The sequence below is a fragment of the Nesoenas mayeri genome, assembly GCF_963082525.1.
Source record: "Nesoenas mayeri genome assembly, chromosome: 14".
In the NCBI taxonomy this organism is placed as follows: Eukaryota; Metazoa; Chordata; class Aves; order Columbiformes; family Columbidae; genus Nesoenas; species Nesoenas mayeri.
This window is the reverse complement of record NC_137556.1, coordinates 2,046,041-2,183,492: the sequence shown is the minus strand read 5'-3', so window position 1 is coordinate 2,183,492 and position 137,452 is coordinate 2,046,041. Positions and strand designations below refer to the sequence as shown.

At 57.8% G+C, this 137,452-nt stretch overlaps 5 protein-coding genes across 6 annotated transcripts; 4 read left to right on the top strand and 1 right to left on the bottom strand.

The window, feature by feature from the left end:
- Window positions 1-39,361: 39,361 nt before the first annotated feature.
- Window positions 39,362-61,505, top strand: ABLIM3 (actin binding LIM protein family member 3; the record flags this gene model as incomplete). Its single annotated transcript, XM_080353304.1, has 22 exons — window positions 39,362-39,374; window positions 40,185-40,322; window positions 42,725-42,908; window positions 43,322-43,434; window positions 45,944-46,070; window positions 46,155-46,248; window positions 49,613-49,700; window positions 50,905-50,963; window positions 51,374-51,445; window positions 51,840-51,995; window positions 53,142-53,171; window positions 53,697-53,826; window positions 54,709-54,807; window positions 56,200-56,250; window positions 57,559-57,693; window positions 57,941-58,005; window positions 58,268-58,415; window positions 59,079-59,108; window positions 59,522-59,580; window positions 60,055-60,120; window positions 60,868-60,948; window positions 61,392-61,505. The coding sequence occupies 22 exons, from the start codon at window positions 39,362-39,364 to the stop codon at window positions 61,503-61,505; spliced, it is 2,052 nt and encodes a 683-aa protein (XP_080209430.1).
- A 14,631-nt stretch (window positions 61,506-76,136) lies between these two features.
- AFAP1L1 (actin filament associated protein 1 like 1) lies at window positions 76,137-84,986 on the top strand (the record flags this gene model as incomplete). Its single annotated transcript, XM_080353303.1, has 19 exons — window positions 76,137-76,140; window positions 76,685-76,813; window positions 77,374-77,457; window positions 77,805-77,902; window positions 78,060-78,171; window positions 78,548-78,646; window positions 79,329-79,540; window positions 79,876-80,055; window positions 80,723-80,809; window positions 81,094-81,187; window positions 81,305-81,457; window positions 81,917-82,128; window positions 82,548-82,693; window positions 83,068-83,146; window positions 83,275-83,389; window positions 83,601-83,765; window positions 84,023-84,201; window positions 84,439-84,567; window positions 84,963-84,986. 19 exons carry the CDS (start codon window positions 76,137-76,139, stop codon window positions 84,984-84,986), a joined length of 2,301 nt encoding a protein of 766 aa, XP_080209429.1.
- Window positions 84,987-86,932: 1,946 nt separating this feature from the next.
- GRPEL2 (GrpE like 2, mitochondrial) lies at window positions 86,933-99,623 on the top strand. Of its 2 annotated transcripts, XR_013922833.1 has the most exons (5): window positions 86,933-87,041; window positions 92,403-92,571; window positions 93,397-93,478; window positions 95,115-95,549; window positions 99,440-99,623. XR_013922833.1 is itself a non-coding variant. In XM_080353468.1 (4 exons), the coding sequence occupies exons 1-4, from the start codon at window positions 86,983-86,985 to the stop codon at window positions 95,468-95,470; spliced, it is 666 nt and encodes a 221-aa protein (XP_080209594.1). In that variant the 5' UTR covers window positions 86,933-86,982; the 3' UTR covers window positions 95,471-95,644. The 2 variants fall into 2 exon arrangements, 1 of the variants encoding a protein (XP_080209594.1); XM_080353468.1 differs by lacking the exon at window positions 99,440-99,623 and having other exon boundaries at window positions 95,115-95,644.
- A 1,920-nt stretch (window positions 99,624-101,543) lies between these two features.
- PCYOX1L (prenylcysteine oxidase 1 like) lies at window positions 101,544-104,090 on the top strand (the record flags this gene model as incomplete). The annotated part of the gene is made up of 5 exons (XM_080353439.1): window positions 101,544-101,754; window positions 102,160-102,334; window positions 102,422-102,633; window positions 102,732-102,872; window positions 103,432-104,090. Exons 1-5 carry the CDS (start codon window positions 101,730-101,732, stop codon window positions 104,088-104,090), a joined length of 1,212 nt encoding a protein of 403 aa, XP_080209565.1. The 5' UTR covers window positions 101,544-101,729.
- Window positions 104,091-105,312: 1,222 nt separating this feature from the next.
- IL17B (interleukin 17B) lies at window positions 105,313-107,111 on the bottom strand (the record flags this gene model as incomplete). Its single annotated transcript, XM_080353278.1, has 3 exons — window positions 105,313-105,571; window positions 105,790-106,076; window positions 107,091-107,111. The coding sequence occupies 3 exons, from the start codon at window positions 107,109-107,111 to the stop codon at window positions 105,313-105,315; spliced, it is 567 nt and encodes a 188-aa protein (XP_080209404.1).
- Between the last annotated feature and the right edge of the window lie 30,341 nt (window positions 107,112-137,452).

Genomic DNA, 137,452 nt, shown 5'->3' with positions numbered 1-137,452 from the left:
GCCAAGAGTGGGGACTTTGGCAGGAGTGAGTGGGGCCCGCGGGGACATTTCCTCATTCCTGCACTCTTTGCTTTTGCTTTCGCCCTCTGCAAACGGGCTCAGAGCAGTGATAAGCACCTGCCCCTGCCATGCCCCCGCTGTGATCCTCGGCCCTTCAGGCTGCCCTCCAGTGCCTGCCTGCTGGGGTGGGGGATACAGGGACCTGTCCCCACGTATCTCCACTCATACGTTGCATGCCCAAGGCTGGGTGGCATTGGGATAGAGTCTTTCCTGGTGTGCCAGCAGCTGGGGGCACCTCGGGAAGGAGGAGGCTAGTGAATGGCCGCGGGACACAGGAGAAGCGACATGGTTTTACAGCAAAAGCAGCGTGGCAAGTCCCTGAAATCCGGACAGACAGACCTGGCTCTAAGACATTTCTTTTCACTGATGGCCCTCACTCAAGGCTTTTCTTCCACCTCCAAGACCCTTCTTACTTTTCTCCGTCCTGTGCAGGACACAGCAATCCAAAGCTGCTGCCTGCACCGGGAAATTTGCTCCATTCCGCAGCTTTAGGGTTAAGCGGGCTCCGGGCCTGAACTAAGCTGAACTCAGCACTTAATTTTCAGAAATGCTGAGGCCTGCTCCTCTCACATTGTTTTTAGCCAGAGGCAGAGGAAGTCAGTGCTCTTGGAAAACAGACCGTGTGTGTGTGTCGCTGTGCCCGGGTGGGTCAGGAGGCTGGGACCACCCTTTGGCACATGCAGCCCTGTGCTGGGGAGCTGAGCGGGGAGCAGCTGGGGCAGCCCCTGGGGTGTCCTCCCCGGCACAGGGGTGTGAACCCCGAGCATCCTCCCCGTAGCTCTCCGAACGTGACCATCGCTTCAAAGGCAGCAGCGTGGCGTCACCACCCCGGGGAGCCTCCAGACTGCGCGGAGACAGAGCCAGGGAAGTGGAGGCCACAGATAAGGCATGGGAAGGAAGAAGGAAGGACGAGAGCCAGCAGCTGAGCTCCAGAGTTTGAAGATCACTTCAGCTTGTGCCTGGCACTGTGTTGCTGAAAGGAGCCTTCTACTTCACCCTCGTGCAAACATTGTGGGTTTTTTTTCCAGTTCAGCCTGCAAGAAGGTTTAGAGGCATCAGGGAAAGCCCCACTGTAATACTCCATGTGCAGGTGCCTCAGAGGCACCAGTTTTGCAATATAGAGCTTAATGACTAGGTGTAGGAGAGCAGCAAGGAATAGCAGTTGCAAACATGCAGCCCCATGCATGGTGCTGCCTCTCAAAGCCTTTTAGAGCCCTTTTGAGCATCGCATCCCATCCTTGGCCATCCTGCCCGCAGCAGCCACCGCTCCAGCACGCTGCTTTGCTCGGGCACCCAGGCACAGGCAGAGCTGCAGTACATTCCAGCACTGCCACTGCTCTGGCAATGGTTGCAGGGGGGACAGCCACAACATCACACCTCACAGCAGCTTTTACACGTGGGACTGTCAGGGAAAATCTCCTTCTGCCTCTGGAACAGCTTCTTCCAAGGTCGCAGAGGTAGCCCAGACCTCGCAGGCTGTGCGAGATCTGAGCTAACAGCTCACGAAACCGCCGCGCGCCCTCAGGATGCTCCTCCCTGCTCCCTGTGAGTCCTGTCAGGTCTCTCCTGCCTGCACCATGACAAGGTTGCAGGGATGAGGGGCCAGGCTCTCTGCCCCACGGCGACTCCATCCTGCACAGGAACACCTGCGCCCCAGCGGAGGGTACAAGGGGACACAAGAAGATGTGTCATGAGCTTCTGTCCTTCTCAGCTTGTCCCACATCCCCAGGCAGCCCAGTGCCAGACTGTGACTCTCCTTCCCACCGCCCCTCTAACCAGTGCCCCCTCCAGAGCTGCTGTGCCCCCTCTCATCCCCAGCACTGCTTTCTCAGCTCTCCCACCACCAAGAAGCCTGGCCATGCCCTGTACACAGCCAAGGTGGCCACCCACCCCAGGAATCAGCCCCACAAGGACAGGCTCATAGCTGCTGGTCAGATCCATCTGGTTTTAACAGCAGAATACGCTTTCCAGGTGATGAAAAGTGCCTCTTGGCCGCCTGATCTCTTTCAGTTGATGGAAGAGCTGCTGCAAAGAGGTCTCTCAACTCCACCCTTCCTGCTGCCCCATCCAGCCACAGCTTTTCTCCTTGGCCTCTTGCTCCTGCTCTTCTCCCAGGCTGGAAGTACTGGCCAGCACATCAAATGGCCTTAACCCAATACATAATGCAGGAGAATTGATGGCAGGCATCTTGTAGATGGCTGTGAGCCTCAGTGGAACACTGAGACCTCCCTGGGCATGGCCAGGCAGGAGCTGGGGTGCAGATGAGCACCAACAGCCCGCATCGGGGTGGTGAGCTCAGGCAGGAGACCCCCTGTCTTGCCCACCTCTCTGGACCTGGAGCAACCTGAAGGGGACCCAGCCCGCTGGTTGCTCACCAGCCAGAGGGACACAGGGAAAGCACTGGTTGGACACAGCTACGTGCAAGTGGCCAATTCAGCCTTTGCACTGTGGCCCTTATGTGCTGGACAGGTTTTCCCATGGCCCAGGTAGTGCACAGCCACCGGGCAGTGCTGGGGACAGCAGAGGAAGGTGTCTCTGACGTGTCCCCTGTGCATTCAGGAGCTGTTGCTACACACAGCGGTGGTGTTATTCCTGTCCAGTAAACTGCAAAAAGGCAGCACTGTGCCTTTCGTTGTGGAGGTGCTCAGCAAGCCATTGCATCAGGGCTACCTGCCCAAGAGAGGCGAACCTGAGTTGGTTTCCTGCAAGTTGCAGGCTGGTCTGGCAGCTGCTGGCTGCGAGACACACGCCAGGCGGCTGCTCTTCTGCCCGGGGCTGCGCATGGCCCGTGCCAGGGCACTGCAGCCGGCAACCAGCCGCCCGTGTTGGCAGAGTGTGGATGTGTGAGTGTATGGGGGTTCTGCCAGCTCGGGGTCCCTGGCTGAGGATCTGCCATCCAGGGACATGCAGTGCTGGGCACAGCTGGTGTTGGGGACACAGCGCTGCCTGGGACTCGCTGCACTGCCCAGCTCCCCACGGCAAAAGGGGCAATTGGCTGCTGGGAGACTCACATCACATCTCCCAAGGTGAGTTTGGGACACAGACCTTCAGCATGCAAATCCTGCTGCTTCCGTGAGTTTGGGGGTGGCAGGGTGTGACGGTGCGTTCGATTTCCCTCAGGAAGGGCAGAGCTGCAGGGACCAGCAAGCATCACCTCTAAGGACCTCGTCCTAGGCTTTGAAGTAGGAATGCCCGACCCCTGCCTTCCTCTCTGTGCCCAGTGTCACCTTACGGGCCATTGCACTGCTTTTCAGGCTTGGCATCCTCCAAGCAGCCCTTCCACCCCACAGCAGAGCTCATGAGCCGGGAGCTCCCCAGCTATGGAGGCGTATGGTGCATCCACGTTCTCCCTGTCCTGCATATTAATTGTCAGAGCCATTAGATGGCAGCAATTACCGCACCACCAGCGCCCCGCTCACCGCTCAGTCCCAGCCTTGCAAGATCGGGTGTGGAGCCAGGTCCCAGTAACCAGCACCTGGTCCTCGGGATGGGGGGTGGTGGGGTGGGAAATAACCCCAGGATGAGGCAAATGCCATGGAAAATGAGGGAAGGCTCCAACACATGGGACTGGCATCCCGAGCAGCAATGTTGAGCTGAGCAGGGACATGAGGGTGACCAGCTGGGCCCAGGGGACACTCCTCTCTGGAGAAGATGACTCTCTGGAGTTCATCTGTAATGGACTGCTGTAAGCACACGGCTGGGAGCTTCTGGTTGCTGACTTGCAAAAGCCAGACTCTGTGCACCATGCTAACGAGCCCGCAGGGAAGCCACAATCATTTCCAGCAGTGGTTTTATTGTCTCTGTGTTAAAGATGCCACGGGTCAGGTAACACGCTGGGCAAACCCCGCCTGGGACGTGCAGCCAAGTCTGTTCAGGTGCTGCATTGCACAGAGCCAACTGAAAATCAGGAGCCAAAATGTTGAAGTCGTTCTCTTTGGAGAAGTTTCCGGAGGAAATGTATCTTATTTGGAAATATCTCTAGAAAATAAAACTCTCACAATATGTCACTTTAACTTCTCAGTTTCCCTGTATTTCTCCCATCTAGTCTCTCTTTTCTTCTATTATTATTCTGCCTATGCCTTTACTCTGTTCCTATTTTGCCACTGAAACAGAAATGAGCCGGACCAGGAAGGAGAACGAAAAATGACAAAGTGAGCACAACCCCCCGGATCTCTCCAATTTTTCATTTTTCAATTTCACCCACAGTAGGAAAATGGTCATGAAAACCCATTTTGTTCATCTTTAGACTACAAAGATGTATAAAATCCCAACTTCCGTTGTATAACTTTTCCTCCCAACATCCACCATATGAGTTGCAAGGGGCTGAATACATACATACACACATACAGCACCAAAAAGCAAGCCCAGTGCTGCCTTCCCTGCCAGCAGCCCAGCAAGGATTGACACGACCAGTGCCCACCAGAGAGCCTGAGCAAAGACGTGACTGGTATGAACCACCCCATCTAATGCATACAGCTCAAGCTCAAGCTTAACCATACATACTTAAAGAAATCTTCATACAATTTGGAAAAATATAAATCAATATTTCTAGATTTTCCTCTGGAAGAAAAAGAGAAAAACTGATTAGGATATTAATTGCTTATGCTGATTTAGGATTTTTTTTGAAGCTCTTAATTATCCAAGCTGCTGGTAAAGGTGTTGGTCTGGATGCCATTTCCTTTTAGAAAGCAACAAAGCAGCTCAGCGAGGCTAAGCATCTCGTTTTGATATTTTGAGGCTGGAACATTTCGATTTTTCAACTTACAAAGTGTTGCTGCTTTAATTTTTTTTTTTACATAAAGCCAAGGCTGAAATCAGAATGAAAGCTTTCAGTTTAAGCTAATTAATCCAAACACTTTGATTCAAACCCCGTTGTGTTTTCTCAGTTTTGTTCTCTGGGAATTTATTTTGAGTGTCTGCATTCCATTTTTAGACTGGGGAAAAAAACAGAAGGCAAGATTTCCTAGAAAAGAGATAACCCAATGCTTACCCAGGGCTAGCCACTCTGCAGTGTTTCATATGCTTAGAAGTGTAAAAAGAATCGATCTTAATTACATTACTTAGTTTTCTTCTGACCTAAATGGGCAGCGTGGTCTGGAGAGCTGGTCTGAGCTTTGCTGCCAGCCCCTGAGCAAGGGATGTCCTGCCTGAAGGTGCCCCAAATCCACCCTGATTCTCAGTTTCCTCATGAAGCAACATGAGGAACAAAAGGAAAAACAAGCTCTCATGATAATGCCGCTCCAGCAATAAGAAAGAAGCAGCATTTGCCAAGGCTAAATTGCTCTTTCTGAGAAGCTGTTGCTCCCCGAGGAGCGCGGGAAGGCGGGAGGTGGACTGGGCTGGATGATCTTTCGAGGTGCCTTCCAATCCCTGACATGCTGTGATTCTGTGAGGTGTGCCAGGCTGTGTCCACCCACGGGGAGGTCCAAGGGCTGGGCTGCTCACAGGCGGCTCGTGATGGGCAAGACCATTCATTAACAACATCTCGGGATCCTGACCTAGCGGCTGATGGGAGGGAAGATGTTTCTTCCTTCCACCAGTCCTTGCCGCTTCAGGGCAACTTAAAAGGGAAAACTAAAAATAAACCCAACTTCCTCTGACCTTTACTGGGTTGAACCATAGTTGGCAAAGGGAAAGCAGGTCAGGTACCTCAGGGGCCAGAGATGCAGCTGGTATAAATCTCCTTTTGCATCGCTTTGCTGATGCTGCTCAGCAGGAGCTGCTGGCCAGGCTGTGTTGGGGCAGCTGTCCCCGCTGGGTCCCTGTGGGTCCCCACTCGCCCTGCTGCGGGTCCACGAGCAGGGGCTGCACCAGCGTGGTGTCCCTGAGCTCAGAGGGGGGTACAACACGGTCCCAAGATGCCCAGCCTCAGGCAATAAGCCCTAATATTGCCTGGGAGCCCCAGACTTGGTGCCTGCCACAACCACGTGCTCCTTGGCTGTCCCGGCACGCTGCTGCGGCAGAGGTCTGCACAGGGACATCAGCTCTCCTGAAGGGACAGGGAGGGAAAGACTCTTGCAGGCTGTAGGACTAACGCTGGTTTTCAATGCCCGGAAGCCTTTGCCATCACCCTTTCCTTTGGCAGATCATGCAGCACCTCTCCTGGTGTCCTGATCATTCAGAAGGGGACATGAAGGTTACAGGTTACAGATGGGCTAAGGTGCACAGCAGCATGGCCTGAAGCAGATCCAGCTTACAACTGTTCTCCACTCTCCAGGTATTTTTTTTCCACTGAAACTATTTGCAAGGCACTAAAATTAATGACTGAAAATGCTAGTTTGCTTTGAAATAATCTATCATTTGATTATCGCTTTAATGCAGGCAGCCTGGGGAACATCTGCCTCTGCCTGTCTCCTCCTGTCGACACGGGGAATTGCTGGGAAGGGCTGTTGTGCTGCTGTGTAAACTGGCAGAAAGCCAAACCACTGGCCAATGACTTGGTGGCTGCTGTGACTGAGGAAGAGGAGCTGGGTCCTGTGCTGGATGAGGCACCAACGGTGCTGTCAGGTCCCACCATCGTCTCCCAGGGTCCCCTCTTAAAACACCCGCTGCCCAGTTCACTGCCTCTGGTCCCAGTTGCTCTGTATTCCAGGGACTCCCAAAGTAAAATGCTGACCTCCATCATCTGGAAAGTAATTTTGTCACCACGAGAAGAGTGAGTCTGGCTTTTCCTTGGGGCAGTGGGCAGCAGCATCTGACCACTCCTGACTCTACCTCTGCCAGATCCCACCTCACAAGGGAGGCAGAAAAATGGGTGGGGAACTGCCCAGCGAGGCAGAATTTCCTCCATCCCATGACACAGACCATGTGCTGTGGTATAACAGGGTCTCCAGACCCCTTAGGCTTCTCTGCTGCCTCCTGGGAACATTACAGCCCTGGACTTACAGGCTTTTTTTGGAAAATGTCACCAGCTTCCGATGAGTCAGAGTCCTGCTTCTCTGCAGCCTGCCCAGTGCTCCGAACGAGGCGTCGGGCTGTGCTGTGCTGGGGTCCCCACAGGCATCTCGCTGCTGTTGTTTGGACTGAAATCCTCTTGCTGAGGAAGGAGAGCCTTTCGCTGCCAGCGCACGGGCAGGCAGGTCTGCCGGGAGCTGGGGCTGGCAGGGATGCGTTTGGGCAGCTGGTGGCCCTGGGACAGACAGACACATTTGCGCTCCAGCACCCTGTAGCCAGGGCTGCAGCTGGGATCTGTGGCCAAGGCGTTTCCACTCCTCCTGCAACTGTGATTCACAGGGCCCAGCAGTGAAGGTTGTTCACCAAGATGACTACCAGTTGAAGGAGAAAGAACGTGAGTGGAAAGCTCCTACGGAGACCTCTGAAAGCTGTTCCATGTGGCTGCATGTGTGTTTGCAAACACGTATGTATGCATGCGTCTGTACCTAGGTGTGCTGAAAGGGATGCTATAGCTCCAAATTAACCAGAAATGCCAGAGCTGAGGCTGTTGCTGAACCATCTCCCCATGCACTTTGAGGACTGAGATGCTTATGTGATCTTTTAACTCTGACCTCTCCTAACCATCTCCCCTGGCCTTGGGATCTGCTATCTGATATTTCCCTTGTAGCCTCTCCATTCCTCACCTGGTCCCCAAGTCCCGCAGAAGTGAGGAGGGATCCCCTTCCTTGGGGCTTTCCCCGCTCTGGGGGGCCTGAACAGGGGCTGCCCCTCCAGCCCTGGGGACCAACATCCCCTCCCAGGGACAGCGGCTGAGCGCAGCCTCGCATGGAAACACGCGGTGGTGGCTCCTCAAGCCATCAGCAGGAGGGGCAGGGAGCCTGATTTCTCCAAGTTCCTGGTGTACAGCACAAGACACATTTCAAGCCCAGCTCCCGGTAATTCCACATGCAGTTAGCAACTTCCAGCTCTCCCAGTAATCAACCAGCCAGTGTTCAAGTCAGGCACCAGGGAAAGAAGAAACACAGTTGTCGACTAAGTAGGCAAAGTCTGGTTCAGCATCTCACAAGGGTGCAGAGGTAGGGATAACAAACTCAGACTCCAGGGAAGCTGTCAGCAAAATTAACTGAAATTAGCACCTTTTTTACTTCATTTCTCTTACCCCCATCACTACTGTGTCCCTTTTCACTGAATGATGCATGGGCCTGCAGGCAGCAGCTTCCTCTGCACGGCCTGAGCTATGTGGTACATGCTGGGTACTGAACGAGGCAGGCGCCTTATGGGAAAAATACGCATCTAATAATTGCCGTGAAAGACTGTTGCAATGCACAGACACAAAGGGATGAAAGCAGGCTGCGTTAACATCCTGACATTTCCTCATTTCTGACTTCTTGTCTTAGGCATCCCTCACATCCTTTTACAGCAGCTTTTGCAGCCAGTTTCCTCAGTCAAAGAAAAGGAAATGGGATTTCCAAAACACACTGGGACGGCGCTGACGGTGAGGGGCTCCAGCCAGCGTCCTGCACCACGGGCCCCGCTGCAGCCCGGCTGGGCACCAGGACCCTGCGCAGCAGCCGCTGGCTGGGCCAGGAAGGTGACAATGGTCAGAGCTCCCTGTTACCAGCTCACCAGTGCCAAAACCCCAAAATCCCAGGGCGGGAGGCACCTGACATTCTGCCCGCCTGCCCCACTGGTGACACTTGCTCCCCTTCCCCATTGTGCAGCTGTGCAGTGCTGGGGCCACCCAGCTGGGAGGCGATGGGGGGCATAGGGCTGTGCTGGTGCCCCCCGAGCTCCACCAAAGCACCTCGTCCTCCTCCACAGCCCCCTGCAACCCCAGCCTGCCTGTCCTGGAAACTTCAAGTTGTTCTGAAGGCAGCAAGTTAACAAGATTTGGAAACCAGGTCAGCGGAAGAAGCTTAATTAGCTTGCTGAACCGTGGGGACCAGCTCATATCGTGTCTGCTTTATTGACTCCCGGAACGGACGTTATCGATACGATAAACATAAGCCTCACTGCAACAGGATCCTGTGCTCTTCCCTCGATGAGGGGACACGCTGGCACTTGTCAAGCACAGGGAAACTTCACAAAGGGCCCCAGATCAGAGCTATGGGACAGCCCGAGCGATCCTGCATCAGCAGCGCTGCTTTCCCCTTGCCTGTTCCCCTCAGCCCTGCAGGGACTCCCAGATCCACCCCTGGTCCTGCTCTTCTCACCCACCCGATGCCTCTCAGAAGGGACGGAGCCGATGGGGACAGGCAGCAGGGCTTGCAGAGCTGGCTGCGTCACCGGCAGCACAGGCGGAGCTCACACGACCTGCTACCTGTCTTGTCATGTCACCGCAAACATCTGCTGCCGTAAATAAAACAGTGAAAGAAAGGGAATGCAAAAGGCCCTCTCTGGGCTGCACTCCAGCCCCAGGAGCGGGAGAGGTGCAGCACCTGTCATGCTGCACAAAAACCCCCTTTCATTAGCGGCAAGATCGTGGCTCGCAGGTTCTTGGGGGCTCTGCAGGCAGTGCGGGCACAGCCCTGTCTCTGCTCGCACCCTGGGAGCAGCTCTGCCGGGTAAGGCTTTATTCTGATAGATAGTGTCTCACAAACAAACAAGGAGCTAATGGCTTTGAAGCCCTTCCAGGAATCCTGATACGCTGCTGCCAGAGAAGGCTCCTTGCTGTTTGCAGGGGAAGAGCCCCGTCTCCATCCTGCAGCCAGGTGCTGTGCAGACACCTACGGCCCCGTCCCTGCTCCCACCATGGGACAGACACCCAGGCAGCCATGGGACTGCCAGGACAGCCGGGGGTGTCCAGCCAGGACAGCTGCCACAGAGGAACTTTGGCACTTGAGGAAATGAATTTTTTCAGCCTAAATTGTACCCCCTCCCTGCACCTCTGTCCTGGGACAGCGTTGCTTTGCACACCCAGCCACCACAGGGCCAAGCCAGGGCTGGATGGGAGCAGTGCCAGGCTGGGTGGGAGCCCCGTGGTGTTTGTGTGTGGGGAGCTCTGTAGCAAGAGGGGCCCAGCCTGGGGACCCCTGGAGCTGTTTGCAGAGCCACCAGCAGGGCAGCGAGCAGGTCACCAGGAGGGCAGGTTGCAGGACTGAAGACAGCAGGAAGGGCAGGGTAGCACAGCAGGAAAGGCCGGACTGAAGGGACGACTGCAGGCAGGGCAGAGCAGCAGGCAGGGCAGAGCAACAGGCAGAGCTGCAGGCAGGGCAGAGCTGCAGGCAGGGCAGAGCTGCAGGCAGGGCAGAGCTGCAGGCAGGACTGCAGGCAGGACTGCAGGCTATGCAGAGCAGCAGGCAGGGCAGCAGGCAGGGCAGAGCAGCAGGCAGGACTGCGGGCAGGGCAGAGCAGCAGGCAGGACTGCGGGCAGGGCAGCGGGCAGGGCAGAGCAGCAGGCAGGACTGCGGGCAGGGCAGCGGGCAGGCCGTGCCCAGCAGATGGCGGCGGTGCCGAAGCGGCGCGTTCCGCAGCCGCCCCCCGGGCCCGCGCCGCCGCCCCCCGGCGCCACTTCGCGCCACTTCGCGCCACTTCGCGCCACTCGCTCCGCTCGCTCCGCGCCACTCCGCGCTGCCCCGCCCGGCGCGGTGTCCGCGGGCCGAGCCGCCGGGCCGGGGCGGGGCGGGCGGGGGGAGGCGCTGCGCGGCCCCCGCCGCGGCTCCACACCCCGCTATAAGAGCAGCGGCCGCGCTCCGCAGTGCATGGCAGCGCCTCGGCCAGGGGCGCTGCCGCCGCCGGGACCCTCCCCCGGGCTGGTCCCGGGCGTCCCCCTTCCCGCCTCGCCCCTTCCCAGCAGCCGACACCCTTGACCTTGCCATCCGGCAGCGACAGCAGCGGCAGGCGGAGGATCGCTGTGCAGGCTTGCGGGGCTGCCTTGGGATGCGTTAGCCGGCGTATTGCACGTAAAAATTTCTACTAGAAAGGCGAGAGGCAACATCTTCCAATTGACGGGAGGCGGAAGAAAAAAAGGATTTAAAGAGCATCTTTGCCCTCTTTGTTGAATGAGAAGGACGGGAGGACCAGCAAGATGAGCACTAGCAGTAAGTACGGCTTTCCCTTGCTTTTGCTGTGGGAGTGGGGCTGATACTGCACTGATGTAGCTGGAAGGAATTGGAAAGAAAATGTCACAACAGGGTGGGCAAGCCTAATAGAATGGCTTTTTTTATTATTATTTTCCTGCCTGCCTTTTGCTTTCTGACAGGGTCTGGTTTTGCTGGCCCTTCTTTCATATGGGCTAAGCTGTTGTGCTTATCTCCACTGAGTACTTGGCTTGTATTTCAGGGGTTTGGAGGGCGAATCATGGACTAAAATGTCAGTATGCAACATGGTGAGAGGGATCTGGGAGTGCTCTGACAGGCAACAGTCTCACTTGCTGGTGCCACTGTCTACGTATAAATGGATATGGGGGAACAGGCAGTGGGGAGAAGGAGCCCGGTAAGAAGAGACCCAGAAACCAGGGACCTGAGCAGAGCACAAGTGCAATACTGAAAAGCCTTCTGCAGCAGGGGACGTGGGTGTTTCTATTGTGCGTATGTGAGATGGGGACAGAGGCACTCATGCACTATGTATGAATTTCTAAAGAAGCAGAGCTTAGAAATGTGCTGCATAAGATGAGAACTGGCACCTGGTACTAATCTGGTTACTTCTGGTTCTCTGTCCTTGCTGTAAAGTCTGGAGAGACTGATCAGTGTTTGATCAAGTCACAATCAATTTCTTTTTCCTCACTGATGTGATGTGTGACAGCTGTACCCACCTCAAAAGCACAGCTTTGATCCATTCCTTTAAAAGCAGTGAGCCCCCAGCCAAAGGTGTTGATGCTGATGGCCACCTGAGGGTCTTCCTCCTGGGATAACCAGCCCAAGGGAAGTGCTCTCCCTTCTGTGGGTCCTAGAGGCTTTGTGAAACAAGGAGGGCTCCCCCAGGCAGAAACTGGCAGAGTAGTGACGTCTCCATCACATTGGCATGTTGAGGTTTCTCAATCCAAGGGCTTAGGGTGGTTCCCAAGCAAAACACCGTGAAAAATGCCTTGGCATGCTGCAAGGCAACAGAACAGGTGATTCCAGCTCTCTTGGGCTGTGTCAGAGGTGAGGAAACTTGCCAGGCGTTCTCGGCACGAGCCACACCGGGGACAGGAGCTACTGTCCTTCTTGGGGGAGTGGGGCTGGTGGTGTGTGGGTAGGAAACAATACGGGCTGATTCTTTCTGGGCCTGCTGGATGGCTGGTAACAAAGGGTCCTCCCTCTGCCTCTGGGGTGATGAGCTCAGGTCTGGTACAGAGGGCTGGGATGGCACACAGTGCGTGCTGGGGTCAGTGGCTGCAGTGGTCAGGTGAGGCTGTCAAGCTTTCTCTAAGCCAATTTTGACAAATGTGCATTAGTTCTTTTTGGGATTCCTTTCCAGTTCTTAATAGCTAGCTTGGCTACTTATAGTGATAAGGGCTGTTTATGATGCTGCAGTGTTATAAGTATCTAATTGTGTCGCAAAACTCCTTTACTGGGTCCTCCCCCACACAGAGAAAGGTGCCAGCAAACCCAAACTGTTGTGTTCCTGTTGCTCTGACATGATGTGTGGGAAGAGCTCACAGAGCTGGGTGTCCCTTGGGAGGTGCTCCTTGTTCTGCCCCTGCCTTGCTCTTCGGCCTTGGGCACATCACTTGGCCGTGGCCCAGCCTCTGGTTTTGCCAGCAGCAGGTTCCCGCCATGGCTCCTGCCCAACCCTTTGGATGGCTTTGCAGTCTTTGCCTAAGTATTGTCATTACCTTTCTGAGCAGCCATGTGTTTTAGTGAAGGTTTTGGAACTTTGTAATATCTGCTGGTCATTTCCTGTGCTGTGGGTTGATTACTTATGGTCCCTTTGGAACCACACCTGGTACAAGGGCTGCGCAAACCCTGCAAGGCAGAGGACCGCCCTGTTAGGCTTCCAGGCTTTTTTTTCCCAGTAACCAAGGGGCTTGAAGCAGGGTTTGCCGTACCTAATTGCTGGCTTGTGTCACTTCTTAGCAAAGGCACGATCCTCTCCTAGCTGGTCCTGTGAGCAAGGCATTAGGTGCAGGGCCATTACATCTGTCAGCTGTGTCTCCCTTCTTGCTGCTGTTTCACCCAGCTCTGGGCATCCCTCCCCAGCCTGCATCCCTCAGGGTGATGTACCTGCAAGGCAGAAAAGGAGCCCAGGAGCCTTGTGTCAGTGCACTCTGTGCCATCTCTGTTTCACCCCAATGATGTTAGCTGACAGTGACCTGCAATGACTTTTGCAGCCCTTTGTTAGTGGCCAGTGGCTCAGGGGAGCTGAGTGCCACTTGTTGGTCAGAGGCTTCCCAGCCATGCTCTTGCAGCTCTGCCTCTCAGGCATGGCCAGCTCTGCTGCTCTCTGTGTTGTCTTGTTGGTTGGTTGTTTTTCCCCGCAGCACCTGCAGTGAGTGAGGACTCAGCTGCAGTGGGGTCCAGCCAGCAGGCTCAGCTCTACTCCAGCCTCCCAAGTCTTGTCTCTCTCCTGCTGCATGGGATCCCACCTGTGCAGATGTGAGGAGAGAGGGAGGCACAGGTAGAGGTGATGAAGCCAGATTGTGCATGGGGTGATGACCTACAGGTGTACCTGTGGCTGCAGGACCAGAGTTTTGGAGCTGATAAATCAGTGAGATGGTGGCATTTTATCCTCATTTGTGCATCTGATCTGTGAATTCCCACACTGCTTTCCATTTTAACTGGTGCACTCCGATTATGCTTCTATCCTGCCTGAAGCTGACGTGAGGCAGGAAACCTGGGGCTGTGGGCCATGGCCTCCAGCCATGCTGTTGTGTAGAACTATCAGCGAGGCCTCTGGGGAGCTCTGTGCAGGATTCGCTGGGCTGAGCAGGTGCATCTCTGACCACACTTCATGCACAGCACGCAGGAGTCTCACCTGCCCTTGCCAAGGGGCCAAGGGTTTACTCTTTGCCCCAGTGTGGGTCTTGTGGTTGGAAGCCCCATGTCACCTCTACTCTGATGCAGGGAAGGCAAAGCCATATGGAAATGTTGCTTTTAAGGGAAAGAGGAAAAGGCCTTTGATCATCTTGTGTGTAAATTTGTATCCTGAGGCTGCAGAGCAGATCAGGTAGCCCTGGGGGTGCAGGGGTTATGCTGGTTGGGGATGCAGCCTCTCCTCCAGGGCTTACCAGGTGTGCAGTGAGCTTTTGGAGGGCACAGTGTTGATATTTACATTAGCTATGCTATTTATACCTCCTACTCCAGTTAGCACTGCTAATTAGTTGCAAATAGATTCATACATTCATAAACAGGTCTATCAGTGCCATGCTGTGTTTCCATTGAAGAAATGTCCTGTAGTACAAACCCTTGCCTGAGAGAACATCCCTTAAAACTACCCCCTTAAATCCCCTAGGTTTTGGGTTCAACCTCTCACCGAGTGTCCTGGTGCAGGGAGGCTACTGTGGCCAGTGCTGGATTTGCACTCACTGGAAGGCAAAGGGCTGAAGCTCTCAGCTGCCCCAGGGTTTTAAGACACTGTAGTATGTGTGGATAATCCCATCTCCTGCTTTGAAGGCAGCCACCAGGTTTGGGTGCTGCAGGTCCATGTAGCAAGTACAGCCTGTGAGTGGGGGTCACCCATGCGAGGTGGCATTTGCATGTTGTCTTTTCTGGTCCAGCTGTGTTGGGGTGGGAGGGGGGCTGCTGGAAATCTTGGCACTGGTCTTGTCGGCAGTGAGGTGCTGCTTGTTATGGGCCACCCTGGTCAAAGACACACACAGCTCCTGGGAGAGCTTAAACCCTGGTGAACTCCTAGAGCAGATCTGGTTTGGCAGGATCTGGGTTGCAATGGGTGATTGAAACTGGTTCACAGAGATCCTCTAGATACCTTTCTGTCTCCAGCAAGCGTCCTGAAGATGGAAGCCAGGATCTGTCCCCATGCCAAGCTAATTCAGGGTGGGGGGAACCAGTGCCATCTGTTGCCCATCCTTTTTCCTTTGTGCAGCTGGCAGCCTGTTGGAGCATGGTGAGGTCTTGCAGAGGGTTTGGTACTCAAGGTGGAAAGTTTCCCCAGACCATCCCACTCCCTGGAACCTCTCAAATTCCTGCTTGGAGGCTGAGAAAGCTGAGGAAGGAGCCGTGATGGAAGGCTGCCCAGCTAAGCATTTGAGCAGGAAGGCTTAACAGATACTGATGAATGCAGCATGTTTGCCTGGTTATTTTTGTCTGTCTTAAATCATGCTCCCTGTTACACCGTGCTCCACTAAGTACGATTACCCAGTAATCTCTAGGCACACGTGGTTACAAGGTGTTTACCAGCAAACTCTATTAAGTCCCTGTGTAATTAAAGAGGAATCAGATGGTGCTGTATGTCTCCAGGAGCTCCAGCTCTGCCCTGTGCAGCTCATCTGGCAGGGTGATTCACTGGGTCTCCCCACCCAATGTGGTAGGACCTGCTGAGGAGAACATGGTGTTGTTCCTTTGTTCAGAAGTGCAGTGAACCTAGAGGGATCAGCCCATCAGTATGATGAGCAGGGTTAGTCTTCCTCATGATGAGGCTCCAGTTTTTGTAGGGGTGACATGGGGGGTTATGGTACAGATAGAACTTTTCTGTGGTTCCTGGTTGGCACTGTTTCGTCTTTGCAATATTGGAGGCTGCCACAGGCATGCAGCAAACTGGGGGTGAAGCACAGCTCCGGTGAGGGAGGGTGCAGCAGGGTCAGATGTTGCCCCCATCAGTGGTGTTGCTGCCTAACCCCCAGGTGCTTGGTGAGCTGGCAGGAGATCAAGGTATGGGGACAGGTGGGACAGAGAAGAAAGGAAGGTCACAGGTGCAAGACAGAGCCTTGCAAGAGGTGAAGAGCTGTCTTCCCAGTATGTTGTCTCCAGACTCAGTGATGAACGTTACCTAGTGTCTGTGCTCAAGTAGCCTGACTCTGATGCCACAAACAACCTGATTACAAATTGTCCTCTGTGTTCTCCTGGGCAGCCTAGCAAAGGCACAGTCATGCATTGCATTCACGTTAGTGCCAGAAAATTCAGAGCCCAGGCAGCTTCTCTCTGTCCTCAGGCTGGTGGATGGACTCTGTCCTCTCACTGAGCTCTGCTCAGGCTCTCCTGCAAACCGTCTTTCTTGGCAGCGTGCCCTTTGGAGAGCAGAAGCCATGGAAAGTGGCCCTGCAGGCCAATGAAGTGCAGACTGTAAAGCCAATTGGATTATTTCAAGGGCCTGCCATGCTCTTATAAAATAAATAGCAAGTTTTCTAATGACGAAGTGACGATCACTTTAGCCAGATAACCGTATTTGATGTTAGCAGGCTGGACTAATGACAGACTGTCCTGTTATCAGCAAGGAGTCACCATGGTGCTGCCTTTGCTCTCTGCAAAGGAGTGAGGGCAAACCCACCAAGTTCCTGCCAGGCCCTGCAGTCCTATCGTGATGGCGCCATAATGAAGTGGCTGAAACATCTAATTAGATATTTTTAGACTAAATATATTGGCGCCTCTCAGTTGTGAGCGCTGCAGCACCTCTGAAAAGCATCCTGGGGGTGGACTGGTGATGGCAAGCGCTCAGAGTGGTGGGGGAAGGAGTGGGGTTTGCAAGATGAAAGGGCATGAGGAGTGATCACAGTAGCCATAGGGCAGGCAGAGCCCAAGCCCAGATGTTTCAGGCTCAGAAGTTTGCTTGTGAGCAGCTCTGGGCAAGCATGGCAGGGTGACTGGCAACCTGCAGCAGAGAAGGTGTTTCTTGCTTGGAGGACAGACACTGTCCCATGTCCTCCTGTGCCCAGCCTTGCTGCCTTTGAGGCTATAGGCTCAGTAAATCACTGGGGAGGTAGAAGAGCTTGAGTGTGCTGATGTGTGATGGTGGCTCATGTTTTTGGTACATGTAGTTTATACACACATTGCTCAGTTTGAGGATAGTTTGCTGGATGTTTTATCAATATCAGCTGTGAGTCCTGGGCTGGGAACTGATGTGCCTTCCTTGCTGCCTGGGGCAGAGATCTCAAAGAAAAAGGAATTGGTTTCCTTCTTACCCTTTATTACCCTGGTGAAGTCCTTTCCTGAGCCCCAAGCATCACTTGTGTGTCTTGTTGGGGTTTTTTTGTGTGCTGTTTTTGTTTATTTTTTCCTATTAATGGACATTTTATTCCCCTTTTGAATTCTCTTGTCTCTGAAACCTGGACAACTGGTAAAGTTAATCAGGGGAAGGTCTTTCTAAGGAACAGGACAGTGTAAGATGGGAGCATGTGCTTGAGGTTTTGAAGCCATCCTGTTGACTTTTGTGTGCCTTCTTGACAACAAGTGGCCCATTTTGGAGAGCACCACACTGGTGTGGGGCAAGAAAGGCTTTGGTGGTGCAATGCCAGCCCTGGAGCCCTTCCTCAGCCCAACTTGAGTCCATTGCCATCTGAATTTAAGTTTTAGGGTTTGACCTGTTTTCACAGTAGTGGATTGTGTGACTCTTTCTTGGATATGTGCAGCCAGGCTGCAGTTTGCTGCTGGAAGAGACAAGCATGACCTAGACCAGACTCGAAGTGTGAGCTCCCAAAGGGCACATGCCAGGCTCTGCAGTACAGCACCCTTTACAAACATGCTTGTGGCACATTGCAAAGCCCTGCCTGTCCTTCTCAGCACCTGAGTTTTGTACTAGCTGACCCTAAAGTTCTTGCTGCTTTTCCCGTGTCAGCCCTGGGAACCCGTTTGCCTGGAGGTGTCTTGGGGAGGGCTGCCCAGCCCAGGGGCACTTGCTTGCAATGGGGAGCTATTTTTAAAGCAGCTGGGAGACCAGGCAGGTTGGTCCCTGGCTCAGCAGGACTGCTGGGACGTGTTGGATGCCGTGATGGAAACTCTCCATTGCAGCTGCTCCCCATCCTGGATTCTCCATGGAGGTGGGGAGGGTCCCATTAGGATGGTCAGCCAAGGGCAGCTGTTTTTCACTCCCCAGCCAAGGGCTTTTTCCTGCTAAAAGCTTTAGAGGAGGAGGGAAGGAACCTGCGTGTGAAACTCATTTCTGTTGTGTGTTCTGCAGCCCATCCAAGCCCCAGAGCTGTGGGAGGGAGCAGCTGCCTCTCCCCAGCAGCCCCTCTCCAAACCAAGGGGCTTCCTCTCCTTGGCCATGAGGCAGGCTGGGTCAGGTCTGTCTCCTGCACTGTCACTGAGGGCTCTTCCCAGGTGAAATAACCCCAGCTAGCTCAGCCACAGCTGTATCCGGCTGGGGCAGTGGGTGGTTTTCTCAGCAGGCTGGAGTGGCTGCAGGGTCTGCGTTAGCTGGGATGCCTGTGTGTGATTACACAAGCAAACAGGTCCCTGTCCGGCCAGGAGGGACCTGTGGCATGTCCCTACAGCTTGTTCTTGCCCTGTAAACTGGGGATCAACAGTGAGGTGCAGAGTACAGCAAAAGCGTGGAAAGGCTCTTGTTGCCTGACTGGGGCGGGCAGAGGTCCCAGAGCCCCTCTGGAGGGGGTGCGGACCCCACTGGCTCTCAGCACCCAGGTTAAAGGCAGCCCACGTAGGGCAGCTGCCCACACGGGGTGCAGGCAGGGTGCTGTGCTCAGCACCGGCTTCTCCTGCCATCCCAGCAGGCAGCTCTGCTCCGGATTTTCCCTCTCTCTGCTTGTATCGCGGCAGCCCTCAGAGTGCGAGAGCACAGGCTTCCCCTGGCTCTCTGCTGCGCTCGCACAGCCTCCGTCTGCGCCGAGATCGCAGCACCGCGCTGGTCCTGCAAACACCTCCCTCCCGCCGCATCAGCTGCCCCGTGGGGTGTCCTCCCTCTCGCCCCGCTTCCCCCTTCACCTTGGCACCTTCTGCACCAGCTCCCGGTCCTCAGAGCATGAAGAAGGTGGAGCAAGGTAAGATGAGCTCCCTCCAACCTCCTACGTGCTATAAATAGCCGCGTCACCCAAGCATTGTCTGAGAGTGATGTGACCGAGTTGGGGCTCCTGGAGACCTGCTGCCTCTGTCACAGACACACCCAACACTCGGCCATCGGAGCCGATGGAAAAGGGCTCCCGCGGGTCCCGCTGGTGACACGGAGCGTGTCATCGCATTAGCGCACAGCAGGACACCTCTCAGGTTATGCACAGCCTAATCCCATCTGGCAGCCGGCGCGGCTGGGTCAGCCTGCCCGCCCCTCGCTGGCAGCAGCTGCCAGCCAGCAGAGATTTAGCAACCTGCCTTTGGCTCTTGCCAAGCTGTGCTGGGGTGCAGGTGGCACGGACAGGCCGTGACAAGGGGATGTCTTTGATAAGCGTGTCAGGTCTCTGGCCAGACCTTTGGGAGGGAAGGGGAAGGCAGCTCTTCCACAGGGAATAACCAGATCAGGGGGGGAAAAGTGGATTTTGTGATGCTGGTGCAGCGTCTGGGTGGTCCCTGAATGTTTCCTCATCCAGGCTGGGGATGATCAGGAAAACCTTGGTCCTCCCTATCCAGGCTGTTGCCAAAGATTCAATTATTGGGGCAGGCTGTGCATTTGGAGGGAGTTTTGCTGGCATCACTTGCATATCCCTGACCTCTTGACCATCAACCAGCACAGGAACCAAGCGGTACAGCAGCTTATGTGTGCATGGGCATACAGGGAGAAACAACAGCCATCTTCTTAGTAAGAAAGCCCTCCTTCATCTGGCAGCAGATGCAAAGGCATGAAGCTGGATGATCTGCAGCTCAGAGCCTTTTATTCAGTGAGCAAAACCATCCCTTCATACACCCACAGGTGCTACTTGAGAGGACTTGCACTGTTGCCCACCATCTGCCCCCATGAGAGAGGAGTGGGTTGGACCTGGTCCTTCCCATCCAGGGCAGGAGGTGCCTGGCGGTGCTGCCCTGGCTGAGCTGCCCAGGGAAAGCTCAGGGACCGAGCATGGGTGTTCTCCCCTCCCCTGCTTTTGACAAAAGTCAGTGCCTGCGTGGTGAGTTATGTGGTGATGATGGCTCATGATGGGTTACATATAAAATCCCTCGCATCTCTGAGGATGCCACCGGTTGAAAGCTTTTATGGCATTTTAAAAATAGCCACAGAGGGGGAGAGGATGAGAAAATGGATAGGTAGGTGGATCCCTAATAAGGAGAGAAGAGGAAACAGCTAGAGAGGGAATGGAAAGACTTTAGTGAACGGCATGTGAGTGATGACTGAGGGAGGGGGTGGTGTGGTCATACCAAGCCATGGAGCTGCATGCCCAGCAGGAATGGGAAACCCTATAAAAAGAGCCTGGCTGTGAGATGTGTTCCTCGCACGTGCTGGGGAGAGGGATGGGGTGAGCATCAGCTCGGGCTGTCTCTCCTGTGGGCGCTCACGGTGTTCTACAAGTAGCTGTTAAAAATAATTTGTGACTTTTGGATGGCTGGGCTGGCTGCTGCTGCTCTTGCGTGATTCCCCAAACAGCTCCAGCCTCATTTGTGTTCCTTTCTCTGCCTCGAGGCTCAGCCTGACGGCCTCACCTGGGAGCTAATGGATGAAGCTGATCCTGACTCTGGCTTTCCCCAGGGTGGCCTTTCCCACCTGGGCTGTGCTCCAAGAAAGATGCTGGGAGCTGCCTCTCTGCTCAGTCTTCTGGCTTTCTGCTGCCTGACAGCTTGCAGCACCTGGGGGCCAGATCTGGTGCTGGTGGGACTGGGTGAAGATGCGGTTCCCCAGCACCTGAGGGGAGCAGCAGTCGCAGAGCTGCTGGCAGGAGGTCCCTTCAGTGGGACAGACCCCTCTGCCTTGAGTCACTGTCAGTGCAGCATCTCCTCGGTCCTGCGAAGCAGCTCCAGGCCCTTCCCTGTGCTTGTGGCAGTGTTCCCCATCACTCAGGGAAGATTACACAGAGCGTCTCCAAGAAATGCTAATTGCTTTGGCTTGCGCTTGGTACAGCACAGCCACTGGGCACTCAGAGCTCTTAGTCAGCTTAGAGATCTGCCAGATCCTTCTTCTCCTTCCCCTGGAGAGCTGGTGAAGGTCTGCTGTGGTCACTACTGATCCCTACGTCCCTGGGCCCCAGCTGAGCTGCAGGCTTGCACCCAAGCCGCTCCAAATCTGCGGTTCCAAATACCTAGCAGAACAAGGCACAGTGTGCTCTGAGTGTTGGAGCCTTGGGGTGAAACACCACAAGCTCAGCCCCTGGCAGGCACAGCATGGGGTCAGATGCACCCCTTGTGCTGGGAAGACAACAGGAGTTTCCCATCCTAGGAGATGAGGATGGAGCTTGTGCTGCTGCAGAAGCCGTCAGCGCTGCTCTGCCATCCGTCCTGCCGGACCCCTCGGCTGCTGCCCGCCCCGGCGCTGCCACTGGCAATTAAAGCTCTGTGCAGCCGGGCTCATTGGTGCGGGCTGCTGGGAAGCGTTCCTTGGCTTTGCCCCTGCTCAAGCTGCAGGGAAAGAAAGCGCTGCTAACAAGACACCTCTGTCAAAGTTGCCAGCCTGTCACATCCAGGCCATCTCCCTCTTGTGTGTGTTTTTCTCCTTCCTTATCAGCTAGGCAATACCCAGGGAAGCAGAGGCTGGTGATGGGCTAGCCCTGCCTGGTTTGGGGCTGGGGAATGGCTACCCAGTCCTCGCACTGGCTTGTTGAAAGGGTCACCACTCCTCTGTGTGCCAATATTGCTGTATGTCTCAAGCCCAAAGCTTTTTTTCATGCTGTAGCATGGGAGCTGGAGTCCAACCCCAGCCTGAGTGGTGCTGAGGTCTCTACGCTGCCTCCTTCACCAAACCCTGGGGCAGCCCCCAGCCTGGGGAGGGTCAAGAGGTGCCTCCTGCCCTGGCTGGCTTGAGGAGCTTCTCATCTGGTCTGAAACACCTGCTGGAGGAGCAGTGGGTGGTTCTGAGCCAGCAGCGTGATCCTTGCTGGAGAGTGCCGGTTACCCTCCCTGAGGCGGGGGTACCCCAGTCCCTGCTCCCACCTTTGCAGGGCTCAGTGAGAGCATCCCATGGGCACATGGCAGAGCCGGGGCTGCCAGAGAGGTCACCTGCGGCCGCCCTGACCCCGCTCACCTCGTCAGATGGCATGAAGGGTCCTGTTTGGGAAATAATTCTATTCCTTGGCAGGCAGTTTTTGGCTCATTTAAACCAAAAGTGTGCACAACAAAGCATATGTTCATTTTTCTTTTCCTGTTGAAAGGGGACTTGTTCCCTGGAAAATGCCGGCTCTGCTAGGCCTGTTGATTGCCTGTTAATTGTCACTAATGAGGAGCTGGGACATGTGGCTTCCAGAGGCTGTTGGGGACAGACCGTCACTTTGGTTTGAGAGGGACATCTCAGCAGGGAAGGGAGCTGTGACCTCGGTGCGGGCGGGTTGAGCTGCATGAATGGGTTTGTTACCGGAGAATGTCCCAATTTCTATGCTGCAGCGTGTAGTCCTGGCTCTGGAGCAGAGAGTGTGGAGGGTTAAGAGGATCTCTGGTGCTTACTGTACACAGATGGATTTATTTACGTGTATATATAGCAGGGAGGTGGGATGGGGAGGGCTAAACCCTCCCTGTCTGGAAGGGAAGGTTAAATCTCTGAGCTGGCCCATACTGAGAGCGCAGGGCTGCTGGGCAGCAGGACCTGATGCCAGGGCTTGGCTGTTTGCCTCCAGCCTGATGGTTGAAGGCTGTTTTTCCCCAGGCCCTGATGAAAGACACCGAAGGCTTTTAGCAGGAGACAGCCGTGTCTGCCTGCCTGCTGCTTCCTGCGCTGACGCCCCCCCTGCCTTTTGAAGTTGGGTTTCTGGGTGTACGCAGGAGCAGAGGAGAGTGTGAATGCGGGGAGGAGGAGGAGGGGAGAGCATTACGTCTGTGCCAAAACCCCTCGTACCCCAAGGGGAGTTTATTGTTCTAGATGTCTCATCCTGCTGTGTCCCCCACTGCCTGGTTTGTCCTTACCCAGCACCGAGCCCTGCTCGGCACCCTTGGCCCTATCGCTGGACCACCCCCTGTTCTGCTAGCGGAGGCTCAGGATGTGGCTGGGGGGGATATTAAGCCCCCTTAGAGAGTGTCATGCTGGTGCAGAGGTGTGATTTTTTTACCTGCTGAAACAGTCCTGTGCTCCAGTAGCATCAGCACTAATCACTTCAGTGGCTCCTCTCACCTTCTCTTTGCTAAAATGGTTGAGCTGTTTCACCCAGTGCTTCTCACAGGAGTTTTTTCTCCCATTCCCACTGAGCTTTCTTGTACAGCCAGCCCTGCTGAGCGCATCCCACTCCCTGGGTACCTGCTCTTGTCCCTGTCACCGGTGGGCTGAGGCACCACCCAGCACTCGCTGTCTGCCTGCAAGAGGCTGTTTCTGTGTTTACTGTTCAGCTATCACCAGGGCGGCTCAGCAGAGGGGGAGCTTCCCTTTGGGATTTGTGATTTCATTAGAATAAACAGCCAAGTGGGATGTTATTTTCCATTCCAGCTGAGAGAGGTTGTAGTTGCTGCTTTGTGACCCAAACCCTGATGTCTGTTTTTTAATTCTCTGCCTTTAATGAGGTGGGATGGAGAAGCGAGAGCGGTGCTTTGGCAGTGGGCACGGCTCGTGTTCCTCAGTGCAGGGGCTCATGGCAATGCTCTTGTGGTTCATCTGTGCCTCCTACTCTGACCTTGGTTTGGGGGTTCAGGTGAGCCCCAAGCTGTGCCTCCTGGGTCTCTAGCAGCATGCTGCCCCCAGCCCAGGAACTGGCAGGGGGAACACACCATGTCCTGGAGGGTCCCTTTGGGACAGTCACAGCAGGGCTGACAGGTAACGTCTCAGTGGTGCACTCAGTGTATGCCCTGGGTCACCTTGCTGAAGGTTGTCCCAAGGTTGCCTGAAGGCAACTCTCCTCCTTGTCTTTTCCACGACGCTTGCCCACCCCATTGCTCCATCCTGCCCCAGTCTTCATTACTTGGGGCTGTTTCCTTTTCCTTCTTCTTTTTCTTGTTTTCCTCCTTCTCTTTTTTTCCTTTTTCTCTCTGTTTCTCTCCTGTCAGCTTTGTTCACCCTGGCTGTGTACCGGGGTTGCCATGGTGACTGCCAGAGCATCTTTGCATCCCAAAGCACTGGTCCTGCCTTGCCCATGGGTATGGCCATGCACCCTCCTGCCCCTTGGAAGGACCAGCCGCCCCCTTCTTTCAGGGATGGGGGTCCCTGGGGACATCCCTGCAACACATCTGGTGTCCAGGGAGGGGACATGTCAGGGCACAGGGTGGCACTCACCAGCTGAGGATGGGGCCATGCAGTGTCTATGCAGAGGCCTGGGGGGCAGTGGCTGGGCTGGCTGTGTGGCACAGCTTTATTTGCCTCTTGCTGCCAGAACTGTAAATCTTCAATAAATGTCTTTAATGAGTGAGTGCTGCTTGAGGAAAACAGAGGAGCTGCTGCAGCTGAGCAGTCCCTTTAGGTTTAATGGGGCGCCGCCACCTGCCAGCAGAGAGGAATATAAAACTGTATAAATGCGGAGCTGAACCCCATTGCAGGACATGTGCACTTTTCCTTTTGCTCTTGGGAATAAACTTCCTTTTCCCATGCTGTTTCTTCTCTCAATATCGTCATCTGTTGCCATGCAGGTGACTGTGGTGACTTGGGACCCAGGGTGCAAACCTCCCAGTGTCTGTGGGCAAAGTGTCCTCTGGATCCTTGCCCTACTCTTTGCCCATGATGTGTGGAGGACTGAGGCTGACCATGGGGACCTGGATGTGTCCCCTGGCCATGGGCTGGTGTTGGAGGACACCAGTGGACCTGTGATTTGGAGGCAGAGTGCAGCTTGTGGCTTTTGGGTGCTGCTTTGCAGACAACAGTATGTCTTTTCAGTATTTGTCAGAGCTTCTGTACCCCTTTCATGAGATAATTAGGATGACGTGTTATTAGCTGATTACTGGGGAAACATATATTTACTGAGGATTTATTCTAGAAGCAACATTAATCTCCTGTATAGTTGCTAAACCCCCATAAATAATCTGATTTTGATAATCAATTGCTATTGCAACCCCTCTATAAATCTCAATTAAATGCACATTTAATTCACATAAAGTTGCCAAACTTGCTTGTACGTTTCTATCCTGCTGTTTGCCTCAGGCAGATGTCTGTGTATGTGCAAGCTCAAGTCTGTTTATCAGACAGCCTGAAACCAGAATATGGTTTGCCAAGGCGGAGCAGTTACAATAACAGCAATGCTCCTCTCCTGTGGTCTGACATAGAGAACCAGTGCATCCTGGCTTCCTGCTACCAGAGCTGCTCACACACGAGTGCTTTGCAAACATCCATGTGCATGGCCCTTCCCGGGCCGTTGTCTTTGTGCTGGGGTTTGCAGTGAGGGCAGCAGGAGCAACTGGAGGAGGTGGTGCACCTGGAACAACCCGGCTTGGCCATGGTGCAGGGGACATGGATGTGCATGGAGAGGTGCAGGTGCCAAAACCTGTGCACGGGCTTTCAACAGCACTGGTCTGGGTTGGAAGCTGAGGTCTTGTTGGACTTTGAGTCCTGACCACCCTTGTGCCAGCCAAGGTGACTTTTGAAGCCCTGGTGCCAGTGGGTAGGTTGAAGGGGAGGAAGTAGAGGTGTGATGCAGGGAGGAGGTGGCTGGTCCTGGACTAGTGGGATGCGGTGCTGCCAGCTTCCTTTGGAGCTGGACAGAGTTTCCAGGTATCAGCCGGGCTCTGTTTGTTGTCAAGGCCACACTGATTTATTTTATCCTCTTGTTTTTGCAGATAGGAGGCAGCTGCCTGCATTGGTGCACACCCCAGAGAGAGCTGGGCTTGTGGCAGAGCTCTGGGGGTGCTGGTGACCTGGGTCCCTGTGGAGGGACCTGGCAGGAGTGTGACAAATGTCCTGCTGCCTTTGTGGTGTGGGGTTTCAGCCCTCACCTGCACTGCCTGGGTGCTGGTCCCTGCAGCTGCAGGGGCTGATGCTCTTTGGGGTGCATGTCCCCATCCCTGCTGCCTCTCCTGGCAGTGACAGCGTGCACTGTGACGTTCTTGGTGATGGGAACCGCACTAGGGGAGCCATAAAAGAAACGAAGCTGTTCAAATTGCTGAGAAGACATCTACTAAGATCTCCTCCTGAGCCTGGCTGGAGCCCAGCCTTCTAATTATGGTGGTAGGGGAAATACACAAACATACAGATGGCAAGAAGAACAAAAACTGCTGTCTTTTAATACTGACAGCTCGGTTTCTGGCCAACTGAAACCGGCACATGGCAGAAGCTAAATGCTGATAGCTTTGGGTGAGACCGGAGCACCTCATCAGCCTGCACAGGAGACTATCAAACCCTTGAGGAGCCCAGAAGGGGGATCTGCCTGTCCTGGGGCAGGGGATGGACCTGAGCCCATGGCAGCTGCCAGCAGAGGAGCGGGGAGGCTGCCTGCATTGCAGAGAGGGAGTTCCCTCCCTCTGAACCCACCTTAAACCTCTGACAGGTGGGTTGGGGCAGTGGCTGATGGAGAAGCCTCAGATGCTGCCATGGGGCACTTGTCACTGCAGTTAGCCAGCCCTGGTCACTGTGCTCAGGGTGGTGCTGGTCGGGGGATGTCCCCTCTGGGGTATCTGTTGGCCAAGGGGCTGTGCTCTTCATGGCTTGTGAAGACACTCTGTCCCACAGGGTTCTACCCTAACTGGGGACACCAAGGATGGGGTGGGTGAGATGGGCATCAGGCAGCAAGGGGCTGGTGGTGTGGTGTTTCCTAGTACCATCCTGAGGATTCTGTGGGTCAGTGTGCTTGACTGATGCCTTGTCCTGTCCTGCAGTTCTTGTACCTGGAACCTGTTGGTGGCCATGGGACTCTCATGGCATGGTGCTGTCCCCCACCACCCACACAGTCCTGGTATCTGCTGCATTCCACTCTTGCCACCCATATGTTTGACCAGGTGTCTCAAACTCCATGAGTGGGGGAGATACAGTCTTTTTATGACCACTTAAAGGCACCATGTGCTACCTTTCACAGAATTAGAGTGGGGATCAGAGTAGATTAAGAAAAGCAGTAAACACCCTCTGTGCTGCCTGGCTCTGTGCTGTGGGGACACTGCTGAGCCCTGCTCTGAAAAAGGGTTTGCCCAGTTTTTGTAGGGTGGTTGGTATAATCCACTGCAGGTGTATGTTTTGTCTCTTCTGACCCCATGTTTTGTGGGCAGTTTGGTTTAGCAGGGCTCTGAGGGCTATGGCAGTGCCCTTCGTGCTGCAGCCTGGGCTGTGTTGCCCCCCCTTCCAGAGCACAGCTGATGAGATCCCAGTTGTTTTAGAAAGCACCTTCCCAGGATATGAGTTGATACAGGAATTTGGAACCTGCTAGGGAAGCTCCTGATGGTGTTTTGCCACCCGCCCTGAGCTGTAATTCATCCCCTGGAATGGGAGGCTGGCTGGGGGGTGGCTGGTCTTGGACCTTCTGTCCTGAGCGTGGCTGATGGCATTGAGATTGCTGTGTAACATATACCCCTTCTGTGCATCCTAGTTATGGGGAGATTGTCCCCTCGGTGACGCCAGGGCTTGCTTTGCCAGCTGTCACCTCCAGTCCGAATTCCCATTTTGTTGCATTAATATCTATACAGTGTCTCTGGACAGAGATTTGATTTCAGTTCCCTCCCTGGAGTAGAAGTAGTTAAAAATAGCAGATCCAACACCCCTCATTCCCTGGCTATGACGCAGTCTCCCAGGTTGGAGTTACAATGCCAGTGTGAATATGGTTTAAAATAAAACAAGCGAGTGTACTGCACTGTGTAGAATAGCAGAGCAAGCTTAGCCTGGAGAAATGACATGGAGGAGTCTCTAGTCTTGTAACCTGTGCCTGCAGACAGCAAGAATTTCTCTTCCTTGCAGTGCTTGTATTGGCCAGATAAATGGTGCTACACACAGAGTGATTAGTGGAGTAATACAGGAGGTATTCAGCCCATCAGGGAATCAACTGATTGCAGAAGAAACCAGGAAGAAATTAGCTCAGTGCATGATGGTTTGGGGCTGTCTGTCTGGAGCATCATGTGCCAACCCCCTTGCCAAGTGCTGGCCGGATGCTGAACTGAGTGATCGGGCTGGGGAGGTGCTGGGCTCAGCAGTGCTGTGTTCTCTGTCAAACAGCAGAGTGCAGACCTGCAGGCTCACCAGGTCAATCCCAGAAGTGGGTACCAGACTATGTGAGCAACAGTCTGCTGCAAGGTGGCTGGTTGCCAACCTGGCTCTATCTCATCTAACAGGGCTGGTTCTCTGATCTGGCATAGAAAATCCTAAATCCCCACATTTTTCACTTTCAGGCACTGTCCTAGTTTTAAAAATACAGGCTCCTGGCTTGCTTTGTAATATTTTAAATATAGCATCCTTTATGTTTCTGATGTATGCACCATATGTTTTGAAAACTGCAACAAAATCCATTGGGCTTGTGGGTGGAGGTTAAAGGGAAAAAGCATTTCCATACGGGAAGCCACAAATACAAAACACAGCAGCAAACAGAAAATCCCTCCGTGCATCAGCCAGAAACAAGCTCCTTTCTGTCCCGGCTGTCTGTGTTCGTGCGAGGAACCAGCCTGAATGTTTCCATTGTGTCAGCTCCTGTCCCAGACACCCTGGCACTGACTCCACAGCCCCCTCCAAGGCTCAGCTGGAGATGCCACCATGTCGCAGACCATCTGACAGCTCCTTTGCCTTTTCCCTTCCTCAGAAAGCCCTTTTGCTGACTTCTGGGCTGTTGGGGTTAATTTGTGGGTGTTGTGTGGTGGTGGTTTGTTTTTCTGGGTCAGGTCTGTCCTCCTGAGGCTTGTCCAGGCTGCTGCATCCCTGGCTGGTGGCAGTGGGTAGGCTTTGGCAGTGGAGGGGACAGTCCCCCGGGCTCCTCGCACTCCCACGCAGCGCAGACTGCCTCCCAGCACTGAACGCAGCCTCTATTTAGCAGGACATTTGGCCTTGGCAAAATGACGAGCTAACCATTTTCATCTTTTGGCCAGGACCTCAAGTTTAGTCTTTTCTACCCACGCACATCTGGCACCTCTTGATTCTAGAACCCAAGGGCATCCTCTTGCATGGACCCCCCAAAACTGTCTGGCCTGGTTAGAGCAGAAAATAGCATTGTGTGGGTTGGGGCTGGGTTCAGCCCCAGCTGAGGTGTCCTCCTGCTGCTGGGTGAGCTGTTTGGCTGGCTGGAGCTCACCCACTTGTCACGCATCATGAATAAAATCTGGGGGAGGAGATGGGCTCCAGCTGGTTCCTGGCTGATAAGTGGGCTGTGTCCCTCGAGAACACCCCACTGGGTCCCCTCCCCAGCCACCGTCACCCCGGGTGGGCAGGAGAGAGGCTGGAGTGGCCAAGGGCAGTGGTGAGGAGGAAGAGGCTGGTGGGACCCATGTGGCCATCAGGTGGCCTGGAGCTCCTGCGATCTCCCTGCTTAGGGCTGGCAGCTCTGGTTTGGATCTGGAGGATGGGTGACATACAGTGGCCACGTGTACTGAGGGAGTGGGATGTCACGATATGGCCACGGTGGAGGAGAGGATGTGGGGGAGGCTTTCATATTTGTCCTTGTTCTGCAGCATCTCATTACACTGGAGATTTATGGCTGGGGTGGTGTGTCACCCCATGTGTGTACTGTGGGGACAGCAGGTCCAGCAGCAGGGTGGGGGGAGGCTCCAGCAAAGGATTTGGCTGCAGCACGGTAGCCTCAGGTGGTCCTTCTGCACCTGGGATCCACAGATGGCCACCAAGAGCAGCCACGTGTCTCTGTGACCACTTGGCTGGGTTTATGCTGCCCTAGATGCCTGTCGCAGGGTAGTCCCCATCCAAGCCCTGCTTTGGGACCCGGGCAAAGCTCAAGCCCTGGATGTGTGATGTGCTTATGTGCAGGACGCACTCATCCGCCTCACGCCTCCTCACTCATACACAATTTACTTGTATCTGTAGCAGCTTGGGCAAGATTTTTTTTTTTTTAAGCTGAACCAGATGTAAGGATGAAATCCCATCTTCAGCCTCTCAGCGGGGATCCCTCCTCGCCTGCCTCAAATAAACCTTTCTGCAGCCCAAAGTGCTGATCTCAGAGAATGCTGCACATCTGCTGGGGAGCTGGTGGCCAGTGGGAGCGGTGGCGAATGCCGGCAGCAGGAGTGGCCCTGGTGCGGTGCCTGGGCGGGCAGGGGGTGCGCCCGGCTGCAGGATGGGGCTGAGATGCTGTGGAGAGATGCATGTGGGGGTGAGAGGGCAGGAGTGTGTTTTGTCACCTCTTGCCATGTCCTTGGCCACGTTGTCATTGGTTTTGTGTGTGAAAGGGTGGGTTTTGTGCAGCACTGTAGGAGCCGGGTCTGGCCTCTCTGGATGGGTGCTGCGAGGGCACTGGACCTGGAGAGCTGTGACGCCCCTAGTGCAGGGCTGGGATGCACAGCAGCTCTCTGTGTTGCCCTGGGCTTCACTCCTGCTGATTATAGCTTCATCAGACCACCTAAATTGTGGCAGACCCTCTGAATTGAGAGACAGTCCCTCAGGAGCAACCTGTTCAGGATTTCTGGGCCCTGATCCAGCATCTTCACAACTTCCCCAGCGAAGAGCTGATGTGTGTGCGTGCCGGCATCTGCTTGGAGCATCCGAGTGTGTGTGTCCCCTGTGGTGGTGGGGAGAGGGAAGAGCTCTGGGCAGTGCATGTGCTCTAGATTCTGCCACTGGGGACGCTTGTTTGCTGTCTGCATCCTCCATCTCTCCTTCAGCTCGCATACGCACGCCTTTCACCCCTTCTCCCTCCTGGCTTCACTGCTCCGTTTTTCTTGAAAGCGAAGTCAGTGGATAGTTGCGTGCTCTCCCAGGCAGCTCCCAGCCCGTTCGTGCTGCGTGCTCCCCTGCCCGGCTGGCAGCTCTGCTCCGGCTCGGTGGCTGTTCCTGCACAGCTTGGCTGGCTCCCAGATCACAGGCAGCACTTGGGCTCCTGCCCCTGGGAACTGCAGGCTGCTTCGGGATCAAGCCCTTCACAGCCCTGCATGTTCCATGAGTTATGGCTCATGGAACTGAAGCCACCAGCCACCCACGCTTGGGGTGGAAGTGGCTTATGCAGGGACCTCAGTGTGGCTGTGGGGAACCTGGTGGAACTGGGATCTTGCCCAGCTGTGTTGCAGTGATGCCCTCAAGCCCTGGAGGCTTGCATGTCACCTCTTAGCTGTCAGAACATAGAGGCATGTATCCCATGAGCTGGGGGAAGGATCTCGCTTCCCGGCACTGCTAGTCCCAAATTGCTGATGGGGGTTTCGTAGCACTGCAGTGGATCTGGATAGCAGTTGGATAACCAGCTGCTGGGGAGTTGTACCAACAAGGCACACTCCTGCTAACCCCAAAGGCTTGGGACTGCTGTGCTCCTTGCTGGTGCTCTGCTGAACACAGGCTCTGCCACCTGAGAGCCTTGGCTACCTCTGGGCATTGCAGCTGGGGCTGCTGTGCAGACGGCTGCTGCTCCCCAGCTTCGCCATGGGGGTGGCTCCTCCCTTGACGAGGCTGTTTTGGGACTCCTTTGTGAGTCTGACCTTGTGGCGGAGCGGGATGTGAGCTGTGGGACTGTGAGTAGCTAATGTCCTCACAAAAGTGTTGGGAGGAAGAAGGAAAGTAGCTGCCTGGCTTGCAGAGGTGCAGGGCATCCTCTGTTCTGCAGGGGAAGGGGACAGAGGGGACTGTTCCCAGCCATCCTGGGGCAGGACTCAGCACCAGGCCCCTGGCACCCGGGCTCTGCTGGGCCATCCCCTTCTGTTTGGCATAACACCATCCTGTGGGCTCACCACAGCTCCTGCCCTGGGCAGCCGTGCATTTCAGCCATTATTAATTAAAATGCAATCCATCCTTTCTCTTCCTCTCCCCAAGTCACCAAGAACTGCTAAAATATTCTCAGGGATAATAGGCAGGGGAATTAAATAGTTACTGTGAAATTTGAGCTGTGCCTTTTGGAGATTTATTGCCATTCCTGGAGCCTGCAATTCCCCATTGGGCACTACATCTCCAGCCCCACGCTCGGTGGAAATACCATGGGGCACGCTGTGTAAGATACACAGGCAGCTGCGGCGCTCCGCCTGCATGCAGACACGGTGCACCAGATGCTGGGGGATATCTTTTCTGCGAGCTGCCGGAGGGGCTGAGCTCCTCATCTCTGAGCTCTGTGGCTATTTGCAGCATTTGGTGTCAATTCTGGGATGCAGCCGGGGGCCCTGATGGGACGGTCACTCTGGGTGTGATAATGCGTGTTGGGATGAGAAGAGCGATGTTGCTTGTGGAGAGCAGCTCCCGCAGCGAGCGCGGTGCTGGGAGCGGAGACGGGCAGCAGCTGGGAGGGTTCTGCCTGCAGCCCCGAGCGCTGTGCCCAAGTCGGGGGACTGACAGGGGGCAGCCTCAGGCCCTGCCCTGCCTGTGGGGTGGGAGCTTTTGGATGCATAGCATCCCACATCACCCAGCTCCTCGGTTCCTCCTGCAGATCACTGCTGCGGAGCTGGGGGATGCGTGTGTGAGGTGGGGAGCAGCTGCACCAGCATAGTGGGGATGAGTGTCCTGCAGGCTCTTCTTGGAGGGAGTGACACGGGAGGAACTGCCTGGTGCTTTGTTAGTCATGGCAAAAATCCCTCCAAATGCAGTTTTGAAGGCAGCTTGGGCCCAGCACAGGGAGGCAGGCTGCTGACCTGCCTTGGGGGTCCCGCTTGCACCCAGTTTGGGGGTCTGTGGAGCCCAGGGCTCTGCTGGAAGAGGCTGCCATGTCTGCAGACAGGCAAACATGCTAGCACCAGGCGTCCTGGCTGCAGTTGCAGTTCAAGGAGATCTTGTTGCCATGACAAGCTGTACAAGTATTATCTGGGAAAAAAAAATACCCCAGCAGCGCTTGTTGGAGATGGGAGAAAAGCAGCCAGTGTGCAGGGCACATACATAGCACACCAGCCGTGCACTAATGTGGCTGCAAGCATGCGTGTTCAACTGCACACCTCAAATGCCTTCTAACACACATCCTTCAGTGTGACACCCTCAAGACCTCCTGCCTTGCTCCAGCCCCCTCCCAAGCTCTGCACTCCCTGATTTCCCATGCACGGGGATGCACAGCCCTTGTCCCCATGCAAGTGTCCCAGCAGAGCCCTTGCAGGAAAGGGAAGGTGTTGGTGAAGCTCTTGAGATAAACCAGCCTCATGGCTGTGGGGTCTCTGGGTTTTCCCAGCGTGTTACAGCCCTGCCTGCGCTGGGGCAGTAAACATCCTGCAGGCAGCACAGGCAGCTGCCGGCAGCCAGGTCAGTGCGGGGAGACAATCGCTGGCTTCCTCAGCACTCACGTTTGGAGAATAATTTCCATTAGTGCAGCCAGAAACAAACTGTGCTATGCAGGCAGGGCCCTCGCTATTTGCTGCTCCATCTTTTGTTTTTCTCTTTTTCCTTCTCTCCTTCCCTCTTTCTCTTTACCCTTCTCCTTTGTCTCCTCTGTGGTTTTGACCTCCCTCCTTTCTCTTTTCAGAGCTGTAGCAGTGTGTGTCCCCCGCCACAGACCGGGTCCCCCCAGCACATAGTCCTGCCATGCTCTTGCTGCTAGCATAAGGCTTTGCCACCCATTTGGGCACCTTCCCCCGTCACTGGCCAGCCACAGCAGCTGCCACCACTCGCGTCTGTGTGACAGTGACAGTTTGCTGCCTCCTCATAGTTCCAGCTTGACATGAGCTCTGGGGAACCCCCCCAGCACTGGCTGCTTTGCTTCCCAGCGTGGTGCTCAGAGCTTGGGGAGCAGAACAAGAGGAGAGGCTGGTTCTGCCAGCTCCATGCGGGCAGCGCGTGGTGCTGCCAGCTCTCTGGGCTGTGCTGACCCCCCCAACGCCTTCCTTCCCCCCCACCATCCTGACAAGGCAAGGCACGACCCTCCGAGCATCACGAGGTTCAAATCCACAGTGAGCCCCGGGTTGGGGGGCTGGAGTGGGGCCTGAGCATGTGTGTGGCACAGGGGGAGCCGCGAGGGTGCTGTGGGGTGGGAGCGCAGAGCTGGCACCTCTGCCCGCAGCTGTGACAGACCTCTGCAAAGAAAGGACCTGCACAGAGGTTAGCTGCCGTTATCCTCTGTGACATCCAGCAGTGCTCACTCAAGTCCTGCCCACCATACCCGGTTAAAGGGGACTCTGTCCCCCCCGCAATGCCGGTGCTGGCCCGATGTCCCCAGCCCAGTCCCTTGCCCACAGCCATGTGTCCTCACCCACGCTGGCATCTGCCACCCCAGCTCTGCTGGCTGCCACCCTCACAGCACCCACATCTTGTTTGTGTCCTGTGTCATGCCGAGGAGCGTGACGTGGTGTGGGAGTGACAGCGGTGGGGGACAAGGGGCAGCGTGAGGCAGGTGGGAGCAATAATTGGTCATGATCTAATTAGGGGAGCCTATGGCTAGATTAGGAGTTGTGACACAGTGGAGGGCTTTTAGCCATAAGCTGCAGATGGTTCTGCCCGCGAGCTGGGAGAGGAGAGGAGAGGAGAAGAGAAGCTGGCGTGGACTTGCTGGGGATTCATAATCCTGCCTGCATGGTGCTCCATGCTAACAGGACTGTTTTCTCATGGCTTGGAAATACCTGAGTGCCTGGTCCCTGTAAGGCAGGTGGTCCCCACTGCTCCCAGCCCACTCCAGCACTGCACGCGTGGGCGCAGCAAGGGGTGCAATGCAAACACGGAGAGAAGCAGCTGCTCTGACTATCCCACAGCAGATCCGTGGTACCTGCTTTCTGCCTGTGCCGTTATTGGGAGCACCCAGCCCGCCCTGCCTTCAAAATGTAAATATTAATTAAGGAATCATCACACTTCTGGATTTTACTTGAGGAAAAGATCACAAGAGGAGATTTCTTGACCAAATATAAATATATTATTTTCTCCTTGATCAAAATTACTTCTCTCTATGGAAGCTCAATGGAAAGCAGTGGCCAGCTGCCTGAGCACCAAGATGGCCACACAGATGTCACAGCAGGTGTCAGATTTGCCACCGGAGGTGAGCATCCTGACCACTGGCCCCTTCCTTTATTTCAGGTGTAACTGGGCTGATGTTTCAGCTGGGCTGCCGACATGGCAGGGTGCACATGCCCACATGATGCCCCTTACCCAGTTATCTACTGCTGAGAGCCCCCAGTGTCTTTCTCCACTGTTGCCTTCTCAGCAGGGAGCTGGAGTGGGCAGAGCAGCCATGGCACCGGAGCAGGCTCGTTCCTGCGTGTCGGGGTGGGGGGCAGCCCCACAGGACACAGGCCCATGGCACCAGCATCATGTGGCTCCAGGTCCATCCTTCCCTTCCTCCCCAAGGTGTTGTTATGGCTGTGGCCGAGCTCTTTGGCCGCTGCAGGACAGCAGGCAGTTGCCCTCAGCCTTGCTGCTGATGAGAAACCCATATCCCGCAGCTGCTGGAGCTCCCACCCTTCCTCTCCCACCGCCCTTGGGACACAGCACAGCTCCTGCCTGGAGGGGAAATCCTCCCCCTCGCCCTCAGCTCCCGTGGGGCTTGGAGCCGGCCAGGTCACCCTGCATTCCTGCTGCAGCAAGAGGATTTGGGGTGCAGGCTCCCGGAGCACCACCTCTTTCTCCCCACATCCCAGCAGGGGTTTCTTTCGCACCTCTTTGCTCTCCGCCCCGAGCCCAGCACACTGTGTCCCATCACCGGTGCTTCACCCCAGCCTCTCCCTCAGCTTCCAGTGCTTCCAGCAGAATTCCTTTCTGGCCAGTCATTGCCGCCCATCGCCTCGACGCCTCCGGGGCTGGCACACTGGCAGGGCTGGGCTTCCTCTTCCTGAGCCACCCCAGCCTGCGCCACACTCCCAGCGCCCTCCGCACCCTCTCCCAGTGCCACAGCATCAGCCCTTCCCAGGGACACGAGGGCATGGGGTCTGCCAGCCGAGCCCACCTCAGGCTTGGGTGCCCAGCTCCCCTCACCCTCCTCGGGGGAGCCACATCCTGCACACCCCGTGCTGCACTGGTCCCACCACCCAGTGGGTTTTTGCAAGAGGATGATTTACAGCTGGTTTTAGTGCAGGGGATGGTGGCTGCAGGGAACCCGGGGCAGCAGGGAGGGGTGGGAGGCAGCAGCTGCTGGAAGGGGGCTCAGCCCGTGGAGGTGTGAGGGCTCCTGACAGCATCCTCTGCCCTGACACGCTGCTGCTGCTCCCCCTCGCCTCCCAGCATCCAGCCTCGCTCAGGTCTCACCCGGACGCACATCCCGCACCCCCTGGAGCTGGACCCCATCCTGACATCCACAGCACCCAGTGGGGATGTCTCCCCCCCTATGCACAGTCAGTACCTGCTTGCTCAGCCCCAGCAGCACCCCCGACACCCACCAAGGCTTCCCACGGTGGCACCGCCTCTCATTATTAATTAAAGGATAAATGCTTTGCTTTTCCACAGTCCCCTTCACCTGTGGCTCTCCAAGCATTGTGCAAATATTAATTACTGGTAATTAATTAGATCAGGCCTCCCCATACCCCTGTGGAGATGCTGTCTTGTCAACATGCTGATAACAAACACGGCATCAGGGCAGGCTCTCCGAGCTGGGTGGGACCTTCCAATTACCTGTTGCTAATGATGCAAACCCCACCTGCAGCAGTTTCCACCTATTTGACCCTCCTGGAGGGCTGATGGACTGGGAGAGGGAGACAGGAAACCAGCAGGACCTGGTCTGAGCCCAGTAAGGGATGATGGATGGATGGATGGATGGATGGATGGATATTTATAAATGGCCCAGGTGTCCTGCTCCCTGTAGTTTGTATTCCTGGAAACTTGGCTCTGGTTTGGTGCTCGTGTGAAATGGGGTTGTGGTATGTGGAGATGCCCAGCTAGGAGGTGGGGGGCTCAAGCAGCTGGTGAGGCTTGTTTTGTGTCAGCCTTTTAGCCCTGCACCACTGTTTGGGGATGTACCCTGCTATTTGCATTGGTGTTGAGCTGCCATCCAAGGTAGATGGGGATCATTTCCCAGCATCCCGCACCCTCCCGAAGGGCTCAGAGTGTTTCAGAGGCAGTGTAAGGGTTCAGCATTCCCCTACCCTGCTGCTCCTTGGCGGAGGGCTGGGATGCTGCGCAGGAAGAGGACAGGAAGGCAAACAAGGTTGTTGACCCTCCCGAAGCGGAAGGTGGGTGTTCTGGGAATGAAGGAGGGGGATTGCCCAGGGGCGCACAGCAAGAGCCTGCAGATTGCTCCCTGCAGCGTGGCTTGGAGGGTCTCCTGGGCAAGGTTCTTCTGCCCTCCTGGGGAACGAAGATCCTCTACGCACCCTTGGGTATTGTTTTTGCAGGCACCATCTTTCCCCCAACCTGGGACACACGCTTGCTTGCTTGCGTATGGCAGCTGCTGTATGTCCCTGAGACTGTGCAGGGCACTGATCCCTGACCGGAGGTGCCACCTTAATCCGGATCAGCGGGAAATCTGCTGGGTGCCCGTGCAGCCCCGCAGCAGCTCCTGGCTGCAACCGCAGTGGCTGCTCGGGCTCTGCACATCAAACACCAGCCGGGACATGGGGCAGCCCTGCAGGAGCCTGACCCTGGGCAGCCCGGTGTGCTGCATTGTGGAGCACAAATGCATTAATTTCTGAACAAAGCCAGCTTAATTTCCCACTCTGTCAGCAACAGCAGAAGCGAACTGGGGTGAGATTAAGGCATTCCTTGGGCAGCTCCCACCCCCTCGCCCCTACTGCTGTATCTCAGCCTGCGAGGCCACTAATGCTACTTATATTATTACTGGATTATTTTGGTGTAATGAGCTTTGCCCTGCTCAGCTGTCCCTCTGCTCAGGAGTGTTGTGATGTGTAATACTTCCTGCGTGAGGCCACGAGGCGGGCAGCTGCCTGCTCAAAAACAAGCAGAGCCCCAGCAAAACAATGCGTCAATGTTCCCAGAGCAAAATTCCAGCATGGGCCGGAGGTTAATCACAAATCAGGGAGCTTTTGGCTTAGTGCTGGACAAAGCCAACAGGCAGGAGCGTGATGGTGCCGTAAGCTGGGTCCTGACCCATCTCCATGGTACAAATAGGAGCAACCATATCGGTTTCATCTCTGCCGGTGGTGTAACGCTGCTGTGAGCATCTTCCATCCTCGACTCCCTTTTCCTCTGCCTCCCCACCCATCAGACCTGCCATTGCAGGGCTTGGCAATGTGTTGCTATGGACACCAAGAAGTTTCCCCTAGAGACCAGAAGCCCGGAACAAGTGATGCCTGCATTTTCTGACATTGATTTTTTTTTTTTTCATTTTTTCTGTTATTAATGTTTGTTTAAGTGTTGATTAATTCCCATCTTTTCGCCCCGCCTCCCTCCTGCTTTTCTCTCCGAGCTTTGTGGATTGCCGTGGCTGTGTCCCAGGGCTTGGCTCCTGCTTTGTTCTCGGCAAGGGTGCAGGCGTGGGGTGCGTGGGAGGAATTACGGTGCTGTAACTCTTGCTCTGCTGGAGACCCCTACAGAAGAGATCCCCCATTTGTTCCAGATCCTGTTGGGGTCGGGTCTGGGTCCCCCAGGCTGCCGCAGGGTTCATGGGCACCCACCAGCAGCAGCAGCTGCTGCAGGACGTCCCAAACCCCTCGTCTCAGGGCTTGTCCTCCCTGCAAAACATGCCTGCAGAAGCATGTGTGAGGGCACCCTTCTCCCTTCACAGGTGTCCATCATATTTGGGAACTCCAAGTGGTTTGGATCTAGACTAGTTAGTGTCTCTTCTGGTCTGAGCTCCAGGCCTGACTCCAGTTTTGTAGCTCCTCTGCTGGCCTCCCAGAGCTCTTGTCCTGCAAGAGCGTGACCAGTTGGGAAGTCCCACCAGCTCTTGGAAGTTCACGCCAAGGCTGGAGCATGAGCTTTGCAGGGCTCTGGGGTGGGACACTCACAGGAGAGCACCTCGGCTTCCCTTGCAGGCCCCAGGTTGGGCTTAGCAAGGCGCTGGTCCCCAGCAGCTCCCCAGCCATGGGGGACGGAGCAGCGGTCAGGGAGGATCAGCCCATTTTCCCAGTGCTGCACGTCCGCAGAGCGTGTCTCTGGGCACTTGGCGTACGGGATGGGCTTTTACTGTGAGACAGTCTCAGTGTCATTTTGACTTCTTTTTCTTTGCTTTTGAAGCTAATAATGGGTTGTTTCTGTTCCCGCTCACATGATCCGCCCTGCGGTGAAGGAGAAGCCTCTCTGATGAGTGATCTTCTCTGTCCTGTGCCCCTTCCTCCCTGCTTTGGAGGGAGTTCACATACCAGGTTTCAATCAGCTGCTTCTCTTGTTCCTGGGAATTCAGTTCAGTGCTGGGTCAGAAAGTCTCTGGTCCATTGAAATCCTGCCCTTCACTGCTCGGGTTGCCCAAATTGCAACTCCCTCTCCGAAATCTTGCGGCAAAACAAACCCTTTGCTGCTTGGCCCCTGCCTGCAGCGGTCAGCACAGTGTCAGCCAGCACGGAGCTCTGGCGTGCAGCCCATGTGCTTGCAGGTGGGGCAGGGGAAGCAGGAGCTGCTCTTTAAAATGTTTTCTGTGTGCGTTCGGGGATTGCGCTGAGACAGCGGACAGACTCCCTGCTCCATACAGCCCCTTCCCTGGAGCGCGGGGCAAGGCTGCAGAGCAGAAGCCCTTCGTGGTGGTCGGCAGAGCTGCTGGAGGGGGATGAGGAGTGGAGGTGAGTCCCAGGACTGTCTGCAAGCAGGAGAAGGTCGGCTGTTGCCCCTGGCTCCGGGGGACCCGTGTTGCCCTCCTCGGCAGCCCCTGGCTCAGCGCAGAGCCAGCACGCGCCGCGGTGCCGCTCCGGAAGGAGCAGCGGGGCTGGGATGCTGCTCCTGGCCACGGAGGTGAGAGTCCCACCAGCGCCAAGCGCTCAATTGCTGCAATGTTTGAAAGCTCCTTGAAAAATGGCTTCTTCATCCAGTTCCTAACCAAACAAGTGGAAGCTCCAAAAAAACAACAGTTCCTTCCTGTGCTGCTGCCAAATCAGTGCTGGCCGGTGTGTTTCTGAGCAGGTCAGCAGCAAGTCAGGACTGCCCGAGGGCTGAGTGGAGCAGAGATGGTGGGTAGCTGGTCCATGAATTGTCCTTCTGTAACTGCTTAGGGGCGGGAGAGCATCTGGGGAGCTCTCTGTGGCTTTGGGATGATGGTGACTTGGTTGTCCATGCAGGGACAGGGAGCAGTGCTTGGGCACAGCACTTAGGACAGCAAACCTCTGAACCAAATGTGGGTATCAGCTCTTTTGTGGGCACAGGGAAATCCCGAATCCAGGCAGGGATGTGCACCCAGCTCACAGTCACTGGTGCCATGATCTCGGCTGTCCTTTGCCCTTAGCGATGGCCTGATGTCTGGCTGCTGTGTCACGGTCACTGGAGGGCTGTCCTGCAGCTGCCCAGCTGAGGTCAGTGCCGTGGCAGCAGGCTGGTGTCCTGAATGCTAACAGACCCTTCCCCTCTCTCGCTCTTCTCTCCCTCCTTTCTGTCAGCAGTTCCCTATCAACAAAACCCCTACACCCCTGGGAGCAGCTCCACCGTCATCCAGTGCTACCGCTGCGGGGACACCTGCAAGGGCGAGGTGGTGCGTGTCCAGAGCAACCACTTCCACATCCGCTGCTTCACCTGCCAAGGTAGGACGGTGCTGCCCGAACAGCTTTTGGTCACGTTGCCCAGCGACCCTTGGTGCAGTCTGGAAAGCGAAAGGCTAGGGACACATCTGCCTGGGACACAGAGATACGGTCACAGGCTGAGAGGTGGCAGCTTTGCACAGAGGTGGATATGATGCGGGTGGGGAGGTGATGGCACAGGGCTGGCATGGTGCAGACAGTGCCCCTGGCACGCTCTGAACAGGGGTGCTGAAACCTGGGCACGGTCGCTGCCCTCAGCCTGCCCGCATGCCAGCAGCCCATGCTGTTGGTCCCAAGCATACCCACAACCCATTTGTGACCTGGAGGGGCCACCGTGTCCTTCAGCCACCTGCCAGCCCCCACATAGAGAGAAGAAGGAGGTGTTGCCAGCCTGGCAGAGAGCTGGCGGGGTGGGGGAGACACCTCAAGTGGCTCCTGGGGGCGGGTGACAGATCACTGCTACCCGCACACGGGATGTGACTGAGGATGTCACTGTCGCTCAGCAGAAATAGAGAGGGGTTGCTGAAATCCTCCCTGAGCACAGGAGGAAAGCTGCGGAGCTGGAAGAGCTAACGGCCCACAGCTGATGCTGAAGGGCTCCCTGGCATGTTTATTAAAGCAGCCGTTCTCAGCCTGGCTGGTGGCTGCTTCTGTAGGTTCTAAAGCATCCCATTACCAGGGATTTTTAAAGGTCTCTGGTTTTTCAAGCTTCCAGCACCTTGTGCTAAGCAGGGCATGAATCCCCGTCCCCTTGGCCGTGCTTTGCTGCTTATCCCTTGGGAAAAGAGGGTTTGGCTGCTGTGGACTCTTCCCCTGGGCTGTCACCAGCCCTGCTGCAGCCCTGTCCGCCATGGCACGGGCAGCCCTCGGTCTCTGGGAGGGGGTGTGGGCCCCAGTTTGCCCTCAGGGCTGACCCACACGTGTGGGGCGCTGTGCCCAGCTGGGACCTGCAGGATGGAGCGAGAGCTGCGAGTCCAGACAAAGCGCTCAGACAGCCGCCAGCTTCAAAGGGGCCAGGAACCAACAGGGAAAGCTTGGCAGTGCTGGCTGCCTGATTTCCAAGTGAAAGGGAATAAATAATGAGAGGAAATCCTCCTGTCTCACCTTCCAGCACAGCTCTTATCCCCTGCCACCTCAGGCTGGCTGCTCCCATGCCAGCCCTGCAGCGTGTCCCCTGATGTGTCCCCAGAAGCCTGGCATGGCTCCTGCAGCCCCTGGGGATGTGCCCCAGGTCCCACAGCACACAGGGTCCAGACCTGCCTTGTTTTTTTCTCTTGCTTCTGCTTCCCGATGCTGTCCCAGACCTGATGGCTTGTCCCTTGTCACTGACAAGGAAGCACTGGCGGGCTGGTTTGGAACAGTGGCCGCTGGCCCTGTACCCTCTGGCTGTCTGCCCACAGCTCCAGCAGCTTTGCCGGGGGTTGCTCAGTGGGAGAGGAGCCCCACTGTGCCCTGGGAGGGTGCAGGTGAGGTGTGCAAGGACAGGACAGAGGGGTACTTGGTGGGGTGAAGGGTAAAGCAGGGACCAAGGTGGGCTGTGCCACCAGGTCCTCGGTTGCTCTGTAGTTCCCTGCCCCACCCTGTCACCTGGCAGGACAGGCGATGGGCATTGTGCAAGGGCCACAGGACCTGATCCCTCTGCCACTCCTGAGCTGCATTCCAAGATCTGATGCTCTCAAGGTCTCTCTGTGGATGGAAAAGACGTAGGAGGGAAATGAAACTAAGGGCCAGGGCTTGCCGCGTCTCCTTGGATTACTCTGATGGGCTGTGCACCACCCACGGTTCCCACAGCGGGGCAGGAAGCGAGGTTGGGCTGGACACCTATGGGAAAACAAGCACTGAGAGCACCAACCCCAGTGTGTACCAGGACCTGTTCCCATTAGGGCACAGCTTTGTGTCTCGCCAGGGAGTGGAGATGGCTCATCATGGGGAAAGCCATGTCCCAGGGCATGGAGACCTCTCCCCCGCTCTCCCTAGGGCACGCCTGACTCTTTGCTAGTCCTGTTCTTGGCTTCCTGACACCGTGAGAGTGTCAAATAGAGGGACTGAGCCCCATCCAGGTGCTTTGGGTCCAGGAAGGGATGTCTTGGGCCCTCTGGGATGTTTGTGCATGGTGAGTGGGGTCTGCAGGGGTTCCCTTTGCGGTGCTGGGGTTTGCTGTGGGAACGCCCAGCCCTGGCTGGGCAGCACCATCCTGCACCCTGCCACAGCCCAACACTGACATCTTGTGGTGCTAGGGAAAGGACCCAGCCCATCTGGTGGGAAGGGAAACCCTCAGAGATACCTGCAGAAAGCTGTGTCTCCAGGGGTGCCCTGGGACTGAGGAAGATGCTCAGAGATCCCGGCTGAGCCCTGGGGCTGGACCTGCCCGCTGCCCCCTTGATGGGTGCGTGTCCCCCCTGCAGTGTGCGGCTGCGACCTGGCCCAGTCGGGCTTCTTCTTCAAGAACCAGGAGTACATCTGCACCCACGACTACCAGCAGCTCTATGGGACCCGCTGTGACAGCTGTGGGGACTTCATCACTGGAGAGGTCATCTCTGCCCTGGGGAGGACCTACCACCCCAAGTGCTTCGTCTGCAGCACCTGCAGGTGAGCTGAAGCCATGTCCAAGGGTGCATGCCCCCAATGCAGAATCCTTGTGCAGCCCTTGGCCATGCACCAGGGAGGGGGCTGTTTGTCAGCCCGCAGCCCCTCATTACCCGCTCAGCACCACAGCAGGCACTTTTTCTGTGTTTTCTTAGTGGAAACCCTTGGGAGGCAATGAATTTGCTCCAAGCCTTCCCTTTGCAGCCTAGAGACCTGCCTTAATGCCTGGCTTGGTCCTCTTGCCCCAGCACACATGCACACTTGCTGCTTCCCCTTTTGGCCCTTGCCCAGAGCCCTTCTGCTCCCCAGTGCTGTGGGTCCCACTGGCCCCCCAGGATGGAGCTCACAGGCAGCCCCAGGCACTGCATGGAGCTGGAGCAAGCAGTTCACACCTCCCCACCTCTCCTTGGCCACAGGAAGCCGTTCCCCATCGGAGACAAGGTCACGTTCAGCGGGAAGGACTGTGTCTGCCAAAACTGCTCCCACTCTCTAATCAGCACCAAACCCATCAAGATCCACGGGCCAAGCCGTAAGTTGACTGCTCTCGTGTTACGTGATGGCTGCAAGGAGAGGGATGATGTGCCCTTGGATGGGGCGATGGGACGGGCTTTGGGGAAGGAGTGCAGCGCTGCATGGCGCCATGGGCGTTCATGGAGGTTTCGGAGGAGGAACAGGGTAGTCCTGTGGCCCCTCCCAGGACTGCAGGTCACTGCTGGTTTCGGAAACTCCCTTGGCCTGTTTGTGACCTGTGCAGGTGCCACCACCCCAGTGGGTGCTGTCTGGGGCAGCAGGGAGGTTTTGAAGCGCAGTTTGCTCTGAAGCAGTGCCCAGGTGTCGTGTCCAGCTAAACCAAGGTCTGTGTCTGAGTGCCAGCCTCAGGACCACTCGTCTGGCTTTCCAGATGATGTTACTCACTGCCTCTACCAGCACTGAAAAGGCTTTTTACATTCATTTCCTTATGCTGATGAAGTTAAGCTAAAACTCGGCAAGAGCAATGTACAGTTTCTTTTGAGTGGATTTGGCCTTGGTTTTGATGCCAGGTTGTTCCTTGGGATACCCTCTTCATGCCATTTTCCTCTCCTTGGGCTTTGCCCCGACAGTCTTGCTGCTGGCCCTCCACCCTGGGCCAGTGCGGGGCATCCGATGGGTGCTGTGCTTGGGGGGCTGGCAGAGCATCCCTGCAACACAGAGCTGCTGCGTGCAGGGCTCGTTTCAGGAACGAGAGGACTGCAGCGTTAACATCCATGCTTCACTGTCTGCCATATGCCCTGTGTTTGCTGCTCTCAGGTCCTGGGGGAGCTGTCTCAGCGCGGTGCGTGGGCAGGTGGCAGAAGGCACGGGGAGCCGGGAGCTGTGCCACACGGCGGTGCCCAAGCCCTGCCCTGTCAGCAGGCTGAGCTGGGGGGGCTGGGCGGGGGTCCTTGGTGCTGCAGCTCAGCAAGCCATGGAGCATCAGTGCTGGACCTGAGCCCTGCAGCCAGGGCCAGCCCCAGGACTGTGGTGTCACTTGCGGTCCTTGTCAGCTGGTCAGCATGGTGGCACTGGTGGTGCCTATTTGGACCAAGTAATGTGTTGGTGCTGATGGGTCCCTGGGAGCCCCCCAGACTCCTTCCCCCCAGCTATCGCCATGGCCTTGGTGCAGCTAGGGAACACAGCAGGGTTTGAATGAGCCCCAGCCAGAGGACAGGGCTTCCCCCACCTTCCTCCATGGGCACCCCAAGCTGCCCAAACAGCACCCGCTGTCTCCCACAGCAGGGCAGGGGAAGGGCAGCTGCACGCTCTGCCTCTCGCCTGCCTTCCTCTCCTTTCCCGTTCCCTCGCTGCCCGCACTCCTCCCTGGCCTGCAGCGTGGGTTTGCCTGCGGGCACCGTGCTTTATTCACAGGCAGCGGCCAGATGAAGCCTGCTGCCTGTGTGTGCCCCTTGTGGCCCTGGTGGCTCTGGCAGTGCCACCCAGAAGGAGTGGCGAGGAAATTGTGCCTGCTGGAGCCCGCACTGGTGCAGTCTGCAGGGAGGACATCCCTAGAAGAAGGATGATGAGCCTCTCTCTCCCTGCAGCCCCAGCACTGCGAGCAACTCAAAAACCAGCAAGGACCTGTGTGAGAGAGGGAACGGATCCCGGCTCAGTCGAGCTGGCCAGGCTGCTTTTTGTCAGGGGTCAAAAATCCTCCCCCTTTAGCATTGTCCAGGAGGCAGGGACTTGATGGAGACCTGCCTAGGGATGGGCTGAGCGGAAAAGCCTGCCTGCCTGTCCCGCCTGCCTGCGCTGCCTGTGCAGTGCTGCTGCAACTCCCTGGTGCTGCGAGCGGAGAGGGAGGCGGCAGGGAAGAGGTTAAGGAGAAACCCCATCTGGACAAACCTGCTGCCCAGGGGGAGAAGAGGACAAGGAAGAGTCAAGGTCAGGGCTCCGAGGCCCATGTGCTTCCTGCTCCCAGCCCTGATGGAGCCAGGGGATGTGGGGAAGGAAGGGAGTCTCGTAAATACCGCAGCGGGGCGGACGTGGCTGCCGGAGAGCACAGCCCTTCCTCTGCTGCGCTCGCTGCCGACGCTTCCCACCGCTCCCACCCCGGAGGGAGTCCCCTGGGACCTGCCAGGGCAGCGTGACCCCCACAGCCCACACGCTTGCCCTGGATCAAGCTCACTGCCCGGGGAGGGAGACCTGGTGCTGTGGTAGGTGCTTGGCCAGAGTGGCTGCGTGCCAGTGGTGCCTCAGAGGTCCCAGCTCCAGCAGGAGGGTTTCCTCCTGGCTCCTTTGCTGGGAACAAGCAGAGGTGCATAATTGACTAAGGAATGATCCCTGAGAGGCTGCCCCTGGAGTGGTGTCAGGAGCAGGGTGGTCATAGTAGCAGCATCCCCTAGAAAAGGGGGTCAGCTGGGGCAGGGCTTTCTTCTGGGTGTGAGGGGTGTGCCAGGTTAAATGTCTGGGTGCCTCGGCACGGGCCAGCAGATGCGGGTGTTTCTGCCACACTGCGGAGCCTCCTGCCAGGGAGCTCCGGTGGTCCCGCACTCCCCCCTCCCGCCACTCTTCTGTCCCCCCAGACTGCGCAGGCTGCAAGGAGGAGATCAAGCAAGGCCAGTCCCTCCTGGCCCTGGAGAAGCAGTGGCACGTCAGCTGCTTCAAGTGCCAAACGTGCGGGATCATCCTCACTGGCGAGTACATCAGCAAGTGAGTGTCACCATGCTGGGGCTGCAGGGAGGGGTGCCCAGCCCGGCTCACCTGCTGCTCACGCCTCTTCTCCCTCTCCCAAAGGGATGGCATCCCATACTGTGAGTCCGACTACCATGCCCAGTTTGGCATCAAGTGCGAGACCTGTGACCGGTACATCAGTGGCAGGGTTCTGGAGGTGAGTCCTGGGGCTGTGGTTGTCCCTGTCTGCTACAGGGATGGTGTGTGTCATGCCCAGAGGTGCATGCCTTGGGGAGGTGGGGGAGTTTCATCATCCTGCACCCTTGTCATGCTGCCCTCGGTCTTTTGCGGCCATGGCTCATCCTGCACAGGTGTGTGGACACAGTGTGACCACCTCCTCTGGAGGGTGGGAATGGGACAAGGAGCACCACCATGCAGACCTTTGGAGAGCTGGCTCGGGTACTGGAGCTCCAGAAGCAGCCAGAGCGTGCAGGGGCCTGGGTGTGCTGGGACATGTTCCCAGCCCAAGATGTGGGGACAGTAGCCTTAACCAGGCGCTGCAATGGCCAGCTCTGGAGTGTCCCCACCATGCTCACCCCAGCCTGCTTTCTGAGCGCATCCCTGTGCAGGCAGCCTGCCTGTTGCCTTGGAAACACATCCAGCACGGCTGCCCGCTGCAGAGCCCAGACGAGGGGCTGCAGCACCCTGCCCACGGGCAGCCATCCCCATGCTACACCCCTTTGCAGGGCAGCAACCAGAGCAGGGAGTCACCTTTCCTGGGCCAAATCCAGAGAGGGTTTTGCTCATCGCGTTGCTGGCCAGCACGAGCTGCTCTGGCAGAGCCACTGAGGGATCCCACAGGGATCTCACCGCAAGGCATGGGTACGGAGCGTGTTTTGGGTGATGATGGAGCTGCACAGCTGGTGAGGGGAGCGGAGTTGGTGCTGGGCAGGGACAGAGAGACCCATCAGGACTGGTCCTTCCCATCAGCCAGGTGGTCACATCCTGCACCTGGTCTCTGTTCCTGGAGGTGAGGTGTCCTGTCATGCTTTCTGTTCCTAAGCCAATGTTGGCAGGGGAAGAAAAAACAAACATCAGAAGATCCAGTCTGAGGGTAAGCTAAAGGCTCAGGAAGCATAGAGAAAGAGGTCAGAATGAAGCCTGTTGTGATTTTGAGGCTATGGAGCTGGGCTGTGGTGGCGCAGAGAGGCAGCAATGCTGAAAGCATTCCTAGTTACTCCTGAGACCTTCCCTTCTGAGTGGGAGGGAAGTTGTCCCAGGGTGGCATTGGCACCCACATCTCTGCATCCCCAGGCAGAAGGGATAAGAAGCCGTATACCAAAATTGGAGTCTGTGCTGGCACCATCGGGCACCGCTGCCTCTGAGCCACTTGTTGCACTGCTCTCGGGGTTTTCCTCTCTTGGTGCAACCACAGCAGAGGCAGGACAAGAAGGGGATGCTGCTGCATGTCTGAGGGGATGGACAGAGAGCAGCTCTGCAAGGCATGACACACATGGGGCAACCTGCTTGCAAGCTGGAGGTGGCCCTGGGGTGGTGACATGGGGACAGCCCTCCCTGCTCCCCCTCACCTCCATCTCCCTGGCTCTTCTCCTGGCAGTATCTCTAGTTCTCTCTGCCTCTCCCGTGCCCTCCATCCCCAGCTCTGCTCTCATCGGCTCTTCTGGCTGGAGGGGCCAGCCAGCTCTGCCCACCCATGCCGGGCTGTGGGGAGGTGCTGGCTGAATCCCATGAGATGCTCTGGACAGCAGTCAGCTCGCGTTAGCGCCTTACCTGCTGCACCCACGCCCGGGGTGGGAGCCCTCCTTGAGCAATGGGACTTGGTGGGCTGGAACTAACACGCTTTAGCACCGGCGTCCCTGCGGGCAGAGCTGAGGTGTCACCTCCTCGCAGGTGCTGTCATGGAGCTGAGAGGAGCGTAGGGTTTGTGAGCTGGAGGGCTGTGCCAGGCGAGCACCATGTAATCTGCAGGTACCCCTCACCACCCCACGGCTCATGTTCCCCACCCTCCCCGGATACGTGCCTGCTCACAGTATTGAATGATCTGTAAAACCACAGGCTTTAATTGTCTTATCTGGCAGAGCGTGAAATAGAAAGGGTGCCTTTAAATAATTTTAGGTCTTGAGGAGCCTTCTCATGCTATCCCAGCAGCTTCCGGGCTGTGCAGCCAGGCTTGGATGATTAATGAGTCTTTAGGGGACCCCAAGTGATAACAAGCAGGTCTCTTCCCTCCCAGTCTTTCCCAGTCTTTTATGAGCTGTAATATTAACCAATATAAAAGGAACAAGGTTTGTGTGTGGCTCAGAGAGTTGTTTCTTGAGGAGGAGTGGTGGTGTTGAGCTGTTGGGTGGTTTTTGGAGGTCTGCGTTGAAATGGCGTTGGCGCTGTGCTGGTACAAACCTCTGTGGGAGCAGCCAGCCCCCCTCCACGTCCACACCTCAGTCTGCAGAGCATCGCAATGAGAGGAAGAGGGGTCCAAGCTCTCCCACTTATCTCTCCTGCCTACCCTAGAACTCCTCACACATTTTTGGCATAAACTGGAGGGGAAAAACCACTGGCTACCACCTGCACCCCAAGGACATTGAATTCCAGGTTGATTTTTACGGGCAATCAACTGGCAGATTCTCGGTCTTCTTCACAGCTGATTTTGCTGTTGAACCTCCCTGTTTCAAACTGGCTCCAGCCCCCTCTATCATAACCCCCCGCTTTGTCAGCCAGTCTTACTTCTGCTGCCTTAAATTATCAATTCTCTCCTCTTGGGTTATTATGGGAGTAAAATGTCCTTTGAGGTCGAGCTCTAACAGTGCAGCCCAGATTCCTCCTGCCTCCCAGCCCAGAAAACAAGCCTGTAATTGAAATGCTAGCAGACACTTTGAGTGGAAACAAGCTACCAATTAAAGCTATTATCCCTGTCAAAGAGCAAAGGGAGCAAGCAGCCCATCTCCTGCTCAGCTGGGGAATAGTGTGTTGCTAGCGCTGAAGTTTGAGCCTGGCTTCACAGAAGGAGGAAAGTTGCTTGGGGCAAGGGGGTGGCAATGGTCAGCCAGGGGGTCTGACAGCGATAGGAAGCCTGTGCTTTGTGAGGTTTGTCTTTGGAGATGTTCTTCTCCCTTTACCGCTTCCTTGCTGTGACACCTGGGCCAGATTTGCTGTTCCTCTTCACACCTGTAGAGGGAAGGAGCTGGTGCAAAGCATGATTGCTTGGCAGAGTGTTACTGCAGTGGGTCACTGTTATTTCCAGAGTCCGAGGACAATTTATTAGGGGTGAGGTCTGTAGGAGTACCTGGTTCGGGACCTCCTAGCTCTGCTTTCCTGTGTGTTGGGCTATTCAAAGTGAGCAGAAGGCTCCCAGTCCAGCTCGTAGTCCAGCAGGTCAGAAGCGTTAGTCTCTGGTTTTTTCCGTGTGTTGTGGCAGTCGCCAAGGCCACCCTGGGCAGTTTGCTCCGTTCACCTGGTCATGGTCTGCAGCAGCCAGCGGTGCCAGCGCCGCTCGCCCTCAGCTGTGAGCAGGTTGCCATGTCCTGCCTTGCTCAGGGGCCCCTTTTCTCTGCTCACCCTCGCAGGCAGGAGGGAAGCACTACCACCCGACCTGTGCCAGATGTGTCCGCTGCCACCAGATGTTCACAGAAGGAGAGGAGATGTACCTCACAGGTATGGATCCTGCTGCAGTGAGGAGGGACCAGCGCAGCTGTGTGGAGCTGTGCTGGCTGGGGGGCATTTGGGGCTCAACTACTTATTGTGCTCAGTGCCAAAAGGGTCCCCCTGTGCAGCAGTGCCAGAAACCCCTGGCCTCTGAAGCCTCTGTGCTCTTCCTGGGCCATGCAGCAATCATTTCTGTCCATGAAACCTTCCCTGACACTGAGCTGGAGGAGACTTTGTTCCTTATCGACAGCTTTTTACTCCCTGCGAGTCTCCCTGCACAGCGAGAAACGCTGCTGGGCATGCCTGGATGTGTCCCTGGTCTGCACGCAGCAAGCAGAGGCTGGGATGGGCGCAGGGTGCCTGGCTTCCCGCTCACCGCAGCCCCAGGGGATGGTGGTTCAGGACCCTTTCCCCACTGCCCCTAATTCTCCCCATCCAGGTTGCGCTGCCAGCAGCACCGGACGGGTAAGGCTGTTGCTCAGGTTGGGTTTGGGTTCAGCGGAGCTCATCCTTGCCTGGAGCTGCCTTAGGGGCTATTTCCAGTGCAGAGGGAGGGTTTGTTTTCTCTCAGTAACCTGTGCTTGCTTGTCTTCCTGAGTCGCTAATGATTCCATGTGTGGCAAATATGGAATTGTGAATGGAGAGAGCTGCAGTGGGGATCCTAGCAAAGCACATCCCACAGGATGCATGTGTTCAGCATCCATTCCAGGGCACAACTGGGCAAAGCTCAATGGCTTTGCTGGTTCCAGCCCAGGGGGCGTCGAGGGACTGTGGGTGCCCCGGGCTCGGTGGTACCGAGTTTAACCATCAGGAGCTGCCTGGCTGGGCACTGGTTGGGCTGCACCAAAACATGCCTGGGTTTTCTGTCACACTTAGTAGTGTTGGCATCTACATCTCAGTGCTTGGGAGCCAGTGCGACACAGCAAGTGACCCCCCTCTGCACCCTCGGGGCTCCCCACCTCCCTCCTGCTCTGCTCCCCATGGAGACATGCTGGTTCCTGCCCCTGCAAGGCCCCCAGGAGCTTTCCCCCCAGCATGCAGGGGTTGAACTGCTGCAACACCAGTTGCTCAGTGCAGCTGCTGCTTGGAGCGCACTGACACGTCCACCCCAGGGCACCACAGGCTGGAGATGGCAGGGACAGGACAAGACCCCCACATGGCAGGGGGTGGGCTGTGCATGTAGCTGGAACACTTTCCCTTTGCTGCGTTGCAGGCTCTGAAGTGTGGCACCCCATCTGCAAGCAGGCAGCCAGAGCAGAGAAGAAGCTAAAGGTAGGCAGCAGGGTGAGGGGCATCTCTGAGAGGTGGCACATCCCAGGTGATGTTGCCCCCGAGTCCCTGCTGGAGGTGAACTGTTGTGGCAGTGTCCCAGCCCAGGGTGGCTTCCTGCGGCTGGCCCCAGCCCTGTCCCCGCTGCCCACAGGATGGCGGGTGGCTGTGACTGTTAGTGGGGACGTGGCACCAGCCCACGCTACGGCTGGGTGGGGGCACAGCAGTCCCTAATCAGCCCCTGCGCCCATCCAGCTGCTGCTCCCTCTCTGTGCCCGGCTGGCAGAGGAACTGGACCTTGGGTGAAATTCAGCCCCAAACCAACAGTTTGCTTGCTACACCCAGCGTTGTGCCTACTCAGGGGTTCCTCCTTGCCGTGCTTTCATCTGTCCTCTGTTTTTCTGCCTTCACAGCACAGAAGGACGTCAGAAACCTCCATCTCACCTCCCGGATCCAGTATCGGCTCCCCAAACCGTGTTATCTGCGTGAGTACAGCTCTGCCCCTTGTCCATGCAGGGTAGGAGAGATGCTCTGGCCCCAGGAGAGGGAGCAGCAGTTCCTGGTGCTGCTCTGCAGTGTGAGGCATCTCCCAGGGACAAGTCCTGTGTTTGGGGACAGCACGGACAAGCCGTGTCCCCTCACCATGCTGCCAGTGCTGTTGGCACAAACCAGGAGCTCCCAGAGGGGCACAGTCCCACCCTCCCAGCTCCTCTGCCCCTTCCTGCTGCTGCCGCTGCCTCTCAGGCGTCTCCTCTCACCTCTCCCTGGTGCTGGGGTGACGATGGGCTCTGTCTGCTCTGTGCTGGCTCCACACTGTGCGCTCCAGCCTCTCTTTCCTTCTCTCTTCCTTTCCGTCTCTCTGTCTCTCCCTCTCCCTAGGCTAAAGTGGATAATGAGATCCTTAATTACAAAGACCTGGCAGCTCTTCCCAAGATTAAATCCATCTATGAAGTGCAGCGTCCTGACCTCATTTCCTACGAGCCCTATCACAGATACACGTCGGATGAGACGCTGGAGAGATATAGCTATGGGGAGGTACCGAGTCTCGATATGCCCAACGCTGCGCTGTGCAGGGAGCTGGGCACCGATTCAGGGCAATGGGGAAAACCGCATGTGGTTCGTTCAGTCCAGTGGGGTTGCTGGAGGGAGGCAGGAGTGGGGATAAAACCTTTCCTGGAGGCTTCCCATTACTGGGGAGAGGGCCTGGGCTGGAAGGGAAATCTTGGTGCTGCTGCTGCAGAGGAAGAAAGAAACCAGTGACCTTATCCAGCTGGTGACAGTGCCGGGCCCACGCTGTGCCGCAGACCCGGCGTGCAGGGACAGACAGCACTGTGTGGGAGGAGACGTCACCCTGTGTGCTGTGATGTGGCAGGGAGCTCACCCATCACAGCCCACAGCAGGAGGGGTGGAGGGCACGCAGCCCACGTGCGTCCCTCCTGGGCGGAGGGACAGACGGAGAGCAGGCTCAGCCCGAAGCCCGGCCCCGGCAGGCAGTCCAGCTGGCCACCAGCCCCAGCGTGGCATCGCTGTAGCACGACAGGGTGGCCTCTGGTGGGTGCTGGGGGTCCAGGGGCAGCCAGGGGAAGGGAGCTTGGTCAGTGTGTTTTTGCAAGCGTGTGACAAGATGATGCCCAAGCAGCATGTGGCATTGGACTGCCCTGCCCGCTACTCCAGGCGGGCTAGGGCAGCTGGACCATTTCATTAAGTCTGTGGAAGAAGAGTCTGAGCTGCTTACACAGAGATGAGGGACCTGAGGTGGCCCTGGAAGAGGACTTTGTAATGGCCAGCAGCAGCACTGCATACATCTCTGGTCCCAAGGCTTGTTACAAGTCTGGTTTCCTCCAGCCCCCCTGAGGTGGTGCAGGTAGCGTGGCCATGGCCTGCTGTGGAGCACGGGGGGCCAGCAGCTGCCTTCCCCTCTTGCGGCTGCTCCACCGAGGTCTCTGAGAAGAGGTGCAGGCTGCTGGTTCAGGAGGTGCCATCCTCAGGCCAGCTCCCCTGCAGGCCAGGGGCTCCTTGCTCAGCATCCTGTCAGTTCAGCTCTGGCTGCACCACCAGCCTGGCAGCTGCGATGGGGCTGTAACGTGGGGAGAATGAGCTGCTGTGGGACCCCAGTCTGTCACTGCTCCCCTTAACCATGTGCTGTCTCTCTCTCCCTGCTTTGCCTCCTGCTGCCTTCAGTCCCTGGGGACCCTCTCCCCGTACTCGCAGGTAATGCCCCCCGGGGGTCTGTCACCTGCTGCTGCCACAGAGTGTCCCTCTGCCAAGGGACCACTGGGGCTTTGCTGAACATCTCCCTGCCCAAGGTGGGGGAGGTGGGGGGCCCTGTCCAGGAGGGTCCTTTGGGCCCTGGCAGAGTGGACCCAGGGAGCAGCTTCTGCCCCATGGTGGGGAGCACCAGTAATCAGGAACAAGCACGGGGGAAGGGGATGGTCTGCAGGCAAGGAGGCGAAAGCCTTTGGCCAGACACTGTTGCCTGGTCCCAAACCCTGGGTGTCACTGCCTGCTCTTTGTCAGCGGGGGGCAGAGCTTCTGGGGAGCCCCTCCAGCTGCGGAGGACACACATGCTGCCTGGCACGTCACACCACAGAGCATCCACCCTCCAGGGCTTCCGCAGGCTTGGGGAGCCCTGTCCATGGGACACCCCCGCACCGGGCTGCCGAGGCACTGATCCACCCTGTCCTTCATCCCGCCAGCTCTAACCCCACCTCTCTCCACACCTTTCCCCATCTCCAGGACATCTACGAGAGCTTTGACACGCGGCAAAGGCGAGCCTCCAGCCCTGGCTACATCGACTCCCCCACCTACAGCCGCCAGGGCATGTCCCCCACCATCCCTAGGTCCCCCCACCATTTCTACCGCTCAGGTGAGGATTTCAGCTGCAACCCCAGGCTGGGCTAACTCAGACCCCCAAGTGGAATGGGGATCACCAGACTGTCCCCTGCTTCTCCCAGAGGACCTCAGTGGTTCTGCCTCTGGCAAGCAAGCAGGAGGCCTGGGGGCTCCATGGGGGGCTGACAGCAACAGGAGCTGTGGGGCAGTGAGCAGCCCGGCTGTGTGCATCCTTTGGTTCCCCTGACTTCTTGTGTAGAGCAGCAAGGAGAGGCCAAGGTGGCTTTGTCCTGGCTCGGAGCTGAGCTGGGGCTCATGGAGGATGGGGCAGGAGGTGACCCCCAGGTCCAGCGAAGACCGCTCCGCTGGCTTGCAAGCTCTGGGAAGGGTGTACACAAGAGCGCGTGTGCCCAACCAGTGCTGTAAGGGGGGTCCTTAGACACACATAGATGCGTGTGCACACCCTGGAGCATGTTGGGGCGAAAAAGAGTGTGTCTGTGCTTTGTCTTCTGTCCTTTGGAGTTGGGGAGGAGCAACTGGGCAAACCCAAGGTCAGTAAGTCTGGAGGTCCCGCATTCCCAGAGCTGCTCCCGTGCTGCCCCGCCACGGGCCCGTCACCGTTCGCCTCTGCAGCACGCTCGGCTTTCCTCTCCGCGGCGCTGGGGCGGCTGCCGCCGTGGGACAGCACCCGCATGGGGGTTTCCTCTGCATCCCACCTTCCTATGGAGATGCAGGAAATCTCTCCCTGCTCCATCACGCCCCATCCTGGACCACAGCCCAGCACACATCCCCATCACCCCCACCACGTGGGTCACCCCCCTGCTCTTCTAACACCACTGCATTTAACACCCATTTTCTTCTGCCTCTTGTTCTCTCTCTCGGTCACTTATGGCTGCTTCTGCTCGGCACCGCGTAGGCACCGAGAGCGGGCGCAGCTCCCCCTACTATAGCCAGTTAGATGTGAGGTCCTCCACTCCAACCTCATACCAAGCGCCCAAGCATTTCCACATCCCAGGTAGGCTCTGGAGCACTCCGGTCCCCGGGGAAGCGCCGTGTCTGTGGCATGCCCGCATGTGCCGTCTTCCCTGTGTCGCATGCGTAGCTCCGCCGCCTGCCTAGAGCCAGCTGGCAGCAGGATCTACCCCTGGCAGAGGCCATCCATAAACAGGACCTGCAGCTTGAACCCTCCTCCCTTCCCGTCACCACCCGGGTGGCCCAGAGCTGCCCAGAGTCTGCTTGATCCTTGCAACGTCCCTCTTCTCCCTCATCCCTGACCTTCCTTCACCCCCGACACGAAGACGAGTCCTCTGTGGAGAGCCTGCCCCCTCCCCTGCCTCCCCCCCAGGATCACAAGCCTAAGCGTGTCTGCCGGAGGCCTTTCCGCACCCATCCGCTACAGATGACTATTTTATACTCCCCCTAGGGCCCGCCGCTCCCTCCCCCCAGAGTCTTCTGGGCTTGCCAGATGCCTGCTCCCCTTCTGCAGGGGGCCACCAGGTAAGGGCCACCACCTGCTCCCGGCCTCGCAGAGCCCACGGGGGTGGGGACAGAGCGGGCAAAAAGAGAGAGTGGGGAGGGACACAGGCAGAGCTGCCCACCCAGCCCTCCGCATATGCAGTGGGGGGCAGAGCCCCAGACCACCCTGTTCAGCCATAGACACCTACCGCTGCCCTTGTTCTCCTCCAGAGCGTGGAACCCCATGCAATGTATAGCTGATGCCCTGGGACAGCAGCAGGAGAACATCCAGGGGCTCCTCACTATGGCCCCCTGCTCCCATCCCATCCCGGTCACAGTTTGGCCCTGCTCCTGCCCTGCCCTCCCGCTGCCGGTCGGTGGTTTATGGATGGCCCCCTCCCTGCTCTGCCAGCTCCGCTGCCTGGCCCCGGCCTGGGGCCATAGCTCTCAGCACCAGGCTCCAGTTTGCTTCTCCTCCCAGCTCGCTCTTTTCTCTGTCTGCTGCAGAAAGAGGCTTTGGCTGATGTTGTTTCACCCCAAGGTAGCTTGCAGGTGGTTTTTCCAGGTGCTGGCACCCCCGAGAAACCGCACGGGTGCGAGCCGTGGTGCATCGCTGCCGGCTGGCAGGAGCAGCCAGGGGTTCCTGGCTGTGCCGCTGCCTCCCGGGGCCGGGAGCGGTGCCGTCCCGCGGTGCATGCTGACCTGGGGCGCTCACTGCATGTCCCCTGCACGCACCGCTGCCTGAGGCAGCCCCGGGACCGTGCCCCTGCCTCCCGGAGCCCACCTGGTGCTGTGCTCCCGTGGGACGCGTGGACCCAGATGTGGTTGTGTGATGGAAATGTGATGTGGGGGCAGCATCTCCTGCAGGACCGCTGTCCTGTCTGCTCTCAGCATGCCCACACTGACCTCCCCTTCCTCCCTTCTTTCCTTCTTCCCTTTCTTCTTCCACTAGCTGCTGGTGAGAGTAACATCTACCGGAAACCCCCCATCTATAAGCGACACGGTAGGGTTTGCTGGCTGCATGCTGGGCTCTGCGCTGCGGGGAGCGGGGCAGGGACCAGCGTGGGGCTTGGTCTGGCCAAGTCACATTCAGGGGCAGGAGATGGGAGCAGGCGTCAAGGTGACATGTTGGGCTGCTGCGCTTTGGTGGGCTGATGCTCCTGCTTCCCTTCCGGGCAGCAGAGTGCGGGGATCTGTGCAAGAGAAACGCAGCTTTGAACTGCATCCCTGTTGCGAGGGATGCAGGTGAAGGCTGTTAGTGGCACTGGGGACAGGGAAAGCTGTGGGAGGGAAACCAAGGCCATGGGGCAGTGGCAGAGGGGACGAGGGTGGCTGTTGCTTGTTGATGCCAGGGGCCAGAGCAACCTCGGGAAAGGGGTGAAGAAGGTGATTTGCAGTTTCACATGAATACCTAGAGAAAAATCACAGCCGATCCTGGATGGATGCTCCAGGGTGAAACGGGCCTGGGGGGTGTGAGGGGTGGGGAGAAGGCACAGGGGTGTTTGGTGTCTCTCAGCGGGGCTGCCTTGTATTGTCTCTGCTCACTTCTGCGCGTAGAGGGACAGCAGCTCCCCCCCAGCAGTAACTGTGTCTCCTCTCTCTCCCTGGGCTCTCCCTTCCCACCACCCTGCTGCTGGCTGCACCCACTGCTGTAAGTAGCTGCCGCTGGCCGGGACCCTGTGCATGCTTGGGGTGGCTCTGCCACACAGCCTGTCCTCGGTGCTCCTGTCCTCACACGTCTCCTGGCCTCGAGGGGGTGAAAGGAGTAGGGCTCACCCCCCGATTTCTCACATGTGCCCCTGCCAGAGCCGCTGGGGTCACCCCTCTGCTGCCCCCTGCTGCACAGCCCGCTGCTGTCCCCCGCGGTGACCCCCGGGAGCTCTTTCCCTGCCGGAATGGAGCCTCCCTCCATCCCCTCCCAGCCTCCCTCCGGGTGATGGGACAGCCTGGGGGCACGGGGACATGGGGAGGTTGGTGGCACTGGGGCTGGGTGAGCACTGTGCGGGAGCCAGAGCTTGTCATGGTGCTGTGGGCTGTGAGCTGTTCATGTCCCTTCCCACATCTGTGACAGCCCCTCTGCGTGTCACCGTCCCCACAGTCTGCCTCTGCACTGTTGTCCCCAGGAGGTGTCAGCGGTTTGAAAATGGGTTATTCCCAGCTCTGCTCCATGCTGTCCCACACACAGATCACTGGTGGACACCAGGGAGTGTGGGGAGGGAACAGGATTTGCCTTCATCCCAGGGCGGATCTTCGCAAGTCCTGCCAGCAGAACTAGGGGTCCTTGTTACAGCTTTCCCTGCTCCTTTTGCAGACAACCCTCCGGCAGCCACGAAAAGCAAAACCAGTGAAGACATCGCACAGTCGTCCAAGTACAGCCCTGCCTACTCCCCGGACCCGTACTACCACTCCGAGTCAGAGTACTGGTCCTTCCAAGGCTCCCCAAAAGGTAACAGCCCCCAACGGTGCTGGAAGATGGGGAATCCCATTCCTGCCCCTAAACCCAGTTATTCCCTGGGAGGGTCCACCCCTCTGAGCTGGGTCTGAACCCTAAGGAGGGGTTGGACCAAGGTACCTGCCAAACTGACCCCAAAATCTTAGCAGCCCTTGGGACTTGCCTGTCCCCGTGCAGGTGGGGACTGTCTCCTGCCTCCCCTTTCACCTCTGTCTGACCCCTCTCACGTGTCTTTTTGCAGCCCCCCGGGCCCGGCGGTTCTCGTCAGGAGGCGAGGAGGATGGGTACGACCGGGGCATGCACAAGGTGGGTGACGTCCCTGCGCGCAGCCTGGCAGGGCAGAGCTGGCAGCAGGCTGTCCCCACGACCGCTGGCGCTGGGGAGGGGGCCCAGCCTGGCTCTGACACCCGAGAAGGGGCCACCACTGTCCCTGCTGCCTGGCGCCATCTCTCCCCCCTTGGCCACCCCTGACAGGGGGCCTTAAGGAGGGGAAGTGCGCCCCTTACCATGGAGATGGGAGATGCTGATCCCATGCTGGGGTGCAAAGCAGCTTTCCCTCCCTGTCCAGATCCAGAGCGGCATCGGCCGGCTGATCCTGAGGGAGGAGATGAAGGCTCGGTCCAACTCCTACGCGGACCCCTGGACACCCCCTCGCAGCTCGGCCAGCAGCAGAGAAGCCCTGCACACGGCTGGCTACGAGGGCTCCCTCAATGGCTGTAAGGACAGCCCTGTCTGTCTGTCTGTCCCACCCTGCATGGCCTCAGTCCCTGTGGGAAGTTCACTGGGGTGGAGAGGGAAGGACAGAGGAATGGGGTGGGTGGTGGGAGAAGTGCTGGATGCCAGCACTTGAGAGACACTTTCCCCATTTGGAGGGCTCTGCGTTCCCTGTGCCCCGGCTGGGATGGAGCATCGCCCAGCTGTTTGCAGTCTGTCTGGGCAGCACATCATTGGGGGGTTAAAGGGTCCCTCGGCAATCTCACAGCACAGCCACGCTGGGTTTGCTCTGACCTGTTTTGGGCTCACTGCCTGTGTGCCTCATCGTTAACATCTGTGACATTAGCATCTCATCTCCTCATTAACACCTGGCACATCTGGGACATCCTGGCACCCCAGACCTGCTAAGTGGCCACAAGGCTAACTTCCTTGCTCATGCTGCTTTCACTGCACAGCACCCAGGGCACCCAGCCCTGATTCCCTCGGGGCTGCAGGGGTTGCTGGGGGCATTGGGGACCCTGCCGCCACATGCCCCTGCCCACTCTCTTCTTCCTCATGGCACATCTGCCCTCATGGAGCTGGTGCTGCTCAGGGATGCTCAGGGCAGCTCTGCATGGCGTAGGGTGCTCAGTCCCTCCTGACACCCAGCTCTGCTCTCCTTGCAGCTCCCCGGACGCATTACCTGGCTGACAGCGGTGAGTGTGTGAGCCTGCGACCCTCACCAGCTGGTCCCTTGTGGCAATGGGGTCCAGAGCCTGAGCTGGAGGAGATACTGGGACCAGGGTGGGAAGAAAGAGCCCTTGAAAGGCTGGGCCAGGGTAGAGCTGGTGGCAGCGTCAGGAGGGGACAAGTCAGAGGAACTGAGAGAGGAGGCTGTGTTGCACTGACGGGTGAGGCGGGAGACCTGCCGCTGTGGGAAAGGGATTTTGGGGAAAGGAATATCAGCACAGAAGGAAGCCAGGCTGGGAATGAGTTGGAGCTGGCAGGAGACAGAGCTGGGTAGTGACGTGGGAGCGCAGGGGTGGGGTGGCCCAGCGGGTGCTCTCCCAGGGTGTGGGTCTCACCCCTTATGCATTTTCCCTTATGCACCTTGGTGATTTCTTTGCAGATCCCCTCATTTCTAAGTCAGCCTCCCTTCCTGCCTACAGGAGAAATGGGCTGCACAGGGTAAGTGCCTCCTGCCTGCATCCTGCTCCCGCCAGGCATCCCTGCACCCTTCGTCATTCTCTGCAGGCTCCTCAAAACCCCCGGTGCTCCCCTTTTAGGACTAAGGTGTCCTGCTTCCCCCTTTTCTGCACCCCTGCTGTCTCTTCTGGCCTTTGCTGGTCCAAAATGACCCTTATTGGGGACCAAAGTGCCCTGTCCAGGCACCGCAGCACCTCTGTGCCTGCCCTGAACGTCCTGTAAGGCACATTTCAGAGGGATGCTGGTGTTGCTTCCCAGCAGGAGGGATTTACTGGTCCTGCCTCCATGTGACCGGGGCTTGTCACTTCACCTCCTCGTGCCTCAGTTTCCCCACTGCCAGGTGTAGGGCGCAGATTCTGCTTTGGGGTTGGTGCCTTCCCACCTGGGGATATGGAGGTGCTGTGCTGAGTGTTTGTAGGGGACTCCCTCTTACTTCTCCCTCTCTCCCTCCCGCAGCCTCCCAGTGCTGAGCTTTTCCACTACGACAGCACGAATGCCGTAAACTGGGGGATGCGAGGTGAGGTGCCACGGGGCTGGGGAGCAGTGTGGGTGGGGGACCCTGTAGGCATGGGCAGCTCTGGAAAACGGGGTCCAGGCTGGAGGGAGCAGGGAGGAGACGGGGGGGTTCTCACAGCTCTGCGGGAGGATCCTGGCAGTGGAGGGGACAGTGTGCCTCATGTCTCTATTGTCTTTTTCTCTCTCTCCACAGAGTACAAGGTAAGATGCTTTGCCAGACAGAGATGTGAATACTACCCAGAGGAAATCCCAGAGACGTGCCGTGTGTCCCCAGCCCTTCAGGAGGAAGCCTTGCCCTCTGCCCACAGTGCTCTGCCTTCCCCCCTTTCCATCCCCCACCTGACAGCCCCGGCGTGGGACTGTGGGGCTCAGGACAGGGTCTCAAGGGTCCCAAGCCCTTTGCCAAGCAGAATTGTTGCCCAGTGAGGAACAAGAGAATGGTGGTTGTGCTGGTGGTTCCCTGCTCATGCTCATCTCTGGGTCACTCCTGGCTTTGCGGAGTGAACAGGAGACCTTCAGGTTGCCATTCCAGAGCCACCAAGGTGATCCAAGCTGGATTAAGGTCACCCTGAGAGCAGGTCCCCCATCTGCTTTGTCCTGTCCAAGCCCCAGGGGCAGCTGTGACACCCAAACCCTGCTAAATGTAGTGGAGGAAGGCTTTGCCCTTGTCCCCCCATGGCCCCATCCCAGATGTGCCCCATCTGTCCTATTCTGGCTCGGTAGCTACCCCGTGATCTTCCTGTGCTTGTGCAGATATACCCCTATGAGCTGCTCCTGGTGAAGACGAGGGGGAGGAACCAGCTGCCCAAAGATGTGGACAGGACTCGGTTAGAGGTGAGGGGAGCCTTTTCTGCTGGGGACAGTCTCCTGGGGGCAGAGAGATCCAGTCTAGTGGGGTATCCCCTTAGCTGGCAGGCAGCCCGGGGCTGCGAGGGGCTTGTGGACATGTAAGGAGCAGCCCTGCAGCTCCCCAGGAGCACACGGGTGCCAGCACGCTGTCACGGCGGCCCTGCTGCTCTGCTGGCTGGGCAGGGCTGTTCCTGTGCCCCAGCACGAGGGCGTTTGGCAGGAGCAGGAGGGAGCCGGGTGCTCCCACCCTCCTGGGTGAGCACTGCTGGGGGTTGCAGCACCCCCATCGCGCCCTGCTGGGCCGGGGGTGCCGCCAGACCCCCTCATATGTCCTGCCCTGCTGCAGCCATATGGCCCACGTGGTGGCCGTTGGCCCTGGGTGGTGGCCGCGGTCCCCAGCCCTGGCCCAGCGTCCCTTCTCTCCTCAGCGCCACCTCTCCCAGGAGGAGTTCTACCAGATCTTCGGCATGACCATTGCCGAGTTTGACCGCCTGGCCCTCTGGAAGAGGAACGAGCTGAAGAAGCAGGCCCGGCTATTTTAAATACAGTGCACTATAAATATATACATACCTATAAATATATACATAGAAAGATCTCTATATTGCAGCTCTGTATGATTCTCGGTGCTGTATGTGGCAGAGGCACCCTCTGCACCCCTGAGAGTGAACTGGAGTCTTGCAGATCATTTTATGCTCTGTGTTTCCTTTTCTTTTCCAACCCTGTTTCGGCATCAATCCTTGGGTTCTCCCAGGGGCTGAGACCGCGGGGGCCCCAAAGCGCTTGGTGTCCGTCACTGCTGCCCCAAGGGGACATGGAGGGAGGATTTTCCTGCTGCAGCCACAGCACCCAGGGCTGTGTCCTTGGGCTGGTGCGTGGGGCATGTTCTGTCCCCCTCAGCTGGTCTGTGTATTTACGTACAGGTTGGAAAACGTCCTGGGTACATTTGCAGGAGAAGGGAGTCCCACCGTGGGCTCCTTAATGCTCCCCCAGCCTTTAACATGGCCATGCACTGGGGACACCTTCAGCCTCACGCTCTGGATCAGAAATGCAGAGCTTGGGGCAGGAGGAGCAGTGGTGGGGACCCCCAGGGAGTGGGGTGCAGCCCCACGGCTCAAGGTGCAAGCCCCAGTGGGTCCTGAGCTGCTTGCTTGCCCTGCAAACCCGGTATTGCCACAGAGCCAGTTTCTCCTCCCAGAGTGCCAGAACAATGGCTTTCCAGGCTGTCCCAAAACCAAGCCCTTCTTAAAACAGCCAAAGCCGCCTCCTCCCTTGTGCAGTTTCTCGCTGCTCTTCAGGTTTGTCCAGGGTCAGCAAGCCCTGAGGGTGGACAAGCTGAGATGTCACCCGACCTGGGGCCACCACCCCTGGGGCCCCAGCAGAGCTCCAGGGTCCCAGTGCCGGGGGAGCAGTGGGGGGAGCTGGGGGCAAGGCCAGAGCAGGGGGCGCCCGTCCCACTGGCTGCTGGGCCTTTTCATGGGGGTAATGAATTACTCTGGCACTGATGTCTGTGCCCCAGATAAACCCCTCTGCAACCTTCAGGAATTAAGACCATTACCAGAGCCATTCAGCGTTCACGCCACTGCGAACTATTGGGTTGTTTGGTTGGAGGGTTTTTTTGGTTGTTTTTGGGTGGTTGGCTGGTGTGGTTTTGTTTTGGTTTTTGTTTTTTTTTCATTTTTCTTAATTAATAGTGTGATTTCCACACAAACTTCTTTCTTGGCCTCACCTGTGGTGCTCTAGTTTCCTGTTTGTTTGTTTGGCACAATTTTCAGGCATACTGCAGGACTGAGCAGTCCCAAAAACACCAGCAAGCTGTGGGGTCGGCAGCGCACCTCCGAGGGGACAGCGAGGGTCTCACCTTCACCGTGCCACAGGCCAGCTCTGCTTCTGGCTGTTCTGGTCCCCTTTGAAACCCTCCTGTGCTGGTATCTCCCAGCAGGTGGACTGAATGCCCTCCCTGCCATCAGCGCCATCAACACCCAGCATGTTGCCCAAAAGAGCCACCACCAGGGTCCTGTGTGAGGCAGGGGAGACATGCGGGTCCCCTTGCAGGGGTTCGCCAGGGTGCTCAGGGCAGATCGCCCATCAGCAGCAGCCCCAGCTCTGGGAGCTTTATGGTGGTGTGGAAGGGGCTGGGGCCCGAGGCGGACATGGCAATATTGCACTGGTAATTGCTCCTGTCTATTTTAGTGCTGCAGTAAATGAACTGATTGTATTTATGATGATCTCATCCATGTAAACCACAGCTTCTTGAATGAAGCTCAGCCATTTGGAGCTCTAAGAAACTCCCATCTCCAAGCAGCAGTTTCAGCGATAAAGCCTGGGGGATATTATTAGTAATAATAATACAACAGTAGGGAGCTTTTCATTTTCAAAGCATTTTATGGACGGTAACTAACTGTTCCTAGCAACTGCCTGCATGGCAAAGATGGGGAAACTGAGGCAGGGCTCATTGCTGCCTCCGAGAGCTCCAGCACACATTCTCCACATGTAGGACACTACCTCGTGCACCCCACAAGTCTCTCAAACTCAGGTCTCCCCTGAGGTCCTTGTTGGGGAAAGACAGTGATGATGGATGGCATGAGCACCATGGCCAGGCAGAGGCTGGGCATATGAGGGACACCAGGGGGGAGCAGATATGAAGGGGGTTTTTGGGGTGGGAGGGGAGAAGGAGGCAGCACAGGTGAAGCAGAGAATGAGCAGGTATGGGAGCACTGTGCTTGCTCAGTGGATGTGCCTTTGGGCGTGGGGGCTTTGTTCTGGACCTTCGCCCAAACCAGCAACCCCACCGGCAGGGAGTGAGCAGGTGGAGGTGGCCGGTTCCAGACCCCCACCCTCCATGGAGGGCTCTGGGGTGCTGCCACTGCTGGGGGTGCCGAACGCCTGCTGTGGGGCCTCCCCTGGGTGGTATCACCTGCGGGAGATACGCACCTGGTGTAGGGCAGCATCGAGGGGGTGATACACGGAGTGTGGGGGGGAACCCCGGGACACCCTCAGCCGTGCAAGGGGGTTGGAGGGAGGTGCGCGCTGCCCCGGCAGCGATGGGGACAGACCCCCCGCCCGTCTGCCGGGTTGGACACACACCTCCAGCAGGGCTGCCGGTGCCGTGCCGGGCCGTGCCGGTGCTCGGCGCTGCCGTGCGCCGAGGGAGGGGCGGACGAAGCGATTGGCCGCTCCGCAGCCGAGACCCGGCCCCGCCGGGCGGCTGCTACCGGTGCCACTCGCCCGCCCGCGCCTCCCGGGGCGGCCGGTGCTGCCCGCGCCTCCGGGACCATGGACCGTCTGAGCGGTAAGAGCGGCCGGGACGGGACCGGGCGGCACGGCGGGGAGAGGGGCGGCCCGGTGCGAGCGGCTGGGGGTCGCGCATCCCTTCCCATCCCTTCCCAACCGATCGGGTGCAGCTCACCGGATCGATGTGGGACCCTCCCCCCAGGGTGCCTTCGCCACCCACCAGCCCTGCGGAAGGGCCAGCTGGGACACAAACTGGTACCAGTTTCCTTTTGCTGGTCAGATGGGTGAAAAGCCGGCAGTTTGTAAGCAAGCCTGTGGGGTGTAAGCACTTGTTAGAGGAAATTATGGTCGTAGAAAGGGAGGTGACTGGTGTTTCCAGATGGAGCTGATCAGATCCAGAGAGTTTCCCTAGCTGAGGAAGATGCCGGTGGTCTCATAAACCGATAGAGGGCCTGATCCCCACCCTGCTGGGAAGCGGCTGCATTCCCACATGTGTGGTTCCCGCCTGCAGCTTGTGGCATCAGGCTCACGTAGCTGTTAGGCTTTGATCTGGGATATGAATAAACCTGCCAGGGCTTTGGGCCAACTTTGCAGAGAAGGTCCTGGCTTTCTGCTGGGGCTGCCAGGGCCCTGAGGGGAGCAGAGGGAGACTTTGGGGGGGATTGTTGCCTGCTGCTGCTCAACAGTGGTCTGTGGCTGCAGAGGAGGAGCAGGTGGTGACATGGTGTAGCACCAGCGTCCTGGCCCTTGACCGGTCCTTGGAGGTGCTACACAAGCACCAGCCAACAATGATAACAGGGTGACCAGAGGCATCGCCCTGGCTCTATGGGCTGGGACCATGCTGAAGTCCCAGGGGTTCAGGCAGTGCTGTGTCTGCAGCTCTGGGTCAGCACCCGAAAGACCCGTAGGTCAAGAGTTCCCTTTCCTGATGTAAAAGGATGGGGTTGTGTTTCCGCCGTGGAAATGGAGTATGAGGAGTTCTACTCTTGAGCTGCAGCTCATGGTGTCGGCGCTTGGAGAGCGGTGTCAGTGCCCAGCAGCCCAGGAGGGGACCAGGATAGTGACAGGGACAGCCATTCCCCATGGCTGCAGCTCACCCTGCCAGCTGGACAGGGTGGCTTTTCTGTCTCTAAAGGATGGTGCTGCTGCTGCTGCTGTGGGTGCTGCTTGTTTGCACCCCAGCCCACCCCAAAAATCAAACCCAAGACCTCACTTCAGGGAAGGGCAGGGAGTGCCTGCTATGCTGTGGAAACCATCCTGGAGCTTCATGGAGACGGGCCGAGGCACAGTGCTACTGCTCCCTAGGTTGGCCTTGCCAGGGGGGAAGCAGCTCTGCTGTTTTATCCCCTCACTGGTGCCTTCTATGGTAGCGGCAGCAGTGCCTGCCTGCTTTGCTTCGACTGCTTGTAATGAATTGCCTTTGGCACCTGGATGGCTCTTTGCTAATGTAAACCTCCTCCAGACCCTCCTGCTCGTCACCCTGTGCTGTCGGATCCCTCGGGGGGCTGTGGCTCAGGGAGGGGAGGTGCAGTGCAGGGGTGTCGCTGGGCTCCTTTCCCTAGTGCAGGGGGTGCTGGGTCCAGTGGTGGGCAGGAGCTCTGTGCCCCGTTCCCAGCCCCTTGCTGCTCTCCAGCAGCCCGCGTTTCACCTGTAGCTCCGCTCAGCCCCTGACTTGCACTTGCATTATTATACACCAGCTTCTTCATTGCTTTCCATGCTCCAGCCGAGTGTGCTGCCTTTCTCAGCAGGCTGGGCAGCGGCTGGTGCGGGGCTCAACTCATAGTGATTTACTCTACACCAGCAGCGAACTGGGAGAATTGGTGCTGTGGGCTGTTTGCAGAGTTGTTTCAGGTTGTGCAGATGGAGAAGTGCACGTGTGTGTGATTCGGGAGGTGATCTGTGCCATGAGCCTTTGCTCCAGCAGGGCTGTGCTTGCACGTGGCTTCTCCTCATTAGTGACTCTCCCCTGACCTTTTGTGCCACCAGAATTTAGGTCCTGCCCCAAACTTATCTGGGGTCTAAATCCAGCAAAGCCGACAGAGATGTGTCAGGGATAAACTTGGCTCCAGCTTGCCCACAGGAATGGGATTGGTGGGAGGGAGCCCGGATCATTCCTGACCTGCCGTCTGCAAGCGGGCAGCAAGAATCCCGCCCGGTGGAAGGGGGCGCGGGGTGGGTGACAGACACGGATCGGGCCAGCTGTTAGCGCGCCAGGCAAGTGCCGAGCTCTCCCCCGCATTGCAGCCATTCCTTCCGCTGGAAACTCAGCTGCCCCGGGGCCACCGCCTGTTTATGGCCAGGGCCCGTGTGGGGAAGGGGCTGAGCCCACCCCGTGCAGTGCAACACAGGGTGGGAGGGCGGCTCCGGGGATGCTGATGCAGAGCAATGTAGGAGGCACTGGAGTTATTTTTCCCTTGTATTTTCCAATACCCTTCCATGTGTAACGCTGCCCTTAACTGGGGGAAACGGGTCTCGCTGTAGGTACTGGATGTGTGTTGAAACCGGCCTGGCTGCTCTTGGGGGACACAGACCTGCCCTGCACATCACAGGTGCCTGATGCAGCAGGCGCTGCTGGAAAGGGGAGGAAGCGGGCTGGTGCCCTCGCCGGCTGCTGTGGGATAGTGTCCTCTAGCCAGGGACTCTGGGGACTGTCCTATCTGCCTGGACTGTCTGGAAAATCTGCCTCTTTCCCGCCTTTGCTCTTGACCTGGAAATGCTGTTTTCCGGTGCAAACGTGCCGAGCGGTGAGGCTGACGCACTCTGCTCTGGAGCGGTGCTGAGCGCCGGCCGGCCTGAAATCCTCTCGCCCGAAGCCAGCGGGTGGTTCTTATTCCAGCCCAGGAAAACTTTGTTTAAAGATTTTGAAGAAGCTGTCTCATCCCAAACAGTGGGAAAGCTTTTCAGAGGAGGACAGGGAGTGAAAACTGGGCTTGACCCAAGATTTGCTTGTTGTTCAATAGCCAAATAACTTGCTGGGGACAGGAGATAACGATTTAGCAGAGTGAAGGCTTGAAGTGGTTTCTGGCATCCCAGACTAATGTCCTAACCCCTTAACCCTTCTCTACACTAGCTACTGCCCAGTCTGGCACAGCTAAAGCTCTGTCCTGAGAAACACATATCTCTTCCTGCATATAAGGAACCTTAAAATTAATGGCACAACTGTCAGTCCTGCAGAATACTCATTAAATGTCACTCTTCCAGGGCAGCAGCAGGACAGTTTGGTTGGAAACCTCCCAAGGAGCTCTGCATTGTCTCCCCCAGGCCCGACTCTGTGCAAACACACCTGGCCTGGCACCTCCTGCCAAGGCACCCATGGGATGAATGGAGTGGGTCCTGCCACCCACAGGGACAGCACCTGTGCAGCCACCGACAGCCTTTTGTCACCCTGCGGGGCACTCGGGGAGCTCAGGTCCTTCTGCAGACGCTGCATTGACGATCTGTAGCCTCTGCAGTGGGGAAGGATGAAAATAACTGCGTTTGCCGTCCCTCTCCAGGCTCCCTCCATGGCACGGCTGCTGCAGCCCCTTCCCTCTTTGCTCCTGATATGCCTCCCATCACATCAAAGGCATGCTCTTTGGCAGGCCGGGGAAAACACTGACATTTCGTAACCCTTTGGAACGACAACAGATCTTTGCTGCAAGGGATTTCCATGCTCAAAATACTTCTTTTTTTTTTTTTTTGAAGTGGGTTTCATGTGTATGTGATCCTGGAAGTGATAGGAGGGAGCTCTGGGAGATGCTGGTGTGTTCTGATCACTGGCAATTAGCAGGAGATGTGTAAGGAGCCGTTTGAAGAATGGCTTTGGCTCTCCTCTGGGGTTTTTTTGAACGTAAAGCCCACCCAGCTTGTTGATGAGGCAACAGCCCCTTTTTGGCTCCTTGTCCCATGGGTTCAGCCTCCCATTTTCATGTGGTCCCAGTGTCACCTTATGCTTTGGGAAACCGAGGTTGTAAAGGACAGAGCCAGGAATAGAAGTTACACAGGAACAGGTTTGATAGCTGGCTTTTGTATCCTGGAGTTAAAAGCAGATATTATGAACCCATCCCAGCACCAGCAGAGCCATCAGCAATAACCAGAGCAGCCTCACCTTCCCCTGTGCTCAAGTTTGTCAGCTTTCCCATTGGCATAAACCGGCTTTCCTGGCTCTCCAGCCCTGCCCCGCAGGGGTTAAGCGGGTAGGAAATGCTCTGGGCCAGTGGCCTTGCCGCTGCACCTGATGCTCCCGGCAGAGCTGGGCAAGGGAAGGAAACGGAAGGGCTGTTCTCAGCTGAGAAAATACGCTTATCCTGCCCTCTGAGAGTCCTCGGGGGCAGCACAGCCCCGGCCCCCAAACACAGAGACCCTCTGCCATGCCCTGCCTGCGCCAGCCCGGGAACATCGCCTTCCTGCAGGGACAGGGCTGGGGTGGCCACTGAGAGGGTCCTGATCCCCACGCCGGACAGAGGGAAATCGTGCCTGGCACAGCTGTCGAGCTCCAGGGCATCGCTGGAGGGCAGGGATGCTAACACAGAGGTTGGGTGCTGGGTGCTTGTCTCCCTCCCCCTGACTCCACAGGGGATATTTCCCCCACAGGGGGGTCTGTGGTTTCTCCTCTGAAAAGAGGGATGCGCATTGTGCAATGAGACTGAAGGTGTTTGGGAAAGCAGAGCTGGCTGCCGGCTAATCTGCCAGCTCCTTCCTGCAAAACCTGCGCCCTCCCACCCGCACCCGGCCAGCCGAGGGTTCCGCACCCTCCTCTGCCTCTGAGGGTTCAGGCAAAACCGCCTCGGGTGAGCCTTCCTCCCAGAAACACGTGTCAGCCCTGCCAGCCTCCCCATCTCACTCCTGTAGGTCAGGTTTTGCACCCGAGAAGGTTTGGACCTTGGCTTCAGGGCAGGGGGACACCTGGGACAAGGAGAGCAGCCCTTTAGGATGCAGAGGGCTTTCCACCCCCATCAGTGGGGCTGGGGTGCCTGGAGATTTGGGGGGTGGAGCACCCACGCAGCCCTGGGTGGTGATATGGCTGTGCCTGCCTGGGTGCAGGGCGGTCGGGCGGACATGTCCGTGGGACAACCACCATCAGCACCAGGGCGCTTGAGTCAGCGGGTTTCCAACCACAGTTCCTGCAGTTAGCTGTGATTGCTGCTGTCCTGGAGGCAGAGGTTTGGTGGAGATGGAGAGCTACAGAGTGGGGAGAGCTGCAGATCCCCCAGCTCCGAGCCAGCTCCAGCTGCAGGCAAGAAGGTGAGATCCAGGGGGGCTTCCCCATTGCAGGGGTGCGCACTGCAAAGCAGTTGTGGCACTGGCCCTGGGGCCTCTGCCAGTGTCGGAGGGGAAACCAAGGCCAACCTGCTGCTCCCTGCACTGTGGAGTTTGTTTGGAAAAGGCCAACACCAAGATTTTGGTTGGAGAAAACACAGTTTATTCTGGGTTCTAACTAATCCTAACATCCTCCCTCTGCCTGAAGCTTGGTTTTTATACATTACTCAGCAGGTCTCGTCCCTGCCTGACTATTCCTTTAAAGGGCATCTCAAACCTCTCTTTTTCATTCATTAACAAAACGTGTTCTCCAGCCAGCAGCCTCCAAGCCCTGCTCCCAGGCTGGCCCGGCAGAGCATCCTGCCAGCACCCGCTGGGACTGGCACCGAGTTCTGAAACAGAGCCTGGAAGCGCTGAATCGGGTCCATGCGTATTTGCAGAGTTAATTGTATTGACTGGGCTGAGCTGTGGCTGGAAACAACTCGTACTTGGGTTCAGGACCCCCCCAGGGTTCAGGACCCCCCCCAGGGTTCAGGACTCTGGGGCAGAGGGAGGAGGCTGGGGACATGACCAGGGCCACTCAGCGATATCTCACCTGCCTGCTTTTATTTGCTCAACTTCTTGCTCTACTCAGCAGTAAGGGAGGGTGATCCTGAAACCTCTGTGTCCTTCGCAGGGGTGGGGGCAGCTGCAGCCTCTTTGGGTTAGAGGGAAAAAGTTTGCTTTTGGTGAGCTAAAGCGAACGACCGCAGTCCTCTCCTGGAGGTGGATAAAGAGCTGCTAAATCCATCCGTGGAGGACACGACAGCCCCAGCAGCCCCTGGAGAAGGACTGGGGCTGCAGCACGGGGCACTGGAGGGTCCTTATCTGCCGAGGTCACAGGAGATGTTTGTGGGTGATTCAATCAGCCTGTTAATTATTACCTGCACCACTTCTGAAGCTGCTGTGTTTCCATACAAGCTACCGGGAGGAAGGACATACTCTGCAGCCCAACAAGGGCTGCCCTGGGCATTTCTTCCAGCAGCCGTGCCAGCTCAGAGACTCTTGGCCCCTCTGATGCCCCGTGGCTCTGTGGGGGGCTCCCTGGGGAGGTGACACCCCTCCATGAGCCCAAGGGGGCTGTGGTGCCCAGCGGCACAGGCAGGGTGAGGGGCTGCAGCTCTGGATGGGCGGTCGCTGCCACTGAGGGGCAAATTTCCCAGCCGCAGCCATGCCCTGAGCACGGGCATTGCCAGGAGAGCCTCGGCCCAGCTGGAGTCGAACCCCGACTCTGGTTCATGCTGCGAGGGGGGTGCTGCCAGCACTGGGCTGGGTGCAAAGGGAACCACTATGACCCCCTGGTTCTCCAGTTTCTCCTTTATCCCGTTTATAGAAAGAAGAGGCTTGAGTGGCCCCACAGCAGCGAGTGCTGGTTTCTGCAGTGCGTGAGCTGGCAGGGGTGTGAATGCAGGTGATAATCTTTGCCCTGTGTGAGCTCTGTCGGCCTGTAATTACACTTCTCTCTATTCAGGACTCCTGTTTTCATGTGTAAGACTGTGGTGAGGATGTGAAGCTGTCACTCCTCCAGAAAACAGTGCATTGAGACGGGGGCATTTGGGGTCTTGCTCCTGCAGCCTATTCCCTCGTGCTCGCACTCTTGGCGCTGGCTGGGTACACCGGGCAGAGCACCATCCCCTGGGTTTGTGCTGCTGCTCCCCTTGCTCTTCTCTGTATTTTGGGGTTGCCAAGGGTCCTGAGAAACTCCTTTAGTGCAGAGGGCTGGGGTGAAGCAGAAGGGATTGGGGACAGTGGGGCTGAGAGTGGCTCTGCCACGGTGCCCTGGGTTGGACTCTCTGCTTAGCCGGTCTCTGCTGGGGTGGGAGGGCAGCTGGCAGCCAGGCCATGCGATAAGGCTTTCTGCAGAGCTATTTATACTGGAGAGATGAGCTGCTGCTGGCAGAGGCACTGGGCCAGACGCGGGACCCGTCACGCCAGTGCTGCTGAAAGCAGCGGAGCTGGCTGTGCCGCTGAGGTCGTGCTGGGAAACGATCCCCCCAGCTGCTGTCAGCGTTGGGGTGTGCTTCAGGAGCAGAGAGGCCAAAGATGAGGGAGGCTCAGCCAGGACAGGCTTCTTACTCCGTAACCTCTCTGATTGCACATCTCCCCCTCTCCCAGGGCTGGAATGGGACGGGGGGACCCTGTGAACCCTGCAGGCTCCTTCGTGTAAGGAGAGAAGCCCGTGGGTGACTGCACCGGGAGGGAGAGCTGGTGGGGGGACCTTCTGCCTCCTTGGGCATGCCGGTTTCATGTTCTTCTCCTGGGACTGATTTTCCAAGCTTATCGGCTATGGATATTAGTTACTATAAGGTCATGATGATGACATGCCCGGGAGATACGTGTCCCTGCCTGGGTGCAGGGTGTGCCGTGGAGAGGCGGCAGGGAGGTGCCAAGAGTCTGGGGAATGGATCAAAAGGTTTGAGCTCATCCTGTGCTCCACAATGCCCAGGGATGCTGCGGTGCCCAAGCTGGGAGCTGCTAGGGGAGCAGGGATGGCTGCTGGGGTCCTGGGGCTAGTGGCAAGGGGGTTAATCACAGTGGGGCGGGGAAGAGGCACCAGTGGGGGCGGTTGGAGAGCTGGGGAGGGTGGGGGCTCCTGGCTACGCCAGAGCCAGCCCCAAGCGCCTGGGCTTCTGCTGACATTGTTGGATGCTGAGTCTGAGACGCTCCCCTCATCTGCCCCACTCAAGGGGCCCTTGTTTCCAGGGAGGAGATGATTCATGTACATCAAGTGGCCCCTGAGCAAATCTTCCACTGTTATGGGATGTTGCCAGAGCTCAAGTGTGGTCATTAATGGCTGGCTTTTCTCTAAAACCCCCCGGGCTGGAGCACTCCGATTTAGTTGCTCCATGCTGGGAGGAGGAGGTACTTTCCAGGCTGGTGTTCCTGGCCCCACCAGCCCATCCCAGTCATCCCAGTTTGCCCCACACCCAGCTGGGGGATGGCTGGCTGGGAAGCCCTGCTCGCCCAGGGCTGAGCGCTGCCCTTCTCCTGCCCGCACCGGAGGAGCGCTGGCCGCAGGCAGCGTGCAGGCAGGCAGCAGTTTGTCCTCCTGTCTGTTGCACAAAGGAACAATTCTGGGAGCGCTGTGCCTCCCCCGCCAAGGCACTTCCTCGCCGGCTGTGCAGCTGCCTCCTCCTGATCGGAAAGAAACCTCCATGGGAATGGGAACGGGATCAGGAACTGCCCCAGGAGCTCAGCAAAGAGCTTGAGAGGCCGTGGTCTTCCTCAAGGAGGGGGAAAAGGATGGGGGAAAGCTGTCCCTGCTGGGGGGAGAAGCAGCGCGCTGGGGCTGGAGGGGGCTGTCAGCACATTGCCCCTGCGGTGATGCCCACAGCCCGCGCTGGGGCAGGAGGAGCTGGGGACAGGCAGTGAGGGATGGGGACACGTGCCTGTGCAGTAAGGGATGGGGACACGTGCCGGTGCCCGGGTGTCTCGTGCTCCCATCAGGCTGTGGAGAGGGCAAAGCGGTTTATCTCCTGCAAGTGACTCCTCCAGCAGCGCTGGGGCTGTTTGTCCCACAGGGTGTGTGACTTCCCTGCAGGGCTCCTCCTGGAGATGGGACATCTCTGTCACTGTCACTGGGTGCTGGAGTGGCCCCTGGCTGTGCCTTCTTCTCCGGCCCACACCCCGCCTATTTAAGGCATCTCAGGAGCTATAAACGTTTGTTTACTGCCAATGGCAGCTCCAGGCAGCCCTGTGCAGGCAGGCAGGGTGTCCCAGGGCCCTGCCCCTGCCAACAGGAAAGGTTTATTTTTGCTTGGTTTTTATTTTAGCTACAAACAATGGCCGTCACTCCCAGCATCCGATTTCCCCCCGGTCCCCTCGCCCCCATCCTTCACCTGGCGTGGGAGGAAGCGTGGCCAGGGCAGGCAGAGGATGGGAGACCCACGGCTGCAGGACGAGGGTCCCTGTGCATCTCCCACTGCAGCATTGCTGTGCTGTGAAACAGCATCTCCCCTCCTTGGGACTCTATTTTAAGGCTGCAGACCAGCTTTGCTTGGGGTGACAACTCCACAGGCATTGTTTTATCTCTCTCTCTGCAAAAGCTAGGTCTGTACACCCGACAACTCCCGCTTTGGCTTGGCCAGAGCCTCTTCCTCATCCTCCTCTTCCTCATCTCTGCAGGTTGCTGGAACAAGATCTGATTTTTTGCTCTTGTGCTGGAGCAGAGGCCGAGGAGGGGGAGATGGGCTCTGCAGCTGGGGACTGTGCCTAGACCCTTATGTCCACACTGTGGAACCTGGTCCCTGAATGGGGGAGTGCTCGTGGGGTCTAAAAATGGAGCTGACCTGGGTGCAGAGTGCAGAGAGGTGCTGGGCTGCTCCCCTGCCCGCATTGTGCTTGGCGCTGCTTCTAGGGCAGGCTTTAGCAGCAGATGAAATACTGCCCCGTTGTCCTGGCCAGCAGCAGTGTCCTGGTGCTGGTCCCCTGGCTCACCCTGTCCCAGCAGATCTGCCCTGGGTCCCCACAGCCCATCCAGCCCGAATTAGCTAATGCCAAAGCCATCTACTGCCATGGCTCTGGGCTTTTGCAGGCTGAGACCTCACTGACATCTCCTCGTCCTGCCACAGCAGTGGGACAGGCTGCGAACATGGAGAGGAGTGAGTTTCTGGGAGGGGAGGCTGGTGTTGCTCCCTGTCCTGGGATGTCTGTGTCCAAAGGCTGAGCCCAGCAAGGCAGTGCCATCCCACAGGACTTCGGTTGCAAGAGAAGCTCCTGAAGAAAGCAGCAGGCAGGAGACATTTGTCAGCACCAGAGGCAGGTGTGATGCCAGAGGTGTCCTATGAGCAAGTGGGTGGGGGACACAGTGTCCCTTTTCATCTGCGTCACCTGCTCGGCGCCTGTGGCTGCTCTGATGTTGTGTTGCCTTCCCCTCAGGAGCCCTTTGATGTCCTGCTGCCGCCTAGTTTCACACTGCTGGCCAGAGCCCCAGGGGCAGGGGTGCGCTCGCTGGTGCGGGGTCTGTGCTCGCTGGTGCGGGGTCTGCGCTCGCTGCTGTGGGGTCTGCGCTCGCTGCTGCGGGGTCTGCGCTCGCTCCCGCTGGCTATTGCAGAGGTAACACGCTGGTCCTTGCTCACCTGGTGACCTTGGGTCGGTCACTTTGGCACTGCGCAGCAACCCTGGAGCAATCTCCCCTTGCTTCCTGCAGCCACCCCATTAACCTGGTTTAGGCTGACAGCCTAACGAGTGTAGGAAATTAATTCCTTCCCTTCCTCCGCTCCCCTGGGCAGAGGCTCTGCTCAGCGGGCCATGTGCCCTCCTGGCATCACAGGCCTCTTTGACCACCCCGCCTTGTATTTCGGAGGATGTTTAACAAGGGAGACGAAGGGGACAGCTCAGCTGAGGGGAAACAAAGGCGCCTTCAGTGCTGGCCCCACGCCGTGCTCCGTGCACCCCGGCTCAGAGCTGGCGCTCGGGGTGTTGCTGATGAGCTCACTCGCCTGCCAAGCCAAGCAACAACCCTCGCTTATCGGCCGCTATCGCTTCTCCTGTGCAGGGGGGTCTCCTCGTCCCCCTCGCCATGCACGCTGCCTGCTTTGCCACTATTAATAGAAACCCGCTTGCGCTTTCACCCTCAGCTGGTCTGATGCCTTGACATGGGAGCTGGTGGCTGTGATGGGCGATGTCCTATGCAGGGCAGGGAATGGGGATCCTGGTGAGCACCATGGCCTGGGTTCCAGTGCCTGTGGGAAGCTGATGTAGGTGTGTTTGTGGTCCCATCTCCTCCATGGAGCTCATGGCCAGCTGAGAGCCTGCTGAGCTGGGGCAGCCGGGAGATGGGTGTCTCCCCCAACGCTTGCAGGTTCTGGGTGGACAGGGAGACATTTTGCTTTTGTTCCAGCTGCTTCCTTGCTGGTCCCCTGCCCCACGAAGCCCTGCAGGGGAGCACGTCTCACCTGGGGACCACCACGGCATTGCTGAGCAGGAGCCTGCTCCCATCCTGCCCATGCAGCGCTCTGCAAACACCCCATGGAGGTTCTGTCCCCCTTCCCTCCCTTCCTGCCCTTTGGCAAGGGCAAGGAGTGGGCTGTGGGAGCTGAGTGCTCACCCTTGCTCACCATATACCTGAGGCTCTTGCATGGAGGGAGCTCTCATTGCCCATGCGCTGGGGGATGCTGCCAGCTCCCCAGGCTCGCTTGCTTCTCCTGGAGCTGTGCTGAGGCTTCTCTCCCTGCCTGGAGGGTACCTGTCCTGGTTTGGCCTGTCCACAGGAGATGGGTGCTGGCAAAGCCACCCTTGCCGAAAGGGCTGAGGCTGCTGTTTAGCTTGGCGCTGGAGAGGGAGGAGGAAGCAGAAGGTCTGCAGAGATAGAAGCCCATCACCCGGGGGGGCAGGAAGAGGCTTGTGAGCTGCATCCTGCTCTGTGTCCTTGGGAGGCAGCGATATGGGGCCGGGCATGATGTGGGGCTGGGCACGCTGTCTCCTTGCCCAAGGGCTTGTCTTGGCTGGGTACCGATCTGCATCGACCCGCTCATGCTGGGTTCCCCGCTAGACGAAAAGCTTTGAAAGAGCAGTTGGTTTTACTGCACTGTCCCTGCTTTGGGCAGCACCAGTCCTGGGGAACTCGCTCTGTGCTCTGGGCCACAGCTTGTGGGGTGGAAGGACTGTTCCCTGGGGCAGTGGCTGCATGCCTGGAGGGAAGAGCCAAGTGGCCTTGGAGCGGTATGGGTGAGCTGGAGTGACACAGGGGAAGAGTAACAGCAGGGCAGAGAAGAGTGAAGAGGTGTATGGTGACCCTGTGGAGGTGACACTGGCCTGGGAGGTCATGGGTGGTCTGAGCAGGTGAGGGGTGGGAGGACATCTCCCTGGGTGGCATTGCCAGGTGGCTCTGGAGGTGGCATTTGGGTTTCCTTTCCTTCCCTCCATTAACACCCAGTGCCTGCAATACGCTGTCAGGTGGACGGAGATGTAGTTTTAGCTACGTGGAAAAATCTGTGTGCTGAACCCTTTGATAGCCGTCCAGTAGCCTGCAGAGCTGGTATTTCCATTCATGGGCTCAGCAGGCTGCATCCTGGTGTCTGCGTGCAGGTGGAAAAGCTTGTGCATGGAAGGAGCACGTGTCCACTTAGCAAACAGCGCCGGAGCCGTGCCAGGCTGGCTGGGGAAGATGCCCATCCTGAGGTCTTCCACACTTTCCAGCCCCTTCTGCCTCGTCTCAAGCCCAGCACGCTGACACCAGCCTGGCTGATGGGCTTTTTCCTGCTCCCCGCAGTGCTGGACCAGCTCCTGCCAGAGCTCAGCGTCTTGCTCAAGCTGCTGGACCACGAGTACCTGAGCGCCACCACGCAGGAGAAGAAGCTGGCCGTCTCCACCATCCTGCAGAAGCTGCAGCCACCTGCAGGTCTGTGTCCTGCTCCCATGGTGGCTGTCCCCAGGGCTGGTGAATGTCCCCAGTGTCTGTCCCCAGCACTGCCCCAGGCCAAAACCCCAACAGGTTGGGGAAAGCCATCTGCAGGGCAGGGATGAGCTGCCCTGTGCCCAGCGCCCAGCACCTGCTCAGCGCCCTCGGGGCATTTTGCTCCTGCTCTTGCTTCCCAGCTCTTCCTTGCCCCAGGCGTGGGCTGGCGTCAGCCCTGCGGGGCTGCGGGGGGGCGGCTCCCTGCGGAAAGACCACTTCGCTTCATCTTCCTGCCGCCCGTTTTGCTGAGCGCAGGGGTTTCCGCGGGAAGGCCGGGAGGGACGTGCACCTGGGGCTTCACAGCATTCCCACTTTCCTGCCCTCCTCGGGGGGCGGCAGCATCCCTGGGGACTCCTCCATTCCTGCTCTGGAGGAGCACCCCATGGCAAGGTGGGGTGCACTGGCCTGTGTCCTTGGGTTGGTGTTTGTGGGGAGCAGGGGTGCTGGTGCTCGCCTTGGCCACCCTGCCCAGCCCCGGGTTAAGAGCATCCCCTCGCTCTCAGGGAAGGACGTGGACTACATGTACGTCAACACAGCGTCCCTGAGCAATGGCACCAGCTTCGTGGAGTCTCTCTTCGAGGAGTTTGGTACGTGTGAGTGACCTGGAGAGATGTTCTGGGGGTCAGGTTGGGTGGGTGCAGTGCTGGCCCTGAGGTCCCCGCTGACAAGGAGGGCAAGGAGGGTGAAAGCTGTATCCTTGTGTCCAGGGTGGGCAGCATCACCCCAGGCATTTGCTCCCGCTCCCCTGTAGCTGTCTGGGGACTGGCCACGGGGGGTCCACACACCAGCTGCATTTACCAGCACTGCCCATCTCCCAGCACCCTCCCAGTGAAGGGCCATGGGTGCTTTCCTTGAGGGTCCCTGGGGGACATGGCAGGGAGGCCAGCTCTGAGGTTCCCCGCTCCTTCCACCCTCTCCACTTACCCCTGGGCAGACTGTGACCTGCGGGATCTCCAGGACATGCAGGAGGAGGAGGGGGACACCAGTGACGGTGTTGGCTTGGAGGTGGCGAGGAGCCAGACGGCAAAAACTGTAAGTCTCTGAATGGCCACGTGTGAGGTGTGCCCTGCACCTCCCCGGGGAAGGGGCTGGGGCTGGGACCTGTTCCTGTCCCTTGCCACTGCAGCAGCTGCTGGCACTCATGGCCCTCTCCTCTGCCTGGCTAATGTTGGTGACGTTTCTACTGTAGGTTCCTGTGGACCCTGCTCCACCGCTGCCCACCACTCCCCCGCCTGAGGATTACTATGAGGAAGCCTTGCCCCTGGGACCTGGCAAGTCCCCAGAATACATCACCTCCCGTAGTGAGTTCTGCTCTGTGCTGGGGTGTCAGGAGGGTGGGGGAGCCCCACAAGCTTCCTGCTGCATCCCCCGCCTGGCAAAGCAGGCAGTGCTTGGTGGGCAGGACAGCTCGTCCTGGGGAAGGAAACATCGCTGCTCCCACCGGCATCGCTCCTGTCCTGCTTCCTTCCCATCCCGTTGCACTGTTATTGCATGGAGTTGTTTGCTCCAGCTTGACTGGGAATGGGGTGATGGGGAGAGGTTGGAGCTGGGGGAAAACCAATGCTGAGATGTTCTGGGAGGCATCTGCTCTGCCCCAGCTCACAGACTTGTTGCTCCAAGCATCCTTGGGGGGAAACCAGGTATAACAGCCCCAGCTTCCCTCTGCTTCTTCCGCAGACAGCTCCAGCCCCCCCAACTCCATCGAGGATGGTTATTATGAGGATGCAGACAGCAACTACCCCGTCACCAGGATGAATGGGGAGCAAAAAAACTCCTGTAGGTATCTGGGTGCCCTTGCTGGGGAGGAGAGAGCTTTGGCAAAGTCCAGCCCTGAGATGGGGGCTTGAGGGCTGGGCTGTGGGCCTGAGGGTGGGTTTGGGGCTGGAGGACCTCTCGTGTGTCAGAGGCTGCTGGGCAAAAAGCAAAGAGTGTGGAGTGCTGTTTGTCACGCCCTTCCATGCTGTGGAAGGGATGTAATCGGTGCTGTGTCTGTCTGCAGCATGGGGAAGGGATGTTTCTGCCTACACAGCTCTCGCGCCCTGCTTGAGCTGCCTTTGCCACCGCTGGGACACTGTGGGGCCCTGCTTCTCTGTGCCTCACATGGCAGGTGTGGGGCAGAGCGCCAGCACGTGATCCTCTGTTGTGGGTAGAAGGTTTAATCCTGGGTTTCAGCGTTGGAAGCTTGCAAAGAAATTAGCCAGCTCAGAGGTTTGGATAGATGCACCTGGGACTGGCATTTGGCCCACGAGCATCCTGCCTGCTTTGGAAGGGAAACGGAGACAGCTGGGGTCAAAACGCTGCTGGTTGCAGGGGATGACACGGAGCCCATCCATTGCAGCACCCAGCCCCGGCTCTGTGCTGGAGCCCGCGGGCACGGGGAGCCCCGGCAGGGTGCAAGCACTGCTGGCAGGCAGGGCCCTAGCGTGCCATTGGGGGTGACTCGCCTGCTTCCTTCCAGACAATGACTCCGATGCTATGAGCAGCTCTTACGAGTCGTATGATGAGGAGGAGGAGGAGGGGAAGGGCCAGCAGCTGACACACCAGTGGCCCTCGGAGGAAGCCTCCATGAACCTGGTGAAGGATTGCAGGATTTGCGCTTTCCTGTTGCGCAAGAAGCGCTTTGGACAGTGGGCCAAGCAGCTCACCATCATACGGGACAGCAAACTGCTGGTGAGCCCAGAGGAGGCGGGGGCCAGAAACCCACTGCTGGGTTATGAGGGTGGTTGGGTGCAAGCTGAAGAAAAATAGGACTATCCAAGCCAAGACTCTGCCTCAAGGCGGCCACTGCCCCGCAGCACATACAGATCCTGCCCTCGCTTCCCTTGCAAGTCAATGGAAGGCTCCTCTTTTTGGGATGCTATGGAATGAGAGCTGTTGCAGAGACTGAGCCACCTCTGTCTGTGCCATCTGTAAGGGACCCTGAGAGGGACCCGTCTCTGCCTGGCACAGCAGTGGGACAGGCAGGTGTTGGCCAAGCCCTGAGTTGTTCCTTTTGCTTCCTCTAGTGCTACAAAAGCTCCAAAGACCGGCAGCCACACGTGGAGGTGCCCCTGGCGACCTGCAATGTCATCTACGTCCCAAAGGACGGGCGGCGCAAGAAGCACGAGCTGCGGTTCTCGCTGCCGGGAGCCGAAGCGCTGGTGCTGGCCGTGCAGAGCAAGGAGCAGGCTGAGGAGTGGCTGAAGGTACCATGGCTGCCCTTGCATCACCCAGGGGCCACAGACCCTCCTTGGCATCCTCCCGAGCTGGGGTGGAGAGGGGGCTGCCCTGGGAAAGGTCTTGCCCCCCTGGAAGGGGAAGGGGGTTTTACTCCCATTTCTTATCAGTCAGGGGGGTGACCAGCTGCTTCCCAGGGCCGGGGCGTCTCCGGCGCTGATAGCCCCTGCGGGCTGGGGATGTTTGCTCTCCCCCTCCTCTTCCCCGTGGCCCTTTCCTGCCTTTGTTCAGGGGCAGGAGGAGGGGGCCGTGGGTGGGAAAGGAGCTTCTGTGCACACCACAAACCCAGCTGTTACCCCAAACGTGGGAGGACAGGCTCATTTTACATGACCTGGGCAAGCCATGCTGTGCCTGCCTGGAAAATGGGGGGTCATGAGGTGTCCTGTGCTGGGAGCACGACTGGGCTTGGCACCTGAGTCCCTCACTGCTGAGTTTTCCAAAATCTCTGACAAAACCTGCAAAACTGGTTTGTGTCCTGAGCAGGACATGGCATGCTGTCCCGTCCTGCAGCAGCCAGGACCTCTCTCCCCGTGGTTCAGCCCAGCTCTGGTGGCGAGGTGGGAGTGTGCCGAGCCAGGGAAAGCAGCCTTGGTGCTCAGATCCATTCTGAGTGGCTACGGTGGGCTGTCTCCGCAGGTGATAAAGGAAGCCAGCAGTCCGGCAACGGGTGGGATGGAAGCCCCCACCTCCCCAGCGATGCCGTGCAAGATGGATCTGGATAAGGTGATGGTTTCTAACCGCCCTGCCGAGGGGCTGTGTGGGGCTGCTGGGGCTGAGCATGGGGAGCATGGGGCCGAGGGAACCCCGAGCTCCTGGTGCCACGTGAGGAATCCTTCCCATCCTCACAGCAGCTCTGTGGGGCTTATGGTGCTCCCCGCTGCTGGGGAAGGCGAACGGTGCTCCCCTGGCACCGGGGGACATCCCAGCCCTGTGCAGGAGGGACAAAGGGCTGACAGTGGCTGTTGCTGGGGGCTGCTGACAGGGTGCCTGCTCTGCTCCGCCTGCAGCGGCTGTCACAGGAGAAACACACCTCGGACTCGGACAGTGTGGCGACGGGTGAGACCGGCTCCTCGGCGGCCCGCAGAGAGCCCGGCGAGCATGGTATGTCCCCCTGGCTGGGGGTCCAGCAGTGTGCACCACAGCTGGGGAGCATCCTCTCCTGATGAAGCAGGATGCGGTCACACGCGCCAGGGGCACAAAGCTACCCTGTCCTTCCAGGGAAAGGCAAAAAGAGCGGCTTGGCTGACCTGAAGGGCTCGATGAGCCGGGCGGCAGGGAAGAAGATCACCAGGATCATCAGCTTCTCCAAGAAGAAGCCTTCCCCCGAGGACACGCAGACCTCCTCCACCGAGGAGGACATCCCGTGCTGTGGTTCGTGCTCACCGGGGGCAGACGAGGCTCAGCTTGCATGGAGCCAGGAGCAGTGGGGAGCTGGGATCCTTCCCCCAACCCGAGCTGTATGGGGGGCAGATGTGGGGTTAGGGGGCAGTGGGATGGAGGCAAGCTCCCCGAGCTGCAGCAGGGCTGTGACACTGCCTTGGGCTACAAAACAATGCCCAATCCCAGCTCTGCATGTTCCTGTGGTGTGTGGGGAGGGGGCAAGAGGTCACTCATGTCTCCCCAGAAAACAGGCTCAGGTGACTGTGTGGCACTGAGCTGGCACCTCACCTGAGTCCAGGGGTCCCAGCTGGCTCTCTGCGGAGAAACTGAGCCACAGAAGGAGCAAGCAAGTAGGGAGCCACACTGTAATCTCTGGCCAGCCCTGTCTCATCAAAGCCTGCCCAAGGTCTGGCTGAGCAGGTGCTGAGACCTTTCTCTGCCACCCCCCAGGCCACCTCAGCGTCCTGGTCAACCAGTGCTGGAAGGAGCGCTGGTGTCGCCTGAAGGGCAACACCCTCTACTTCCACAAGGACCGCACTGACCTGCGCACCCACGTGAATGCCATCGTCCTCCGGGGCTGCGAGGTGGTCCCGGGGCTGGGCCCCAAACACCCCTTCGCTTTCCGCATCCTTCGCAATGGGCAGGAGGTGGCAGCGCTGGAGGTGAGCGGGCAGTGGGGGGGCGGGGGGTGCTGGTCCGTGAGAAGGGGGTTGCCAAGCTGGGAGAGCATCTCCTGTGATGATCATGGCTTGCATGCAAGCAGTACCTTGTTTTCCCCTGCCCTGCATGCTAAGGAAGCCCAGGGCATCACTTGGCTGAGACGAGGCAGCCGTGCAGGTGTGTGAGAGTGGACGCAGGGAGGAGACTGGCAGGGCTGAAGCAGGCGGGTTGCGGGGGGAGCTGGGGATTTGGGATGGGAACCTCCTGCATGTGTCTGTGTTCCTTCTCTTGGAAGCTCCTATGTCTTGCACACATGCTTTGTGTCAGAGGGCCCTTCTTCACAGCAGTGCTTTGCATTGAGAGGCAGGAGTGAGAGGCCAGGAGCTGGGCATGCACCCCAACCTTTCTCTCTCCTTTGCAGGCAAGCTGCTCTGAAGACCTGGGCCGCTGGCTGGGTCTCCTCTTGGTGGAGACGGGCTCTCAGACAGCACCAGAGGCCTTGCACTACGACTATGTGGACGTGGAGACGATCGCCAACATAGTGACGGCTGTCAGGCACTCCTACCTGTAAGGCTGTCCTGCTGTGCAGCGCTGGGAAGGGGCTGTGCTGGGGGCAGAGCGTCGGGCTGGGGATGGTGACCCTCAGCCCATGTGTTCCCTAGAAAAGGCGGCAGCTGGGGCACAGTTTGTGCTGTGATCTCAGGGAGATCTGGTGTCCCAGGGGGTTGGTGGTTCCCAAAACTGGGCAGTTTTCCTTGGGCAGGATGGAAAATGGAAGGTGTTTCATCAACGCTGGTGAAGGACTTAAGGCATATGCACAGTAGGGTAGGGTTGTGAGCGAAGCTGTGAGAGCAATGCAGTGAGCCCTCTGAGATGCAGGGGCTCACTGCAGGGCTGGCAGGGATGCCCTGGAAAGCAAGACCCCATCCCTCCTCTCACAGGTGGGCCAGCTCCTCCCAGGACCACCGGCCCGACTCTTCCCGCGTGGTGTACGATGACGTTCCCTACGAGAAGGTCCAGGTGAGTGTGGCTCAGGGGCTCATCCTCTCCCATCACCATGGCTGGGCTACAGAAGATGCTCCAGGGAGCCTTGGCCAGGCTGTGAAGGACCCATGGGTGTTTCAGCCCTCCCTCCGTTCCCACCACAGGCCGAGGAGGAGCCGGGGCGGCCGGCAGGGGCCCAGGTGAAGCGCCATGCCTCCTCCTGCAGCGAGAAGTCGCGGCGAGTGGACCCGCAAGTCAAAGTGAAGAGGCACGCGTCGAGTGAGTGGGGACCCTCAGCCGCACACCTCCCTGAGGAACCCTGGCCGGTGTGGGAGGATGCTGGATCCCCACGGGGGTCTGTGGCCACGGGGAATCTGGCTGGCTCCAGCACAGGGTGGCAGGGTGTGCTGCACCAGCTCAGCTGGGCTGTAGGTGGCATTGGTGCAGCTGGGGCCAGAGCCTTCATGCTGGGCTCTCCGTGTGCGTGCAGATGCCAACCAGTACAGGTACGGGAAGAACCGGGCCGAGGAGGACGCCAGGCGATTCCTGACAGAGAAGGAGAAGCTGGAGAAGGAGAAAGCATCGATCCGCAGCGAGCTGGTGTTGTTGCGGAAAGAGAAGCGAGAGCTGCGGGAAGCCATGAAGGGCAGCGCAGGTTTGTTGGTGCCGTCCAAGCTCTGCAGCAGGGGATGCTCGAAGGTGCTCGGGCACAGAGGGAAGGCTGGGGAGCTGGGGTGGGATGGGGATGCTGAGCTGGCGGTGACATTGTGGCTGTGAGCTGGGCTGGCTGCTGCACGCTGCTGGGCTGGCAGCCCCATCTAGCGTCCCTGTCCAGGAGGATGAGTGGCTTCTCCATCCCCGCGGCCTCATCCCCCGGCAGAGACGCTGAGCGGGGTGTGCTTGTGCAAGCAGGGACGAAGCTGCAGGACCTGGAGCAGCGAGTGGCGGTGCTGGAGGAGCAGTGCCGGGAGAAGGAGGAGCGTCGCGTGGACCTGGAGCTCAAGCTGACCGAAGTGAAGGAGCGGCTGAAGCAGTCGCTAGCGGGAGGGCCGGCCCTGGGGCTGGCTGTGACCAGCAAGACCGAGAATGGGGTATGTATCCCTTCTTCCTTTTTCTCACGGCTCTGGCTTCCCCCAGCAATGGGGTGGCTGGGGGAGCAGCACATGAGGAGGAAGGGACATTCCTGCTTCTTTGTCCCATTGTGGACAGACGTGGGAAGCAAAGCATCAGGTTCAGCCACACCAGTTTTGACCTCATTACAGTTTGTGCCTTTTTCTGGCTGTCCTTGCTCCTACATCATCCTCCTCCTTTCTCACCCTTTTCCACAGGAAGCTACAAACAAGCCAAACGGGAGCCTCCCTGAGCACTTGGTCCCTGTTAACTGTGCAGCTGAACTGAGGAAAAGAAGTCCCTCCATCCTCCCTGCCAACACGGGAAACGTGCTGCGGAAGGCCAAGGTCCTGCTTCAGTCCTCCTCTCCTCCCCAGCCCCATGGGAAATCTTATCCTTTATCCTCTCCCCCTTCCTTGACCATAAAATCTGGGGACCGGGGATGCTCCCTACCCCAAAAGCAGGGGGTACTGCCAGCATCTCTGCGGCCAGGCTGGTCCAGCTTAGCAGCACTCACTGCTGGCATGAGCCCGGCTTGCAGGGATGTTTGGAAGGTGCAGGGCTGGGTGTGCAGGGGCGAGAGAGCATCACCTCCATGATGACTGGGGCAGCAGTGACCCCAGGCTTTGAGGATGCTGGCGTGGTCCAAAGCCCTGAGTAGGGAGGGACGCCCCTGAAGGGCTCAGCACTCACTCCCCCAGCGATGTCTCCTCATCCCCCACTTCTTTTGCTTTCTGTGCAGGAATGGGAAAAGAAGCAGACTTAAGCCAGGCTGCAGGAATGCCTGCCGAGCCCCCGCTGGACACTGGGGCTCATGTTGGAGCTACACGACTCCTTTCTCCACAGCATCGAGAGGGTGCTAGGAAGGCATGTGAGGAGAGATGCCCTCCCATGCCCCAGCACTGCGGCACCATCTGCATCGTGGGCAACACTATAAACCATGGGGAAGGGGGCAGGAGGGGGATTTGGGAGGTGGGGGGGAAGGGGACTCCTTCGTGGATCAGTGTCACATACTACTGGGAAGCTCATCTCTGGGGGGAGCCTCGCACAGGGCTGGGAGTTCAACACAAGGCGTGTGTGCCTGAGTGGTGGATAAGGAAGGAGGGCAGAGCTCGGGTCTGGTGGTCAGTGCTGGCCGGCAGGTGTTCTGATCTACCATACCAGGATCAGTATGTGCCACCCTGGGGACTCTGGACACCAGGATAACAGTTTCCAAAGCGATCACCAACTTATTGGGTCTTTTGCCCTCCTTGGTGCTGGAGTTCATGAGCTGCTCAGGACCGGACACTTTGGAGATGCTGATCATTCGTCCTGCTCGCTGCTCCCAGCTCCGCAGGGTCTCATCTCAGGTTTCATCATGTCTCGAGCGTGCTGTGCCTCAACCAAGTGCCCTTGTCCCTTCTTGTCCTCCAGGCAGTAAATGTGAGGGCACGCTGGCTTCCCTTGGGATTGAACAAAGCTCCAGCGTCAGCATCTGAATGCAAGTTAACGCGGGGATACATTTCAACCTTGCTAAACAGTTTGTAAGCGCTGCGAAGGGCTGCAGCCGGAGGCAGTTCAGCGGTCCTGCCCCAGCCCCCTGCCAGCTTTTAGGGGAGCAGGGAAAGGGACAGGCTTGTCTCCTGGCCAAAAGCGCGTTCACACTATTGCTGCTGCCGTCAGACATGATTTGCCGAGGCACGTGGACAAATGGGAGTGAAGGGAAGTGTAAAAAAATTTATTTTAAAAAAAGGTGCTTTCAAACGAGGGGACTGAAACAGAAGAGAAGTAAAGGAAGGTCATTTAGCACAGGCAGAAACAAGAGACAGGAATATAAAGGAAAGGCTTTTGTTCCAGGAACAAGGCAGCAGGCCTATCGCCAACCCATGCTAATGACTGCCACAATTAACCTTTGGAGCTCGCTCTTTCAAAGCCCTCTTGTTAGTAACTAGGTAAGCAGCTTTTAATAAAAACGCTGGCACGGGCACAGTCCTTCCCCTTGCTGTGGGGAGCAGGGGGTGGGGGTGAACGACCCCGCTCAGGCTGAAGTGGGCCAGGGCGGCTCTGGGGTGGGCTGGGTGAGTCTGGTACGGCGGGTTAGTGACCGCGGTGAGCTCAGAACTAGCCTTAGAGATCAGCTAGTCCAAACCTTAGAGATCATCCAGTCCCACCCCCTGCCATGGGCAGGGGCATCTTCCACCAGACCAGGTTGCTCAGAGCCCTGTCCAACCTGACCTTGAACCCTCTCAAGGAGGGGACATCCACAGCTTCTGCGCCAGGGCCTCACCACCCTCATGGGGAAGAACGTCTTCCTAACACCTGATTAAATCTATGCTCTTTCTGTTCAAAACCATTACTGCTCATCCTATCCCTGCACTCCCTGGTGAAGGGTCCCCCCCCAACCTTTCCTGTAGACCCCCCAGGGTAGTCCCCAGTTAAAAGGCCTCACGTTAACCTTCAGGCCCAAGCCTCTCTCAGTCTTTAATGCAGTTTTTAACGAAAAAGACGCGAAACTTGTAACGTTATTACCACCCTAAAACTGCGCAGCCGCGGGGCCCCCGCAAGCCGCACCGGGCCACGCCCCCTTGCACTGGGCCACGCCTCCTGCACCAGGCCACGCCCCCTTGCACTGAGCCACGCCTCCTGCACCAGGCCACGCCCCCTTGCACTGGGCCACGCCCCCGCAGCCGCGCTGCCCGCCGGGACTCGTAGTCCGCGCAGGGGCTTCTGGGAGCTGTAGTTGGCGGGCGGCGCCGGCGCGTCGCTCCCGCAGTCACTCCGCGATGGCCGCCGGGTCCCTGCGGCGCTTCGGGACCGTCCTCGGCGCTCCGCGGCGCGGCAGGTACGTGAGGCGGTGAGAGGGAAGCTGTGTCGTCCCTCTCCCTCAGCCGGCAGCGGTCGCGGCGGTGACCGCTCCTCTCCGGTGGCGGGCTCGGTGTGAGACGTGGCAGCGCCCCCGGCCCGGGCCCGCCGCGGAGCCTCTCAGCCGCCACCGCCCTGCGGCGGGCCGGGGCCTGGGCCGCCCGCGGCGTGTGGGAGGGAACCGCTGCATCTGGAATCTTGTGTCCAGTTGTGGCCCCTCAGTTCCAGTAGGACAGGGAACTGCTGGAGAAGGTCCAGCGCAGCCACCAAGATGCTGAAGGGAGTGGAGCATCTCCCGTGTGAGGAAAGGCTGAGGGAGCTGGGGCTCTGGAGCTGGACAAGAGGACACTGAGGGGGGACTCATTCCTGGGGATCAATATGGAAAGGGGCAGTGTCAGGAGGATGGAGCCAGGCTCTTCTGGTGACAACCAGTGACAGGACAAGGGGCAATGGGTGCAAACTGGAACACAGGAGGTTCCATTTAAATATGAGAAAAAACTTTTTCATGATGAGGCTGACAACACTGGCCCAGGCTGCCCAGGGGGGTTGTGGAGTCTCCTTCTCTGCAGACATTCAAAACCCACCCGGACACCTTCCTGTGTAACCTCATCTGGGTGTTCCTGCTCCATGGGGGGGTTGCACTGGATGAGCTTTCCAGGTCCCTACAACCCCTGACATTTTGGAATTCTGTCCCCCCGGAGATACCCGCTTTACCCCCCATGAGGGGTGCACTGCCCACCCTTAGCTCCGCAGGAGGCCTGGGACAAAACCAGGCTCTCAATACGTGTGTTCTTTCCTGGAAAAGTGACATTTTGAGGAAAGAAAAAAAATTTCAATTTTTAAGAAAAGCATTTCTGTGGTCAGTAAGTCACGCTGTGGTGCGGTTCCTGCCGCACATATCTACGTGTGATTTCTGCATCTCTTCATGCCCATCAGAACCGTTTATTTACGAGTTACAAGTTCAATGTGCTCCTCAGGTTTTATTTTTTGTAAGGATGCTGCACCTGTACTTTCAGCATGTTTTGGATGGTCAAGGGAAAGGGGTCAGTGTAATTGTGTCACTATTTAGACATAAAAAGTGTTCAGTCATATTTTTGGAGGCTGCAGAATATGGCTTGTACAAGTGAAATCCATCACAGGTGCTTCGGTTTTTCAAGTGAAATGTGGGCAGGATAAAAGAAAATAAAGTCCAAGTGCTTGCTGGTTTATCCTACAGTTTTCTCTCTGCAAATAAAAACCAAAAGACCATTTAAAGACAATAAAACAATTCTGCAGCACATAAAAGAAGTATTTGAGTTTGGGACTAAATGCGAAGATGTGTGTCTGAAAGTTCTGCTTTTATACATGTGAAAACTGCTTTGCCTCTCTGAAAATGTACACCAAGTTTGGAAGGGGTATACAGCACATTTGGAAGAGGTGACTTGGTCTGATGGGAGCTGAGCCACCTTCTTCCTTTTGTGGAGAGTCACCAGCACCTGCTGTTGGTGTGAAACTCCTCTTTGTACCCAGGTTCTCTGTGGCCATGCCTGTGTCACAGCCAACAGCAGCAAAGCAGCAGATGCTGGGGCCCAGACACCCACACTGGGAGCCTGTTGCCCATTTACAGCCCTCTCATGTTAGAGTACAAGCTTGTTCTCCAGTTTCATCAAAGAGGAATCCACATAGTATTAATCTCTGGTGTCACTCCCCGATGAAATGGAGTCATTGGGGGTATTTAGATTTCCTTCCAAAGCACGCTTATCAGAGCTAAAACACTAATGCGGATATTTCTGTGTGTGTTGGCACTTGTGTGGTTTGTCATGCTCTTTTGGGAGAAGGAGGAAGAGGAGGAGAAGGGAGCATTAAAGGAGAGGTGGGATGGGACCCTGTGTTCCGAGGGAATGTGACAGAGTCAGTTAGGGATGGTCACGTATTGTGCCTGTGCTCCAGAGAGGTGATGCTGTTCTTCTGACGGGAGGGATCTGTTCTCAACATCTAAGTTCTAATCTTTAAGGACAAGTGGCTTAAACCATATGGATACTCCCAGCTTCTCCGCTATATCTATTTGGCTTTCTGTGACATCAGTTTGTAAATCTTTTCGTATAACCAGCTTAGTTGTGTAATCCCTTCGCACATTTTGGGATTTCCACATGTCTGTCACTTGAGGATGTTTCAACTTCCTCCAGTGGGATTTCTGCCTGGTTTTAGGGCAACTGTGGTCACGACTGTGTTTAGAAGATGGATCACACTGCAGTGATCAGACTGTAAATAGCATTTGCCTTTTTAGTGGAGTATTCCTTTCATCCCAGAGCAAGAAGTAAATTGAGCGGCATTTTCAATCCCACATAATAGTCCTCCTTAAGAATTCCCTTTGGAGTCAGTCTGCGGTTCTTGTTTCTTGTCTGCAACTTATAAGGCAGGTTTGTCTGAACAGCATATGATAGCCGGGGCGTTTCGCTGCACGAGGGAGTGTTCTGTGCCTTGGTTTCGGGAGCTGCAGAAAGGAGTCCATGCAGGCAGCTCTCTGCTTCACGTAGGCAGGTCCCTGGAGCTGAGGCGCCAGCTCATTCCTACCCCTCTCCTCCTACACACACAACACACCCATTTGTGTAGTGTAAACCACTTCACTGACTTTTGCTTCTTGGATGCAAAAGAGTTAATTCGTTTTTATAGCTTTTTTAGGACGAACCTGTGAGCTGCCTTGCAAGGCTACTTTCTCAGCTGCATTTCAGGTTCTTTGATTCCTCTGTAGCATAGCTAATTTCCATCCCTGCAGCTCTTTAGACGAAATATGAGATGATAAAGGACAAAGCTTGTAGTTGGTACTTAACACAGATACACCTTTTATTTACGAAGAAAGCTTTACAGTTGTTTGAATCTTCACAGATTGATTATGACGGCTTGGTGAAGGGGATCCTGTCTCACAGGAGGCTTCCTCACCTCCCCTGTAGTCTACTTTCTATAACTTTGAAAAAAGTGCTATGTTAATCAGTCAGCAACATGAATGTAGCAAGTGTCTCAAAAATCATTCAAGATGGGGTCTCATGCCATAAGCAGCCGGGGTTAAAATGTGGGGGTTTCTTTCATATTGGCATTCCTGGAACTCAGAGCCGCAGTGACTGGGCAGCTCTTTGAAAAGAGCCTCCTGACAGCCCCTCATCTGGTTCCTGAAAGATCAGTGCAAGGAACATCCTACTCCAGAGCAAGTGTACGTAGCAAAAGCACTTTCAGACTCGTATTTGGCGTGTAATGTATTGAAAATTAGCATTTTGATATACAGATTCTGCTTTTTGTACCCACTTAATCAAAAATCCTATATGCAAATGTCTTCAGGTGGGAAAAGGAAGTTTGTCATTAGTGTTATGGAAGGCTGAGGGAGCTGGGTCTCTTTAGTTTGGAGAAGAGGAGACTGAGGGGTGACCTTATTAATGTTTATAAATATATAAAAGGTGAGTGCCATGAGGATGGAGCCAGGCTCTTCTCGTTGGCAAACAATGATAGGACAAGGGGCAATGGGATCAAGCTGGAACACAAGAGGTTCCACTTAAATTTGAGAAGAAACTTCTTCTCAGTAAGGGTGACAGAGCACTGGAACAGGCTGCCCAGGGGGGTTGTGGAGTCTCCTTCTCTGGAGACATTCAAGACCCACCTGGACATGTTCCTGTGCAACCTCACTTAGGCGTTCCTGCTCCAGCAGGGAGATTGGACTAGATGATCTTTTGAGGTCCCTTCCAATCCAGAACATACTGTGATAGTGTGATACTGTGTAGCAACCTTGTATTAAAGATGAAATGAGGGAACGTGGGTTGCTAAGCAGGGTGTGGTAGGAGATGCTTGGTGGTCTTTGGGCAGACATGAATCTCTTAAACTGTGCTTGGTCATAGAGCTGAGCTGGTCTAAGCCCTGGCTGCCACCCCAAGGGGGACACCTCTTCCCTTCCCCGTGTTCTCCTTCCCATGTCTCACCAGGCTTCATGAGTTTGTCTTGTCCTTTGTACTGCCACTTGAGCTCATCTGTGAACAAACCTATTCAGGGACACAGACAGCAAAGTCTTTTGTAGGGCTAGTTTTTGGCTGGTTTAACTCGCTGAACCTTCGTTCTGCACAGTTCCAGTACTGGAATAAGGGGAGCAAACCTGTCCCTTCCAGTTTCCACTGTAAACTCAGCTTAGCTGGGTTGCTGAACAATGCTTAAGTGTTATGACAGATTTGATAGCCCCAAAAACAAAAGCTATGCACTTCTGTGACATTGTACCCGAGCAACATAGCCTTGCTGAAAAGTAAGAAAGCTTAATGGTGCGGGCTGGTAACCTGAACTCGGCTGTATTGATTGTGGGGCCTCAGTAACTCCAGGCAGTGTCGAATTATACTGTATAAACACAGAAGTTCGAGTCAGTGCCAGTGCAGTGGTTTCTGTGTTTCACGTGGTAGATGTGCACTTAGCATATGCAAAACCTTGCTGTTAAAGGGGATGTTGAAAGCCCTGCTTGGAGGAAGATCCCCGGTGTTCCCACAAAAGGAGAGGGAAAACTCTTCATTTGGCTCTCAAAGGGACAGCATTGTTACTGCAGGTAAAGGGCTTTCTGGAAAAGAACAGAAGGAAGTGAAAAGTAGTTTCTTTATTTTCCAAAGTTTTTGGTGGGGTGGTTTTCATCATCTTTGACCAAACAGTTTTCAGCCAGACTTCTGTTATCTAGTTTCTGGGAAACGTGGGCAATTGTTACGCTGTAGAATAGGCTGCTAAGCACATAGGCAGTGTTTATAGAGCTCAATCCAATTATCTGACTCTTTGGTTGTTTCATCATTTCGTCTGCAAGATGTAGAGTCAGCCTCCTGGGTGAGCTCCACCTGCTGTCCCAACATGAGCCACTGGCAAGGGTGGGTTTTAGTTGGAAAGAGTGCTTAAGATGAAAAAGTCTTTGGAAATGAGGTGGGTTTCAGTACTTGAAGCTTGGGCTTGTTTTGGGACTTTTTTGCCTTTGGGACTTTTTCATTGCCAGTAGAGATAAAAACAGTTGAAGAATATTAGGGACAATTTTCAGTTGACACATTCAGTCCCTTTTCCAAACACATTTAACGGTGCTGTGAAGGCCATGGAGGAAGGCCCCAGAATATTTGGGCTGCACAGAACTTGGTCACATCTCTGACAGTTTTCTTTGACCCCATGTGGGTCAAAAATAAAAGAATTTTTCAAAACATCTGTTTCTTTGTGTTTCTGTGATAATTGTCCACATTTTCCAAAAAGAGCTAAAATTTTATCTAGCATCCGATGTACCTTTTTTAAGAGAGCCTGCTTTACTAATGACATTAACTAGAATTCTTTTTGACTCTATTGTTACTTAACTTTCCTTCTTTGTCACTAGTTTGTATTTCAGGGGGTCCCCATGTGTTTTCAGCACCGCAGCTCAGCAGAGAAGTACAGGAGACGAGTGTGGCCCAGAAGATCCCCGTGATGAGCCCAAGCATCCCCTTTCTGATTGTGCCTTAGAGCACAAAGCCATCAAACTGGAAGAACAAGTCCGGGATTTAACTGTGAGTATGCTGCTGGTGCCATCAGGATGTCTTTCTTTCAGTCCCCTTCACTTGTTCTGTCTTTCAGCCCTGTTTTTTCCCCTAAGCCCTGGAACACGCACGCAGTGCCGCTGTGCCATGGCAGTCTTCAAAACCACCGTGCTCTGGGTGGTTGCACTGTGAAAGTACAGTCTGCATTCCCTAGAAATACCATCTGTCAGTAGTACCTAGAAACAAGACACGGGTAGTACGATCCTGGTAGGCAAAGCTGTATTTTGGAGGTGGTCTGGTCAATTCTTTCACAGCGTTACACAGAGGGAATGGCAGTAGCTTCGTCTTGATTAGTGTCACATATTGTGTCACACCAGGTCCAGATCGTCCGAGAAGGAAAGTTGTCTTTAGGGACAGTCGTGTGGTAGAAATGGTAGGGATCGTGTTCTAGGGAGTTTGAAGAACAGATGTGAGTAAGGGGAGGATTAAATACTGCAGCACTGGGTGGGCGATTCCAGAGATGATTGCCCTGGGGTTACTACTGCACCGAGCAATAGATCAGTGGGTTGCAGATATTTTGCTGAGGCCGCCAACTTGCCTGCTGGAGAAGGGAGCGTCTGCGGAGCTGCAGTGAGTCACACAAAAACCAGCGCTGCGCCCTGAGTGCTGCTATTGAGGGAGTTGTGCTGATTAATCAGAAGGATTACGTTTGCACATAATGAAAACGCAGGAGCCCAGCACAACCTTCTGACATGAAGTGGGCGCTTTTATAATAGTTTCTAAGGGATTGCCAGCTTGTCGGGAAATGTTTTGTAACTCCTTGCTTGATGTCTCCCCTTGCTGTTGTGGACACAGGAGCGATACCGGAAAGCTTTGGCAGATTCTGAGAATGTCCGGAGGAGAACGCAGAAGTTTGTGGAAGATGCCAAGCTCTTTGGTAAGCCAAGCGAAGCAAAGCTGTGCTTACTGCCGTGCCTGCCTGAACAGAAAATGCTGACCAACAACTTTTCTCTCCCCTCGTCCTGTCCCCGTTCATTGTAAAGCCTGGCACAATGCTGGGCCTGGACTGTTGGTGCCTGGGCTTACTCACTATTTTTTCTATATATCCAGTTGTGTCCTATCAGGTTTATCTCTGTGATGGTTTTGTGATTTTTTTCTTAATAAAACAAGGCTGGTGCAACTGAGTGTAATTCTACTGACTCGGCTGAAATTACAGGTTCTTCTGTAGCCTGAGAATTTGCTCTGGCAGGGTGTGCTCCATACTCTTATCTGTGTCATCAGGTTGTGATCTCCTTTAACAGCCTCTTCTGCTCTGGCTTTCAGGAGGTAGATCTTGCCTGGGACAAAGCTTGTCAGTTCCTATATTAGATGTTATTTAAAATTTCTATAATAAATACTGTAGCATCAGTGAAGTGAGTTGGATTTGTAGCTTTGGCAATGGAGGCAGGTGAAGGGGAAAGAAACTGCTATTTAAATGTTGCACTCTGCCAGCACTGTCTCTGGGAATGAGAAACTGTTATTCTCCATGATGCATGAATCTTGGGAGGTTTTTTTGTTAGTTAATTCCTGTAGCTTTGAAATTAGAGCTCCTCTGTTTTTCTAACTGGTCTACCCATTGTGTTATAAAACGGCTGTTGAGTTTTGGGATAATCAGCACCTTTCATTTTTGAGGTTGGTGTGTTTGGTTTTTTTGTTTGGGTTTTGTTTTGCTGTTGTTTTGGTTTTTGTAGCTCTTTGAATTTTAGATGCGTTATGCTTCAGATTTGGAGAAAAATGAGGTTCTTTATTAGAAGTTTCTCGTGGAGTGAAGCACGGGGGTCTGTAGAGCATGAAAACAGACTCTGGTACAAGAGGAAATTGTTGCTCATCAGTCTGCTTCTGTCTGCTCCTTTTTTGCTTCTCCTTTGTGCTGCTTTGTGCTGTGGATGTTAAACATGTATGTACAAGTATAGACGGCACCAAAGTATTGTTTCTCTTTCTTTGTTTTCCTAATGTCTCTTTCCAGTAACTTAGTTATGGCATCTATATATAAACCGGGAGAGCCTGATTTTCCTGAAATTTCTGCACAGTGTAATGCACCACTTCTGGAAATATCTATAATCTAAGCCCATTTTTTTCTAATGAAAAAGACTGTATGACTTTTTCATGCCTGACCCAAAGACCAATTTATTCGGTCCTTTCACAGCAGTTTTAACTTATGAATAAAACTGTGGATGTACTTTTGAATGGCCATGTACTATTTTTACTTCCCCGCATTGTGTTTGTTCCCCATGTGCATGGGCATTAATGCTCTGCTTTGTCAGGTGTACTATATATATATGTTGGTGTGTGTAGATGTACCTTTCCTGCATATACCTTGATTTGAGGAGTCTTTAGATTGCTACCTGTCTGATGATAAAGCTTTGGCTACACAATACAGAAGACACTGCTCTCACTAAAGTAATGGTTCAAATCAATTAGCAGCTGCAAAGGTGCCTTCCAACTGCTGTGACTTTGTGCCTGCCATTGGTACTGTAACTCTGTATGTTCTGTAAACTGCCCTTCATTTACTTCTTGCTTCTTTGTGCCCGCAGGGATCCAGAGTTTCTGCAGGGACCTTGTGGAGGTAGCAGATATCTTGGAGAAGACCACCGAGAGTGCCGCAGAAGAAGCGGAGCCCAGTAACCTGAGTCCGACCCTGAAGAAGATCTATGAAGGCCTCTCTCTCATAGAGGCCAAATTGCAAAGTGTGTTTGCCAAACACGGCCTTCAGAAGATGAACCCTGTTGGTGGCAGATACGATCCGTATGAGCACGAAATAGTCTGCCATGTGCCAGCCGAGGGCTTGCAGCCGGGCACGATAGCGCTGGTGACGCAGGATGGCTACAAACTCCACGGTCGCACTATCAGACACGCGCTCGTCGGCGTGGCGGTGGAGTCCCAGGAATGACCTGGGCTTATCCATTGGGACCTTACTCAGCACGCAGTCACAACTGCAGCTGCATGTCTTTACTTATTTATTAAGTTAGGTTTGTATTGTACGTTGGATTCTTTATAATGTGTGCAGTCATTTTGCCGTTAATTCTAAGGTACTTGTATATTTAATAATCCTTTTTGGAGTGTGCAGAGTAGTACCAGGAGTCCTGCTATTTGTCAGTAACGTGGCACTGTATCCCCTTTCTCTGTTGCTCGTTTCTCCATTAAGACTTGTATGGGGGACGTACGGGAGAGAAAGGGAAATTCTCTGAGAGCTAAGGGATCTTGTCTCCCTGTTCCATCTCTGAGACAGACTCCTGCAGTTGTCGCCAGGAAAGTAACTTCTCTGCCTCAGTTTCCATATCTGTATTAAGGGAATATAATAATACTTATTGACCTACCTCACAGGGATGTGGTGAGGCTGTTTCTTTGCAAAGTCCTCAGAAGAGGAAAAGCCCAAAGGGCTGAGTATTATTATCAGGCTGGTTTTGGTGTCCTCCCTTGTCCCCACATCCCTCAGGTGGGGATGAAGATGATCCCTTGAAATGACATTTAGGGGCAGCTTTTTCTCATGTCACTTCAGGAAAACAATCCTGAATTAATGAAATCTCTGTCATACTGTAGTCAAATAGGGATGAGGTTTTAAAGAGAATTCAGCTGTTAGGTCAGACTTGAACGTGTTAATATTTGTTCTCCAGGTAAACCATCAGCTTGCCTCCTTGTTCCTAATGGTAAAACAGGGAATAGTGGTTCTTGGTGGAGCCAGAAAACTGTTCTCAAATCTCTCTTTCTCCAACCAAAAAGTATATTTTAGAGGAGAGAAATCTCTCTTGCCTGAGGGGTATTTGTGCAGCTTTCAAGCATGATAAACTACGTGTTCTTTGTTGCAGCTGCTGGCAAAGTGGAGATGTGCCCTTTAGCAGGAAATCTGGACTGTTTTGATTTTTCAGCTCTCCAATAATGGTACTCGGATAGCACTAACTTCCAATTCACGTTCAGATTCTACTTTTGCGTGGTCATAGTAAATATTAAACCTTTTGAGTTTTGACACAAGGAGAAAAATCTTTTCTACTAAAAGTCTCAAGTGGCCTTGGACCGATTTTGGCAGCAGTGATGAGAAAGCAGGAGAAGCAGAAGGCTGAGGACGCGAAAGCTGACCTCGAGCTGTCCTCTTAGTTGGAGGCGTGTTGTTGTCACAGCACGGCATATGTATTTCCCAGTGGTCCTTTTGCCTGGGAGTCCATTTATCTCAGCTGAAAGGATCCAGTTGGTGAGTCAGATCAGAATTTAACCCTTTACAGAGCAGCAAGCAGTGTAGTGACAGAAGAGTTACATGAACCAGCCTATGGTCTGCACTACACAAACCCAAGGCAGGAATGGTTGTTTTCAGGTTGTTTCTTACTGATTTGTTAATTCCTGCCTTTTTACTTTCTGGAATTGGATCCGTGGCCAGACGGTTATTTCAGATCCACTTCCAAAAAACTCTTTACTTATGGTGGATGCCATCACTGGTTTGGAAGAAAGCTTATTCTTCTCCCATTCCTTTGCAGGCTTCAGTTGTATAATCCTTTTGTGGTGGACTTGAAGATTACTGCAGCCTTCAATTAGCAGCTATCAACAGTCTTTCATCTGGGGAGACTATGTGCAGCTGTTATAGTTGATTGTCATTCCAGAAATTGAAGGAAGATGCGCATTTCTAATATGCTTGATGCAAGCTGCTTTAGTGACAGCTGTATGCGGGTGATTCAGTAGTGGATACTTTTTGAATTGCCATTTTCTGCCTCTGTGGGGTTAGGTTTTCAGAGAGGTACTTCAGATTTCAACCCCGAAACAGTGCTTTGTTGCAGTATAAGTCGCTTTGGACAAAGCTCTTGTTCAGTGCTCTTGTTTGTTGGAAATTTCAGAGAAATACAGGAATTCCTGTTTGTTGTTTCGCTGGTCTGCATGCTAAACTGGGTCACCAGGGTATGCAATTACTCAAGACAAAGAACAGGTGAAATACGAAATGTGGCAATGCAAGTCTTGCTATTCTGCCCCAAGACTGTGTGCAGCCTGTTCAGAGGAAACTGTGTCTTCAGCAGGAAGGAGCAGTTGGGTTCTCTGCTGCCTCTTCAGCCCCTGCCACATCAGCTGAGTCTTTTATGCAATAGAAGGGCAGAGCTGGCTATGGAAACTAACTTTGAATGTGAAACTTTATGTATAAGGAGCTAAACAAAAGCAAAGGCTTTTTACGCAACAGGTAAATTGCTGTCACAGGAAGGCTGCAGCTTACATGAGCCAGATTTAAACGTAGTGTGTGAGCAGAAGTGATGGGATCCAAGTCTTCTAGACTGACCCCCAGAGCCACTTGCCTGTGGAAGTGTGTAGAGCTGCTCAGTCCGCCTTGGGAGCGCTGGCCAGGCCTGCCTGTCTCCTCAGCCAGCACTCACCCATTTTTGCCTTAAAATACCCTAAAATGCACTCCAGACCTTCTGTCTGTACTGAGAGGTTATTGATCAGCTTGTGTGGATCCGCTTTCACTGAGGCACTGTTGCGGGGCTGGCGCAGGAACTGAAAGGGTCCAGTTCCTGTGCAGCCTTTCTTGCCCCTCCATGGGGCCGATTTAATTTTGGGCAAGCTATTTTCCCAGTTCATGGCCCAGTTTATGAAACTTCTATAGGATCTTATTGGGCTTTTATGATGATTACTGTAAGATGTTCCCATTGCTTAGAGACTTTTACAGAAGTTACCAAAGAGAGAAATGCTGTAGCTGTTGTTTGTCCTAGTTTCTGCTTCCTTTGAATGGTGAAGTGAAAATGAAATAGCCAAACCTGGATTCCATCACAGAATCCGGATTTCCTAGGCAAAATTTGATTCTCCTGCCTTTCAAGCACACTTAATGATCCCTTTTATTGTGGATGAGGTTGCGTAAGGGTGAATCGAATTTCTGCTTTGTAGGTTCTCGCTCCCTTATCTGCGCTGTTTGTGTAAAGCTTGCACACTCAGCACGGTGGGGCAGAGTCCCCGCTCGTGCGGTTCCGTTGCACTCTGCAGAGTTACACCAGGGAGGAGCTTTTTCTCTCTGATCACTTTATTCAATGACTATTTAATAAAACGCAGGAGTGCGTTAGCAGGGCCAGAATGGCAGAGGAGAGGAAGTGTCACGTACCTCTTAGTCATTTCCAGTTTGCCCAGCCATGGACTGAAGAGCTCGAGCTGGGGATGCAGACAGCTATAGGTGAGGTGTGTGTGATGCTGATATGGGGCTGCATTTCTGCTGTGGGGACGTGGGCAGCCCCACAGTCCGTGGGCATTCGCCTTGTCCTGTCCCCATGCCGTCCCCCACCAGTGGCACCGGTTGGAGCTGAACTGGAGGAGTGCACAGTGGCACTGGTCCCAAGTGGGGCAGCATCTGGGCTCTGACCACGAGCAGTGCAGAATGTGAATGTCGCTTTGTGAACCTTACATTCTCAGTGCTTCATCAGCGGAGCTGCTGTTGAGACATCTGTGATAAATCAGTAGCTATTAGCAATCCTTTAATTTAAAAGAAAAATGTATTTAAGTTTTATATTGTGAATATTGTAGTATTTTTTTATTTTAAAACTTGAGATGTTTTGATATTACTTGCAAAGTCAAATGAACAAAACATTGCTAATGTCCAAAAATCTAAATCCATTTAGTTGGTGGAAAACCTGTATATACTGTATTTTTTTGTGTGTTTCTGTGCTCTTTGTTTACCCAAAGGTTCCGGCTGAATGAAAAACAAAGACTGAAGTGTGGGAGTGGTGCAAGTAATTGACAACGACATTTGAGTTAATATTGGAAAGGGCTGATTTCCTTCAGATGTCCAGATACTGTCCATTTGCTAATAATAATAATAATAATAAAAAAGAACTGCAGTTGTTTCTTTTTCCTCTTTTCCCTGCCCCAGAATGCTGCCCATTCTGACTACCACTCTCATCAGGTAGGACTGAGGATTGAAAGCTTTCTCGCTGTTCCTGATCACATTGTGCATGGCAGTACTTTGGTGAACGTTTTACTCACAACGCTTTAGGTGGACTCCCAGAAATGCACACGTGTGTGCATCGTCTTCCCTCGGCAGGTGAGTTGTTGGGGATTTAGTTGAAATCTTGATATCTGGTTTTGTTTTTGCCGTTCTGCTCTCTCACAGCTGCCCTTTGCTGCAGTTTTGCCCTTTTGCGTTGGCGAGCTGTAGCAGGCGAACCGTATGGCAGCTCCATTGAGGTTGGCTTAACATACAGTGTGTTTAGCGCTTGTGGTGTCTGCAGGCGGGTTAGGGATTTGTTGGAGAAAAGAACAGGCTTGCTTTGTAGGGCTGTGATTGTAACAGATCGCATTCTCCCTCCCCGCGTCCTCTGCAAAAATAGCTGCGCCTCCATTCCTGGTTTTGCCTTAGTCTGCTGCTTAGTCTTAGTGCTGTGCTTGCCTGTTGTCCTAAAGCTCTGACTAGAAAAAACCCTTTGCAAAAGATGTGGTGAAATCAGGCTGGTTAAGTAAGAGCTCGTTAAAACCTGAGGCGTGCTGCAAAGGTATTTGTGTGCTGTTTCAGGCTGTTTTGGGAACATCACCTCCCCGCCCTGGTGGGTTGATAATGCCCATTGTAAGGACTGGTAGTTTTTGTGTGTGACCCCCCAAAATGTTCATGCCTGAGTTTCTGGGTTGTGCGTGTTCCCCCATGCGGGAATTCAAGCGTCTCCTGGCTGGGGGATAAGAGAGGGTCTGTGCTTGTGCTGTGTTTCTCCTGAAACAAAGTTGAGTGGACAGATTCTCCAACTAAATGTTGTCATTTGGTGCAGAGCCAACACGGCGCTACAGCAGGCTCTGGAGCTGCAATTACATGTCCTACCAGTTCCAGAGATCTTGCTCAGCCTGAGCCATCCTTTGTAATCTGATGGGATCCCCATGGCAGGAACCACTTGCTGTCGGGCACCTTGTTTTGCCAAGGGCAGAAACTGCAAGTGAAAGCTTGAAATGCCCTCGTTGGTGCATGATCCAGCCTGCTCCCGTCCGCCAGGTGCTGAGCACCAGGTGCTGGTGCCCATGTGCACACTGAGCACGTGGAAAACGTGCACGGGTGGCAGCTTGGCCCGAGTACTGCCCTGCAGTGCAGACCCCAGTGCAGCGGGCGAGAGGCGATGCTGAGGGCAGGCTCCTGGATTTGGCCCCTTGGACCAGCGCAGGGTTGATTGTGAGTGTGGTGCAGGACCAGAGGGCACTGAGGATCCTCACTGTGGCTGTGCCTGGGGTTGTTCGCTTAGCACACCCAGCACTTCTGGATGTTGAGGTTCTCCTCTGACCCTCTGTATCATCCTCTGAGGATGAGTGCTGGGCACAAGCAATCACGAGGCCTGCTTCTGTACTGCTGCTGAGCCCGGTGCTGCCCCTGCACCGCACCCCGTGCAGGGCTGTGTGCGCGCCGGCTCTGCGGGGACGAAGCCCGCTCACCTCTCTGCTCGCCCGCCTCCTGCCCGCCCCGCCGCCGGCAGACGCGCCGCCCGGGCTCCCCGCGCCGGCGCAGCCCTGCCCCTGGAGCGGGTCCGTGCCCGGGCGGGGCGGCCGCGGGGGGCGCGGGGGCCGGGCCTGCGGGAAGGGGCGGACCGGGCCGGGCCGGGCGCTGCCGGGACCCGCTCTCCGCGCCGCCGCCCGCGCCATGGCCGCGCCGCCCGCCGCGCTGCTCCTGCCGGCCCTCGCCCTGCTGGCCGCCCCTGCGGCTGCCCGCGCCCCGCCGCGCAGCATCGGTAGGAGCGGGGGGAGGTGTGCGGGGTGGGGAGGGGGCACCCGGCCTCCTGCCGGCCTCCGGGGGTGGGAGAGGGGAGCTCCGGCACCGCTCCGCGGCGGGAGCGGGCGCGCTGCCGTGCATCCCCGCGGGATCCCCCGGCATCCCCCGGCACCGTCCCCGCTGCATCCCCCGGCATCCGCGCCCTGGCACGCGGTGCTGGCGCCTTCTGACCCGCGGCCGGGGAACGCGGGAGTCCGGGCGGGGGGCAGCACCCCCCTGCTCTTTTGGGGCGCGCTGCTGACCCGGCCGCCCTCGCCCCTCTCCCCCGGCAGCTGTGGTGGGCGCGGGGCTGGGCGGCTCGGCCGTCGCCTACTTCTTGCAGCAGCACTTCGGGCCGCAGGTGCAGCTGGACGTGTACGAGCCGGCAGGCGTGGGGGGCCGGCTGGCCACCGTCACCGTCAACAAGCAGCAGTATGAGAGCAGGGGAGCCTCCATCCATGCCCTCAGCCTCCACATGCAGGACTTCGTCAAGATTCTGGGTGAGCACAGGCACCTCAGTGCTTGCATGGCCTCCATCCCTGAGCTAGGGGATGCGGTGTCCCCGGGCTGTGCGTTTGGGGTGGTGGGGAGAGCACCCCAGGCATGTAGGGACCCCCTTGTTCCTCTGCACCCCAGCCCTGTTGTGCCCTGGAAGGGATGTGGTGGCTCAGCAGAGCATCAGGGAAAGGCATTCTGGTGGAATTACTGTAGGGGGGGATGTACACTAAATCCCACCAGTTTGTCCCAGTAGGGAGCCACAACTCCATAGGATGCCTCAGCATCGAAGTTTCTGTGCTCTGGGGTCTTACACTCCCTGATGCTCCTCCAGGAGCACCTTTGCCTGCATTCCCACTGCGGTGCTGTTTGGCAGCGGCCTTTCCCAGCAGCCCCCCTGCCCCTTACAGGCCTCAAGCACCGGCGCGAGGTGCCAGGGAAGAGTGCCATCTTCAGCGGGGAGCACTTCGTCCTGGAGGAGACTGACTGGTACCTGCTCAACCTCTTCCGGCTCTGGTGGCATTATGGCATCAGCTTTCTGCGCCTGCAGATGTGGGTGGAGGAGGTGATGGAGAAGTTCATGAGGTAGGAGAGCCCATGGGGCTGGGGGGACATGAGGTCTTCCCCAGCACCTGGGCATCACCAAGTGCCCTGTGCTCCTGTTTCCTCCAGGATCTACAAGTACCAGGCGCACGGCTATGCTTTCTCCAGCCTGGAGGAGCTGCTACGCTCGCTGGGGGGTGACGCCTTCGTCAACATGACGCAGCGCTCGGTGGCCGAGTCCTTGCTGGAGGTGGGCGTCACACAGCGCTTCGTGGACGATGTCATCGCAGCCGTCCTGCGCTCCAGCTACGGGCAGTCGGTGCTGGTGCCCGCCTTCGCAGGTGAGACTGGGGACCCCTTCTCCTCCCCGTCTGACTCTCCTTCCCAGCAGCCCGTCCGTGGACAGGCTGTTGAGCCACCATCCTCTTTGTCTCCCCAGGAGCCATGTCACTGGTGGGGGCCCAAGGCAGCACCTGGGCGGTGGATGGAGGCAACAAGCTGGTGTGTTCGGGTCTGCTGAAGCTGACCAAAGCCAACGTCATCCCAGCCAGGGTGACAGGTGTCTCTCTGCACAGCTCGGGTGAGCCTGGGCACGGGGTCTGCTCTGGGTGCTGCTGGCCTGCGTGTGGGTGAGAGGTTGATGGTGGCAGCATGGGGATGCTGGGGCAGAGAGGGGGTGTTGGGAGGCTGGAGAGCATCCTGGTCCTGGTAAAGCATTTGGGCGAGTGCCTGCGGGCTCTGTCCACCTTCTCCCCTTGTTGGGGCCCTGCAGCACAGAGCTTGGCCCTGAGCTTCCCCACGCTCCCTCCAGAGGTCCCTCAGGTCTCTTCTGTGGCACCATCCTTGTTGCGGGTTTGCTCCCCTATCCAGCACAGCAGAAGGGCTGGAGGGCTGTGCTGCCTCAGTCCTCCTTGCCCCTCTAGGCTGGGCTTCTCTGGAAACTTTCTCCCACAGGCTTGATAAAATCTCTCTGTTACTGTAAAGCATCAGTAACTCATCCATAACCATCAGATACTATAGTCCAGCACTGGTGTGTACTGGAAAACCAGGGGATGGAGGCCATACTAGAAGAAAAGGGGGCCAGGGCAATGCCACTTGGGGCTCAGGGCTGCTCCTAACTGTCCACCATCTTTTTTCAGAGGGGAGACCCCTGTACCAGGTGCACTACGAGGGCAGTGAGGGCCAGAGCTCGGCTTTCTACGACATGGTGGTGGTGACAACTCCTCTGCACCCCAGCAGGAGCAACTTCACCTTTGAGAACTTTGAGCCACCCATCGCCGACTTCCCCGGAGCCTTCCAGCCCGCTGTCACCTCCGTGGTGCATGGCTACCTCAACTCCTCCTACTTCGGCTTCCCCGACCCCAAGCTCTTCCCCTTCGCCAGCATCCTCACCACCGACACCCCCGACCTCTTCTTCAATGCCATGGACAACATCTGTCCTGTCAACATCTCAGTAGCTTTCCGTCGCAAGCAGCCTCAGGAGGCCGCGGTGTGGCGGGTCCTCTCCCAGCAGCCGCTGGACAAGCAGCAGCTGAAAACCCTCTTCAGGTCCTACTACTCGGTGCAGGTGACGGAGTGGCAGACGTATCCCCGCTATGATGCCGCCAAGTCCCTCCCGCCCATCGTACTCCACGAAAACCTCTTCTACCTCAGTGGTGTGGAGTGGGTGGCCAGCTCCATGGAGATGATAGCGGTGGCAGCCAAAAATGTGGCCCTGCTGGCTTACAACCGCTGGCATCAGGACCTGGAGAAAATCGACCAGAAGGACTTGATGCACAAGGTGAAGACTGAGCTGTGACACCTGGGGGAGGCGGAGGGCCAGAGCATCTGTGTGTAGTAGCCTGGGGAGTATTTATTGCCTTGGGGACACCAGTGGGTTTGGGGCTGGGGGAGAAGGGACAGGCTGTGTCGCGGATGACTTGAAGTGTGCGTCGCCTTCAGGAATACAGTCCCTGCCCAGTGTTGCTGTGTGTCTGTGCGATGTGCCTCAGTTTCCCTGTTAGCCCTCCCCAGGCTCTACTGGAAAGCAGCCTGTGCCTTTTCCTGTGAAAAAGGGTCACTGTGCACCTGGTTTGGGGAGGGAACCTCCAGGGGCTTTCAAGGACGAGGCCGGGTGGCACTGGCAGCAGATGGGTCCACCCTGGTGAGCTGCTGCAGCCTCTCCTGGCTTTGGTGCTGGGAAACTTGGTGGTAGGGCTGGCCCTGGCTGGGGCAGGAGGTCCCGTGGCCTCTCCCATGCTGTGTGTGTGTGGGGCTGAGCCCCTCTCGCTGGCCTGGCGCCCCGGGGATGGGCGCACAGAGTGGGCTGTCGCAGGTCCTGACTCGCCTGCTGCTGGGTGCTCCCTGTTGCCAGGGTGTCCAGGCTTCCTGGGGCTCAGCTGGGTTTTGGGGGGCAGAAGAGCCTTGCTGGGAGAGGGCTGGGCAGCGCGAGGGGCCGAGGCAGAGGGCGGCTCAGACGGGGGCCAGCGATGAGCTTTATTGAAGACCTCAAAGGCCACCCAAACCACTGCCCACTTGCCCCACTCCCTGGGCTGCCTGGCCCAGTGCAGAGGAACCTGTAGGTGGACTGGGGAGGGCTGGGGAGGACTGAGCACTTCTGGAGCTGTTGCACCGATGGAGCAAACAGGGACTTTGGGGCAGGAGGAGGCCTGATCCTGCCCAGCCCAAGGGACTGTGCAGCTGCCTCCCTCTGTCCCCAGCCCGCCCTGCTGAGCTCCCCCTGGAGGTGTTGGGGCTCGGGCTGGTGTCCCACTGTGAGGCCACTCATGGGACTGCATAGCTGGGTGACTTGCAGGGGCTGCCCCAGTGCTGGGTGTCCCTGAAGTGGCTGCTTGGGCTGAGGCTGATGGAATCTGCAGGGGAGTTTTGGGAAGCTCTTAGAGCTGCCATCTGCTTGTGCAGGGCTACTTCTCACCCTGATGCTCAGCGGGGTGACTCTCCCAGAGGGCTGCGCAAGCTCGGAAAGCAAGAGCAAGCTGGTTAGATGCCCACAGGTAGCTGCAGGGATTAGCTTTGCAACCTCAGAAGATGCAGGTGCAGCCCACAGCGATGGTCTCCATGACCATCTGGTACTTCTTCTGACACTTCTTCTTCCCAGAGGGCTTGTGCCCCACCTCTCCAGGCACCTGGCAGAGCAGCCGGCGGACAGGCAGCCTGCTGTAGATGGGAATGCTGGCCATGGTGCGGTCCTCTTGCATCGTGAAGGGGTTGATGCAGCCGGTGCAGAGACATCGAGCCTCAGGAATGTCAGCCGGGATCCGCGTTGCATCGTGGTTTATGCTGGAGGAGAGGGAAAGCAAGGCAAGGCTGGTGAGATGGGGGCAGTGGGTGGCTGGGGACAGGCAGGGCAATGCCACCATGGGGTGAAATGGGGTGCTGTGTTGCATCACACCCCTCAGCAGCTACCACAGCCCCATGATACTGGAGCCATGGCCACCATGGCACTTGCTGGCATGGAGACACCGTGCGTGTCCCCAAGGTCCCCAGCCCAAGCTCACCTGTAGGCCCAGGGGGACAGGCTCCTCCGGTTGGACCTCCAGAGCCTCAAGTTGACCTGGCACTTGGTGTCACCCGGCTCAGAGCTGTTCCTCAGCTGGTGCACCATGTCCTGGATGCTGCGCTCGTAGTCCGCCATGGTGGTGAAAGGGTCGTCCGGGGCCCAGCTGAGGGCAGGGGCAGCCGTGGGGGGCCGTGCCAGACCCCTTCTCCTGCCCTTCGCTGCCTTGCTTTGGTCCTTTGCTTCAGGGACCAGCACCATGGCAAAGGTGAAGATGCAGAGGAGCAGCTGAGGAGGAAGGAGGATGGTGTGTGGCTGCCCGGACCGCAGGGCTGGTGTGGAAGGGGAACTCTCCCACCTCCCGTGGGTCACCAGGTGATGGCAGGACCACATTGACTTTGAGGTGGCACATACAACCCCCCAAGGGCACGGCTGGCCTGTGGCGAGACCCGTGGAAACACAAGAGGGCGGTTTGCAGGGGTGGCGGGTGCAGGGTCGCGGTGACCCCCTAGCCCAAGCCCCAGCTGATGTGCGCGGCTGCAAAGCCCCTCGCTCTGGGTGCAGCTGGCACTTTGTGTTGCCCAAAATGCCCCTGCCCACACAGTGCCCGCCCCTTCCCTGCCCACCCCAAGGTGGCTGCATGCTGGGAGGGATGGGGACACCCTCAGCTTGGGCTGTACCTGGGCAGCCTCTGGTTTAAAAGGAGCTTTAGAGATGAGACTGTCAAGAATGGGATCTTTATCCAAACCCTCCTCTCCCTCCCTCTGTGCTCCGAGGACGGTGAGAGAGAAAAGAAAGATGCTTTTTCCTTCTCCCTCCGGTCTCGCAGGGCCAGGCTCCCGTGTGCTGACACCCGGCAGGCTGCCCAGCAGCGAACAAAGTTGCTTTCTGTAGTCCTGCTCCCTGCTATTCGTGTCCCTGCAGCCGGCCGCAGGCAGCCCCGCACCCTGCCCGCTGTCCCGCAGCCCTGCCTGCCGTCTCACAGCCCTGCCCGCTGTCCCGCAGCCCTGCCCGCTGTCCCGCAGCCCTTCCCATGGGTGTGCGGTGCCCTGGGGCAGGGACTGCTTGGCTGGGGCCGTTTTCCCTCTCCGTACTGGACAGTCCGCTCGGACTGTCGTGGCTCTGCTCCCTGAGGCTGTTGCATCCTTGCTGCGCCAGGCGTGGGAGCGATGGGTCTGGCAGACCACGGCACGCATCTCCAAAGCAAACAAAGCCAGGTAGCCACCCATAAACAAGCGTGCAAATAGTTATGTTAAAGAAGGAAAACGAGGGGCAAGCCTAAGCCGCTGTGTAGTCTCCTACCAGGTTTGGAGCCCGGTCCATCGCCGCAGAGGGGCTGCCGGCCGCTGTCCTGCAGTGTGGCTGGCACCAGCGAGCCGGGGAGCTAAAAAGGGAAAGCCCCAGCCCCCGGCTGCGCTCTGCCGGAGGTGTGTCTGGTCCCCGAGGTGCCAGGGAGCCTCGGTGCCGGCCGGGCAGGGGGCCAGCATGGTCTGGGACTCAGCCACCCGCCACCTCCCCGGGCACTGGCTCCACCTGCGGCGGTGGCTGCGGACGGTGGCGGGTTCCCTCGGGACCAGCCAGCCCAGAGGGGCTCGCTGGGTAATAACCTGCCCTGGGGTGGGGGTTTGGGCTCCCGTGGTGCCACCAGCATGGTCACAGCCCTGCTGGGGCCGGGAGGGACACGGCTGCTGAGCTGGGGGAGCAGTGGCTTGCGGAAGGACCGCGGGTGGTCTCCTGTGCTGTCACCAAGGCGTGCAGGTAGCCTGGCACTGTCCTGCTGTCCCTGTGGGGACAGCTGAAGGCCCATCATCATCCATGTGCCACCACCAGCTCTGCTGTCACCAGGAGCCAGCAGACCCTTCTGCCCAAAGGTAAGGCAATGACGTCCTTGACTTTCTGCACCTCTGGTCTGTCTGTCCCCAAACCCTTCTCCTTCTGTTGTCAAATCTGTCCCCAGCCCCTGGCAACGGGGACACACCAGGTCTGCTCATAGCTGTCCTTGGGTCTGGTCCCCAGAGCTGCAGGGTGGTGGGTGCTGCCCCTGCGGGGCTGCTCTGGCCTCCCGGGGCGCGGTGTGGGTGCAGGGTGCTGCGGTGGGGGAAACTGAGGCACGGGGGTGGCGGCGGTGGTGCCCGTCTCAGGGCCGGGGGAGAAGGGGCCTCTCTCGGCGGGGGGGGGGGTGCTGTCCTAAGGCATGGGCGGGGGGCTGCAGCAGCCCGGCCTTGCAGCCCCTCTGCTGTCCCTGTCCCTGCGGCCAGGCAGCCGTTGTGCCACACGATGGTGCTGTTATCCACCCAACCGCACCGCCAGGCCCTCCCCGCTTACCCTCTTCCATCGCTACCCTCCCTTCATCCCTCCTCCTCTCCATCCCTCCTCTGCCTCCTCCCTCCATCCCTCCCTGCATCCTTCCTCCCTCTATCCCTCCTCCTCTCCATCCCTCCTCCCTCCATCCCACCCTCCGTCCCTCCTCCCCTGCCAGCCCCAGCCGCCCGCAGGGAGTGCCCGATGCTGCCCCCCATGCTCACAGCCAGCAGGGTCTGTCCTACTCCTTTGGAGGGGCCCTTTACATTGTCAGGACTACTGACCCTGCAGGTTGGGTGGCCCTGGGGGGCTAGTCCATCTCTTTCTGGTCCATTCTGCCTCCCCTTTCACCCCGTTCCCTCCCCAGCACCACCAGCTTTTGCAGCAGCACTAGATGCTGAGTTTCCCTCTGCCTCTGAACTCCCTGCCTCCCCAGGGACTTGAAGGCCCTTGTGCTTTGTAGCATGGTGAGAAATTCCCACCTCTTTTTCCCAATCTGGGAACCTGGCCTCTAGAAAAACCTCCCAACTCACACTGCTCCTCTCCTCCTCTCAGTCTCGCATCCTTAGGATGCAACAGAGAACACAGGGGAGCCCCTGCTCCCATTAATGTCCCCAAGGACAGCCCAGCACAGCTTCGAGGTCCTTGCCATCCCCTTCGGTGTGGTCTGATGCTGTGCACTTAGCACAGCGTGTCCCTTCTGTCACCTCTGGGACCTGACAGAGGGGACCTGCCCGCAGCAGCCACCTGCCTTTGCTGCACAGGGCAGTACAGCAGCGCCCGGCCTTCCGCCACCCACTCCTGCCTGCACCCCAGTGATTTCACCCCCGATTCCACGAACCCCCCAAAAAGGGCCAGTGAGCAGCCCTGGGCGCCCAGCGGGTGCCGGCCGCCTGCATGTGCCGCGGCTGCCTGTGTTGTGTCAGCGCTCGGAAATGCTGTTTACACATGAGAGAGGCTCAGAGGCATCCGTGCCGGCAGCCAATTACCCAGTTTTCATCTTTTTTGGTGAAAAGGAAACCAGGGCTTTTCAGACATGGCCAAATTTGATAAGCTGGGGGAGGCAGGGGCGGGCAGCTCTTCCCCACCAGCCTTTCATGAGGGAAGGGGCTGGGGTGCGCAGGCGCTGGGCCATGGCCAGTTCCTGCCTCCCGTCCAGGATGGCACGACAAATGGGCTCCATGTGCCTGTGCTGGCCATGGTGCCAGCCCTGGGGGAGTGGGGTGCAATGGGGTCAGCCCCGTGCGGGGAGGCAGGAGAACACTTGGCCAGGAGGGGCTGGAAACCCCTGCCCAGTTCCCCAGGAGTGGGTTACCCAGAGGGGCAAGAGGTTATGCTTTCAGGTTTTATTGTAGATGCTCGTTCCTTCTACCTCCCCACCACATTGTCCCTCAGGAAACCTGGGTGGAAAGCAGCGTCTTAGCATGGGAACAGGTTCTTAAACAAGGCAGGAGGGATTGTGAAGATGGGCTGTACCTGCCCCAAGTAAATCCAGGCTCATATTTCCTGCTGCTGTGCCTCTATTTGAGGCCAAGCTCCTGGGGCAGAGGGATGTGGGGTGGCTGTGCTGTGCTCAGTGTGCTTGGCTAGGGAGCATGTGGGGGAACGGCGGCGATCAAACCACAGTTCTCACACTGGCAGAAAATAGCTTTTTGCCTTTTTTTCATAAGCAGAAATGTCCCTGCTGGGGGGGAGCTGCTGACATGGGGTCTGTGGTCCCCTCCACCCACGGCAGGTAATGGGCAGCATCACCCCTAGTGCCACGGTGCACGGTACGGCTGCTTCTCCGGGCACCAGGCTGCTCTTGAGCCAGGATCCTCCGTGGGGGTGGTGAGGCCCCAGCGCACCTGAGCACACACCCACCCGTGGCTCCGGCATGGCCGCACCACCTTGTGTCTCTGTGTGAGTGACATTTTCCACTCATCCAATGCAAGTGTGCTTCGACAAGCCAATCTCGCCAAAGCCAGCACTGTGTCACAGTGGGGAGGAGAGCTGGGACTGGGATTACTGGCATGGGGGGCCAGTACGGGGCCCTCCCACGTCCCCCCCAGCAGGTAGTGCCTGGCCGAGCCGGCAGCACGGTGCTCACATCCATATTTGCACAAAGGTCCCGCTCAGCGCGTGAGCGGCTCCAGAGGCGCCCGGGCCAAAAAGGCTTATTTTAAGCTTGCTGGAAAAAGAACATTGTTTGGTGGGAATTAAAACTCCCCGTTCTCAAAAAAGGGAAAAACAAAAAGTGCTTAATTCTGCCGACTCCTACCGCTGCACAAACACAGAGCCACAGCCTGTCTGGTGAGGCTGGCCAGGAATTTATTGCTGGCATCAAGCATGGTGGGTGCTTTCACCCAGACAGCTGTCATGGGACATGGACCCAACCCATCCCGTGCCACCGTCATGCTGGTGCTGTCCCCAGAGTCCCCACCCTGGCAGGAAGGGGTTTTCCACGGAAGAGGCAGTGCCCGATGCGAGCGCTGCGCCCGCGGAGCTGTCCTGCGGTGCTGGGGTGCCGGGGCAGGAGGGGGGACCCTGGTGGCCACACAAGGGGCTGGACGAGCTGTCAGCAGCCCAGGCTCTCGCTGTGCTGGGTTCTGCGTAAAGGACAGTATTATTTATATAGCCCTAATACGGCTGTCTCGGTGGCCCTTCTGCTGGGTGATGCTCCAGGCTGTCTGTAAATCACGCCATTTGGATCACACGCGTGAGATAACAGCCAGGCTTTGGCGCGGGGAGGCAGAGCTGCGCAGGGCTGTCCTTTGGGGCTGAGGCGGGCAGCACGCCAGCCTGCCCGCTCCCAGGGGCCAGAGGTGTTGGGAAGAGGCTGCCGGCAGCACCGGGATGGCGGGAGGGGAGGGACGCTGAGCGTCCGGCACATCCTGCCGCGGCCTCACCGCGACATCCATCACCGCCCGGCGTTTACAGCATGTTGCTGGTTACACGATCCAGACGCGCAGGTTCCTCCTGCCTCGCTCCGCTCCCGCCTTTTGTTTCCTTTTGCTTTCTGCGCCCGGAGACAGAGCACCTGATGGAAAAAGCCTGCTCTCCCGCCCTGTGCGGAGACACCCGCTTCCTTCCGCCCCGGCCCGGCACAGCGCCCGCTGCGGTACCGGCTGCGGCCCCGCTGGCACCTGGCTGGCCCTGTGCAGCAACGGGGGGACAGGCGGGGCTGGTGCCATGGCAGGGACAGACCCTCGTCCCAGCAGGACCCGTCTGGGTGCTGTGCACAGGGCAGAGCCGTGGGCTCCTCCAGACAGGGATCTGCAGAGACCATCGAGGCACCACCTGGGCACAGGTCCCCTCAGCCTGTCCAGCCCGATGGGTATCTGGCCGCACACCCTGCTCCCTCCATGTCCCCCATGCTTGTCCTGTCCCCAGCCCGTACTGGCTATGCCCCACTGTGCGCCAGCTCAGAGCACAGGCAGGCACCACTGTGTTTCCAAATAACTCAGTTTTGCTTCCCTCCACATCCTAACCCAGTGAACATGGTAGTCAGACACCAACCCCTAAGCACCTTGAAGGCGTGGTTGCATTTTGTGCTGTGTTGCAAAGGTCTCACCAGGATGCTTCGCTGCATCCCAGCTCCTGGCCACGGGAAGGGCTGGTCCTCCAGTCCCATGCAGGGCACACAGAGCAGCCTGGAGCCGTCCCCACTGCCCTCCCTGCAAGGCCACGGGGCCAGAGGGAGCTCGCAGGGATGTGTTTCCAGGCCAGAAATGCACTCCGGGTCTGCAAAGAGAAAGCCTCTTATTTTTAGGGGTTTAGTGGCTTTTGCTTGCAGGTAGGTGTCCAAGTTCCCAGTTTCGCAGGGAAAGGCAGAAGGTGGAGGTAAATGGAAAGCCTGACAGTGGCATTGACATCTGCTCAGATGGGTTGTACTCAAGTCGAACCTGCTCCCTACACAGGCACATGCAAGGAGCCTCAGGCTCCTGAGGAGTTGTCACCAGGTGGGAACTGATGGTTTAAAGTCAGGGCAGAAAGTCTCCTGCCCTGGTCTCCATCCCCTGCTCCTACGTGCTGCTGCGTTAGCCATCCGTGAAGGGAAGGGATTTACACAGCAGCACAGGCCAGTCCTGAAGGTCACCTTCAGAGCTGCCTCAGCCCAGCTCACCCATTAATCACACGCACTAATCGCACCCATTAATCACACTGTCCTGCCCCTGCAATGGAGCCCGCGCATGCATGGGGGCGAGGAAGGCAGGGGCTGCCTTCTCTCTGGTGTAAGGGTCATAGGTGGAGAAATGCTCGCCTGCCCCACCGCAGCCCCCTCTGATGCTGGCTGCAAATTCAGTGCGTTCGGATGCTCGTGGGAGAGGGGGTTCTCTTATTCCCCGGGCTCTCGGGAACGCGGGAGCAGCGCTGCAGAGCCTGCCCAGCGCTCCCGCTCCATCGCTGCCCTGTGGCATCACCCTGTCCACGGTCAGCAGCCAGTGGTCCCCTCACCCCTGCCCGCGATGGGTCCACCTGAGGCCCTCACACCCAGCCAAGGGTGCTGGAGGTTGATGGGGGGGGAATCTCACTTTTGCAGAGATACTGAAAGTGAATTTGCCATGAGGAGGGCTTGCTGGGCAGCATCTTAGCAAATGCGTAACAAAAACAAACCCGCGCCAAGGAATCCTGCTTTGCCCCAAATGTTTTACTTATGGAGTTGTAATAAGACAAGAGTTGTAAAGATAGTAACCTCCTAAACATTACCTTATTAAGGCTTCTCAGAAACCGCAGGGCACGACCCCTCTGGGTCATGGAATAAGAGAGCAGCATCCAGCGAACAAACAGAGGCTAACGTTACATTTTTCACTTCATTTAGGAAACCTGGTTTCTAATTATAGGATTTGTTTAATGGCAGCAGTTAGTTGTGCTGCACTCCCAGCCAGCCCACCAAGAGCAGTGGCTGTGCAGCCACGCGGAGGGGAGAGGGGATGGAGGGGATGGAAGACACTGGTTCCTGGGAGCCTCTGGGCGCATGCGATGGGGGTGAGCTCAGTACCCAAAACCACAGGGTGCCTGGCACTTGGAGGGGTACAGGGGTCGGATGCAGCGTGAGACGGCTCTGTGCCCAGGGAGGAGCTGCAGCGTGTCCTGGGAACGTGCCGCACGTGCTGTCCTAGCTGTGTGCTACGCACCCAGGAGCATCGGCAGCATGGGGAGCGGATGCTCCTGCTGCGGGGCGGCACAAGGCAGGGCTGCGCTCTGTGCCGTTCCCTTCACACGCCCAGCCCAGGCTCGGCCCCGCGCCCCGGTGACCACAGACAGACCTGCTGGGAGCTGCTGCTCCTGGGAAGGGGCAAGGTCAAGGTTTGTCCTGCACTGGAGCTGCGTGTGTGCAGGGGTGGAAACAGACAGGAATTTCTTTTTCCCCAGCCTGCTGCCAGCAGCCCCAGGGAAGTCCTTTGTGTTCCTGGCCAGGTATCTCGATGGTGGCTCTGGCTCCTTGGAGGGCACCAGCTGCCTCTCCCCATGGGTTGGGAAATGCTGCTGTCAGGTTTAGGCACTGCCACTCCCAGCGGATGCTGAGCATCCCCTGGGACGGTGCTGGCAACCACTTTCCCGTGCCTTGTCCTCAGCCCTGCTGGGTAGCACTGCCCTGCCAGCCCTGTGTTCCTCACGGCCGAGCAGGGAGCAGGGCTGAGCACACGCTGATTCCTACATTTGCCAGTTCCGTGCTGTCCTGGCTGCAGCGTTCATTGCTGCAGGGCGCCTGGGGCAGAGGGAGATGCGAGTGTATGCATGTGAGAGTGTGTGTGTAGTGGTGCAAAAAGCAAGAAGAGCAGTTCCATGCTTACCCTTTACTGCAGCTGGCAGAGCAGCCAGCTCACAGGTGACTCGCCCCCTCCCTCAACTGAACCCTGTTGCCAGAACAACCACTTTGCACTGGTTTTTCTCCCCGCTGTCCCCACTCACAGCTGGCACAGCTGGGTGCCCCACAGCAGCCTGCCCAGCCTCTGCCTCTCCTCCTCACCTCTTTAACTCCTGAAGCAACTTGCCCACGGTCCCTCCTTCCAGCGGTGGGTGTTTCTCCAGGCCAGCCGGTTCAGAGCTAGCTCGGCCGGTTTGCTTTCTTTCACCTCCCCCAGGTGAGCTGGATGACTCTGAGCACCCATCTCCCTGCCAGCTGTGGGCAATCAGGCTTTGTTTTCAGCCCTGACCCTCCATGGATGCCTGCACCCACCCAGGGCAGTGCTAGGCTGGTGGCCACCTGGTTCTCAAGCATGTAAGGCTAGTGGGGAGAGGGGGCTGGCAGCCAGCTATGGCCCTGGTGTGGGATGGGTGTCCTGGAGGGGACACGGAGGTGCTGCAGGGATGTTTGGCTCCTGTCGCAGGGCCTTCAGTGCTGAGATTGTGCATAAGTCAGAGGGAAGCAGGAGGGACACCGAGCACTCCACACTGTCCCTACACAAAGCCTGGTACCATGGCTGCTAAACTCCTATTTGTCCCCGTCAAGGCTGGGGCAGCGTATCCATGTCCCCAGCCACCAGAGTGCTCAGCAGTCACTGCTGCTGTGCCTGTGCGTGGTTCAGGATCGAGCTCCTTCTCATGAGCCAGGGCACATCTCAGGGCATGAGACCCTACAAACCAGCCCTTTGCCTCCCGCCTTGGAAAACCCACAGGAGAAGCTGTTGGTGTCCCCCACCTTGCTCCTTTGGTTATTCTTGCTGCAGAGGACCCTGCAGCAGCAGTTTCTTCCTCCTTTAGAGCCGTGCTTGCTCCCAGCTCCATCGCCGGGGGTGCCCAGCGCAGCCCTGCAAACAGCCACATCGCCCGCAGGGGCCCAGGGCAGAATGGCAACGTCTGCAGCAGAAGTGACAGCCGGTGCAGGAGGATGAAGGCGCTCAGATGCTGCTGTTTCCCTCCTGAGCTGCCAACTGGCTGCTCGTTACCGGGGCCCCAGTGCCGGCTGGATGCCGTACATGGACTCACGGTCCACGCGGGGCGGGAGGGGCCGGGGCTGACGCAGCCCGGTGGTGATGGAGCTCCCACACTGCCTCCTCGTGCTTCTGAAACGCTGGGAAAGGTGCCACATGCACCCAGCCCTGCAGCCCTGGCCTCAGCACCACCGTGGGGGTCCCAGCCCCACTGGCACTCGGGGATCTCACCCTGCACACACGGGCAGCCCAGAGAGAGCTCCGTGTCCGCCAAAATGCCTTTTTATTCCCAGCCCAGATGGAGCTTTTCAAAGTAATGGGAATCACGAGCCGCCTCCAGCCAGGCCAGGGAGCATCTTCGCTTCCTTCCCGTGGCCGGTGGGACAGACGCTCCCCAGCCCCACAGCCAGCCTGCCCCAGCAGACCCCCGCGCCACCGGCGGTGGGATGTGCGTCCCCCCTGTTCGCGGTCCGGGGGCTGGCAGGAAGTCAGTTATTGCAAACAACTTTCTCCGGGCGGGATGGCCTGGGTTCCCAGGCGCGTCGCTGGCAGCCGGCGCAGCCCTGGCCGCTCTCCTCCCCCTGCTCCCCCCAGCCCTCCTTCCCTCGCTCCCCCTCTCCGACTTAATGACTTCCACATGGGCCTCTGGCATCCCGAGCCAAGCCTCCCAGCATTGTCTGAAATCTCCAAATTTAGAAGAAATATGAAAATTGTCAAGCAGCCCTTCCTTAGGGGGTAAAAGCAACATTCGGCTGCGCGGCGGCGGGTCGCGGCGGCGGGGCCACGTGACGGCACCCCAGCCAATGGATCCCCTCGGCGCCCCTGACAGCGGTGCCCGTCGGCAGCCTGGCCTCCTCCTGCAGCTCATATAAGGTAAAAAGAAAAAGGTTTTCCAGCTTCTGAGCAGCCTGGAAGGAGTTTTCGCCGAGGGGTCCCATGCCAGCTGCTTAAAAAACCCCATCTGGCAGCGTCGGGGTCCCAGTGGCTGGTTTAAATGTGCCAGGAGGAGGTGGCGGGTGCATACCCATGTCCCCACGGTGCCCCACCGCAGGTGTGGGGCGGCAGGTAGGTGCCCGTGGATGGAGAGAGCGGGCGGGCGCGCGGGCGGGAGCGCTCGGTGCGTGGGGTAGCGGGGATGGGGGTGCTTGATGCTGAGATTCCCCAGGAGCGTGAGTGCTCCTGCGCTGCCGTGGGCAGGGACAGGCAGGCAGGAGGCAGGGGAAAGTGCAGCTCCACCAGCATCCCCTTCTGCCTGATGTGGGATTCTCAGCCCAGCTGGTGGTGGAGAGGTTGGCAGGGGTGCCCCAAGTGCCAGGGGTGTCCAGAGTGCGTGGCCACTCTGCCCGAAGAGGGAAGGAGGCGAGCGGACCATGGCCATGGAGTGCTGGCAGGGAAAGCCTCTGGGCACCGAGTTGGCAAAGAGTGGCCAGAGTCGCCTCGAGGCCGGGGGTCCCGAGCAAAGAGGTTCCCCAGAATCTGTCCCTACAGCTCTGTTCTGGTTCTGGGAGAGGGGCTTCATGGGGCTCGCCCAAATTTTTGGAGGCAGGGAAGGGCCCTCCTGGGGCTGGGGAAGGAACTGCTTTCTGTTCTGTGTGCATGTAGGATGGAAAAAACGGGAAGCCAGAGGCAAGCTTGGGCGGGCAGGCTCGCAGCTCAGCAGGGGCCATGGGCTGTTCGATCAGCTCCTCTGGCCAGATGTGCTGCTGCCACTTTTTGGGGGAAACAGGCTGGGGAGGGGATGGGGCTCAATCCTGGAGACCTGCAGGGTGTTGAAGCCACCCTACCCAGTGCACGCACGCTGACTGAGAGCATCCTGCAGCCCTTGGGACCTTGGTCAGCCCAGTCTGTGCCACTGTCTCACTCTGTCCCTCTGGCCATGGCACACAGCTGGTACCGCTGTCATGCTCCCAGCCGCCGGCTTCTCCCCGGCTCCATCGCTCGCTGGGTGAATGGTTGCCCCGTCCTCATCCCCTGGGGCTGCAGCAGCAGCTGCCGAGCGTGGTCACCCTGTGGGAGCTGAGCTGAGCCTTGGCCCAGCCACGGGGCCCGTGGGGAGGGCACAGGGCATGCAGCAGGCGATGGCAGAGCTGCCAGCCCCATGTGGCATGAGGGGACAGACAACCTTGAGCTTAGGCCTTGCAAGGGCTCCCCGAGGCTCTCCGGGTCCTGCCTCCTCCCTGCCCATCCCTTGTAGGACGTGGTGCTGCCATTGCTGGGGTTATGGCTGGCTCTGCACAGTCCGTCCGCTGCCAGAGGGCAGTGGCTGTCCCCTCCCAGCAGGTCACCTGGGGACACGGTGTTCACAGGCATATGGCAGTAAGCTGCCATGTCCCTTCACCTCCTTCTTCTGCAGGGCAGCTCCCACCACCGCAGGGACAACCACCAGCCATCACTCGGGTCCAGCATAAGGACAGGGGCTCCAGCCAGGGCACAATAGCATCCCTGGGGGTGCAAGCTTCTGTGTGGGCCGTGTGGCTCTCTGCGAAGGGACAGTGACATGAACCAGGGCACTGTAACCGCTCAGGGCAGCTGTGGCCACCATGGTCCAGGTCTGTCCCTATCCTGCTGTGCCTCAAGGGCTTCCCTCTGTCTCTGGCTGGTGCCAGGGAAGTTGTGGCATCTCAGCATTGGGATGCTGTACATGGGGACAGCAAGACACCGGTGTGACATGGCCTGTGTCCCCATCCCAGCAGCAGTGTCCCTGGCACAGGATTACCCTGCCTGCACCTGCCCCAGCCCCCTGGCCCCTGTGCACTGGCCAGGGTGCCCTGCCAAAGGACAACGCCATCACCTCCCTGCTGCCGGTCCACAGGAGAGGAGTTAATTTCCAAAAAACACAGGCAGACGCCTCCGCCAAAGATTTCCCAAGCAGTTATCAGCAGGAATTCGGGGAAGGCTGTGTCTAGACAGGCTGCAGCTCTGGGTGGCTGCTGGATAGAGTGGCATTTCCCTCCACGCTTGTCAAGAGGTAGTCTGGAGATGATTGGGGCATTTTTTTTGCCTTTGGTTTTCTCAGTCTCCTTCCCCATCTGAGAGCCAGCACTGCTCTCCAGCAGGCTTTTCTGAGGCTTGTTCCTCTGTATCCCCAGTGAAACCTGTCGTTGCTTATCCCCAATATCCCATTGCTCCTCCTCTCCCAGGGCTGAGCTGGGACAGCCAGTGCCCAGTGGTGCTGCCTGCACGGCTGCTGGTGACAGGGCTGCCATGCGCTATCGCATCAGCCTGCGGCACGCTGCGCCCCCGGCACCGAGGGCTCCTGCCAGCAGCGGGCAGGCGTGCGGGCAGCGCGCGGCACAGGCAGCCTGCAGGCAGGAGCACGGGCAGTGCGGGGGGCTGAGTGCTGAGCTGGGGACCCCAGCGGGCTCCCCGAGGCAGCACCAGCACTGTAACCTGTGTGGGGCAGAAACAGTGAAAGCTCATCTTCATGAGCGAGCCGGAGCGGAGCAGTGAACGATGAGGCAAGAGGCTGGAAATTTGAGCTCTGGAGCTATTTCACCATCCTTTGACCTTGACCAGGAGCACACAGAGAAGGCGAGATCCTGCACAGGGGAGGCTCCAGCTGCAGAGGAGATGAAGCCCAACACATTTCCTCTGGCTACAGGCCGGTGGGTGCTGGTGGAGCACTTACTGCTCCTGAACCCCTAACGCCTTTGCCTGCCCAGGACCAGGCACATTCACAGGGCTCATCTCAGCCCTGCCTCCTCACCTGGCTCTGGCCGCCCCCGGGGCAGTGGGGACATGCTGCTCTGGGGATGTCCCGGCGAGCTGGGGCTGTGTCTCCCAGCAGCAGCACCCACCAGCTGCGCTCAGGGAGGGTGCAGGGGAGCATGCCCCCCACCCCTTCCCCTGCCAGCCACCGAGGAGGCCCCTGGCTGGGTCACTTTGGCTCAGGGCAGGGAAAGCAGATGCAGGGCCAGGCTCACCTACCATGGGCATGGAGGCACAGGGCAGAGGCTGGAGTCAGACCTCACACAGAGCCAGGGACACAGCTGCCTGAGGGGACCGGGCTTTTCTGTTCCACACCCCAGTGGCACCAGCCTGGGCAGAGACAGGGGCTGGTGTGTGCCCTGGGCTGCCCCAGGGACGGACAGGGACCCTTCCCAGCAGCGGCAGCCAGATCCCCGCTGCACACTCAGCCCATGACGGGGGCAGAGCTGAGCGCGGACGAGACGTGGCTGTGGAAAGCCACGCCAGCAACATCCTAGGGCTGGGACCAGCGGTGGCATCGGGGCAGAGCTGGTCTCTGCAGAGCAGCGTGGCAGGAGCCCATCGCAGGGCTGGGCTCCAGCACCTGGGCTGCAGCTGCTGCAAGCGAGCATCCTCCCACTGCTGGGTGGAGGTGAGGGACAAAGCTGCTTTGTGCTGGTGGACAAGCTGGTGACACTCATGCTGCCTCTGGGCATGAGGAGGGGGTTTTTGAAGGGCTAGCAAGCCCCCTGTGCCTGCATGAGGTGCACACTGTGCAGCTGCCAGCTGGGCAGGTGAGCAGACATGTATGAGAGGGCTAAGCGAGAGGCGGCCAGCCTGCCCAGGCTCTGTTTGGTGTGGGACACTGAAGCAGGAGCTCTGAGCATCAATATCTCCCCTGTCCCGCTGTTGCTGGAGCAGGGAAACATGGAACCGTGCAGTGGTGGAGCACTGGAGGTGGTCAGCGTGCCGGCGGGGCTGCCCGGGGCACGGCCACCTCTGCAGGGCACCATCCTGCTCCGGGCAGTGCGGTATGTCTGTCCCAGCAATCTGCCCCTGCGAATCAGCTCCGAGGCTGTGCTGGGATGGGAGTGTGACAGGTCTCTCAAGCCCCTTCCCCAGCAGCTACAGGGAGGTGGGATGCGCCAGCAGGTCTGCGGGTGCCAGCTGGCAGCGTGCAGGCAGCCGCGGGTTCATCCTGAGACCGCTGGTAAAAAGCACATCTCTGCGGCTCTGTAAGGACTTCCCTGTCCTGGTGGGCAGCAGAGGACCAGGAGGTGAAGAACGGCACCACCTGTCCTTGGGCTGAGCTCTGCTGGGGGCTGGATGAGCAGCTTCCCTTGCCGAGGGACAGCAGCGGACAGGGGATGGGGATGTGGGGTCTGCCATGCTGTGCGTGGGGCAGATGCTCTGTGGTGGTCAACACGTCAAAGTGGTGCCCACTGCAGGACCGACTCACTGGTTGCTGGTACAAAGGGCAACGTCTCCTTCTTCCAGCCTGCCCTTCTTACCTGGCCTCCTTCACCACAGGTTTGCCCTTCTTCCTTTTTCCTCTCCCTTTCCACCATTACTTTCTAAATTTCATTGTTATCATTCCCCACCTGCAGCCCCCATGATCCTCACTGCACCTGAGCAGAGGAGCTGCACCGCTCACCCCTGTGGGTGCTACAGGGAAACCACCCAACTATCAGCCCTGGTGTAACTTTTGTGCTTGATTTTCTTCCACACCTCATCTCCTGCTCGCTGGGAGCTCAGCCTGTTTAGGGCGTTTTCTTTTAGCGTCTTTCCCTGCTCGGCTGGGTGGGCAGCAGGCAGGGCTGGGAAAGCTGGGGCCTGTGTGGGAGGTGATTTACAAACTGGGCTCCTCTCATGTCCAGGCGATGCTGCACATGCAGCCCCATCCCCCTCCCCATTGCTAGAGCAGAGATAAGGTGATAAAGCCTGGATAAGCGGTTGAGAGCGCTGGCAGCTTCATGAGCTCCAGCCACCCCATGGCTGCTCCCTGCCCACTCCAGCTCTTTGCTGGCCTCGTGTGAGCTCCTGTCCACCACGATACGAGTGTCCCCTCCGCCAGCTCCTCCAGCCAGCTCTGGTTGGCAGCCGTGCACAGCAGGGCGAGGAGCAGAGCCCAGAGAGCAAGGAGGATGCTGGAGCAGCTGCCCGGCATTGCTTGGGAACAGTGTTGGTGGAAAGTTCTCCCCGCGGTGCTCTGGGTTCCCACCAGCCCTCCCCAGTGAGGGCTGGAAGCTGATGACGTGATGCCTTGTCCCCGCTGGGACTTCGCCCCTGCACCGCTTCCTCCAGACCGGGAATGTGGCGTGTAAACAGAGCAGGAGGGCTGGTGCCGGCACCCGCTCCCACGCTCCGTATGCCCCGGGGCCAGCAGTGGGGCCGGTGGCCATTAGTCCTTGCAGATGGGGTCCCCGCACCCCCAAAATCCCTGGGGAGGGGGCCTGGGGCTGCACTGCCCTGCAGAGGGGGAGGCAGCTCTGGGAAGAGGAAACCAGCGGAGGATGGGGAGACGGTGGTTGGCAGGCTTGGGGCAGCGGGGAAGAGCCGAGGCCATGAGAAAGGCAGTGACCGGGCTGCCGTGCGCCTCGGCTCTTCCTCAGCCATGCTTCTTCCAGCCGCGAGCCCTTCCCGCCACTCCTGCCCCTCCAGAGGCTCTTTCTCACCCCCCAGCCAGGCTTCGGCATCACTGGAGCGTTTCAACCCCTCGCCACAGCAGCCAGTACCGGCGGCTTTGCAAGAACGCATGGGTCCCGCATGGTGACACAGGACTGGGCATGGTGGTGGCCAAGCAGGAACAGCAGAGTTTGTCCCCTGCCCCAGGGTGACAAATGGGGACATGTCAGCTTATGCTTGCAGGGCAGAGGTGGCAGAGGCCTCGCCTGTCCCTGGGCTCCCTCCTGCCATCTCCTCTGTGTCACCAACCTGCAATACAAGTGGGATGTGGAGGAGCCCGGCTCTACACAGAGACACCAAATTAGGCGATTTCTCCTTCCCTCTGGCACCGGGAGAGGAGGCGCCTGCCTGGGAGGAAGGAGCACAAACCAGATGCGCTCTCCCCTCTGCACCCGTCCCCTGCTCTCAGCCCCCCAAACCTGCTCCTTTGTTCTTGGCATTATAATTTATCCCAGCAAAACCCAGAGAGAAAAAGCAGCGTCCCCCTGGGCCCCCTTGGCTCGCCCCCAGCATGGGAGATGGGGGCCGCTCGGTCTCCAAATCTGCCTTTTTGACCATAAAAGGGCAGGCACGCCGCAGCCCCGGCAGGAGGATGGGAAAGGGAAGGCAGAGCTATTTATAGCTGAGCATCAGGACCTCAGCCTGAACTCGGGGTTAATCAGCCTGTGACCAGATTAGGATCTCCCTTGGCCCCACCATTTTCTCATAAACCTTTGATTTAATACCAGTGTCAGCGAGGGAGGGAGGGAGGGAGGAAGGGAGAGAGGAGGCACCTCTCCTCTGCAGAGGCCACCGCGGTCCATGGGGGACAGGATGGCGATGCTGGGGGATGGGATGGAGGTGCTGGGGGAGCTGGAAGGCCCCGGTGGGAAGGCGCGTTGGAGCTGTCCTGCCACCAGCTTGTGCTCCAAGGCAAGAGCGAGCAGCATCCCTGCGCGATTGCTGCCTGCCAGGGACACCCAACAGGCAGGAGAACCTGCCCGGGGGTCAGTCCCTGAAATTTCTATAGAGTTGAGTGAGTCTGCCCAGCAAAAGCATGTTCCCCTCCATCGTGCCAGCCCTCACCACCCAGGAGGGGGCACCTGGGGGTGGTCTTTGGGGCTGGCTTTACCTTGCCCCGTGTCACCCAGCAATGAGTCCCTCAGGCAGTGGGAGGTGACATTAGGGCTGCTTGGGTAGCTGATGACCAGAGCTGGATCAAAGCTCAGCTTGGGGAGGGATGGAGCCCCGGTGGCTGGTGAAGATGAGATTTTGGGGGCCAGAAGGAGAGGAAAAGGTACCCGCATAGCACTGAGCATCACCCAGCCTCCTGAAGCCACTCTCGGCGGAGTCGGGGAGTTCAGGCTTCCCTCCAAAGCCCAGTTCTGTCCTTGTGGCTGGCCGCGTGGGGCTGGGGAATTTCAAGGAGGAAACAAATCCCAAACGCTATTAAAAAAGGACATTTCCTGCAGCGGCGGCCTGCCTGGAGAGGGGAAAGGGCGCTGTGTTGTAACCGCGGGGAGGGCCGAGCTCTGACTCAGCCCCGCACCGCCGGGGAGGCAGCTCGGCCACGGCTCCCATCTCCCGGCACCCACGGGCGGCAGGGCGGGCGAGCGGGGCAGCGGCGCGGTAAAGGCGAAGGCTGGAGGTGAGCAGCGGGTCGGAGCAGGGGCAATGGCAGGGCACTGGTGTGACCGAGGAAGGAGCTGGGGGCCTGTCCTGCTCGTGGACGCTGTGCCCCGGGCACCCTCCGGAGAGCCTTGGCCATGGGATGCGGTGGCAGCTGGTCCCCCAGCCTCGGCAGGACAAGGAGTCAAGCTGTTTGTCATTCTGGTTTCTTCTTCTGTAGCATGTTCACACCCACGCGGGTGAGGGGATGAGCTCTGCTCCTGGCAGGCACTGCTCTGGGGATGCTGGTGTCTCCCAGTGCAGAGGTGCCCGAGCAGCAATGTGCGTGCTGGGGAGCAGAGGGTGGCAGCACCATGGCACGCTGGTGGCAGCCTCCTTTCCTTGGGAAACGTGGACAAAACTGAGAGTGGAGACAGAGGGGAAAGGACAGGCCCTGTAGCGCTGGCTTTTTTGTCCCATTGTGGGGACACGCGATGGGGACTTTGGAGGGAGGATAGGGGTGCCTCTCTCCCTTGCAAGACCTCCCCTTGGCCAGGGCCTTGCGAGCCCCAGTGAATGTTTTGCCTCCAACCCTTCTGGATGTGCAGTCTGGCACATTTTTCCAGCCTCTCTTGGCGTTTCTTCTCCTGCTGCCGCCTCCCCGGGGACGGCAGCTGAGTTCTCCCAGCCCTGCACCATGGGGCAGAGAAGGCTCCGTCCTGTCTTTTCCACCAAGGCCAGGATGGTGGCAGGGGAGGACAGAAGCCAGGCCCGGGTGCCACTGCAGGGCTCCTGCCAGCCACCCCTGGAAGAGGAGAATGTGCCCCATGCCCTTGGGCTTTAAGCACACGTGCCTTTGAGCACTCAAAGGGAGGCCTTTGAGTGGCTGCCATGGGATTTCTTGTGTTCACGGAGCTGTTGGCATAATTGTCCTCAGTCCCATGGGGTGCTGGGCACCCATGGGGGCCCCATAGCAGCTGCCCAGGGAAGGACCGAAGGAGGCTCCACACCAGCCTCCGCTCGGCTCTGCACCACCACGCTGGCTGCCACGCTGACTGCCGCCCTCTGTGTCTTACAGGCTCAGCCGTGGGAGTCCATGGGGACATGGAGGCTGCCAAAGGCACACGGTGACTGTGCAACCCCAGGAACATGGCCAGCGGCGAGGGACGGGCAGAGCCGGCACGCCAGCCGTGCTGCCCGCACGGACACCGCTGCCTGCGCTTTCCCTGGGCACAGGCAGCTGCATTCTGTGGGCCTGTCCCTGTCCCCCTGTCCAGCCACGCAGGAGGGGGATGGCTCCCAGGGCCGCTCCCGTGCAGGCGGCAGCGCCACATCGCTCCTCACCAACAGCACGGTCACCCCATCCTGGGGGTGCGCAGGGGGCCGGGGGCTGCCCAGTGGGGCTGGCAGTGGGGCAGGGGCCCTGCACAGGTATGGGGTGGCACGAGGGTCCCTGTGGCACATCCCCTGGCTCTGGGTCTCTGTGGCTGTTCCCACACTTCGCTGGGGCTGGTTTGGAGATCACCCCACAGCAGACAAGGCTGCTCCCAAACCTCGCTCCCGACTGATGGATGCTGCGAGCTCAGGGCACCACAGGGCTCTTTTCCTTGCTCTTTCCTCCCAAGAACCAGGGGCAGATGTGGGAGCTCAGCACATTACATGGGGGGGTTGCTGCCCCAGTTCCCAGCTGGGTGCACCCGGCGGGGGGGCTGGTGCCGGATGCAGGAGCTCACTCCGGAGATGCACCATCTGCTTCTTGTCAGGCTGCTGGGAGCATCGTGGCTGCCGGGGCCCGGCAGCAGGACGCGGTTGTGATAGATGGTCTGTTTATCACGTTTCGGCTCTGCTCAGGATGTTAGTGTTTGCCTGCAAAAGACATTTTTGGACTCAGCTGCTCCCTCCACCCTCCCTCTCCTCCTGCTTCCCCCTGGGTCCCTGCCCTTGGGTTTGGATGGGCTGAAGCCTGTCCGGACCCAAGGGTGACGGTCCAGAGAGCATCCCTGCCACAGGCCCTGGTCCTTGCCCATGGGAAGGGCTGGGCTCAGCCCTGCCACCGCGAGAACTGATCGGGCTGATGTCCGAGCTTGGGAAGCTGAGGCTGAAGCCTTCCCACAGGTGCTGGCCAGCTGCGGGCTCTCCTCTGAGGGGGACAGGGACAAGAGTGGGGAGGGACAGCAGGAGCTTTCACATGCTCTTCATCCCCTGGGGCAGGGAAGGGGCAGAGGGCAGGGAGGGATGTGCTGGGTGATACCCACAGGTCCACACCACCCTGGGGTGTGCTGGCCCTGCTGGGGGGCAGCACTGGGCCCTGGGGGGTCTCCTGTCACCCTCACCCTCTCATCCAGCCTTGTACTCGCTCTCGAGAAGGAGTACATGGATTTGGATGCAGAACCTTCTCCCAGCTGTCCCTGTCTCTGTTCCTGCAGAGCTGGGGCCAGGCTGCGCTACTGAGCCCAGGTCTGTCCAGCCATCATGGTGGGGTGGGCATGAGGGATGCAGGCACATGGCCCTGGAGCAGGGAGAGCTCTTTGCCTGCACCCAGTGGGGCAGACAGACACACAGCTTTGCCACGACACGACCCACGGACACCAGCCAGGCACCAGACTGCAGACTCGTCCATGTCTCCCAGCCCAAGGTGCAGTGCTGCATCTCTGGTCAATTGGGAGTCTGAGATGAAGCACTGTAGCTCGGGAAGGGAGGAACTGCACACCTTGGGGACCACCGAGACCCCCACCCGCTGGAACGAGTGACACAAGGAGAGCTGAGCCCTGGCTATGGGAAAGGGCTCAGCTCAAAGCTCCCGATCCCTGCAGAGAGCAAGGCGGGAGAGGAGGGTGGGGAGGCTTCTCCTTGAAGCAGAGGGAACCTCACGCAGAAACGCGGGAGCCTTGTGCAGCGGGGGGACAGCAGGGACGTGGCAGTGGCAGCACCGTCAGCCACACGCGGAGCCTGGCCAGTGGCGAGGACGTGCAGGGCTGGCGGAGAGCCCAGGTCGCCGTGCCCTCAGGGTCCAGTTTTCCCAGGAATCCCTTAGGCGCTACGTTGGGGATTCCTGGAAATACTGTTCTTGAGGCCACGGCTCGGCAGCTGGAGATGGCCCATCCCATGGGGAGCCGCAGCCTGTGGATGAGCCGGTGACCGAGGTAAGGGGCCACGGGGCGGGGGGGCTGCAAGTGGGAGCCTCCTGGCTACCCCAAACACAGAGAGGTGGGTAGCCCAGCCCAGCCAGACACAGGTGCCCCACACCAGGGGCTGACAGATGACCCCATGGGTCACTGCTCACTGCAAGAGGATGCGGCTGGTGCGCAGATGTCCTTGCACATGTCACTGAGCCACCCCAGGGTCAATAAAGGTCTCGACTCCTGAGTGACTCTGTCCTGGCCGGTCCTTTGGGGCTGAGGGCAGGGTGGGAGCCCATGGTCTGGTGCCAGCACAGTTTGGGGCAGAAAGGAGGGACAAGAGCAGTCTATGCAGTCCCAGGGGCTGCTGTCTCCCTCCTGCAATGTCCCTCGTATGTCCCCCCCAGCTCCCAGCCCTGCTCCTGCAAAGGGAACTGATGCAACGTCCCTGCTGCTGCTGGGCAGTGTGAGCATCCCGGGCAGCGGCTGGAGCTGGGAGCTCTCCCTGCAGCCTCCCGGGCACTCACATCCACCCCACGTTAATCACATCACCCGAGTCCCCGGCTGCTGAGCTGAGCTGACCTGACCCCAGCCCTGGAGCAGCAGCAGGAGGGGGGAGCAGGAGCTGCGGCCTCTCGTGTGCTCTGCCCGGCACCCGCTGCCCGCACGGGCCTCTGCCTGCACTGGGGCGGGTGCAGGAGGAGCAGCATGGAGGCGGAAGAAGAAGACAGGTGCAGCAGGCAGCGCAGGCAGCGCAGGCAGCGCAGGCAGCGCAGGCAGCGCAGCCGAGCAGGGAGGGAGGGCGGACAGCAGGCGGCAGTGCTACCCAGGCTGGAGCAGGCAGGCTGGGCTGCCCACCCTGCCAGTCCTGCCAGCGCCGGAGCGACAGCACCCCACAGGCAGGCTGTCCCCAGGCCACCGGAAAAGCAGACAGTGTCCCCTCCCTCCCCACGCACCGCTGGCCCCACGTCCCCTCTCCAGCTCATGTCCTGCCTGTCCCAGTGCCAGTCTTGGATGCGGGAGATTCAAAGCCTGTCCTGGGTGGGTGCCATGGGGATCGGGACCCCGCTTGTCCGCGCTCTGGGTGCTGTTCACAACTGAACAATGGATGAGCTCCCCCACCCTGGCCGTAAGAACAGTGCGGGGCGAGGGGCAGCACGGGGTGCCAGGGGACACCATGGGGTGGCTGGGCTGGTCCCCATTTCCCACCCAAAATAGATGAGAGGCCTTAATCCTACTCCCTAATCCACCCCCACACACAGCCAGAGCCACCCCCCCGCAAGGTGGACAGTCACCCACACCAGGGACAGGGCCCGGGGACAGCCGTACGACGCCGTCACCGCCACCATGCCGTGCCGCTGGCGTGGCACACCCTGCGCACCACGCAGCCCCGTTCCCACCCATCCCATTCCCGGCTTCCAGCCCATGCCAAAGCGCCACGGGGCCAACCGCCTCCACACCGACCCGCTGACTCAGCAGGGCGCAGCCGGCAGCACCCAGCCCCCCCGGGGCGGCTGACGCAGGACCGCGCACCCCCTGGCAGCGCCTCCCACGCGTGCCCGTGTCCCCTCCCCGCGGCTGCGGGGACCAGATGGCCAAACCCTGCCTGCACACGGCAGAGCTGCCTGCGCCGCTCACTGCCCGCTCTGCCGGGACACAGTCGCCCCTTTGGGAGCTGGAAGGGGCAGTGGGTTTGGTTTCCGAAGGATCGCAGAGGAGTTTGGGGCTCCCAGGACATGCAGGTGGATGAGACAGGGCTGGGAGCGTGAGGACATCCCGCCCAGAGGGGCCACCCCAAAACCCAGCTGGGAGAGGAGAAAAAGCTGTGATCGCAAAAACCTCTCTGGAAATGACAAGCCAAAGCACAACCCAAACCTCCCCCCTGCGACAGCGCTGTTGGTTTGCAGTGGCTCCAACTGCTGCGTTTCAAGCCTTTCCAAGCAGTCTGTTTTGATTTCGGGTGTTGGGGGGGTTACACGACATGCTGGCGCAGGATGGGAAGTCGTGTCTCTCTCACACACACCCAAATTAAAAAAAACAGAGCACTTCAGGAAATGCCAACTCGGAGAGCTTTGATTGTTTCCTTCTTTTTTTATTTTCCCCTTTTTTTAACCCAGAAAATTGATCAAGGCTGACCTTTGTCCCTGAGATCGGCGATTTGTGGCCAAAATAAAGCCCTTTAATTGAAGAATTCCTGACCTGCCCCCAGCCTGCCCGTGAACCAGCTGCCCCAGCTGCTGCAGGAAGCACCAGAACCCCCCCTGTCACCAAAGCAGGGCTGGGGTTTACCCCCCCACACTACCAGCTTCCACCCGGGCGGCAGCACAGGTGTCAGCAGCTGCAGGGGGAGAGTAAGGACCACATGCTCGGCAAATGTCCCCCTGGGACTCGCCGGGTCCCTCGCCCAGCCACGGGCACGCGGGTCACAGCAGCAGCCTGGAGAGCTGACCCATCCACCTGAGAGGGAAACTGAGGCACGCACCTCCTGCCTGTCCCGCCCAGGGTGGGGTGGGCAGCCGCGTGGCTCTGTGCCACGGGCAGCAAGGGGAGTCACGCTGCCCCGGGCCAAGATGCCGCGCTGGCATCAGCCACAGGTGTTACACGCTCCCTGCCTCAGTTTCCCCACCGGTCAGACGGCGTTGGCGTGCAGTCTCTGGGCAGAGCTCAGCCACTCGGCATGGCTCAGCCACCACCAGCACGGTGCTAGCGCTGGCCCAGGACCAGCCTGCGCAGTGCCGTGGCCAGGCCTGCCGTGCGGGAAGGGTGTTGTCCTGACTCAGCCGGCACACATGGGAGCAGCACCCGCTGGCACAGCCCCGCTCCCCAGCGTGGAGGAGGCGGTCAGGATGCGGCAGCAATGGCAGAGCAGGGCTGCCTCCCCGGGGCTCCCAGGCAGACATGCTCATTCCTCCCTTGTTCCTGGCAGGACATGTCCCTCATGCTCCCTGCTTTCTGGAGAATACCCAGGAGGGCAGGCCGAGCTGCCACACTCCCTTTTTTGGGCAGCTTTTCCCCCTCCACCCTCTCCAAAAGTCCCGCACAGTTATTGTCTTTGCAGAAACTCGGCAGCCGTAAATCCTCCTCTGCCCACAGGGACTGCGTTGTGCTTCCCTGCCTCCTCCCCATCTCCTCCCAGAGCTGCGTGTGGTGTGCCACATCCCTCCCAAAAGTATTGGGGGTCTGCTACAGCCTCACTAGAGCGAGGAGAGGCACCGTGCTGGGAGCCAAACTCCAGTGCCCACAGCCATCCCTGCCCGGCACAGGGAGGCTCATCCCCATGGGGGTCCAGGGTGGAGGGGGCAGGAGGGTCCCACAAGTGTCCCAGCAGGACACCAAGCTGGGGCAGGACAGGGGCTGGTCACCCTCACTCCTCGAGGCCATCGGGGTGAGGAGCCCGTCTAAGCTGTGGTGGCAAAACCAAATGGATGAGGACAGGGGCAAAACCTCGTCCTGCCCTGCCAGGGTGCAGTGCCGGCCCCACGGCAGCCACACTCCCCCAGGACCACAGCCGAGTGCCTCAGTGCTTCCCTAACAGGCAGCAGCAATCGGCTTAAAACTAATCCCCGTGTCCTGCGCTGGCCTTGGGCCCCTGCAGGGGCTGGGCAACACTGCCCACTGCCAGGGCCTGGGGAAACGGGGTGATTTTAAGCAAGGGGGCAGTGGGTGATGCTGTGGCACCTGCACGCCATCGACCCCCCCCAGCTCCCGCAGCAAGGCACCCCATGGCCCTTCTCCAAACTTGCACAGGTTGGCATGGTGTGAACGTGCTCAGATCACAGCTCAGCACCGTGGCCATTGCAGCACTGCACCACCATGCTTCAGCACTTGGCCTCAAAGTGGTTCGGATTACCCCAGTTTATTTTCTGCCAAGGGCAGGACACCCCTGAGCTGGGGGAAGTTTCCCAGGATTAGGGCTTGTTGCATATGCAGGTTTTCAAAGAGCTCAGCAGGGCTGGGACAGAGGCAGAATGCGTGCACACACACACACACACACACACACGCACCCTGGGAGAGGCGCATGAGCAGCAGAGCCCATCTGCACCCCAAGGGCCATCCCACACACCCCTGCTCCTTCCTGCCCTGCACAGCCCCTCCACGAGCCCCCCACAGCGCATCCCCCCTGCCCCACACCCACCAGCGCTGTGGCTCTGGGGAGCAGCCCCCCAGCACCCCAGAGCGATGCTGGAAATGTGGGGGTGTAGGCTTGTATCCTGCAGATCCTGGGGGGGCTCACAGCACCCCGTGGCCCCCAGATGAGGAGCTGCGCCTGCTAAGCCAGCCCTGCCAGGGCTGAGCCGCCCTCGCTGCTGCGGCGGGATGGGATTAGCGTGTGCGTGGGAAGCTGGGGAGGGAGGGGGGAGCACGGCCCAACCTGAGCAGCGCAGGCGTGCAGGACTCATGGAGGGGGGCACAACGCGGGGGTGGCTGCCAGCCCATGCGCAGGGCTGGGGGACATGGGTGCCTGTGCCCATCAAAGGGCTCAGCTCGCCCAGCTCCAGCTCCCAGCCCGGGCTTGCAGCCACCCACCCGCTGAGTCAGCACCCAGGAAGGCTGTGCCGGCAGCCGGCGCCTGCCGGGCCTGCCTGGCGCGCCTGAGCCCCTGCGGTGCCAAACCCGGCCGGGCAGGAGCTCAGCCCTGCCCTGCTCGAGCAAAGCGTGGGCAGACGTACCGGGCGCTGCCAGCCCCCGCACATCCCGCTCAGCCGCAGCAGCACAAGGGGTCTGAGCCCCCCACAGAAAAACTTCTTCTCAGTAAGGGTGACAGAGCACTGGAACAGGCTGCCCAGGGGGGTTGTGGAGTCTCCTTCTCTGCAGACATTCAAAACCCACCTGGACATGTTCCTGTGCGACCTCACCTGGGCGTTCCTACTCCAGCAGGGGGATTGCACTGGATGATCTTTTGAGGTCCCTTCCAATCCCAAACATACTGTGATACTGTGATACTGTGACCAGAGCCACCGGTGCTCAGAGCCGTGCCCAGCTGTCCCGGGGCGGGAGGCACGGCCCTGCACACTCACCCCTGACCGAAAGCTCCTCTGTCAGCATCTCCTGGTCCCCCCACCCTGGTGAGCAGGCCCAGCAGCTCCAAACCTGCTCGGCACAGCACAGCACGCAGGCAGAGCCGGCTCACCCAGCCCTGCTCCCCCCGGCACCCTGGGAACCCAAATCACACCCAGGGATGGCCAAGGCGGCGCAAGCCGACTGCCAACAGCGCAGTTTCCCACTGCTTTCCCTCCTCCCGAGTCCCCCTGGGGCCCGGGACCAGGACTGGCTTTGATGCTCGTCTGGCCAGCCCTGCCCCGAGAGCAGAGGCCGCGCACAACTCGCTGCACAGGCTCAGACCCGGCGGGCGGGCTGGCCACAGCGCCCTGCCCCGCTCCCCTCGCCACCATCTCCCACAGGTTGTTGTGAATCAATTCATGGCGCACCCCAACCTCGGCGCCACGGGCCAGGCTCCAGCCCTACCGCACCTCCTCCTGGGGGAAAGCCGCCCAAGCCCTGAGGCTGCGTCAACCCCCTACCCTGGGGCTGGGGATCAGCTCCTGCGCAGGATAAACCAGCTGAGGCTGCATGAGCCACTCCAGACCATCCAGGAACGGGGTAATGTCATAACCAGGGTGGTGAGACCCTGAGCCACCGCTTGTCCCAACCCCTCCCTGGGCAGCAAAAGGTCCCGCAGCCATGTGCTGGCTGTGCCTGTGCTCCCAGTTGGGTTTTGCTCTTCGGTGCTGGGAACGAGGGGCTGCAGCTGCCTCTCTCTGCATGGAAACGGGCAGGGAAGGCTAAACACACACACATAGTTTGGGCATGGGAGCCTGCGCGGCAGCTGCCCGGCTCATGGGGCACAGCTGCCCCAGAATCCCTCACAGCTGGGGCACAGCGACAACACGGCACGAGGGACACGAAGAGCAAAGCTCACACTGTCCCCTCTCCCCAGAACCCTTGCTGGGGTCTGCAACCCCGCTGTCACCTCTCCCTGTCCTGGCACCAGCGTCCCTGTGCTGAGCAGCATGTTCAAGCGCAGGAACAGACACAGCACCTGTCTGCACTCCGCCGTGGAGGTACACAGCCCCATCCCTCCCTCCTTCCCCCACAATAGCCACAACCCAGACTCCTGCTTTCACTGTCTTCTTCCCACAGATGAGCAAGGGTCAGGCTTTCACATGATGTTGAGAAAGAGTCAGCCCAGACCTGCCCTCCCCGGCAAACAAAGTCCTGGGGCTGGAGAATGCAGGCAGAGCTGCAGCAGCAACCAGGTGCTCAGCACTCAGCCTTGCCCCGGGTCTCTCAGCTCCTCAAGTGGGTCTGCCCAGCCTAGGAGGACCAGGAGAAACAGAGCAACTTTGTGCTTACCCTCAATTAACAAGTGACCTAATTTAGAAGAAAATCTGGGCTAAGCGGGATGAAGGAGCCAGAGCTTGCTGCTTAGGGGTAGCAGGGCACAAAACTGGCACAGCCCAGGAGATCCAGCTTTGTATGGGACACAGAAGCCGTTTGTAGGAAATGCCCTAAATGTTCTTATGGCTGGGGAAGAGAAACTCGGTCTGAAAACACCCTCAACCCTGCAGCTCCTTCCTGAGCCCACCAGCCAGGGCTCGGCCAGCACCGCTGCCCCAGAGGCAGAAAGGAGGGGGCACAGGATGGGTGCGTGGGCAGGGACAGCCCACCCAGCAGCAGCAACTCTCCACCAGGGAACACACGATGGTCCCAGCTGGGAGGTGGGAGCCAGAGCTTCCTCGCAGCAGGAGGGGACATTCCCTGGTGAGAGGGAGAGCTGGGACAGGAGGGGACATTCCCTGGTGGGAGGGAGAGTGGGGCACGCATTCGCCTGACGAAATCTTGCCGACAGCAGGAGGGGTGTTTCAATGCTATGGCAGCTTTGAAAGGTAGGCGTTGGTCCTACCCAACCAGAGTGTTATAACAGGAGAAGCGCTTATCTAACAGGAGCTGCGAGTCAGATGCGTATCTCTCCTGCTAGAGAGGGTGCTGCCCTAAGCTGGCAGCTTCCCCTCCTGCTCCTGAGCCTGGGAAAGCCCAGGAGCAAGCCCATCAGGAGCAGACAGCGCACCGGGGGCCTCTCTGCAGGAAGGAGACTGGGTGGCAGCTCACACGTTTGAAGCCAAAGCACTTCCCATGTTGCGCTCAGCTTTCCATCAGCAACACCTCCACACTCCAGCTATCAGGCAGAGCCAGACTAGACGCTAGGGATTTACCACGCTCCTCCTAATGCAAGATGAAGCAATGAACAGCTTATTCTCTCCCCAGCTGAAAGAAAATCAGCATTATTTCTCAAGTTGGACTGTGAGGACCCAGGAACTGCCTGAACGGTTTGTGAGGGCGGGCAGATGGAGCTGTGTTATCCAGCAGGTATAAAATGGTCTCTCTTAATACTTCATTTTGAACCCACATGCAAAGCACCACAGACATTTGCCTATGCCCCAAACACAAGCAGGCAGAGACACAGCTGATCTGCCAGACCCGGCGAGGACACGAGTCCTGCCCCAGCTCTGCCCACAGCTCCAGAACAGCCGTGTCTCTTTGACCCCATGGGGGGTTTAGCAGAATCAGGGCTTGTCCCAAAGAGGCTGCTGGGGTTCAGCTGCAGGTCCAAGGACAGACATCCCCAGCGCTCCCAGCTCGCCGGGCACACTGACATGCAGGCAGGGTCAGAGGGAGATGCCGCAGCAGTTTTGTACCATCCCTGCAGCAGCTGCCCCCACACAGCCAGGGTGCCCGGAGCTGCTCCCCAGTAGCGGGGTGAGGGGCGCAGGGTGCACACGGGACCACGCTCTGGGCTGTGCCAATGCGTTTGAACCCGCTCCAGAGCAGACGTGCAGGTCTCCGGGTGCCAGCAGTCAGCCCCAGGGCGGCTGGAGAGCTGTCAGAGCTGACGTGGAGCTCCAGGATGCTGGCGGAGAGGCTGAGATCAGGGCTTCAGCACCAGCTCTCATTTACTGTAGCAAGATTAAAAGCAGCCACAGATGCACACAGGAGGCTGCTCTGCCCTTCTAGAAACAGGATCTGAGCACTAGCAGTTCTTTCCTGGAAAGTGTTCCCTGGGGTCTGGGATTCCTTCCCATCCCACAAAGCTTCCCTTGCAACACTGATCCCAAGTACCCGCATTCCCACAGGACCACGGCTAAGCCACATTAACGAACATCAGCAGCTGGCAAAGCTATTTAGAGCAGCAGGATTGCTTCCAGCACCGCTGTCCTCTCCCATTACCTGCTGGAGACAGCCCCCCAACATGCAGGTTTGCCACCACGCTCCACTCAAGCCACCATGTCACACTGAGGAAAAGCCCAGGGTGCAATAGGTTTGTCTGTGCCCTGATCGCTCCAGTATCTTGTATTTAAAGCAGAGGTTACAGGGAAGCTGCTGTGAACTGGGTCTTTGACAGACACCCGATGGGATGCTGCAGCTCTGGGACCCTGTGTTGGGCTGCCCGGCCCCTGGGAGGCTCAGCACACACAGAGCTCCTTTGAGCGGCCAAACCCAATGCTGGGGTAAGAAATGAGCCACCCTGTGCAGCCAGCAGCCCCCGGGCTCGGGGCAGAGGGGCAGCGTCGTGTGCTACAGGCAAAGTGGGCAGACTGCACCCCCGAGCTCACTGCTGTTGGCGCTCCAAGCCAGGTCCTTCACTTCTGCACTGCATTGGGGACAGCTGTGTCCCGCGTTCAGGAAGGGGGGGTGAAGGGCAGCTGCCCCCCCACTGCTGCCTGTGCTGTGTTTACTGGTCACCCAGCAACCCCCGCACCAGCTCCGCTTTCACCGCCTGCACAGCTGCTGAACCCGAGGGAACAGGGTGGCTGCCCAGCAAGCAGGCGCTGCCAGGCTCTCCACGCAGCTCCCCCGGGGCTTCCCGGGAGGGGAACACACGGCTCCTCTAGGAAACAGCAACAGGCAGCTGCCTGCGCAGTCTTGGCACCGGGACCCGCCTTGCGTTAGAGAACTGCTCCCTGCCCTGGGAAGGGCCATGAACACATCTGAACACACCCTGCACTGTGCAGGGTGGACGCCCAGGTGTCCCTTGTCACCCCTATTCAACTTCCTTGGAAAAGCCAGCCCAGCATAAACTCCCTGGCCACAACCAACCAGTCTGCCCAGTGCCACGATTCCACCTCTCCGTGGCCATGGAGGGATCCTACCCCTGCCCGCAGCTGCGCTTTGGGGAGACACAGGACTGGGGTTGAGAGCAGTAAGCTCACAAACCCCAATGGCCTTTCAGTAGGAAAGGCTGAGTGCAGCACAGAGCAGAACCCTGCGAGCTGTTTGCACGCCAGCACGCAAAAACAAGCCACTTCCCATCAGCGTCAAGTTCCCAAGCCCGTGCTTTGCCTCCCGGGAACCTGCTGGTTGCTGCACAGCAGCCAGTGCCACCAGCAGCGGCAGAGCCCAGCGTGCACCCCACCAGAAGCCCCCGGCACGGCCAGGGAAGGGCAAGGGGCGCAGGGTAAAAAGCTGCCAGTGAGAGGGAGAAAGGTCACTGAGCAGCGACTGAGCCCATCATCCCTTTATGGGATTTGTTAATAGCTTCAGGCTGACCAGCCGGGAACTCGCTGCAACCATGTCAGCTCCATTGCAGCACAGCAGCACCTTCCCACGCCGGGGTTGCCACACAAACAGGGTTAAGTGATGTTCCTCACATGCAAGTGGTGTGGCAGGGCCATCGTAGCACAAGTCCATCTAATAAAAGGCAGCAATTAATACTTCCTGGGCAGCCCAAGGGAAGAATGGCCACACCTGGGCTCCTCATCTTTCTTCCCCCAAAGAAAAGGGTCTCGGGAAGGAAGGCGAACACTTCCAGGATGTGAGTCAGTGGGATTTCTGGCCATTCCTGCTGTTCAAACGGTGCCATGCAGGAGGTGCCCAGGTCTGCCTCATGCAACGTGAGCACCAGCCCTTAAGGAACATGGACACGCGCTCCACTGCACAAACACTCCTGACGCTGTGGGCAGGTAACCCCGACCAACACACCTGCTGCCCAAGAGCAGCTGCTGCCACATCGGCAGCCACCGAGGAGGAGGAATGAGCTCAGCACGAGTCAGAGCTGCGCCGGGGACAGACTGTAGCACACAGGAACGCAGCTCTTTGCTGCCTGAGCGGTTTTTCTCAGCTCAAAGGACTCTCACCAGTTCCTCTGTGCTCTCCTCCCGCACTGCCTGTCTGTACCTGCCCAGACACCAAGGCTGGCAAATGCTTCCTTGCTCCCTGACCCACAGCTGCCACCAGATGCAGATCTGGTGGAAAACCCTGCCAGCAGAGGCCAGCTGGCTTGGTCCAGCAGTGAGGAACGACTTTTGACCACTGGAGCCAGCTGTAAGCCCAACTTGGCCCACGGGTCAGTGGGATGTGCAGAGATGGGCTCAACAACCTTTAAAACTACCCACGCTGTCAAGAAACAGAAGTATCGGTGTGCAAAATCCATGAGAAGCACGCTCAGCAGTGATGACGAGCCAGCCAGACAGCAGGGTACGGTACACAGAGGTACCCCAGGGGGTCTCATTTGGAAAAGTCCCATTGTGCTGCTTTGGCATCAGTATGTGCCAAAGAAACACCTGGAAAGGGAAGTTTTGCTCCTTGTGCTCTTGGTGTGATGGGCCATGAGGTCCCACAAAGCACAGCGGAGACGCCAGAGCCACTGCCCCACCTCTGCTGCTTATCTGGATTGCACCCAGCCAAGCACCTGCCCTGGGTATTTACAGGGCTGTAAAGGATAAGGCTCAGCTTTATCATTACACGCAGGGGCTCTGACTGCAGCAAGGAAAGATCTAAAGCCACTCCACCCTGAACGACAGCGTTCACACCCCTCCAAGGTCTTCTGATGATCTCAAACGGCTTTCATTCAAAAAGAAGTTCAAAGTCTCATCTGCAAAAGAGCTCAAGGCTCACTGGTATTCCAAGGGCGGCAGAAACGGGAGCAGCGGAGGGAGCAGCCTGCTCCTCGGTGCTCAGAGCTCTGCAAGAGCCGCTCCGCCGGCTGCACGCACTGACACCATCCTTCTGAGAGGGGAAGAAACGCAGCCATGTCTACAACAAAACGATCTGCATTATCAACAAGAACAAAAGACTCCTGGTGAAACAGAACAGTTAGGAGTGAGTGTGCTCAGGTACTTCTAGAAGCAGCCCCTGATATCAAAACGCCCAGCTGTTTGCTGAGAAAGGAGCTACATCACCTTCACAGTTATTTTACGGACAAAATCCTAGGAAATCTGCTCATCCCAGGCTTGTGTGAGAATATCCCCCAGCTCCTCCTGATTTGCTGCTACCTGAATTCAGCACTAGCAGCAGTCACATCTAAGAATATCTCACGACACGGAAAGTGAAGTTAGCAGCTTCATTTAGAAGATTTCACACCTTTAGTACTGAGCTTAGCCAAGCAGCTGAGCCCACTGCGGTTCCTTCAACAACCCCTTTCCCTCACGGC

Coding starts and splice junctions, on each gene's coding strand:
- GRPEL2 (XM_080353468.1), top strand. CDS start 86,983: ATGGCCGCCGGGTCCCTGCGGCGCTTCGGGACCGTCCTCGGCGCTCCG. Junction 87,042..92,402: donor GGCGCTCCGCGGCGCGGCAG/GTACGTGAGGCG, acceptor CTTTGTCACTAG/TTTGTATTTCAGGGGGTCCC. Junction 92,572..93,396: donor AACAAGTCCGGGATTTAACT/GTGAGTATGCTG, acceptor TTGTGGACACAG/GAGCGATACCGGAAAGCTTT.